General features: G+C 34.4%; 2 protein-coding genes across 8 annotated transcripts in view; both read right to left on the bottom strand.

The window, feature by feature from the left end:
- The window catches only part of LOC127735520 (protein mono-ADP-ribosyltransferase PARP14-like), a 46,468-nt gene extending 3,020 nt beyond the window's left edge, over nt 1-43,448 (bottom strand). Inside the window, exons 1-14 of one of the 2 annotated variants that reach the window (XM_052245703.1) lie at nt 42,363-43,448; nt 41,370-41,544; nt 40,055-40,154; nt 37,951-38,065; nt 29,560-30,153; nt 23,311-23,802; nt 18,408-18,572; nt 16,451-16,522; nt 15,519-15,695; nt 13,138-13,356; nt 11,798-11,991; nt 2,281-2,695; nt 1,078-1,229; nt 72-249 (exon numbers count right to left, since the gene is read on the bottom strand). In XM_052245703.1, the coding sequence (XP_052101663.1) occupies nt 72-249; nt 1,078-1,229; nt 2,281-2,695; nt 11,798-11,991; nt 13,138-13,356; nt 15,519-15,695; nt 16,451-16,522; nt 18,408-18,572; nt 23,311-23,802; nt 29,560-30,153; nt 37,951-38,065; nt 40,055-40,154; nt 41,370-41,544; nt 42,363-43,335 (4,021 nt within the window). In that variant the 5' untranslated portion in view covers nt 43,336-43,448. Of the gene's footprint in view, nt 1-71; nt 250-1,077; nt 1,230-2,280; nt 2,696-11,797; nt 11,992-13,137; nt 13,357-15,518; nt 15,696-16,450; nt 16,523-18,407; nt 18,573-23,310; nt 23,803-29,559; nt 30,157-37,950; nt 38,066-40,054; nt 40,155-41,369; nt 41,545-42,362 lie in introns of both variants that reach the window. The other variant, XM_052245702.1, reaches the window with a different exon arrangement.
- Nucleotides 43,449-77,108: 33,660 nt separating this feature from the next.
- On the bottom strand, nt 77,109-129,108 carry LOC127735527 (uncharacterized). 6 transcript variants are annotated; one of them, XM_052245717.1, is made up of 10 exons: nt 129,061-129,090; nt 121,976-122,046; nt 98,247-99,314; nt 96,743-96,834; nt 94,587-94,892; nt 93,021-93,282; nt 88,871-89,173; nt 80,810-81,061; nt 79,854-80,090; nt 77,109-79,290 (listed from the first exon to the last, which is right to left on the bottom strand). In XM_052245717.1, exons 3-10 carry the CDS (start codon nt 98,290-98,292, stop codon nt 79,187-79,189), a joined length of 1,602 nt encoding a protein of 533 aa, XP_052101677.1. In that variant the 5' UTR covers nt 98,293-99,314; nt 121,976-122,046; nt 129,061-129,090; the 3' UTR covers nt 77,109-79,186. The 6 variants fall into 6 exon arrangements, with proteins under 6 accessions (XP_052101677.1, XP_052101676.1, XP_052101675.1 ...); XM_052245713.1 differs by having other exon boundaries at nt 77,110-79,290; nt 92,814-93,282; nt 129,071-129,092; XM_052245712.1 differs by having other exon boundaries at nt 77,110-79,290; nt 92,814-93,282; nt 129,061-129,091.
- Nucleotides 129,109-144,179: the final 15,071 nt, after the last annotated feature.

Below are 144,179 nucleotides of genomic sequence, written 5' to 3'. Positions count from 1 at the left end.
GAGAGGAAATGTGATAAAAAAAAAGATGACAAAAATATAACCAGAAAATTGCTTTTGTTGATTTTAATTACCATTCTTTCCACAATAACTTCTATTGAATCCAAAAGTGTTAATACTATCCACTGCCTCCATGGTTGTACCATGCCAAAGTTTACGTTCATAATTAGTTCCTGTAGCATTTGTAGAATGCATTGATAATTTTTTAGCTTCATATTGTTGTTGTAAAGTTTTGTTCTGTATTTTCTCCATCTAAAAAGATAAATTGATATCTTAAACTTATCTCCACAAGGTAGAGACAAATGTTATATTTTGGAGGAAATTTATTAGAATAAAAAGAGAGGCGAAAGATACCAAAGGGACATACAAACTAATAATTTGAAAATAAACTGATAAACCATGGCTAAAAAAGAAAAAGGTCAACAGACAAACAATAGTAGACAACACACAACATAGAAAACTAGAGACTGAGCAACACGAACCCCACCAAAATCGGGGGGGGGGGATCTCAGGTGCTCTGGAAGGGTAAGCAGATCCTGCTCCACATGTGGCACCCGTCGAGTTGCTCATGTTAGTACAAACACGGTAATAAGTCTAATTCGGTAGGTCACATTCGGGGAAAAGGGGACGGGATTGTAGTTACGACATTTGGAACATATCCGCTATCATCTGTGAAACGGATATTCCCTAACGGTCAACAAACTCCTAATGGCGTCCGTAAAATGTTGACTTCAATATGCCTTTTTCTATTTTGTGTTGTCCCATTGATAAATACCTATATTTGCCTTTAGTCATATATATCAGAATGGAGAATGTTCATCTGTCTATAATTTTATATTAAGAAATGAACAAATCTATCACTTAACCTACCTTCATGTAAAATCAGATTGAAAAAAAAATGATTATTTATTATCTCCAAAGATAGAATGTTTCAAAATAGTTTACTTTTTTCTTTTATGATCATTTTGATATCATTGATATGCTTCATTTCTGGGGTAAACACAACACTTAAAATAATTTAATGATTCCGAAACATACATTTTAGCATTAATACAATTGGCTTTACTTCATTCATGATACCTTTATAATACTTTTATAGTTTCCTGCCATATTCATCTGAAAATCTTGTACAACATCTTGGTATTCTTTATCAGCAGGTTGTAATGTAACAATCTTTATATTCTCATTTTGATCCATGGATGCCCAGTTAGGTGGCATTTCAAAAGCATAATCTGCAATCATACATAAAACTTATTATACACAATACTTTTAATTATTTAATTTCTGCTTTTCCTCTCAATATTTATTTTTCTTTGAACAACATATATTATCTATAAAAAAATAAAAAGTAGATACTGCCAAACTATTTCATTTACCATTCGCATTGCAAGATGTTTAACCAGAGGTTACATGTGCTGTCATGCTAAGAATACCCCTACTCGTAATTAGAATTATCGGAAAACAGGACGTTCGGGACTTACAGATTTGAAAAGCCCTCCACATTATAAGTTATCATGTCAAGCTGCTGACCTAATATGAAAACATTCTTATTGTTACCTATTCTGACATCGGACTCGGATTTCTTTTTATATGAGTTTTATTGTGCGTATTGCTGTGTGTTTGCTTATTCTACATTGGATAGAGGTATAGGGAGGACATGTTTAACCCCGCCGCATTTTTGTGCCTGTCCGAAGTAAGGAACCTCTGGCCTTTGTTAGTCTTGTATTATTTTTTAATTTTGGTTCATTTATATATTTTGGAGTTCAGTGCGACGTCCATTTTTGCTGAACTAGTATACATTTTTTAAGGGGCCAGCTGAAGCCCGCCTCCGGGTGCGGGATTTTCTCGCTGTTTTGAAGACCCATTGGTGGCCTTCGGCTGTTTTCTGGTCTTTGGTCGGGTTGTTGTCTCTTTGACACATTCCCCGTTTCCATTCTCAATTTTATTACTATACGTTCCGGAGAAAAATGACTTTTAGTTTTTTATTATTGATAAAAAAATCAGCATACAGAAAGTAAGTATCTGACATATCTCAAAAGTCATCACATGTTACAAGTTGTCACTTTCAAACTACTGATAAAATATGAAGTCATTATCTTAGCTGTTCCTCATACCAGTGTGAATAAATCATGTATTGAACAATAGGAAAATGGGACGGACAAAGTAATTGCAATATGGTCCCCATTCCCCACTCTTGGAGTCGGGGTAAAATATTTGTTACCAGTGTAAAGAATATGAATCTATCCCATATATGCCCATGTTTATACTGATATCCAAATTTACCTGTCATTTTAGACTTTCTGAGAACAGCAACATAATCAAATGGATCATCCTCAGGAAATGCCTCATAATTATTAAAATCCACAATATACCTATTTCCACTTTTATCGAAGTAGATTGCCTGTGATTCATTGTTTTTTAAAGCTTGTTCTAAAATTAGATTAACTTCTGCTGGATACTCCTCCAACTTTTGTCCAGTATCTTCTACAGAAATAAAATACCACTGCACCATGTCTGCTACTAACTTAGCATGTTGTTGTTTCTGTCTTTGTCTTTCAACATCTCGCAAATTTTTGTGGACCTCATCCATAGCCTCGGACAGATTTTCTATCAAACCTCTGAATTTGATACGACCTATTCTTTTATTAAATTCTATCTCTACTTCACATGTTTCTTCTAACTTCAAGATTTTAGCTTCCTACATGAGAAAACATTAAATATTCAATTTCAATATTATACCATAGGGCTGTTCCAGAATTAAATATAAAAGGGGTTAGAGGGTCCTTTGTATCCTATCCCACCATGCATACATTCTTGTTTGATTATTTCTGAAAATTGTTCATGCTATCTATTCAGAATAGGCACCACCCATAGATTTTTAACAGTAGTGCTTTCTGACCCCCCAATACAATCAATTCTGGAACAACCCTAACAATGACTGGATGTTTTTTTATTTATATTTTTTCCTTTTATCTATTATTTTTTTTTATTCTTCAATAATATAAAGGTTCTATTACCAAAGAAATTTTCAGTAAAGTAAAACTTTTTTTTTTCCTTTTTCTCTTATGTACTGTAGTGTTGCTGTACATGATTTATTGACATTTACGTCCTCAAAGCTCCTGAATTTGTTAATTCCTGTGAATAAATATCAAAAAGAATTTTCTTCCCTGTGTGTAAGTCCTGAGAAGAATGTATTTAAATTCCATTTCTTTTTCTCAGTTCACATTTATCTCTATTGTTTAAGCTGATTTTTTATTAAGGGTTTTCTGATATTTTTATTTGACTTATTATAAAATATGCTCCGTTTTGAAGGCCTCACTGTGACTTTGAGATGAAGAACCTTTGTGTTTCTTGCTGTGCTTGTACTGATTTTGTGTCATTGATGGATACCCAATATCCTATCTTCTTTATTAGTTTATATGTTATTGCCAATACTTTATTTACACTAGTAATGATACAGATGTTGATGATCTTGTTACCTATGGTTATGAGAAACCTAAATGTATTTAAATATGTTTACATAGTTGAATTGATTACATTAAAAGTCTAATGAGATTTAATTCAATCACAGAACTACGGAAGCCGGTTAGTGTCAAGGTGCAATTTTTATTTTAAGTCGTTAAAACGACGTATTACGACTTAGTAACTCGTTAAAAGGATTTTCCTGCAGAGGTCGAACCCTGAACAGTTGAGCAAGTATGGACACTAAATTTAAGCTTTAAACAGCTCTGAATTTGGATTGTGATTGAATATTTGACACAGCATAGGTTTGTGACACAAAATGAATGTGGTCAAAGAATTGAAATATTTGAAATTGGACATTTACCTATTATGGTCCGATATCCAAAATCTAAGTACATATTAAAATCAGCATATCAAAGAACCCCAAGAATTAAATTTTTGATGAAATCAGACAAAAGTTTAATTTAGGACCCTTTGGACCTCAATGTGGACCAATTTGATACAGGAGCCCAGAATCCAAAATCTCTCAATACATGGTTAGATTCCGCATTTCAAAGAACCCAATAAATTCAATTTTTGTTGAATCAAACAAAGTTTAATTTTGGACCCTGATTTGGACCAACTTGAAAACTGGGCCCAAAAATCTAATATTTAAATACAGGTTTAGATTCAGCATTTGAAAGAACCCTATATATATTTAATTTATGTTGAAATGAAACACAGTTTAATTTTATCCATAATATTTTCTGTGCAAAGGGAAATAACTCAAACTGGATAAATAGTTCTCTAAAATAAGATATGATGCAATTTTTCATAAATATAATCAATAATATAATAACCACAACCTGTGATGACTAAGTTCTCTAAAACTAGATATGATTTAACACTCAAACATTGTTAGAATCAGCATATCAAAGAACCAAAGAATTCAATTTTTGATGAAATTAAACAAAAGTTTAATTATGGACCCTTTGGACCTCAATGTGGTATTATCTTATTAATAATGAAAAGAAATACAGGTTTAGATTAAGCATTTCAAAGAACCCTATATATATTCAATTTATGTTGGACCAACTTGAAAACTGGGCCCAAAATCAGAAATCTAAATATATGTTTATTATAAGACAATATAAGCTTAGTTTTTAAAGGAGTTAACTTCATCAAAAAAATATATAGCATTCAGAAAATTAGTTTTTACAGAATAACAAACAAACTTGCCACAAAATTCTTCAAACAATTTACCAAAGAAAAGAAGAAAAAAAATCTAAAATTTTATTTATCATTAATACAATGTCTTTTCAAAATCTATAAAACTTAATAGTAACAAGAAATAGTTGTAACAGGATGCTGTTACGAAGTTTCCCAAACAAAGCTCCCATAATTCGTCATTCCCATGGTCGCCTGACATTGGGCAAAGTCCAGTACAAATTGGTTTGTGATATGCATAAGTGACGCCTATGGATTGACCCTGTATGTCATTCAAATCTTCTTGAATTGACGAACAGAAATATATATGGTTTAGGGGTGGGAATCTTGACCGTTTACAAGTTTTCAAAAAGAAGGGGGAGGGGGTTACCCCAGGGGACTTCCCCTAAATTTCGTTTGATTTGTTTTATTGTCACATACAAAAATATATATGGTTTAGGGGTGGGGATCTCGACCGTTTACAAGTTTTCAAAAAGAAGGGGGGTGGGGGTTACCCCCGTGGACTTCCCTATATTTCATTTGATTTCTTTTATTGTCCCATACAAGAATATATACGGTTTCGGGGTGGGGATCTTGACTGTTTACAAGTTTTCAAAAAGAAGGGGGGTGAGGGTTACCTCCGTGGACTTCCCTATATTTCATTTGATTTCTTTTATTGTCCCATACAAGAATATATATGATTTCGGGGTGGGGATCTTGACCGTTTACAAGTTTTCAAAAAGAAGGGGGGTGGGGGGTTACCCCCGTGGACTTCCCCTATTTTTCATTTGATTTGTTTTATTGTCCCATATAAGAATATATATGGTTTAGGGGTGGGGATCTCGACCGTTTACAAGTTCTAAAACAGGAGGGGGTGGGGTGACCCCAGGGGACTCGCCTTTTATTTCATTTGATTTGTTTTATTGTTCCATACAAGAATATATATGTTTTCAGGGTGGGGATCTTGACCGTTTACAAGTTGCACCCGGGGACTCCCCCAATATTTCATTTCATTTGTTTTATTGTCCCATACAAGAATATATAGGGTTTAGGGGTGGGGATCTCGACCGTTTACAAGATAAAAGCACATTCTCAAATTGAAGGGGTGGGATTAAGAATATATATGGTTTAGGGAGACTTAATTATCTACAAAATGTCTAAATATGACCAATAAATTTCTTACTATATTTATACAGTCCTATATAGCTTATAATCATCAGCACTTAGGAAACAGAGAATTTTCAAATAAATCTGTCACTCCAATTATAATTGTGAGATAAGACATTTACCATATGCTTTGTCATAATCTGATAACAGGAGAAAATTATTTAAAAACACTTATTGTAATCAAACTATTTCTGTACAAAGAGAAATAACTCAATCACATTATAGATACCTCTTTTGGATATTAAAAAGGGCGATAACTCAACAAGGAGAAAAGCTAAAATCGTGAAAATTGAACTTGACCTTCATTTAGTCACAGGAAACAACATATCTAAATTTGAAAAAATTTCATTAAAATGTTTTCATGTTATTGAACGGACACTGTTTGGCAGCCGCCCGCCCGCCGTAAATCACCAAATCAATAACTGATATTTCCTTCGAAAATCCGGTTAAAAATATAATCCTAGACTGTATGCAAGTCAATTTATCAGTAAATATGGAAACAAGAAAAACATATTTTTTCTAAATTTTGATTCAAACACTATATCTTAAACATAAAAAAATGCTTTTGTCCAAATTTCATGAATTATATTAATGTTTGACAAAGTAATTGATGTTTAAAAAACTTTAACCACAAACTGTATCTGAATGTTAAATGCAAAATGCAAAAAAAAAATCTTCTTTCAGTAACAAGCGAAAAAATTAAAAAAGATTGTATAAATTTTGATGTGAGTACTGTATATTGATCATAAAAAGCATCTTTCCAAGTTTTGAAAAAATCCATTAAAGATTTTTTACAAAGTTATTGATATCTAAATAAACTGCTTCGCTGAGCGCAGCTGGATACGCCCTCAGAGGTCCAACCCTGAACAGTTGGGGCAAAAATGGACACAATATTCAAGCTTGATACAGGTCTGAATTTGGATTGTAATTAAATATTTGACATATTATAGGTTTCTGAATATATGTAGTCAAAGAACTTGAAATTGGTTATATGAATTGAATTTATATTCAATTAAAGATTTCTTGCTGTTGTGCAATACACTGTGCTGTTGTGCAATACTTAGTAAATCTGTTGTCAGACTATAAACAAATAAAGTTCAATTTCTTCTCAATGTCATATTTGAAATTTATGAAAATCAATAGGGAGATTACATTAATAGCTAAATAATTCCTCAAAGTTTCATATGAACTGCTGAAAGCATTTTTGAGTTATTGTCCAAAAACTGAAAAATCCCCCCTTTTTTAATGAATAAAACCCCATAACTCAGAAATGTAAAATCTAAAATTTATAAAATTCTAAAGGGAGCTTACATCAACAGATATAAACAATTCACCAAAGTTTCATGAGAACTGCTGAAAGCGTTTTTTAGTTATTGTCTGAAAACTGGAAAATCCCCCTTTTTTTATGAATAAAACCCTGTAACTCGGAAACGTTCACTCTAAAATTTATAAAAATCCCAAAGGGAGCTCATGTCAATAGATATAAACAATTCACCAAAATTTTTTGCAAGTTGGTGAAAGCATTCTTGAGTTATTGTCGGAAAACTGGAAAATCCCCCCTTTTTAATGAATAAAACCCCAAAACTCGGAAACGATAAATCTGAAATTTAAAAAAAAGAAAGGGAGCTCACGTCAATAGATATAAACAATTCACCAAAGTTTCATGCATATTGGTTAAAGCTTTTTTGAGTTAATGTCCGACATGTTGACGACGGACGAACGGACGGACAGACGGTCAATGGTATACCATAATATGTCCCGTAAACGGGCCTATACAAACTTTAACCTTAGACTGTGCCTTCAAGTTTACTGCGGACAAAAACTGTCCATTTATCAGTAATAATCAGACAAATCGTGAAGAGTTCCACAAAACCCTGTGTCTCGCCTGCGATTGCTGCTGTCTGTATAAAAGTGTAATTGACTGTAAAAAGTGAGTCCATTTATCAGTAAAATATAGAATTTAAAAAAGAATCAATCTTTTCTTTAGATACTATTTCTTGATCTTTAAGATTAGCTTTTGTCCAAGTTTATAATAATCCATGAAGGTTTACAAATCTATCATATCAAAATAATCCCAGACTGTCTGTAAATGTTAACTTCAAAAAAACTATCAAGAAAATACTGAATAAAGAGCTGCGCCATGAGCGCATGATACGCCCGTCGCTTTTTCAACGAATATAGTTCCATAACTCCTCAATGACATATCATAAATTTATTGAAAAAAAAAAACTAAAAGGAGTTTATTTTAATAGATATAAACCACTCACCAAAGTTTCATGATAACTGCTCAAAGCATTTTTGAGTTATTGCCCGAAAACTAGAAAATCCACCCTTTTTTATGAATAAAATACCATAACTCAGAAACGTAAAATCTAAAATTTATAAAAATCGAAAGGGAGCTTAGGTCAATAGATATACATAATTCTCCAAAGTTTCATAAAAATTGGTTAAAGCCTTTTTTGAGTTATTGTCCGACATGTTGACGATGAACGGGACGGACAGAAAGACGGAGGACAACGGTATACCATAATACGTCCCGTAAACGGAAGTATAAAAATAAAAAGAATTGAATCTTAAAAATTTAACTTCAGACAATATCTCTTAATCAACAAATCTTCTGCCAAAGTATCATAAAATTCTATGAAGTTTGGAAAAAGTAATTTAATTACATTTGTAGATGTGTAACATACTTTAACCCAAGTCTGTATCTACTTGTTACTTGCACATTCTAAGTTATTTTATCAGTAAAATACAAATATGAAAAAAATATTTTCATTGTTTTGCTCTGGTTACTGTTTTTTTTACCACAAAAAAGTCCAACTTATGAAAAAATACAAGAAGGTTTGTCAAAGTAATTGATGACTGAAAAACTTTAACCTTAGACTGTATCTGAATGCTAACAGTGAAAAAAAAATAGTCCCTTAATCAGTAAAATAAAGAAAATTATAAAATTACATGCAGCTTTAACATAGTAATAGATGACTGAAAAAACTTTAACCGTAGACCCTATCTAAATGTGTTGACGGTAAGAATAAAATTATTCCATTTCAGTACAATACGCAAAAATGAAAATAACCATTGTCAAAATTTTGCTCTGGATACTGTATTTTGGTCATAAAAAAAGATTTTGTCCAAATTTATTAAATTTATGTCTAAAAATACTTTAACGACAGACTGAACCTTAATGTTGCGAAGCCAATACCGCCACCAACGACGGAATCTACGATTGCTCTGTCTCGCTTTCGCGACATAAAAGTCGAGGTATCAACAAAAAAAATATTTTCAAAATTTTACTCTTGATTCAGTCTGTTGATTATAAAAAAAAAGCTTATGTCCAAGTTTCATGAATGTCCATGAAGTTTTAACAAAGTTATTGATGTCTGTAAAAACTTTAACCCCAGACACAACCTAAATATTGACAACGCCGACGATGGAATGCAGGATCAATATGTCTCGCTTCTACGACAAAATGTCGCAGACTCGACAATAAAATTGATGTGGAAGGTAACTAAAATCGATTGTTGATAATTATATAGTACACATAATATTCCAATCTGATGAAATTTGAACACTACCTAAAGATAACAGTGACTTGCTTTCACTGGGTGTATTTAATATGCCAATTTGTACACATTTTTCGGCATTTATTGCATTGCCAAAAAATAATCTAAATTTCCTATCAATTGAAGATTCTTGAAAAGGTTTCATAATAATATTAACAAAATGGCAGATAACACTCACGTTTATCGTACTCAGTGGAACAAAAGTTATAAGACGAGGCCGGGCATCAATGTTTACATCAACAACGTCGCTGAAAATTTTCTGAATTTTCTTATGATATCCAAACTTTTGCAGGATATAGCTTAAAACTAGAACGGATGCTTAGAAATTTCTCCGCACGTACAGATTCGTTTTTTTTATTTTCCCTATATATCTTATCAAGCAATTAATGTCACATGCTCGTATCTATTAAAAAAACTACGGTTACCTCCATTGTTTCTTTTTCTGGTGAAAATTTGCAAGCACTATTCATAGGTAAAATTTTTAAAAAAGCGGAGTAGTTAACTTCAGACACTTCGCCTTAACGCAAACTCAATTTGCTGATACGTATATTGAAACCATATAAATAAAAGAACAGAGTTACAATGTCCCCCGCGTTGCACATATTTGATCTTTCCAAGGTACAAGGGCAATAACTAAAAAAAGCACTTTTGTTTTGTTCTTTAAAACTTTTCATTAATATCTTACAGAAATGAAGGCTTCAGAGCAAATGCAATGTGATTTCCATTATAATTAATATTTCCAAGGGCATAACTCGTTAAAAATATTTGATCAGATCTTATTTTCGAAAGTGTCAAAGACATTGCTGATATAAGTTTCAAAAAATTCTGGAAAGAATTGAACATATGAGAGCGCTAACAATGCAATTTTCCATATAATCAATATTTCCAAGGGGCATAATTATTTTAAAAATAATTGATCAGCAAAAATTTTTGAACTAATCGAAGACATTGATGATATAAACCTATAATATAAATTTCATAAATATCTGGCATGAATTGTACGCATTAGAGCCCTCATAAATCAATCTTCCATATAACTGAAATTTCCAAGGGGCATAACTCTTTTAAAAAATTTTGATTTGCACTGATTTTCAAACTCGTCAAAGACATTGCTGATATAAACCTATAATATAAGTTCAATAAAAATCTGGCTAGAATTGAACACATGAGAGCGCTAACGATGCAGTTTTCCACATAATTAATGTTTCCAAGGGTCATAACTCTTTTAAAAATAATTGATCGGCACTGCTTTTCAAACTCGTCCAAGACATTGCTGATATAAACATATGATATAAGTTTTATTAAAATCTGGCAAGAATTGTACACGTGAGAGTGCTAACAAGACCGGACGGACTGACAGACGGACGACCGGTATTTCTATGTCCCCCACAACGCGTTGCACGGGAAACAAATATGGAGATGTGGTATGATTGCTAATGAGACAACTATCTAAGAAAGTTTAAAGGGGATTAGCTGTCAAATTTATGTTCACCGATTTGACTCAAATTCTCATACTTGATTTATAACATACTTAAAATATATCCACATTACAGTAAGTCTGATATAAAGAATTAACAATGCATGGACCCGACAATATATATCAGCATTTTGTGTGTATTTTAGTCTTGACGCCATCTAATTAATCATCGAGATGACCTCCGAAGACTGTCGACGGTCACATAACCCGATATAAAAATAAACATAAATATAAATAGATTGCGACCACGTGCAATTGGATTTTTCAAGATCTGTTTGATATCATGTTATATTTTAAAAAAATAAGTTAATCATCGTTTTTACCTGTAAAAGAATGATTTTTTTGTGGATCGAATCAGTCAACGAAATGGTTCACCTCTGTTTCACTTTCAATGTTGACATTCTTTTCCTTTTAATGGCTGTACACGCCTAATACATGCGTAACCAATCTCTAGCTAAGGGATTCAATTGAAGGTCACATGAATACGGATTCAATGAGGTCGAATTATTCACTTGCAAGTGAATAATTCATCAGCGATGTTTCTTAGCTTATTTTGACAAAATTTAACTAAACTGGCTGCTAAAAGCGAATTATTAATTCACTATTTCACTTTCATTTATTATTGAATTATTTTTATATCTCGTAGCTAATGCCCCTTTAAATGATGTGGATTCAAGCAACTATAGGACACATACAGCTTTCGACAATAAGCAAAACTAATATCATCAAATAATTATGATTTTTAACATCTATCATTCTTAAGTCGTATACATTTATGCACAAACGTTAATATACGTTAAACGTATTTTAAGATTTTTAAAGTGTTTCATTGAGTCCAGATAATTCTAAAACTAATTTGTTATAAGAAATTAGCTTTTTAACTAACTCGTTTCGCTTAGCTAAATCTTAAATAAACCTTTCACTAAGCTAAAGTAATAAACCTCACTTGTTCTTTAGTGAGCTCTTTAATTACAGTATCCTCAATAAGTTTTTCTTTATAATCATTGATCAAGCTCTCTTCTAAGGACCGTAGTGCTGAATCTGCATCAATCTGTTTCTTGGCATAAACAACAAGATTCAGAACAGAGCTTGGCATCTTACTGACTTTCCATTGCTTTGTAGATACTGATTTCTTTTCTCCTAGAACACAAATTTTAATATTTGTACTTGATTTAAATTAGATAGGGGTTATTCAAGGGGAAAATGTAAGGGGGTAGAAAACACCTTTTTATATATACCCCATCATTCATAATTATTAGTTTCATTTGTAATAAAATAGCATTTTCTTTAGAAGTTGTATTCTTCAGAGATAAAAATATCATCTGGTGTCCAACCCTCCCATACATTTTTCCCTGGAATAGCCCTAAAGTACTTTAAAATCAGCACCCTTGAAACCCACTTAAATAAGAGGATTACAGGACAGAGATGGTGGTTCTGAAATGAATCTTTGGTAAAACTCTATATTTAAAAAGAGCATTTTCACAAGACTTTCTGTGAAATTCTGAACGTGACTGCTACTTAACCCGTACAATTAGACGCATGAAATTATTTAACGTGTTGTTTTCATTTTATTTTAGCAGAAGACCTGTAAGACATAAATGAAATACAACTTTTTCTGTTTCATCTCATCATGACCTTTTCCATACTTATTTAAAAAAAAAGTTAATTATCTTAAATAACCAGATAATAGAGATCTGACATAACCATATCCAAACATTCCTTTAACTTTAAGCTAGATAATAAAGATCTAACATTACCATATCCAAACATTCTTTTTAACATTTAACCAGATAATAGATATCTAACATTACCATATCCAAACATACCTATAACTTTAAGCTAGTTAATAGAGATCTAACATCACCATATCTAAACATTCCTGTAACTTAAACCAGATAATAGAGATCTAACATTACCATATCCAAACATTCCTTTAACTTCAAGCTATATAATAGAGATCTAACTTTACCATACCCAAACATTCCTATAACTTTAAGCTAGTTAATAGAGATCTAACATTACCATATCCAAACATTCCTGGAACTTAAACCAGATAATAGATATCAAACATTACCATATCCAAACATTCCTTTAACTTTAAGCTAGATAATAGAGATCTGACATTACCATATCCAACCATTCCTTTAACTTTAAGCTAGATAATAGAGATCTGACATTACCATATCCAAACATTCCTTTAACTTTAAGCTAGATAATAGAGATCTGACATTACCATATCCAAACATTCCTTTAACTTTAAGCTAGATAATAGAGATCTGACATTACCATATCCAAAAATTCCTTTAACTTTACTGATCAGTCCTTGTGATTGGTAACTCTGTGACTGTAAGCAGTTCTGCATGGCTGCCAGGAATTGAGATAATTTGTCCTTCTCATAAATTACTACTTGAACTTCAGAGATATCTGTAGTCTTCCTATGAAAACTGACCAAAGCTTCAAATAGATTCTCTGCAACCTTGTCTATTGAAAAGCTTATTCCTGCTCCTGTAAATCATTAATAAAATTTAATTTAGAAAACACTGAAATCTAAGTCAATTTTAAAAAATCAAATATTTTAACTCACAAGCAACTCGAAGCTCTACAGACATTGTAATGCTCACTTGGGTCTATTTTTTTCTGTTTTTGTAGCAGATTTCGGCATGTTTGAAAGCATATGTAAGCTTCAATCATAATTATTAAACATGATTCTACATTCCTTTTTCAATATCGTGTTTCTTTTTCTTAGTTTGTTGGATAAGGCATATTAATGTATAATCTTTAAACGGGGCCATATGACATTATATAAAAATAAGGAAATGTGGTATGGTTGCCAATAAGACCATTAACCACCACAGTTCAAATGCAGTGGATGTAAGCAATTATAGGCAACCATACGGCCTTCAACAATGAGAAAAACCCGTACAGTATAGTCGGCTATAAAAGGCCTCGACATAAAAAATAAGAAACAATTCATTTTAGAAAACTAACGGCCTAATTTATAACAGAACAATTTACGAAAAACAAATATGACAAACATGAACCAACAACAACCACTGAACTACAGGCTCCTGGCTTAGGACAGGCACATATAGAATGTGGCTGGGTTAACATGTTTGAAGGCGCCAACCCTCCCATAACCTGGGACAGTGTTGTAACGGCACAACATAAGAACAAAGTACAAAACAATAAACGAAAAACAAATATGAGAAACACAAATAAACGACAACTACTCAAGTAGTCTCCTGACTTGGGACAGGCACATATAGAATTTGGCGGGGTTAAACATGTTTGAAGGCGCCAACCCTCCCCTAACTTGGGACAGAGGTGTAACAGTTCAACATAAGAACAAACTATAAAAATCAGTTGAAAAGGGCTTAACTCATCCGATCGATACAAAACAAACACATATATAACAAAAGCACAGACAGGACGTGGAAGGGTATTTATACACCCCTAAAACTATCAAGACAAAAAGTACAGATCTGAGAGTACATGTACTCGTAGTTGCTGACAGCTAGTTCAAAGGCAATAACAACTAATAAAACTAGATGTGACGGAACGACACGAATGGCCCCACTCGCAAAAATGCTTTAAGGAGAGGAAATTTTCAGAGTCCAAAGCCCGTAATTTCGGCAACAATCAGCGGAGCAAAACGAAACATAAAATCGATCTGTAACTCATCATAGTAGACTCATATAATAAAAATCAGCTCAATATGTGAAGGCATTTAAAAAAAATAGTCCGTTTAACTGTTATTTCACGAAATTTCAATGTTCAAAGCCCGTAATTTCGTCAAAAATCAGTGGAGCGGAACCAAACATAACCTTAATCTGTAACTCATCATGTTAGACTCACATACTAAAAAATCAGCTCAATATGTGAAGGCATTTAGAAAAAAAGTCCGAACAACTGTTATTTTCATGAAATTTTCAAAGTCCAAAGCCTGTAATTTCGGCAAAATCAGCGGAGCAGAACCAAACGTAAACTCGATCTGTAACTCATCATACTAGTCTCACAACTAAAAATCAGCTCAATATGTGAGGGCGTTTAGAAAAAAAGTCCGCCTAACTGTTCGTTGTGGAAAGCCGGAATGACGGAATAGCAGAATGGCGGAATGACGGAATGACGGATAAGGGTAACACTATATGGCCCCTATCTAAGTCGGCGGGGCCATTAAAAGAATATGTGACCACAAATTCATGGTAAACTACCTTAATATCTTAGGTAAAGCAAAACAATAAGTTTTTAACATGACATCATTATATTGCTTTGGAAACAAATACATTATCTAATTTCAAGAAGTTCTAAACTGCACAGAGTAAGTGAATGAATTAGACATTATTAAAGTTTACACATCTGTTATAGTATAGATTACAATTTAACAGTTTCCAATTGGGAACAATAACTTTTATGTTATATATGTACATATTATATTTGAGTTGTTTTTGTTTTTAATGTACCATGATACAAATGATGCTAAAGGAGGGATAACTCAAATGCCTTACTACTGGACTTAATGCTTGATGCAGTTCAGTCACTTCTCCAGAAGTCTCTATTGGTTATTTTTCTTTTGTTTGCGTTATCTAATGAAATTTCCCTTTTTAACAAATTTTAAATGAATATCAAGTTTCATGAAATCTACTATTAACTCCTGGTTGATACTGTACCTAAAGCTGGCAATGCTACTGATGTCTTGTTCAATTCATCAACTTTTTCCAAGACAGTTTCAAATTTAGCCTTTAAGTCCATATGACTGTCCTCCATATTGATATGTATAATAAAGTCACAACTGAAATTACTTCCTGCTGTTGTCGTGGCAACACCTTCCCTCTTCATTTCTTTCTCTATATAAAGGAATACAATGCTAAATTATTGAAAATATAGGTAATTACACCAGAAGTCCATTATTACAATTCCTAGTAATGGACTTCTGATTATAATGATTTTGCTTCTAAATCACCCGGATATTTCCTGTTCAATGTTTATTCCCTGGGCAACTGTTAAAAAATAATTAGCATATATGCTTAGGTGATTTGACAAAAGATGTTCAGAAAGTGAAAGCAGTAAGATTGGTCCAGACTCAGCCAAATAGACTTGATATGCAATCTTGAACCAGTCTGGACAAACAACGACTAGGATGTATAATTTTTCATTGCATTGGAATCGGCAGTAAATTCTGTAAGTGGCAACTGAAATTTAACGAGTGTTAAGTTCAGACCACACATAACCAAAGGGTCAGATATCAAAGATCAATAACTTACTAGCTGCTGGTACTGACAATAAACAAAGGGTCACATATCAAAGATCAATAACTTACTAGCTGCTGGTACTGACAATAAACAAAGGGTCACATATCAAAGATCAATAACTTACTAGCTGCTGGTACTGACAATAAACAAAGGGTCACATATCAAAGATCAATAACTTACTAGCTGCTGGTACTGACAATAAACAAAGGGTCACATATCAAAGATCAATAACTTACTAGCTGCTGGTACTGAAAAAATCAAGAAAGGATCAGATATCAAAGACCAATAACTTACGAGATGCTGGTACTGACAATCAACAAAGGGTCAGATATCAAAGACCAATAACTTACTAGCTGCTGGTACTGACAACAGCTGTGATAGTTCTCTTCCTCCTTTTTTGAGAATAGCTTGAGACACACCACCTGCAAGATATTAGAATAGCCTTTTAAGAAAGAAACATAAATATTATTTACTATTTTATGCGGGCACTAAAACTTAATCTTATTCTTAGTATTTTCCTGGTTTCTTTTGGTACATTAGTATATTTAGTCTCAAATTGCTTTGACGTCTGACAGGCTTTTTTAAAGATTTGCTTGGAAGGTTGTATTTTTTACCTTCTTGAAACATTATTTTTTACGATTTCGATTCTTGCAGACTCAACTCTGGGTCAGCAATTGTTTTCTCTAAGGACTGTTCTCTAATATTCCACGTCCCAGCAAGTCCAAACAAGAGGCTCTCAAGACCCTGAATCGCTCACCTGTTATTTTGTTTTGCTTAAATCTTTCATCAATGATTAATTTTGCTTTTTACCCATATGTTCCATTTTAGCCATAGTGTCTATGTTTCTTGACGTACAAGGAAATGAAATACAAAATTTATACTAGATTCATTTGAGAAGATTTTTAAAGTTAAAAAACATAAAACAACTTGTGTGAAATTTTCCTTAAAGGGCAATAACTCCTTAAGGGGTCAATTGACAATTTTGGTTATATAAACTTTTTTGTAGATCTTACTTTGCTGAACATTTTTGCTGTTTACAGTTTATCTTTATCTTCAATAATATTCAAGATAATAACCAAAATCTGCAAAATTTCCTTAAAACAATCAATTTAGTGGCAGCAACCCAACAATGGATTGTTTGGTGTGTCTGAAAATTTCAGGGCTGATAAATCTTGACCTTTTGAACATTTTTACCCCTGTCATATTTGCTCTAAATGCTTTAGTTTCTGAGATATAAGCCAAAAACTGCATTTCACCCCTATGTTCTATTTTTAGCCATGGTGGCCATGTTTGTTGATGGATCAAAATTTCGGATACAATTCATAAATTAGATTCCTAAAGGAACATTCATTCAAAGTTAAGAAGTATTAGGCACAATAGTTTCAGAAGAGAAGATTTTTAAATGTTAGCAAACTTGATGAACACATTGCGTAAAATTGTCTTTAAAGGGCAATAACTCCTTAAGGGGTCAATTGACAAATTTGGTCATTTAATTTTTCTGTAGATCTTACTTTGCTTAACATTATTGCTGTTTACAGTTTATATCTATCTATAATAATATTCAAGATAATAACAAAAAACTGCAAAATTTCCTCAAAACTACCAATTTAGTGGCAGCAACCCAGCAATGGGTTGTTCGATTTGCCTGAAAATTTCAGGGCTGATAGATCTTGACCAATAGAACAATTTTACCCCATGTCAGATTTGCTCTAAAAGCTTTAGTTTTGGAGATATAAGCAAAAAACTGCATTTGACCCCTATGTTCTATTTTTAGCCATGGCGGCCATGTTTGTCGATGGATCAAAACTTCGGATACAATTCATAAACTAGATACCCTAAGGAACATTTAGTTAAAGTTTGAAGGTATTTGGCCCAGTAGTTTCAGAGGAGAAGATTTTTGAAATAGTTTACGACGACAGACGACGACGACAGACGACGGACGACGACGGACGCCAAGTGATGGCATAAGCTCACATGGGGCCCTTCGGGCCCCGGTGAGCTAAAAAGGCTGTAAATCGTCAGTGCAATCTCTGACTAACGTATACACAGAAATAGATGTTCGTGTTATGATTAAATTATCTGTTTATTTGTAATATAGTTCAAAACTCAATCAATTCACAAATTTGGCAGTAAATAATATATAAGCCAATTAAGCATCACAAAAATCATAATTGTTAAATTGCAAGAATTTTGACTAATGAACAACAATAGGTACTTTTATCATCATCAACTTTTTTGAGAAGTAGAAAATATGAAAACAACAAAATTTGAGTTTATTCAAATACTTATTCAAGAATTAAGATTCACCTCTTGTCAAGTCTAGTTCTCTGTTAGTACCATTAACTATCACTTCAACACTAGCCTCAGTTAGGTCCCCTTGGTAAACTTTCAATGTCAAATTTCCAATGTCAACACTACCCTGTCTATTGTCCGCCAAAGCTCTCTGCTGCCATCCACCTGATACTCCTTGATCTATAGATAGATATAAATGAACTGTTAACAAACGTCTTATAACATATAGGATTCACAAATAAATAAATTGTGTTTTGCTCTTACTGAAGATTAATTGATCAGGATTTTAGGAATCTTATATCATTCGTTTGCTTCCGTTGTAATGATAATTCTTGTTAAAATCATAGACCAACTTATCACAAATCTTTTTCAAAGCCAACGTTCTTTTATTAAAAAAGTTATCTCTGGAAAATAAAATGTCTACACAAAGATAAATAATTAAAGAGCGTGATCGCTCTGAGGGATAATATCGCCATTTTTCCATTGATATTAATATTCTTTCTCAAAAATAATTCAACGGCACAAGTATTTAATGTCTGAGTTAATTCTCTATACAGTTTTTCAACTTTGAAAATTGTCAATCTCCTTGGTACAGTGTAAATTTATAAATGAAAAATATTATTATTGTGTTTAAGGTTTTGCTCTACATTTGCCTCATTCTTGGATATCCAAACACAATAATTTTAAAGATATTCCCTCTGATTATTTTTATCAATCCCACATACTCAGTGTCAAATAGGCTAAAACAACAGGCCAATCTGTTCTTTCGTTGGCTTTATGGGTTATTTGGCAAACATGGTACAAGCCAAAGAACTCTTCCATAAATGCAGAAATTTAAATGACAGTAGAGTATGTAGTCAAGAGAGTATGATGACTAATAAATTCTACTATGTCTGAAAGCTTTTGGGGAAACGGTCTCTTGAGTTACGATTATCAAATAGTTTGGTACGGACAGAAAAACTATGTTCATAAGATTTTTTTGACAAAGTTATATTGAAAAACTTTAATCTTAGACTGTATCTAAATGTGAACTGAAGAAGTTCCAATTATTAGTAAAATATTAGACAAAAAATGCATTTTTTTCCAAACTTTGCTCTTTGGGTTAGGGTAAGGAGTTAGGGTTAAGGTTAGGGTTAGGATTATGGATTGTGGGTTATGGGTTAGGGTTAGAGTTAGAGTTAGGGTTTTAGGGTTAGGGTTAGCGGTAAGGATTAGCGGTTAGGGTTAGTTTTAGGGGTTATGGTTGTCGTTTGATCATCACAAGGCTTATGACCATTTGTCCTAATATTCCATGAAGGTTTAACGAAGTTATTGATGTTGAAAAAGCTTCTGACTTAACCTTAAGGTTGACGGTGCCGATGTTTTTTCTATGTTTACATACTGCACAGAACTGAGTTTAAAGCATCCTTTTTTAGTGATTGAACATTCTATGCTGGGTCGTTCGCAATCATTTAAATATTCACAATTATCGAAAATGTTCGTTTTGTTACAAACTTTAAGAATTTCAAAATGAAACAGTCCGGCCATAGTTAATCTATTTTTTTAATCTCGAGTACATTGTCGATCTACTCAGATTTTTTTTCAAAACAGAAATAATTACAACTAAATACATCTGATGATTATGTATATATTCAAACATGTTAAACAGATCGGGTACACTACCCTCTATTGGTATGCATACTAATGTTCCCGCCAATTTAATTGTTTGTTTTCGTTCTTGCATTCAGATTTGTAAATGGGAGTATCCTGAACTTATCAGTGATTTCGTAAAATTTCCGTATCATACACTCACAAATCTATTCTTTTGGCACAGAATAGATTTTGTGGTATTTTACCTACTTCTGTCATTGCAATGGTAAAAAAACAATAAAGAATAATTGTCCAAAATACTTAAACCAAATGCTGCACGCCCCCAGAGATTATGGAAAAGCTATTGTCGATAGTGTTATCAGATGCACTGAAAATTGCACTAATATTGTTCTTTTGTAAAAACTAATTTTCTCTGTAATTGTGTAAACAAGTTTATGGGAATATAATTTCATTATTTGTTCTTTACTATTTTGATAAGACGAAAAAAATTCGAATGCTGAAGTCGGGAATATTATGTTTTTAAATCTGAGCATGCAAATTGGAAGACTTCATTTGGGCTGAGGGGTGTTAGCTACAATTTTCGTGTTAAATGTTTCACTCATGATTTAAAAGCTAGCAACAATAATGACCCTTTTAAGCGATTAAAAATATTAAAAAATAACTCTAGAACGGTTAAAGTGACGCCACCAAAATTCAAACTTGATCTGTGTTTTGTGGTAATAAGCATTGTGTATAAGTTTCATAACATTTGGTTGAGGCAAACTCAAGTTAGAGAACGGAAACTAAAAAATTTGTAATTTTTCCATTTATAAAGGGACATAACTCTAAAACGGTTAAAGTGACGCTACCAAAATTCAAACTTGATCTGTATTTTGTGATAATAAGCATTGTGTATAAGTTTCATAATATTTGGTTAAGGCAAACTTAAGTTAGAGAACGGAAACTAAACATTTTGCAATTTTTCCATTTATAAAGGAGCATAACTCTAGAACGGTTAAAGTGACGCCCCCAAAATTCAAACTTGATCTGTGTTTTGTAGTAATAAGCATTGTGTGAAAGTTTCATAACATTTGGTTGAGGCAAACTTAAGTTAGAGAACGGAAACTAAAAATTTTGCAATTTTTCCATTTATAAAGGGCATAACTCTAGAAGAGTTAAAGTGACGCCACCAAAATTCAAACTTGATCTGTGTTTTGTGGTAATAAGCATTGTGTATAAATTTCATAATATTTGGTTGAGGCAAACTCAAGTAGAGAACGGAAACCAATTTTGGGACGTACGTACGTACGTACGTACAGACGGACAAGGGTAAAACTTAATGCCCCCTCCGCTACGGCGGGGGCATAAAAATCGAATTATAGCATTGCCGACGAACATTTGACCGACTTGGCAATCGGACTAGGTATCGAAAAATATTATCTAGCAAACTGGAACTTTTCTGCTAACTACTAAACTTGCAAAAAAAAAACCTTGGCAGCAGAATCGTATTCATGAATTCATGATAATACACCGACTATTCCTCCTTTTCTGAGTGTGTGTCGAGTTTATTTCATTGGTTGAGGGCATTGTTTTTTTTTTCTCATGCACATACATGAACAATATATTTTAATCTCAGTGTCGCAACTTTAAATGTACATCAATTAGGATTTTTTCTTCTTTTTTCTGAAACAAAGTATTTTATTTTCCTTTCCAATTGTTTTTGGAATCAAAACAATTTATTCAAAACAAAAATCGACACACACACATTAATTGACGGCGGCTTATATATCAACTTCGTCCTTTTTAAGAGCGAAATGAAAATATGTACATATCTGTATAGGGATACACGTCATTGTAAGACAATCTAATAAGTCTGAGGATTATTTTCGATTTCTGCTACTATAATTATGATGATGCACTATCACCGGTAAACACTCACAAACGGATTGAAACAGGAGTAACGCGAACGGTGTCACAAGTAGAAAAGAAACTGCTTTCCTTCCGAAGCACAGGAGTTTATCCACGGTTTACGTACATGTAGGGTTCCATTTGCTCAACAATCAGTTTTTTGCGTACTGGATTGAGCACTGCAGTTCGTATATTATTTTTTTCTTTTGTATATGGAGTTGCCTGTCATTTTTGGAGTGATTGTTTTTTATTGACATCTTAAGATTACTCGCCAATAATTTAAAACCAAGACTTGCTTTACAAAAATGTCAGAAGAAACCTTGATTTTGTATTTTCAAACCTACATCTTAGACAAAGATAAGGACTTAAATTCACCAGGTCATTAATTTCAATATTTAAACAAGTGTTGACCAAAGCGATAGTTCGGATTATTTTCCCGTTTCCATGCGGGTTCCGTATTTTTTCTCTCGCTTTCTTCTTCATCCACTCAACTTTTAATCCCAAATGAACATTGCTGTATATCATATTTATTTATTTTGGGTTTATTGTTTTGTACAGAAATGAGGCCGTTATTTTTCCATTGTATATCATGTCGAGGCCTTTTGTAGCTTGCTATGCGGTGTTGGTTTTGCTTATTGTTGAAGGTCGAACCTAACGTTGACCTATAGTTACTAACTTTTACATCTGTTGGTCCCTGGTGGGGGTTGTCTGATTGACAATTTTTTGCATTGTCCGGAGCTCTTTTTACAAACAAATATTATAGTTTGAATAAATGGTAGATTACTCGTAAATGATCACAACGTGGGAGTATTTTTTTCTCGTAAGATATTTTGTAAAATAACCCCATCAACATTAAGTTTTTTACAATGAAAATCAAAATGTGTAAATGTATCTTTCGATTATTTAATAATATTAGCTATGAACATTTATTATTCTTTAAAATGAAACTGTTTGGTGTGCTGATATAAATAATATTAAAAACAAATTCCTTTAAAGTTTTGTGAAAAGAAAGAAAGTTTCATCTTATGTATCGAAATGTGGAACAAGTGATTATATAAATCCCCGCTGGAAGGCCTCTGACAGACTGTGTGAGCGTAAAATCATTGTTATCGATAGCCGATGACAAACAAGTTAAAGGTCCATGATTCAGTATTATTAACAAGATCCATATTGCGGTTGTCCACCGTGGGCACTGTTACGGGTTTACCTCTATTTGTAAATCTTTTATTGTTGATAATTTTAATATTTCACTCTAACTACATTTTGTTTTTAAGATGATAATATAGCCTTAAACGCAAACATAAAGTACAAAATCTCCATTTAAAAACAATAACTCCTATGAGGAGTCGGATGTCGGACGATGAACGCGAAGTAATAGCAATAGCTCACACTGGCCATTAGGACCAGGTGACTTCAAAGACATAACTTTTAAATAACTCACCAGGCAAAAATCTAAGTGGAGGTCTTCTAACAAAACCAGGATTACCTACTTGCTTTTTAATGTTAGCTTTATCAAAATATCTCTCAAGAGCAGATACAAAATGGTCAACAATATCTTCTTTGACATCACATAAGTAGATCTGGCGGACTGGTGATGTAGCTCCATTCTCTCTCAAGTAATCGCGGATAGCTTCTAGAATAACTTTGGTAGCTTTATTTGGTGGATAGCCAAACACACCAGTACATAAAGCTGGAATTGCTATACTTCTATATTTCTTATCTTCTGTTTTCTCTAAAGATGCCTGTATACATTCACTTAAATATTCATCTTCTGATTGGCGACCATTCTGCCAGACAGGTCCAACTGCATGTGCAATCATTTTACAGTTGAGGTTACCAGGAGAACTACAGAAAATTTCTCCTTCATACAATTTCCGTGCTCTGCTTTTTGAACGAACATAATCATCACATTCTTTCTGTATGCTTTTGCCACCTGAAAATATTATTGAATGAATTCACATTTTAGATATTCAAAATGTTTTTGTTCATATGTCAATTATAATTCCTAAACATATTTTTTTTTAATTTCTGTTTAACCTGCAGTTATTGTGTGAAACTTGCAGAAAGTGAAAAAAGATTTGTCAGTGAAATGAAACACTAAAGACTACAAGGATTCTCAAGTTCTCATCGGACAATCACTCTTAGCGTCTTTCACCATAAATGGATCGTTCAGGTCAAAGTTGTTTTGAAATGAACAGAGTTCAGATAAGTAACTCTTTCTAGTGGTTTCAATATATACTATCTGGTAACATTAAGCTCAGAAAAACGAAATAGCTTTGGAACCCCTTTCAAGGTATATCCAGAAAAGCGCTTCGGACGCATTAAATCTATAACTTGTTGTTTTCATTTTTTACAGCACTGGATCGATACCTCTGCTGGTAGACTATCAGTCCCCGAGTGTATCATCAGCTCAGTATTCAGTTCTTCGGTACTGATATGATTAATAACGAAACATTCTAAATTTGCCCTTTTATAAATTTTTAAATTATAAAGAAACTAAGGTTTCAACTTCCTCAGGCAAAGTTGTCCTTAAAAGTATTTCGCTATTATTTTAGATCATTTTTTATTCTACAGCTCTTAAACTGTTTCTGTTTAATACATCCTTGGCTTTCAAATATTCGGCTTTGAGCGTTCCTGGTAAATCCAGAAAAGCGCTTCGGACGCATTAAATTTAAAACTTGTTGTTTTCCTTTTTTCAGTAAATAACTTAGCCAATTCTAACCCAGCTGGTTTGAATGACATTCACCCTTTGATGTTACTGAATAAGACACAATAAGGATATATTGAGTTTAGTGTAAAAAACGGCGCCAAAACTAATCATCCGGAAAAAAAAAGTAAAAAAAAGCAGTAACTGTGCATCGAACACTTTTATGTGAAAATAAGAAGATGTCGTATAATACTGCATAGTAAGCTATAAAAGGCCCCGAAATGACAAATGTAAAACAATTCAAACGAGAAAATTAACGGCCTGATTTATGAATGAAAACCAAATATGTTATACAAAAAACGACAACCACTGAATAACAGGCTCCTGACTCGGGGACCGGCACATACATATCAATATACTTATTATGATCGCAATACTACTTATTAGGTGGTAACGAAAGAGTAATCATAAATTATTGAAAGGCCAATATATGTAATAAGGTAAAAAATATATTAAATTACATGTAAGCTCGGATGTCATCTGGAGGCAGTCAATGTTCAATTATATATAGAATATCAGTTAAATACTTACAAGGAATGCCAATATAAAGTGAGAAAAAAAAACAATTGTGAAAAAAGCCATTCAAGAATTTTTGAAAAGTCAATAATAAGTTCAAAAGCGTGAAAAAAGGTCAAAACTCATATGAAAGTTTCAACTGCTCCTAATATTTTTTCCAAATAAAGATAAATATCTGCAAGGTACAGGTTCAAAGTTAGTTAGACCGGAATGAAACACACATGTTATTTGTAGCTACTGAAGCAATGACGAAAACTATTCATTTTGTTTAATTAAATCTATTTCCATTTATAGCAATTAGCAGTTTCCATTTTGCATAGTTTTGTGGAGTAAAAAAACATTTAATTCAAATAAGAGTGCACAGAACAGGTGGTTTATTTTCCATTTTTCTTACGTCTTAAAAAAAAGATTAACGACCTAGGTCAGATGGCGAACAAAAGATGCGAATGGTTAGGGAAAAAAAATAACATGATTCTTTCCGTCAAAGCAGACACAATTTGTAAGGTGATTGCCTTCTTGATTTCAAATATCAATTCAGATATATTTAATGAAAATAACACTTTAAATTATCGTCCGACCGAATATTTTTTTGAATTTAACTTAACATTTTAAAGCCAGGGTGTATGAATAAGTAGTGTGTTGGCGTAATGTACAATATAAGAACACCGCACGAAATTCATCAATGCATGTACAATAGAGGCAAAACGCTGGTTTTCCGCCATTGCACACGTGTAGCTGTTAATTTTTCCCTTAACCTTTCCTCAAAATTTACAAGAAGTTGCACTCTTTGTCGTGCTAAGAAAATCCCAATTCGTATTGCAAAGTACTAATATCGAAAACGGAACAGTTGTGATTATAACAAGAGGCATTTAAGAGTCTGAACTGCTCACCTATCAAAAGTTGAAATGATTGGCAAACACTTAAAAGTTAGTAAAACTATTGTATTGGGTCAGCCAATTGTTTCTGTCATTATGACATTCTTATAGATCTTGTTTTAAGATAATTTGTGTTTCTGTTAACAGTTTCTTTTCATCTATTATTTTTTTGAAGATAAGAGGCAAGTACTCGAAAAGGATTAAGTTAAAAATCGTCATCAGAATGTAATAGAAATTAACGTAACAAAAGAACGGATTGAAGTGCTATAAATCGAAACTGCTTAATATATACAGGTAGCTCTTGTAAGAAAAAATATACAGATAGAATGAATACTTTATTCAAATGATTATATGTGGTGTATAAATATATAGATAGATGATAATTACATAGATAGATGATAATTATAAAGATGGATGTTAATTATTTATAATTGGAGTTTTTTTCCTCATTTGCATTTTCCCCGACAAATGAGACTGTAAAAATGCGGGGCTCCCTGAGTTGCTTTCCTGGGCAACTTAGAGTTGATGTTAAATGTGATAATCAATAAGATATGTTTAAAATTTAAAAAAAACAAAAAGAAAATCGTCTTTTAGGGCCAATAACATCTGTAAGGAATCATCTGATATTTTCAGTAATTTTGACATGTTTGTAAATCTTGTATATCTGATCATGTTTGCTGTTCACCTTTTCTACTTACATACTGAAGTTTTCGAGATAAAAGGCGAAATTTTGCTGATCATTATTGCCAAATCAATTTTACCTTTCTAATATATATTTTGGGTAAATATGCAAAAGCATAAAAATTAGCCAAAAATCGTCATTTAAGGATAAAAACTCCTGAAGGAATCATCTGATAATTTTGGTGTAAACTGAAATTAGGTAGACTAGTAATTGACATTCTGAGAATTTACGCCGCATTCAAATTGTCTCTATCTATCTATTATAGTTTTCAACATATAAGACAATTAATGGATTTTACCCTTATGTTCTTTATTTAGGCATAGCGGCCATATTTGTTGACTGACAAAGAAGACTTTATACTAGATACCACAAGGATCATTCATCTAAAGTTTGGCTGACATTGATTCAGTAGCTTTAGAGGAGACGATTTTGAAAAAGTTTACGACGACGACAAACGACAACGACGGACGCCAAATGATGGCAATAGCTCACACAACCCTTTGATGAGCTAAAAAGATATCAGACTGATAATACCAAGACGAGGTTTTTGTTTTCCTTATCAGTAGCGCTGGATAGTTGGAAGTCAACAGAAAATGCTAAAAAAAAAGGGAAGGCCTTTAGAAAATGATAAAAAGGCAAACTACAGTCCAAAGCACTACATAGAAAATAATAAATGTGACACAGATATAATCTTGTCTGCATATAAACTTTTAAATGTAAAATATGCAAAATATTCAAAGTGAATAAATCATGCCTGATAGTACAGAGAGGGCGGGGCCAAATAATCTCCATTTAAATAAGATGTGCTAATGCTTATACAACTGCATACTAAATATAATTGGTTCTCCTTAAACTGACTTGATAACAAACCTTTATTTATAAACTATGCAAAAGTTAATATACATGAATGAGGGGAAAGGGCTTAATTATCTTCATCGAAATGAGATGCGCCAATGCCTATAAAACTGCATACCAAATATAATTGATTAACCATAAGTGGTTCTCCTTAAACTGATCTAATCACAAACTTAAACAAATTGTTGACGCCGCCGATGGAAACATCATACATTAGTCACACTTTTTGAGTCCGTCAAGGCGAGAATAAAATCTGGCAACGCAAAGCTCAAGTGCCTCGAATGGATCAGCATATCCTGCTTCTCGAGTGACGACGCTGTGATACTAAATTTCAATTATGTTGATGATCAATCATACCAGTTGAATAATTATACAAAAGTGTTTGGCCAATATCACATTTCTAGTCCTGAAACATCATCATTGGTTTGTACACATTACCTTGCCGTAAAATTTAAGCTAAAGTGGATGTATGAAATACAAAAAGTTTTTAAGGATAAAAAATAGACATGGCAGTAACTATTTGAACAAGCACATATATTTAACAAAATATTAAAACCACGAAATACACTACTAAAAATGAAAGTCAAAGAAAGCAACATGAACCGCTTTTGAAACAAAACGATGGTGGTAAACAAAGGTGTTCGAGAAGAGAACGCAGTTCGTAATCTTACTGCGACCGTCTTGTTACTCTTAAAAACTCTATAATAAGTTTAATTCTGTGTTTCAAAATTAGTCAATTTTAAAATTATAATACAAGTAAACAGTAATTTTACACCATCGGTCAACAGGTTTTCTCTTGATATTACCAGAAAAAAAAGGCTTTCAGTAGTAAATACAATATCTTTATTTAAGCAATAATCACCTCGCTGGTTGTGTGGTAGCGTGCTAGTCTCCAGAACGTGAGGTCTTGAATTCGAACCTCTGCTTGGTTAAACCAAAGACTTCAAATTCTCCTCTGAACACGTGACTCAGCGTCTCGGGTCATGTACAAAGGGTTCATATTCAGATCACTTTTACATTTAAGCCTTGAAAATTAAGTCCAGAAAAAGCGCTACGGACGCATGAAATTAATTAAGTGTTGTTTTCAATATTTTCGCATCCTGAATATACATTTTACTTAGCGCTGAACGTTATTCAGCCATCCATTCATCATCATTATCATTCTATTGAAGGAGATAGTTGATAGTTTAATTAAAAATAACATTTTTACATATTTGTTTTATCTCTCATTTTTGGAATTTTGAAAGTTCATTTACAAAATGAACCTATGATAGACGAAAGGCTGAACAGCTAAATACATCCTAGCTCCAAATCGTCATTTAAAGAGGGTTTCAATATCGGATTTGTATATCTCATGCATTGCTTGTCAATTTCGCTCTATACATTATCCTTTTATTTGTTATGAATTCCTAGTTAAAGGGAAAAAAATCTAATTTTACAGTCAAATTAATTTTAAGGCATAAATCCTGTTAGGAATCGTTTGACAATTTTGGTACACATAGATAGAAAGATTCAGTACATGGGTTTTTAAGATATGAGACAAATAACTCCCTTTTACATTAATGCTCTGCTTCTTGTAATAAAGACCATATCTATTGATAAACAGGAATATACAAAACAAACATAAATCATACAAAGTTTTTATTCGAAGCGGTAAAGGGCCTGTAATTCAGTGGTTGTCGTTGGTCGCTGTGTATCATTATTTTTTTCGTGTTTATCATTTTATACATAAATCAGTCCATTGGTTTTCTCGTTTGAATTGTTATACATTCAGTCATTTAGAACATTTATAGCTGACTTTATGTTATTGGCTATGGCTTTTGCTCATTGTTAAAGTCTGTTCGGTGACATATAGTTATTAACATTTACGCCATTTGGTGGATAGTCGTCTTATGAGCATTCATATCACATCTTCTTATTTTTTTTAATAAACGACGGACGGTCTACGAATTCATAGTTTTGAACAAATAAGATAAACGGGAAGGTAAACTCAAAGAGTAATTGAAAGTTATATACTGTATTGCAGATCTCTGCTACGGTTTTTAAAAGTATTACCTTTGTCAACTATAACTTTAGCCAGTCCTCCCACATGTTGCAGTTCTTTATTGGCAGCATTAACAATAACATCAACATCAAGTTCTGTAATATCCCCCACAACAGTAATTATTGTTTGTCCTGAAGGTATGGTACACCTAGCTGTCTCTTTGTATGTTATTCTTGGTGAGATTGGCTGGGCTTGACCTGTATTCTCCTCATCATCACTATCCTCACCAGTCTGTAATTGTACAACAACTTTGTTCCTTTTCTCCACTTGACTGATTATGGTTTGTCCCTGGTTACTTGTCATATGTCGCACAATGCCAGCTTTTTTCAAGGTATATTTCTTTTTATAAATAGATCTGACTATACCATCAATCTTCTTCTTTGCATCTTTGACTCCATTTGAATTTCCCCGAATAAAAACAAGGATATTATCAATGTTAAGTGCCACATGATCTTTTGCACACTGTTGTTGAAGACTTCTAATTTCTGTTTGGTACTGTTCTTGTAAAAATCTCAACTCTGATCTTGTCAGCTGTATATTTTCTTCATATACTGCATGGCGATAAAAGATGTCACTGACGTTTTCTTTCACTTTTCCTTCGTCTTCTGCTGAAGTTTGATAAATGACAACAGTTTTTGAATCAGTTTTATAAATACAGTAATACAAAATTGGTCTATGACTTCTAATAATATGCAATTTTCCAAGTTAAAAAGACACATTACTCTAGAACAGTAAATGACTAACTGCTAAAATTCAAACTCTGTCTCTCCGTGTTGTGGGCTTTTAGCTTTGTGTATGAGTTTCTCAAAAATTAAGTTGATGCGAACTCAATAAGAGTGCGGAAATGAAAAATATTGTAATTTTCAAAAATATAAAGAGGCATAACTCTAGAACGGTGAGTGATTCGCTGACCAAATTCGAACTCTGTCTGCAAGTTTTGGTTCTTAACATTGTGTATTAGTTTAATAAAATTGGCATGAGGCAAAATTCAGTTAGAGTGCGGAAATACAGAATGAAAGACGGACGCAAATACGGACGGAAGGGTGGACGGAAGAACAGACGGACAGAAAGACGGATAGTCAAGGATAACACTTAACGCGCCCGTTGCTACGGCGGGGCAGAAAAATTTCGGAAAACTGACATTTTCGAGTAATGTTCTATCCTATGGTGACAACTTAGATTAGACGGATGCTAATACTGCTATGAGAACGGAGGGCAAAATTGTAGTCCTCGTATTGGTCTGATATAGAGCGAGTGTGACTACATTTTTACGTTCTACAAATAAAAACAGGATAATATAATTGAAACAGTGACAGTTGCAACTAATCTTTGAACAAACGATTAATTTTGCAAATCGCTTTACATCAAAAAGTTACTATTTTGATCATGAGTCCCTTTCAGTCCCTAACAAACCCTCGCCAAAGATATATCTCTATTTAAAAAAAATATCAGAAAAGACAAGGAGAACTTATATTCAAGTAAGTACTCTCAGCACCATATCTAACATTCTTTATATATAAACAACTGGCGAAAAAAATGTAATATCAAATTCAGCCTTGCTTCTGAAGCTTATCTAATCAATATATTTAACCACATTGAATCACTTACATCAAAGGGTTATTACTAAAAGTGTTTTGAAAAAACATTAGGCTTTTTAATTTACTAGAAGATGTCCGCGAAATCGCGATACAACATGGCAAGTGTTGAAACAAAGAGTGTGGAAACAGTAATAAGATGGACACAGTAAGGATTTGGACACGGTTAATGCATTTAATTCTATTTCTATAAAGAGATGAAAATAAGGAACATAATGCAAAAGACCCCATTCATCTAGGTTGAAAAATAAAAATATTAAATACCCTAAGAAAAGAGTGGCAAAGTGGTTTTTACCCTTTTAACTCAATAACCGTATGGGCTACGTAAAATCCGTTGACATTACCGAAAGGGATCAAAATGAGTAACACAATGAAAAAAATCGACTGAGCATGCGCGAAAGCGTATAAGACATGGGTCGATAACGGTCTCTGAATTTGGATATTGTCTCAAAAATTGGCGTTTTCTGTGGAAAAAAGATTGTTTCAAAGACATATTTAGGAAGTACAAAACACTACATTTATACGTAATATCACAAATTTTTCCGACTTTGAATGGTTTCAGAGGAGTTGCGGCTCAGTGAAATCGGTCTCTTCCTTTAGTAGTATAGATGTCATTGGAATCTCATCTGAATTCCCTCAAGGACGTTTTTTATAACCTAAGCTTTTCTTGTACTTTGTTCATCAGGATCCAATCCGAATGTAAACTCTTGCTTCACGCCAACGATAGCAACACATTGTGTTCACATAAAGACCACGATGTAATATCCCCAAAGCTAGGAAAAGAATTAGTGACTGGCTTGTTGACAATGAGATTTAATTAAATTTGTATAATGTGTGGTCGTAAAAGTTCATCAAAGATACAAGGCTTGTAATTTGGTACTTCAGACGCGCGTTTCGTCTACGTAATACCCCCGTCACACTAGGCCACGATCGCATTACGATCTCTGAAAAAAATGCAAATTTTGACGATCGTGAAGATCGCAGTAAGGTCGTGGTACGGTCGTGGTGAGGTCTTCATGATCGCGATGAGCGTGGACAAACTTTGAACATGTTCAAAACAATCGTGGTGCGGTCGTGGCGAAATCAGGTCGTAGCAGAAGCGTAGTGAGAGCGCAGTAAGGTCGTGGTAAGATCGCAAAGGTCGCTGTAGCATCGTACCGAGAGCGTAGCGAAAGCGCGATTCTAGAAGTTTATGAAGTTTAGAACCAGGCGATTCTAGAAGTCTAGATCTCACAGCGACGTTACTACGACCTCACTACGACCATCACGTTCTCACTGCGACCCAACCACGCTTCTACCACGTTCATACCACGTTGTTAAAGACCATAGTACAATTCTAGCACGCTCATGTCGTCCTCATCACGCTCTTCTTACGACCTGACTACGTTCATACTACGACCATTTCGAGTTCTAGTCATGCTCATTTTCATTGTCACATAAAATATATAAAAATTCTCCAGGTTTAGTTTGAAACATCAATTTCAATTGAACCATGGAAACACAAGACCATGTACATATAGTAATGCTTCTACAATTATTAACACAGATACAAAATCTTAACGACCAGGTCATGATATTGTTATTGAGAGAGCGAAGATGAAGAATAAGAAGAAATTTTAGACGGCGTAGGTCCTGTTGGGTTCGTCTTGGGTTATTAACCGAAAGGAGACTCCAGTTTGGTCATTATGATCAGTTGATGAACGAGTTATGAATCGAGGATGAACTTTCCTTCTTTATTTTTTTGAGAATGCCACCAGAGATGTTCGATGAACTTCTTAACAGAGTTGGTCCAAGAATCAAGAAGACAGATACTCTATTTAGAAGAGCCCTGTCGCCTGGTTCTAAACTTCCCATCACTTTAAGACATTTAGCTACTGGTGACAAGTATTCGACCTTGCAGTATGAATTTAGAGTTGCTCGGAAAACTATAAGCATATTTTTACCCGAGGTTTGCCTAGCAAAAGTTGAAGAATATAAAGATGAGGTGATTTCATGTCCAACTGATCCAAATGATTGGAGGGCTATTGCAGACGAATTTCAGAAGAGATTGAACGTTCCACATGCGTGTGGTGCATTAGATGGCAAATATTTTACTATTAGATGTCCACCTTAAACAGGATCCCGCGGTATGAACGTGGTATGATTGTAGTATGATCGTGGTAAGAGCGTGCTATAATCGCAGTAGAAGTGTGGTAAGATCGTGTTGTAATCGGATAAATCGTGGTATGGTCGTAGTGAGAGCGTGATGAGCGTAGTAAGATCGTGATAATCGTAGTGAGGTCGCAGAATAAGCGTGGTGAGAACGTGGTACAATCGTAGCGGAATCGTTGTAGAAGCGTAATGAGGACGTAGTAGCATCGTGAAAACAACGAAAATTTACATTTTCATGCCGCTCATACCGCGACCTCACCACGATCTGAATTTATTTTAGATCGTGGTGAGCGTGGTGCGATCGTGGTCTAGTGTGACGGGGGCTTAAGACTCACCAGGGGTAAATGATGTCTACACCGCCGCAACATAAACTTAAATGGTTGTGCCTAGAAACTCGCCGGAGTAGGTTCGATAACACCCTAAAACGGCCCCTATTTCTAGCTACAATTTCAAATTAGGATTTATTGACCAATATCACAATGAATCATAGCTATTACAATGACTAGATAGAAAATATGTCTTTTTGTTGGAAATTTACGTACTTGCGTTCTATTCATGATGTCACAAATAGCACTCATTTTGATTTTCAACGAAAATTCAATGAAAACGGGTAAATTTCCAATGATGTTTTGGACAGGAAACATAGAGCGCATGCGTCGACAAAAAAGCTTTTTTAACAAAATGTTTGTTATCACATTTTATATATCTGACTTGAATATTTAGTTTGTCGACGCCTGCGCTCTATGTTTCCTAGGCCTTAATTTGGTTGAAATCTGAACGATTTGGTCAAATTTCGAAAAAATCTCTATTTTTGACCTATTTGGGATGTAAAAAACAACGCTTTAAAACTAAAACTTTGACAAAAAAAGTTCTATTAAACTTTCTCACATGTCTTTTTGTCACTTTAAATATTTATCATCTTGAAACATTAAACTTAATAATCGGGGCCAAATATGACCCTTACCGAACTTACTCCTTTTATCAGCAAGAGTAAGGATCGTTAACTCCTTCAGTAAGAAAGTAAATTGTTCTCCTAAAATGTATGTACTGTATGGTATTGTCTGTGAAACAGAAATCTGAGTAAACGCTATCAATGGCTAAAATTAAATGTCACTCCACCTTGCTTCTCCTGGCATACCGGTATATATGTTGTGAACAAGTTATCATTTTGTACAAAATATAATTTGTACTTTGACTTTGTACCAATTTTAATTTGTACAAAATTCGATTTTAATTCACTTATAATTTGTACAATAATTTATAGTATGGATTTTGTTATAAAAACAAGCATTGATACACACTATAGAATGTTTTAATCAATGAACACATAATAAACCTTATTTACAAAATACACAAATACCCAGATGGAGACAGGAAATGTTATAAGTACAATAGAAATTGGCCCCAGTGGCAATTCTGATAGAATAATAAAAATTGGCCTCAGTAACAATTCTGATAGTATAATAGAACTTGGCCCCAGTGACAATTCTGATAGTATTACAGAAATTGGCCTCAGTGACAATTAGGATGACACTGACGTTGAAACACCAATCATACGTGTCAGGAACCGTGCGCTGTCTGGCCAACAGATCCAAGCCGAATATCTAACCATGAAAACGAAACAGAAATTTTCAAAACTTGCTGTGGAGGATAATGTCATTATACCAATTACTCAGTATGATAGTGCCCTAACTGATCCTCGAAATATCTGATGAGTAATTATAGAATCTGGAGAATTTGGGTACCGCATTGGAAAAACAGTATGAATTTTAACATGATATTTGTCGAGAAATCAGATTTGAGCTGTTAAAGACACATCTTTATTCGAAGCAAAGGTTTCTGAGCTTCAACTTTGGCTATGTGAAGCAGTTAGAAAGCTTTTAAAAACTGGTGGTCGGGGTTTTCTTTCATGTAAATGCAAAGGGGGAGCAGCATTTCTAAATTTAAATATAAAAAGCAAAAGATGTTGCGCAATTCCCTATGCCATTTTTCACTCACATGCTCAAACAAATGACACTGAACTGTTTCTTGTATTTTACAAAATGGTCATTGAATAAAAATATATAATGTGTATCAATACTTTTTTATAAAAAAATCCATACTATAAATTATTGTACAAGTTATAATTGAATTTTGGTCAAATTTTGTATAAATTGTAATTTGTACAAGCACTTTTGTACAAATTACAATTTGTACAAAGTCAAAAGTCAAAATACAAATTATAATATGTACAATTTTTTGTACACATTATAATTTGTACAAAATGATAACTTGTACACAACATATATACTTGTGTATCACAGAAGATAGAACAACAAACTCCTAACTGAGGTAAAACAAGATGTTTGTTCCGTTTAAAAAAATAGGGCTTAGATCAAGTGCTAATAAATAGAAAGAGAAATATCAAGTTTTGGTTATCTTAGCATTAAACCTGAGTTTAGCAATTGTGATTGAGACATGAACAAAAAATCTATAATAAGAAAAGTCGGGAATATTCAAAAAATAATCTTTAAAGTCAATTAAAGACTAGGGCGTTTAAAAAATTGAGTTAAAACCATATCTACATCATTGTATATATTCAAAGCCCTATGAACTAGATTTGAAGTGTGAATGTTAAACCGATTTTTAAATATCGAATAAGTTAAATTTGTGGCATTTTAGTTACTTTTCATTACCTAGCAATTGCCCTTCATTAACGAAATATTAAGGTAGATCATCGGTATATCATGATTTCCTCAGATAGAATTTTCTTATACTTTGCCAAAGTGAAGATTTTACTATGCTTTTTTCAGAAATATAGGTAAAAGTATGGGTCACCGTGCTGTTTTTCAAGCTAAAAGTCGTGCACAATTGCCAAAATTTGCATAGATTGTTCATGAAAAAAGCACATTTTTAAGCATAAAAAGAAATCTATGAGATAGAATTTTGAAATAAAATATGAGAATATAGGTTTTATAATATGCTTTAAGAAAATAAAAAGAAAAAAATGGTGTCACCGAACTTGTTTTCCTGCTACAAGTACAAAGAATTAAAATTTCCCTATCATTCCCGTATAAATTTTTACTAAAGGAGTTATCTCCCCTTAAATGGCTAAGTTGAAAAATTGATTCTAAAAAATACAAATACTTGGTATTTGTTTTAACATTTTGGATAATGCAATAAATCACTAACTTTCTGTATATAAATAAACAGTCTACCCAATAAATTGCAAATCTGTCTCCAAATTTGCAGATTTAAACAAAGAACTAGACTGATTGTGTACAGCGATTGTACAATCCAAGATGGCGGTATACCATGAATCTACCTTAAGAAAATTAGCAGAAACGCTTTCATAGGCAATCTTTTGCAATGATTGAGGATATACCTATTTATAAGTGCATTATATGAATTTTTATTCCGGGGCACCGGAGATCAATCCATATTTTTATTGTAATTCGTGTTGCTCAGCCTTTTGATTTTATGTATTGTTTTATGGACTTGTTTGTCTAATGTCTACCATAATTGGCCGGTTCGACCATGGGGTGATGTGAATATGAGTCGTTCTCTCTAGGATTAACTTTGGGAAACTTGAGCATCCATTGTCACCAATGGTGCAAAGATTTGTCAACTAGTTACGGCATTCTGCTATTAACCATGTCAGATCTCGTCATTTGATGTGAACGGTGACCGCTATTTCCCACATTACTTATTTGTTTGTTATGCTTTGCCTACAACATAATTCTTAAATCAAATCGTAGCAAACGTCAATCAGAGGTCAACTTAAAAGCCCTATGAACTAAGTTTATATATACCGTTTCTGCACATCGATAAAGTAAAAGACCGTACTAAACATTTTCTAAATTCTATATTTCTCAATACAGGTTTGATATGATAAACATTTCTTCGACCTCTAAATACTACCAGATTCATAATGTACATCACATTATATTGAATTACGGAAAATCTTGTGATTCGAATAATATAAAATTTCACGTGAAGTAAATTAACAGAATTAGAGAAAACCGATTATCATAACGATATCAGCACAGAAATTGTGACTACTGTTCTGGTGGTAAAAATAGAAATTTAAAGTAACTTTCAAAAATAAACAGTTTTTGTATAGCTTTGACCTTACGGTAGCTTTTTGTCCTCTTTTATAATAGCTTGACTTGGGTTTAAATTCTTGGTCAGTCAAGATACTTTTTACCATATATAATAATGAGTTTAACAAAACATTTTACAAATTTAAGCACTTAACCAGACGCCTGTGGTGTTTACATACTTAGAAACGCTATGAACTTTATGATCAAAAGAAACATAAAAAAGCATAGACAAATTCATATAAGGTCAATATTGCTTGAGGGAGTTGGAACCTTAGTTAAAAAATGACTTTCTATTTTATTTTATTTTTTGAATGAGGCAGATTGAAATCAACTAAATTTTTTCTCGACAGTTTTATCATACTACTTAAACAAAAACTATCACCGAAGAAGAAAATTATGTTAAAAAGATAGACACATGATGTGTAATTATGAATAAATGGTATAAATTCTTACAAAACATTGTAACTTATTGGATTGTAACAAATAACCTGGAATAATTTCTTATTGTTATTGGTGATGAGAATAAAGGTGAATCTACTTTGAACATGACCTTACATTTAACCTGTCATCTTACTTGGATTTAGAAAATCCGGCTGTTGACATCCTGATGGTTGTGTTGGGCGTTGTTGCAAAATTTGTCCTTGCATGGGCCTACTCTTTGTATCAGAAGAAGCCCTTGGATTTTTTTTCTGTAAAATAAAGAATTGATAATAAAAAATTTTTAAATCTTGAAAAATGTTGGTGCTACATATGAATCATTGTTAACGATACGAAATAAAATTTAGCAAGCTGCACCAGTAAAACAAACATTTATAAAATCTTATACAGAACATTTCCTTAAACTGAGTATTTTTTTCAGCTTTTGAGTTTCTCTATTTCTCCTCGACTTTTTCAGATCACCGTGTTATTACATACTATTGAGACTAGCATTGATACTTCATTCTAATGCAATTTTTTTGTAACAATCTTTTTTTATTGGCTAAAAGTTACAATCAAATCCACAGTTGACATGTCGTAACTAAGGAAGGACCCGTCATTATGAATTGCTTGGATCAACAAATGTTAGATTACTGCAATATTACCGAAAATAAAACAACACCTACCTCAAAATCGCCGTTTTGATGTGATTTTATCCAAATTTGAATCGTAGAAGTAACGTAATAGCCTTCAGCTTTTAAGTTTCATTTGTATGACGTCACGTTTAGCCATGACGTCCTTGCGCCAAAATCATTCATGAAGTTTCAAACTTATACATTTTTTAAGCCCTAACGTATTCTTTCTTTTTGTAATGCATTAGAATCGGAATAACAGTACTGTAGTTGAAGAGTTGCCACCGTCAATTTTTATTTGACTCGCAAATTTCCGTTTTACTGTCTCCGCTACGCGTCGCCAGTAAAAAATGCATTTGCAACTCTTCAACTACAGTTCTGTTATTCCTTAAATGTCATACTACTTTCTGATATTTATCAAATATAATGGTCCTGAGTTTTTAGCTAAAAGTATATTTGTCATGGATTTCTTCTGCTACATAATCTGACTTCGGACTCTGACTTCTTTTGATCTGTGTTTTACTATGTGTTTTGTTGGGGGTTTGTTCATTGTGCATTGGCTAGAGGTATAGTGGGAGATTAAAGATCTCACAAAATATGTTTAAACCCGCTTTGCGCCTCGCCGATTAAAAATAAGGACGTCCTACCCTTTGATAGTCTTATGTGTTGTTTTTAAATTTTCTTTCATTTTTATGTTTCGGAGTGTAGTGTGGCGTCCATTTCGATGAACTAGTAAACACGAAAGACAGGAGACCACCAAAGAAACTTCCGCTTGGGAACGTTTTATGTAAAGTTGTCACAAATTATATTTTCATTTTAATGCAGTTTAAGTACATTAATACAAAGTATATGCAACCCTCTATATATTGAGATAGATCAAAATGTCATCAATCTTTTCAACTGTTTGTGGTCCAGATAAAGTTTGTTTTACCATTTTCTATAATGAGTAATAAAATTCAATGGCATTATAGGTAGCAGTATAAATGTACACTTCGTCCGAGGATTTAATGATGATGGCCTTATCAATTTGTATTATATATAAAAAAAAACTTTGTAATTAAAAAGTGATATTATTTTTCAGGTTAAAATTTTAATTTGCAATTGCATGACATCTTTTTTTCAAGTTATTGGAACATTTTACACATATCTCGTGAAAAGATAATATTTCAAAATATTATTTCATGTTTAATATTCGTGGTAATACAACTGAGATATAATCTACGCTCCGCCCTGAATGGGGACTTTGTGATCTCCTTAACTTCTAAAGAAGAGCTTGCATTCTTCACCTACTATGGGACATTTGGTATATAATAATCAATTTTATTCCGACTTTTTATACAGTCTCTTCAAGAGTCAAAAAAGTATTTGGTCATTTTAAAGCCATGAAAAAACACCACGAAATTTTCCCATTTCACTGAGATTTTTTTGAACCAATGAAAAAAGTCGCAGTAAAGCAAAAGTCAATTTGCTTAATCAATGATTATAAGAATATAATTTGAAAACAAATAAAAATATGTTATAGGTCAACAAATATGACACAAGACTGATTTTTTTAGGTTTAGATAAATGAGCAAAATTGACATAATGAACTTTAAATAATTCTTCCTTGTTTGAAGAAATAATACGTACCCGTTTGTCATTCATTTTTTTTAATTCTTCCAATTGTGTAATAAAATTCGCCTCTTTATCTCTGCTTTCCCTCAGTAACAACTCTTTCTCAAGGGTAATTCTAAAATCAATTTATAGTATACAACTCAGTAATTATAAACCTCACGAAAACTAAATAATAATTCAAAATTTAGTTTCTGGAAGATAATGAAACTAGTTAAGGTTACAAGCCTAGTAAAAGAGAGACAAAATATACCCAAAAAAAACCAATCAATTAAAACTCATTAGTCGAAAATAGACCGACAAAACCACGGCAAACGACGAACCACATCTTTAATAAAGACAAACAAGTCCACAAAACACTACATAGAAAACCTGGACACTGTGATAAATAACCTTCTCGATCGTCAATAGAAGCGATTACTGACTTGCTTTATCAAGGATGTAACACAGGATTATGGAATGAATTCCTTTCAAGTAAATGGATAGTCATAAAGTCATGTTCTATATGTTTCTGACATTGCAGATGTCAATCTTAATTACAATGCTTGAGCAAACTTTAATACAAACAAAGCAAGCAAGCCAACCAAACCTTTAACTTGCTAGCATTAGGATAACAGATGTAAGTCTGCTCATATCTTACATCATAATTCTAGAAATTTACAATGTGGGTCGGTTGAGAACAAAATTTTACGACAAAAGAGATGATTTAAGCTTAGCTGTGAACTTTTTATTTCTATGCAGCTACATTCCAGCAGCGCTTGTATATGGAGTATATATCTCCCAGTTTATACGATATTCCAGATATTGCGTTTGGTTTTATGATTTTTTTTTTATAGACAGTTACTGCTCACAAGGAAGCTATTAAACCAAGAGTTCGAAATGGTGAAGCTGAAATCATCCTTTCGAATATTTTCCGGACGCCATCACGAGTTAATTGACCGTTACATAATATCTGTTCTAGTGATGACGACGGTATGTTTCAATCGTCGTTGCCACAATCCTGTCCTCTTTTTCTCCCGAATGTGACCTACCGAATTAGACGGATGTTACATGTAGAGGAGGATCTGCTTACCCTTCTGGAGTACCTGAGATCACACTCGGTTTTTGGTAGGGTTTGTGTTGCTGAGTCTTTCGTTTTTTTATGTTGTGTTTTTTTATACTGTAATTTGTCTTTTGGTCTTTATCTCGTGTTGCCATGGCGTTGTCAGTTTATTTTTTACTTATGAGTTTGAATGCCCCTTTGGTATCTTTTGTCTCTCATTTAGATGTCTTTATAAGATAAGTTTTTAGAATCGAATTCTTTCAAAGGAACATATGACTGATAATCACAAACCTTTTAAGCTTTTCTTCCCCTTCCTTGCATTTTCTTTCTAATAACTGATATTGATCGTTAGTATTCTTTCTCTTTTGAGTTTCGTCATTCAATTTCACCTCAAGTTCTCTCTTTTCACGATCAATTTTCATTTTCTCATCTTTAATGCTAGCTACCTCTAAGCTTAATGTGTCGACTAAGATTAAAGAAATATATATATATATAAATATATATCAGAAAGCTTATACAGACAGCCGATGTTACTTTCGGAATTTTGGGGCCTCAATCCTTTTTAACTTCGAACAGACAGAATCGTACTTTATTCGGCCTTTTCTAAATCTTTTTATTCAAGCGTCACTGATTTGTCTTTTGAAAACGGAAGGCGCGTCTAACGCTCAATCCTGGTATCTATGATGAGTTTATTTACTAATATGCAAAGGTATTGTTTGTCAAAATATTCATAGAATTGTTTTATAATAGTTTTATTTATATTTTTATTCAAAATGCAAAACAATTTGCAAATAAATGTGATTATATAAATTAAATGATTTCGGTCTAGTATAGAATATGATCAATCTTTATGTGGATTTATGGGTATTCAAATCGAACATTCATTTTAAATTCTTTATAAATATAAAGCAGACGACTAAATAGCACATCTTTGTTTGATAGACATTTATTTTAGAAGACACCAACAGACTTTCTATGCTTTGGAGTGTTAAATGTTTTTGATTTTTTTTTGCAATCTAATCCTTTCATGTTGTCACCCTCCCCCCCCCCCCCCCTCCCCCTATCACTGTCAAAACCGTGTCATTTATCATGTTTTTCAATTTTTTGAAGACGAATTCTATATCCCTGATAAGTTCTTCTCTCCATGTATTATCGTTGAACCAGAATTGGTGCATAGGTTTCATCGTAGTTCAATTTGCACAGTTCAAAACTTGAGACTTTTAGTCAATAAACGACAAAAATGTAAAAAATTTGGGAATTTATTTTCGTATAGAAAACACATACCCTGTATTTCTTTTGCGTTTCCAACATCGTTGTAGAATAACTTCTCTTGATGAAGAAGATTAAATATCAGGTTCTTTGTTCCAGCAATATTTACACCTGACTTGGTTGTCTCAAGAAAAAGCAACTTATTGTTTTGTTTATTTGTTATTTCAATAAAAGCGTAGCTATCGCAAAACTGCTTTCCATGATAGGGTGATTTGGAAAACCCTGCTGTCAAAAAGTTTTCATAGACAATTGCTTTTAATGTATCTGTGTCGATTTTTGTTTTGCTAAAGAAATAGAGATGGGTACTATCAACTGTCCAGACTACTGGAAGATGTTCCTTTTGAAGAATTTCATTGAAAAGTTCGGAAGTCTCTTTAGAGATCAACAGTTTCAGAGTCAGTGGATCAAAGAGTAATTTTTCGTTGAACAAATCTGATAACAACTTGTGTACTTCTTTTTCTGCTTTGTTTATCGTGACATCTCTCCCTTTTAAATACACACTGGAAGTTTCTTCTTGCAGACGAAAGACAACAGCAGAAAAAGTTTTACTGAGTGTTTCAGTAATTCCAAAACACTTGACAGCTTCAATTTTCCACTTATCTCCTAGTTTTACAACTTTGGTGGCAGTAACTCGATTGATTTCGTCAATTTGTTTAGTGATCAAAGACTTCATTTGCTCAAATCCTACTACGAATATATTGGTTTCGTCTCGCATAAGGTCAATGGTTTGTTCTTTTAATTCCTTTTTGAAAAGCTCCTCTACTAAGCTTGATGTAAACTCTAATCTTTGAATAGGTTTCATAACAATATCATCAGTTTCCCTAGCTAAAGCTCTCTCAATTTCAGTAAATATATCTTCACCTTTCAGTGACTTTACTTTTATTTCTAGAAGTTCTTCTGCCGAGTTTATGCTTTCAACTATTGAACTCTCCAAATTGCGAATTATTTTCTGTACTGTTGACACATGATGTGTAATTAAAAACTGCATTTTTGATGGAATAAGAAATCCAGAAGTGTTGTCCAAAACTTCGTTGCTGGAACATACTTTGATACGAAAGTTCTTCCATGGAGGTTTCCAAGTAAAATTATACTTATCATCTGTGGAATATAAAAAAATAAAGATTCTCGATAAAGTATTAAATGAAAGTCATGCAGGTTTTTTTTATAGAAGTCATTGTTGTAAGGAAGCTAGCTACCTTATAACTAAATTAGAACTTTCGTAAAGATATTTGACATTTCCTTTTTTTTGCTCTTATTTAATTATTTACTGTTCCTGGTTTTTTTTCAGAGGATATTTACAGTGTCTTTGTATATAATAAAACTAATAGTACCGAATCATTTACAATAACGATAAATGAAATAAACATTTTTTGGCGTGAACCCCCTTAGCTTATATATTGGTGAGTTTTGGAAGTGTCTATGGGCTGTTCGATATCCTCGGAATCAAGATTCTTGGAACGTGGCGAAAATGTTCAATCATTTATACAGGAAGTTATTTATGTCTTCGATACGGTCCCTCTATGGATAGGCTACCACGTGAATTGTATATTTCAACAATCGAAGTTCATTTGTAGATTGGAAAGTAAAACAATAAAGACTAGGTTGCAGTCAAAAAATCATTTATATGTTAGAACCTATTTGCCTTTTGACAAAACATATGTGATTTTAATAATGTGAATGTTTATCAAAATAATCAAATATCAAGTATAATGACAACACAATTATATAATTCATGCTTTGAGACGATCCCTGTACGCGGTGTGTGTGTAGTATTTGCATGATACTGCGTGCTGTTGTGAATTGAGACAATAAACCTGGGAATCGTTTATTGATATATAATGTCCCAGAATAAACTGATTATTTCTGAACGTTTATCATTTGATATTTTGTATTTCAATCATAGCATGGGAAAATGTCGGAAAGCATGAAGAAAATTAAGAAAACGATATTTCTGTTAAAAATAGGTCGGAAACACAGTGGTCGGCAATGGCGGATCCAAAAATTTTCATAAGGGGGGGGGGGGGCGCTCAAATCATGCTTCAGTGATTCCCTAAATAATCAAACAAATTTTTCACACAAAAATGAGGGCCCAATCCCCCTGGAAAACTCTCTAAATCCGCCTCAGGTCGGAAAGCAGAAAGATAATCAAACAAAAGTATTTTTCTGTCAAAAATATCTAATTTCATTAATTGATACTACCAGACTAAGAGAATATTCATTATAAAGTTTAAACAAGGACTGAATCTATTCTTAATAGAATATAATTAAAATTGTCATATAAACGTGCATTATGTCTCACAGGTTTGAACAGTCATTACATTTCTAAAAATCATATGCAACGTATGAGCACCAATGAGCAGGGATAATTACCCAAAGTTAGCTAAATATCTAAATTTTAAACGGTCGTGAAAGAAAAAATACTTGCATGGTTTCAATTCACAATGATTTTAAATTCTTGCATCTGACAAAAACGTAATTAATATTTTACAATGATCATAACAAAATTTAATTACTATCATAATGTTAATTATTTTCTACTGGATTTATACGTCTCTGCTTATATTTTAAACTTTGACATTTTCGAAATGCTAATGATTTTTACCAAAGGAAAAATACCACGTGCATGCATAAATATTAATTTCACTCGTAAATGCGAATTTCGCTTTTCTTATCTAAATTCAGGACACGGCAGTAAGAGCTTGACATGTGACTTTCAAGCACGGTCATCATTACTTACGGTATTATGACCACTAGCTGTTTCTATTTTGTTTTCTTTTTTGAGTCACTGTCCTATTATAAACTTTGACATTTTCAAAGGAATAGATTACTTAACTTAGTACTTTATTTGGCCTTTTTAACTTTTTTTATTCTTTGTAGACTTAACTCGCGTCTGGCGTACAACATTTTAATCCTGCATGGTATCTTTTTTATATCTACATGTCTTTATATATATACAAGACTAAATTGAAAACAACGTTCAAACCTATGATTGCGTTGGATAAAAACCGCAATTTTTATACTTGTGCATGCAAAACAAATTTCTTGGTAGAGGGGTCTAAATACAGCACAAACAACATTTTCCAAAAGACCAAAAACGTGAAAAAGAATATTTTAACAAAACGCATTTGACTAACAGGTCGAACAACGGATGTTCTTAAACCCTGCTGACTGCCATGGCGATTGCCAAATAAACGGATCACTAGATGTAACAAAATGAATCTTAATTTTTAATATCATACCAAACAGAAAACAATAAACTTACGGAAAAGATGGTATACCGCAAACAACAGGTGCACCATATCCGGATTTCGACAATTAATGTCTCTTCAGTGATGTTAGGAATCAAAACGGTATTTGGAAGGCCATATAATTTACCTCAATTTAGGATAGACTCTTGAATTTTGAAGAGTCGAAATAGGATGAACGGATCATATAAACCCGAAGGAAAATATAATACAAGCCATAACGAAAAAATATAAACAAGTCTAAATTGAAAACAACGTTCAAACCTATGATTGCGTTGGATAAAAACCGCAATTTTTATACGTGTGCATGCAAAACAAATTAAATTGGTTCTTTTGAGAGTATGTTCAGGTATTCATAAAACTTCTGAAATAAGATATTCTTCAAAACAAAGTTTTCCTGTAGAATATTTGGATTGATTTAAGTAAAATTAGGAAATCCTTTAAATTTGAGATGTTTTCTGAGATCAATATAAGTCTCTATATAAGAGGTTCCAATGAATGCTTGTGTATTACTCTCTAGAAAAATATACGAAACCTTCTTATAAGTTGCATGCCACAAGGTTTCACTTCATTTGGAAATTGGACTTTAAATTTATCTATACAACATCTACCATGAGTACAGACAGCTTCATTAATGAGTTGAGAATAATTGAAGGCATCCATGCACGATACAAAATTTGAAGATATTATAGATAAAATAAATGCATTCAGATTATAAAGCAAACAGAGTGCTTAAATTTATATTGGGATTCATTTGGTTTGTGCAATTTGCATTAAACATCCGGTTTATAGAAACTGGAATTTGCAAAAGGGTTATGAAAAAATGATGTACATTCCCAAGTTATAAATAAAATAGTCGAGCTTTAGAATGTATATTCAAATAGTAGCTGTATATTATACACTTTTCTATTCTCAACTATCCAACATTGCTTTCAACTGACTTGTGCAAGAATCTACACACAATTACATATTTTTTAATAAAGGGGTTTTAACATCAGCATTATCTTATTCTAATCGCAGTCAATTATTTCAATTTAAAGGGAAACAAACATTCAGCAACAATTTTCTTGTGACCAGTCAGCGGTCTTTGGTTCACGTGTTGCTTTTCTTTTTTCAAAGAAAGCAACTTGTTTTAAGTGTCGTACGTTCGATGCCTTTTCAGGATTACCTTTATCACAAACACCCAAGACCTAAACATTTGAAAGCCAGGGATTCGTAAATACGCTGCAACATTAGGAGCTTTATAACGATTATGTTTGATAATGCACATGTTATATGGTGTTAATATTTATATCAATATAGTTCTAAAAGAGCATATTTTTGCATTATTATACGGAATTTAGATCGGGTAAGCCACTTGTTTTTTGTTTATTAATTAAGGTGACCAAGTACTTTACGTGTTCATTTTAAATAGTCCACAAGAATTATTGAACTCATCGCAATATAGGCCTTTTGAGCTAAAGTGACGTTAAGCAAATATAAATCAATCAGTATCATTAGATTTGATTTTGATTTTTGGTGTTTTAACGCCACTTTTAAGCACCTCTTTTGGGCTATTTCGTGGCGGCCAGTTTTTATTGGTGGAGGAAGCCGGAGTGCCCGGAGAAAACCACCGACCTTCGATAGGAAAACTGACTATCCTAGTCAATTAAGATTGCAGTCGAGTGCACCCGCACGAGCGGGGTTCGAACTCACAACCTCAGTGTTGACTGGCTAGTGATTACAGTAGTAACTACTTAGACCACTCGGCCACCGAGGCCCCAGTATCATTAGAAGCTAACTCTATAAATTTTTCATTTTTGTCATATCTATTTTATACTAGTGTACCTAAACTAGGTCTGTTGTGCGATGCAGAAACATAGCAAACAACTAAATAATCGGAAAGTCGACTTAGCGGAGTTAAAGGACGTCATTTAAGACTAATTATGAACATCAGATGGTCATACCTAATTTTTAAGAACTATCGAAAAAAAAAACAGTTATGATCATCTTTGCGGAAAAGATGGTATACCGCAAACATGAGGTGCAAAAATTTGTACACCATATCCGGATTTCGACAATATATATATATGTGTGTCATTTATTAAGAATGGGTAACAACCGACATATGACAAAGTATTGACATGGACACAAAATAGGATATTGCAGCAAGGAAATCAAAAATGCACATTGAGAAAATACGCACATCTAAAGAGATAAAAAGACATGGTTACACCTTGAATCAGATGGAGAAAATGGCAAACTAAAGATCTGGTAGGATGCTCTTGTTGAAGCTTTATGTGTTTAAGAACACGAAAAGGGCTGGGAAAATAAGTAAATTTAAAGTTTGTTTTATAAGCTCCTCTTAACTAGAAAATGATTTATGCTATTAGATATTTACTCCCTTCATCAGATGGAACTCAAGTTATTGCCACTGTTTGGCCATAAAGAATTGAAATTCAAAATGTTTGTCAATCAATCAAATAACCCCATTCACGTATATGCCAAAATTGATCTTTCAGATATCAATCGAGTTTTAAGCCATCATTGCTTCCAATATATATGTTATATTTGGTCTAAACATATCTGCACATGTTTGTCCGCCAAAAGTTTTCAAACGATTGTATCTCAAAAACAAACACATAGGCCTATCTATATTTCAAAATAATTAGATCTAAAAATGTTTCAATAGAAATTTCAGATTTGATACTGAAAAAGACCATTTATAAACATGTTATTTTTAATGTTAGCAACATACATCCCTGAAACATATATATAATTTCTATAAATATAAATTAACTTTTGTCTTACCGATCTGAGGTATCCATTTTTCCCAATCTGTGCCACATGCATCATTGTCTGTGACAGATCCTGACATTATCTTTGTATGATTGTACTATGTTAAAAGGAGAATAAAGAATCAAACTATTCATTAACTGACACTAATTGTATTTATCAGCTAGTTGTATTTAAATTCTTACAATTAAGTGTGTGTATGCTGGAAATATATGATCGTCGTCAACCAATGCACGTTAATTTGTATAAAAAAAGTTTCAGATATAACCAATCCATAAAGAGAAAGGGCCAATTTTTCCAGTATTTATTTTATTCATACGATCAAAATCAGAAAGGTGGTAAAATCTTCTGTAATTCGAATGGTAAATAGTCTGTAAATGATACTTTATGTGCATTGTTGTCCCTATTTTTCAGCATATTTCCAAATATGTTTTAAAAGTTTAAAAATTAATCTTTTGAAACAAATATTTTTTGGAACAATGAAAGTTAAACGTGTGGTCTGTTGTATTATAAAACATTATAATAAAATCATTATTCAAAATTCAACATTCATTAATTACATCCCAGCTCCTTTGTTCCACCAGGGGTGATCCGGCTCCGGATCACCCCTACCAGATTACCCTAGCTTGAATTTCTTTGTTTTGCATGCTTTCCTTTGTTCTGTAATATTTTGGCGGGAATGTCAAATTTATACTAAAACTTAGAAATATTTATACGGAAAATACTAACTATGGTATACTATGGTTGAAAAATTCAGTGTCTATGCTGGGAATCGAACTCAAGACCTTTAGCATATAGACCCACGAGTCATACTCTTGCACCAGCACGACTGGATACAAATCAATGTTAATTTAACATATTTAAACATATTGTCCGGGGCTCATAAAGGGTATATACTATATAGTAATATATAAAGAATATAATAATGATTGTGTGGCGTTCTAAACTAGATTTTATGAAGCGTAAATGGTTTTTTATCTAATCTAGAACAGCTGGAATGTAAAATAGTTATCCCATTCGGACTTGGTGTGTCAGTGTTAGATCACCCTCTGGCCTCCGGTCATCGGGATGATCTTACACTGACACACCGCGTCCTCATGGGATAACTATTACTGAATCATTTCTTTGATAAATATTTATCTCTATTGAACACTTTTCAAGGGGACATGTTCTAGTTATACACATTTACAAAAAATACTCGTGCTATTACACTAGCAAAAATGAAAGTTTTCCAATATATTTATTAATAGTACAGGAAGCGCATATGTCTGTGTGGGTGTTGTTTGTGTCGTGCTGCTCAGCACATGGTTGTATAATTTGATTTTTTATTGTTTGTCGCAATGCAGGTATTCTACCCGTATACTGTGGGATTGTATCGTGACATGTGCATAGTCTTATTACAAACATTAACATTTTAATAACACGTCATTCGATGTTCTGCCTTACTGAGTAGCGTACGTTTCGTTTCGTTATATTTGTACCCCAGGTTTTATTTTTCATTGAAAAAATTCCGATACGGTCTGTGCATTGGTGAAATGTGTGTGATATACATCTTTTTTATAGAAGGACATTTAAAGGATAATTATCATATGATATATGATATGGTTTGATTTTTGAGTATATTGTTTGAATGAATAATGTATTAAAGTAGGCTACTCAATAGGAGAGCCCAAGTTACTCAATAAATATAAGAAGATGTGGTATGAGTGCCAAGAAGACAACTCTCCATCCAAGTCAAAATTTATAAAAGTAAACCAGTATAGGTCAAAGTAAGGTCTTCAACACAGAGCCTTGGCTCACACCGAACAGCAAGCTATAAAAGGCCCCAAAAATTACTAGACAGTGTAAAACCATTCAAACGGGAAAACCAACGGTCTAATCTATATAAAAAACGAGAAACGAGAAACACTTATGAACCACATCAACAAACGACAACTACTGAACATCAGATTCCTGACTTAGGACAGGTGCAAACAATTGCAGCGGGTTTAAACGTTTTAATGGTACCAAACCTTCACCCTTATCTGAAACAATAGTGTAACATCACCACATACAAAGACACACTATAAAATATCAATTGAAATGGCCTAACTCAATCAAAAGACATATTAACACCAGTGAACATACACTGAACAAATAAATTTGATCTATGATACAATGTAAATACAAAATAAATAAACTAAGGGAAGAATAATTAAAGTAACATGTTACTGTCAAGTATATATGTGTTGCGTTTTATTGACTAAAAACTGTTCGGTTTAAGTTTGCCGAATAAGAACATAATATTGTGAATTTTCAAACGAAATTGCAATATTCCCCAATGTGTACCCAAAAATATTTCAAATTCCCATAGATAAAATTGAGCCTAAAGAGTAGCAAGCAACCAGTTTCATCATCTTCATCTTGCAACTCATCACTTCCTCCAAATATCAATAAATATCAATTGTTTCACTGGGATGTCCATTGATTAATTATAAAATGAAGATTCAAAACACAACCAATAACTTTGTATGGTGATATACTAGTCCTATAATATATGCGTTCGCATTATATATTCAATATTTAACGTTTTCATGCTAATATTTTCTTCTTTTTATTTTAAGGTGACACATTGATAATAAAAAAAAAAGAAAAATAGCTAAATCAGTAAAAAGAAAACAGAAAAAGAAAATAAAGCCCCCGAGTTCATATATTATAGGACTAGGTGATATACCTAAAACGAAAGTACATTTTCTAAAACTATTATTCTCTCCGTTCTCAATAGTTACTGTGGTGAGTGTTCTTTTGATAGTTAAAACAATAAAAATATAAGGAAATAATAGAAAACCCGATAACTAAAACAATACTTTTAGAATTTAAAACTCAATAGTACTCACGTTTATTTACCTCATTAAAGGGAGATAATCAATATAGAGCTTTGCTTACAACCCAGTTTTATTATCTTATCAGTTTGAGATAGATTTTGTGTCATGGATTTCTTTTCTATTAAGTTCGAGTTTAAGTTCGACTTTAATTTAAACAAATTACTTTTTTATATCAACTTCTTTGCTTCCATTTTCAAGAGATTTTTTGTAGATGTAATCTTTATATTTGTCAGTCAATGACAACAACAATACATCTATACTACTAAAGGAAGAGACCGATGTCATTGAAAAAGTGGGACGAAAGATACCAGAGGGACAGTCAAACTCATAGATCGAAAATAAACTGACAACGCCATGGCTAAAAAATAAAAAGACAAGCTGTTACAGACAAGTAATAGTACACAAGACACAACATAGAAAACTGAAGACTAAGCAACACGAACCCCACCAAAACTGGGGGTGATCTCAGGTGCTCCGGAAGGGTAAGCAGATCCTGCTCCACATGTTGCACCCGTCGTGTTCCTCATGTTATTACAAATCCGGTAAATAGTCTAATTCGGTAGGTCATATTCGTGGTGAAAAAGGAATTGGATTGTAATAACGACATAAGGAACATATCCGATATCATCTGTGAAACGGTTATTCCATAACGGTCAACCAACTCGTGATGGCGTCCGTAAAATTTACAAAGGGATGATTTCATCTTCACCATTTGAAACTCTTGGTTTGATAGCTTCCTTGTGAGCAGCAACCCTCTATCAAGGAAATCATGATAGGAAATACAAGCCGTATATCGTATCAATTGGGATATATATACTCCGTATGCAGACGCTGCTGGAATGTTGCTACATAGAAATGGAAAGTTCACAATCGGGAAGCTGAAATCATCTCTTTTGTCGTAAAGTTTTGTTTTCAACCGACCCTCATTGTCAATTTCTAGATGTAAGTCAAGATATGAGGCAGACTTAACTGTATCTGTTGTATCCTTTATTTTTAGTTCGATGGGATAGATGCGTTCAACATAGTCACCAAATTTTGAATTATTTAGTGAGAGAACATCATCTATATAGCGAAAAGTTCTTCCTAAGAAGTTCCTGTATGAAGTCAGTCTCATAAAAAAAAAAGAAACAAGAAGAGGGGCACAATTGGTTCCCATTGGAATGCCGACAGTCTGTTGAAAAACACGTCCTCCAAACGTAACAAATATGTTGTCAATCAAGAAATCAAGCATCTTGATAATGTCAGTTTCAGAGAATTTTTTGTTTGAATCAGAGTGATTCTTTACAAAGTAGGATTTATCCCTCCCCAAGACAAGATACTTGTATCTACGTTCGCCATTGAGCCGCATCTCCTCTGAAACCATAGTAAGTCGGAAATATTTGTGATATGACGTATAAATGTAGTGTTTTGTACTTCCTAAATTTGTCTTTGAAACAATCTTGTTTCCACAGAAAACGCCATTTTTTTAGAAAATAACCCAATTCGGAGACCGTTATCGATCCGTGTTTTATACGCTTTCGCGCATGCTCAGTCGACGTACTGCCCGCGAAATTTAAACACTTTTTTGTTTCAATACTTGCCAAATTGTACCGCGATTTCGCGGGCATCTTCTAGTATACTGTTATTTTAAGGGGTATTACATACGATTCGAAAGCATGATATATGTTTTTAGAGCATATACAAGAACCGAAAATTTAATAATAAAAATTTCGTTATAAGCATTCAGTTTGGTACAGAATGGTCAAAATAGGCACCAAAACTTTACTCATGCAAGACAATAGTTCGACCTCATTTAGATTCCTATGAATGCGATCTTATGATTTACCTCGGTTGAAGATTATCTGTATGTTCAGGTAATGACAAGAAGGTCAGCTGCAAAAGTGAAACAAGGAATGTGAAAAGAAGACCGACTCTGCTGCGTCGACCCACAAAAAAAAAATATTCTTATACGGGCTCAGATGCATGAAATTTATAAAATTGTCATTCTTTAGCACAAGGTCGATATCACTGGTGGTGGACTGTTAGACACTGAGAGTATCATAAGCTGAGTAGTCAGTGTTCCGGTACTAACATGATTCATAACAATTTATTCCAAAGTAACATGTTGTTTATGTCCCTTTTTGGTCTTAGAGCTCCTTACGTTTCCATGTATTTATACACTTCTGGCTTTAAAATATTTATGTTGAGGTGTTCCTAAGGAAGGTACATAAAAAAAAACGGTTTGGTAGACCATTTTTTTTATTTGTATTTATCCATGGAGATTTCAAGAGATGTATTTTAAAAATCATATTAATACGGAAGCATTGACTAACAAACTGATGATATCCTCGGGATACCATCAGCAGCGGTATCGACCGAGTGATCAAAAAATTGAAATTACAATTTGTAAATGTGTGCGCTCTAAACTCTTCTCTGGATTTCATGCATGTAAAAAAACTTAAATACGTGAAGAGTCATATGAACAAAAGGTACTTGTACTGATTGATATGTAGTCTTAAATACATCATGTTAGTTGTTGTTTGCTTTGAACAAGCTTTCAGTAAATACGATAACTCTAAATTCTGTACAATGCCTTTTTTGCGTTTTTGTTAGTTGCTTTTGTGCTTTGTGTCGATCGTACGGGTTACGCCCCTTTCAAATGATTTTTATAGATTTTCTTATATTTTGGCGTAACACCATTGTCCCAGGTTAGAGGAGGGTTGACGCCAGCAAACATTTTTAACCCCTCCACATTCTGTCCAAGGTCAGGTCCCTGTAATTCAGTGGTTGTCGTCTGATGCTGTATATCATATTTGTATTCGTATATTGTTTCGTACAAAAATCAGACCTTCAGTTAACTCGTTTGAGTTGTTTTACATTTGTCATTGCCTTTTTATAGCTTGCTATGCTGTATGGGTTTTTCTAATTGTTGAAGGTGGTACGGTGACCATTAGTTACATATAATTACTTCTATGTCATTTGGTCTCTGGTGAAGAGTTGTCTCATTAGCAATCATACCACACCTTCTTATTTTATATACTGAAAGGAGTTTTTCACGTAAACGGAATATTTGTATAGCCGTCTAAGCGGCATGGGTTCTGCTCATTGTTGAAGGTCGTACGAGGATCCATAGTTGATTAAGTTTGCTATATTTGATTTTTGTTAAATGATTGTCTTATTAACAGTCATCTCATGCATCTCATTATTTTATATCCAAATTATGATTGACATGTTTTACCCATCCCCTTTAATTGATTGTGTAACTCTTTAATTATGTCGGTCTTTTTTTTTTTAAATATTTAAATTTGCCATTAGAGGATAAAAGCGAATATTTTACAATACAAAATGCGAATTATACATTTGACCAAAAGTTTAAATATTCTTTGGCACGGCATAACAGGGTAAAATAAATAAGTATAGTAAGCGAAATTCACAAATGTGAAAAAGTCCCCCTACCACCCAAACCCTCCCCCTTTATTATCCCATTTTCAAATGGTAGTTCCTCAATGACAATGGACGGATTTGGAAATTTTTAAAGGGATATTAGCTGTCAAATTTATGTTCACCGATTTGACTGAAATTCACATATTCGACTTATAGTAGTAATTATAGTCAACATACTAAAACGTCTATCCAAATTAAGAAAAGTCTAAAATAAACCATTTACGATGCATAAACTCGATAGTATGTATCCGTATCTTTTGTGTATTTCAGTCTAGACGCCATCTAATTAACCATTGGGACTGCCGACGGTCAAATAACCCGATATAAACATAAATATAGATACAAATACATAGCGAACTCGTTCAATTGTATTTTTCTAGGTCTGTTTGATTTCATACTTTAGGTTAAAACAATATGTTAATAATCGTTTATACCTTATAAGAACGAGTTTTAATAGATCGAATCAGTCAACCAAATGGTTAACTCTTGTTTCACTTCCAATGTTGACATTCTTTAATAGCTGAACACGCCTATTTCATGCGTAACCTATCTCTAGCTAAGGGGTTCAATTAAAGTTCAGATGAATACGGATTAAATGAGGTCGAATTATTAACTTGCAAGTGAATAATTCATTAGCGATGTTTCTATGCTTATTTTGACAAAACTGAACCAAACTGGCTGCTAAAAGTGAATTGTTATTTCACTATTTCATTTCCATTATTGATAAAATCATACCTTATTTTTTTTCTTTATCTCGTAGCTAATGCCCCTTTAAGAAGCAAAATCTAAACTTACAGCTACTGATTTCACGTAGATATAGTGTTGGATAAACAAGCGGAAAAAATTAATCGACATTTGAATACCAGTATTTTTTTAATCGTTTTCATTGAGCGACATATTAGTAACTGGATTGATGTTTTAAAACCAGCTTACAAGTAGAGATAATCAAATATTAGCAGCTTTAAAAGCTGGAATTATTTGGTGTCGATGTGAATTTGTCATTTCAACGTTTGCAATTTACAGTATCTTGGTGAAAAGTTCACTATTGACTTGCCAGGTTAAAGGTAGGGGTTTGCGCCAACAAACATGTTAAACCCGCAACATTCCACATGTGCCTGCCCCAAGTTAGGAGCCTGTAGTTCAGTGGTTGTCGTTTGTTATATATCTTTTTCGTTTATCATTTTGTAGAATAATCAGGACGTAGGTTTTCTCGTTTTAATTGTTTTACAATTGTCAGGTCGCTTACTTTGCCATTTAATGCTTACTGTGTGGAATGGGTTTTGCTCATTGTCGAAGGCCGGACGGTGACCCATAGTTGTTAACTTCTGTTTCATTTGGTCTCTTGTTGTCTCAATGGCAATCATACCACATGTTTGTATTTTTATATTTATTATATTCATTATATCTATTGTTACCATGCTTCATTTCGAATTGACTTATTGACTTCGTCTCGACATTAAGGTAGAACAATGTATATCTGTTGCCCTGTTAAACTATAGACATAGGAAAGATACTATCCCAAGACACAGATTGCCATATTTGTTCAAATTTTATTGAATTATGGTTTTCGGTGCTCAACTTTGTAATTGATCTACTTTCTGAACTGTATTGATTCACGCGCAACTGATGATTCTTATGGAAGACAATACGTGCGTCTGGTTTACGGATCATTAGCTTGATATCATTGAAGATTTTTTTACTACTAAGGTTTGGTGAAAGAAGCCGGAGAGCCAACACAAAATGGAAGTCCTTGTCAATTAAGATAGAAGTTGGACTCGCAACCTCGGTGTTTACAGGCTGTTTATTCAAAATTTGAACGACTTTTTTTTCTCTCTTTGACTACTTAGACCAACCGGCCATCGAGGTCCCTCGTACATGGAAGAAAGATAGATAGTTTCAAAAAAGGAAAAGAGAAATCTCTAGTAACAACTTATATGCACTAAAATTCATGGATATTCCATATATATAATCTATATTTGGAAAGAGTTAATACAGACTTGATCTTAGTGGGTCAAAACACAATAAATCAATATATCTAGGGCCAGTTCCTTTGTTATTCTAGTAAAACTCAAGTTTATAGACTTACTTTTTAACTTGTTTTCAAATGTTTGAAGAAATGGCGGAGATCATGAAAATGTCGCGATCAATCCTGATATATATTTGACATTCGGTTGTGCTGTTTTTGGTTGTTCTTTCGAAAGTGTTTTTAACCTAGAAATGCCACTCATTCATTGTATGTAATTGCAATTTATTCCATAAAGATAGGTAAAATTCAATAAAGGATTATTAAAAAAAAATGACGCTTTTGTAAAAGACTTCTAAATTCTAAGAATAAAAGTACTATTACGTGAGATGTAGACATACAGAAAGAAAATAATTTAAAAATAAAACATAATTTGACGTTACTATAATAGTTTTTACAACAACAACAAAAAAACAGCTAATTTGTCTTGGAATTCTTTCGAGGAAAAACATCAAGTTAGAGTATGCCCACAGGATGTGGGTATGGTAAATACGTCCGGTGTACTTGATTAAAATCTGTAAAAATACATTAACATGGGGACTCACTGTACACCACTTATTGCGGACCTGTTTCTGTATTGTTCTGAGTTACTATTTATGACTGAAATCAGCAAAGACCCATTGAAACAACATCTGATACAAAAATTTAATAACACTTTTAGATATCCTCCAACAAAATACCTGAAGTAGAGGGCGTCTTTAAAGGTGGAATGGGCTTGAGGATGATAGATTGGGCTTTTCCTGGGAAGAGTTCGTCCGTTGTTGTTATGCTTACAACAAACTCCTCGCTAACTGACAGCTTTCTGGCAACAACTGACAATAACACGGGTTTTAGTTCCCCTTCAATAGCAGTTAAAAAGGTATGGACCCCAGAGTACTTTGTATTTACTAGCGCTGTCATTCTCCTAATAAGCGAATCCAGCATTTTTGGTTCCTTTAGTACATTGTCTTTCAAGCATACTTTGTAAAATCTTATGGAAACACCCAGATCTAGTTTAAAAACAGCATTTGAATCTCCCAATCCAAGGGTCAGCTGCTGGAGCGCTAAACCTTCGTAAATGGTCGGTCTTGTTGGTGAGTATGACCTTGTTTGCTCCAGTTCTTCCACCTCTTCCTCTATAGCATTCTTAATTATTTCCTTGGAACATTTCCAGCCCTGAATCCATTCATCTTTATTTCTTATCGAATTCCCAACCCTTTGGATAAACTCCAACACCTCTATCCTTGCTTTCATGGCCACCTGAGAATTTTCATTTGAAGGGGCAACTACCTTAGCATAGGTCTCAAGGTAATTGGCCATCCAAAACCCATTATTTTCACTCAGGAAGCTGTATGACATTAGCTCTATTTTGCTCCGGTTGTTTGCCATGATGTGTTCTTTGAGATCTACCATTCTCCTATACGTCTTCTCCTCAGGACACCAAACACAAATGACCGAAAGTCGTTTGTGTGGGGCAGCTGCCAGATGGTTCTTGAGTTGTCTCCTGGTCCTAAATGTCATGGGACACAGCCAACACCTCACCTGTGATGATGGTCTCATTCTGAAATCAAATCAAATCTTTAAAATCCCTCCACCATTTATATAACATATTATAATACAATAAAAGATATGTATGTAATGTGCTGTTTTGTGACTATATGTGCTTGTAATATTGAAATCCTGCCCCATATATATACTGGTAGTAAATGGATCAGCCTACATTTCAATAAAAAAATATGATATCCACCCCCTTGGTCTCCCTATTCCAAAAATCTCAAGCCTCCTCAAGACAAAAGGTTGTCTTTAATTGCTTTCCGCCACGCGGCTTGCGCATACAAAAAACACGCTTGGCAGTACAGTTTAATCTGCCGTTCCCCTGGCAGGAAGGATCATCCTTCCCTTACAGCCAATAATATGTCCTGAGAAACAATGGCCATTTGTCTCCCTTACATATTCTTCCAGAGTGGATCCAACTCTAGGAATTCCAACTTGATTTCTCCAGTCTGAGATAAGTCATACAGTTACTCTTAAACGTAGAAACTCATCAAAACAATTAAAAACGTAACAACTTGTACAACTAATTTCGGCTATTCAAACAACAACGATGAAAGGCATATCAAGCCTTCCTACTGGAGAACCAAGTGGGCGGATTTCGTCCTCGATAGGGCAGTAGTCTATCGATGTGGTAGACCTTCCTTGGCTGTTTCTTTGACCTTTTCACAAGGTAAGTGATGTCATCAATTTTCCGTGTGACAACATATGGTCCTTTTCATTTTGATGTCAACTTATGACAAATCCCTCTTTTCTTTGATGCATCATAAAGCCATACAGCTTGACCTATTTGTAATTGGCGCTTTACTGCTTTCAAGTCATAGTGACGTTTTTGATACTCAGAATTCTGCTTAAGATGTTTCCTAGCCAGTACATGTGACTTTGACATAGCGTCCTGTAATTCATTTATATATTTATCTGTTTCAAGGGTAGTTGATTCATCTGGGTCATGTGGACGTGGGATAACAGCTTCCATAGGAAGAAATATGTTTGATCCAAACATCATCATGTTAGGGGTCTGTCCTGTGCTGGCGTGGACGGATGATCTGTATGCCATCATAACCTGTGGCAAAATCTCATCCCAGTTTCTCTGATTATTTTGACAATAACATGTTAGCATGCTTAGCAGTGTTTTATTAAATCTTTCTATGCTTCCATTAGATTGGGGGTGTTGACTTGTACTTCTAGTTTTGTCAATTTTCAAGAGATCACACAGATCTTGGAACAGCTTTGCTTCGAAAGACCTTCCTTGATTAGAGTGGAGCTGTAATGGTAAACGAAACCTACAAATAAATTCATTCACGATGGTACTGACAAAGGTCAGGGATTTCTGGTCTGGAATAGCATAGGCTTCAGTCCATTTAGTAAAGCAGTCACAAAGGACAAGAACATAACGGTTTTGACGTTTTGTTAACGGAAGTGGACCAAAAATATCAATCGCAACACGTTCCATAGGCTCGCCAACCAAGTATTGACCTAATAGAGCCTTGTTTCGTTTAAGTGATTTCCTAGCAGCACATTGGTCACATTCTTTGCAGTAACTTGTTATTGAGCTTCGCATAGCTGGCCAGTAAAAGAGCTGCTGGATCCTACTTAGCATTTTATCTGGTCCTAAATGACCTGCAGATGGAACGTCATGGAAATACTTAAAGACTGTCTTTTGGTGTGATTTTGGTACCAGGAGCTGTAATTTGAAGTTGTCTACATCATCTTTATCAGAACAATAAAATTTTCTAGAAAGCATGCCATTGTTTATTGTCAGCCTATCCCATTGTCGCCATATTGTTTTCTGGAATGATGTTCCTTTTGATACTTGGTCCCGGTCAGGTTTATTTTTCTTTTCCTGAAGATATGTCACAATGAGTGACATGTCTGGGTCTTCCAATTGGCATTGTCTAATACTGTCAGGGTCCCATCCTTCTATGCAATAGTCACTTGGTGTAGCACCAGACTGATTTTCTGTCTGACTTCTTGTACATACTCGTACTATATTTTTTTTTGGTTTTGCTCCTCATTTTCAGGTAACTCCTGGTTAACAAAATCAGTTCCTTCAAGTTGGATTTCGTCTATTTCATTGTCGCTTGTGTGGTTTCCAGATTCTTGCCTCTCGTATGATTTACAAGGTCTTCTTGACAGAGCATCGGCATTTGAGTGTTTCCTTCCAGCCCTGTGTGTAACTGTCAAATTGTACGTTCCCAGTTCTTCGAGCCATCTGGGTGTTTGACCAGTGGGTTTCTTTAGATTTTTCATCCATGATACAGCTGCGTTATCTGTGCGCAGCAAAACTTTCTGGCCATATAAATAATGATGAAATGTCTTTAGTGCTATAATTACAGCAAGTAGCTCTTTTCGAGTTACAAAGTATGCATGCTCATGTATGTTCATAGATTTGCTCATGTATGCTATAACTTGTTCAAGACTATCTTGAATTTGTGACAACACTGCCCCGACAGCCTTATCACTTGCATCTGTGTCAAGTATGAATGGCAAATTTGGAAGAGGGTAGGCAAGTACAGGTGTACTTGTTAAAGCATTTTTCAACTGTTCAAATGCCTTTTGACACTTGTCATTCCAAGCAAAACGGCTATTCTTTTCGCAAATTTTGTGCATTGGTCTTGCAATTGCTGCAAATCCCTTAACAAATCGGCTTCAGTAAGAACAAAGTCCTAAAAAGCTGCGCACCTGTTTTGCAGATTTGGGGATTGGCCAGTTATCTATAGCTTTTGTTTTCTCTAGATCAGTGGAAATTCCCTCCTCAGACACGAAATGTCCAAGGAACCTGACTTGTTTTTGAAAAAAATGCATTTGGCAGGTTTCAATTTTAGATTTGCATTTTGTAGGCGTATAAAGATTCTTTCTAACCTTCCAAGACCCTCTTCAAATGTTGAACTTACTGATATGATATCGTCAATATAGAGTAATAGTTCTTTCCACTGTAGCCCTCTGAGAACATTTTCCATAAGACGCTCAAAAGTAGATGGTGAATTTGCAAGTCCAAAGGGCATGACAGTGTATTGATATAACCCTAAATTTGTCAGAAATGCGGTCTTTTCCTTGTCGTCGGGAGCCATGCCAATTTTCCAAAATCCTGAATTTAGGTCTATTGACCCGAAGAATTTTCCACCAGCGAGCGAGTCTAGGCACTCGTCTACCCTCGAAATCGGGTAGGAATCCTTTTTAGTGATGTCATTCAAAATTCTGTAATCAACACAGCACCTAGGCCTGCCATTTTTCTTCATTACAAGGACAATATTCGATGTCCAAGGACTAGAAGATGGTTCAATGATTCCTTTGTCCAACATCCTGTTGACTTCTGATTTTTCCATCTCTTGCTTTCCAAGTGGCATACGTCTAGATCTTTGCCTAAAGGGTATTGCATTTCCTGTATTTATTCTATGTGTTACAAGGTCTGTCCTCCCTATGTCATCATCTGTCCGCGAGAAGACATTTTGGTACTGCGAATGGAGTCTGGAAAGCTGTTGTCTTTGGTCCTCATTTAAATAAGTTGAACTCCTTTTTCATAGGTCAATAATATGTTCTGGTATTTCTTCACTAGCTGTAAAGCAATCTTGTAGTGTTCTAATTTGCTCTGATTTCAAATCATGCTCAGTATATGATTCACATGTTCCTATTGTTTCCTTTTTATACAGTTTTACTTCGTTGTCACCATAGTTAACAACATTTACAAAGTGTGCTTGATCTGTATTTATAATCCCAGGTATTGTTAATGTAGACTTTGCTGTTCCTGTCGTGCCCTCTATTAATCCGTATTCTGTTAAATGATTGACTCCCGGTATTTCTACAGGCATCATAGTACTCGTCATTGGAAGAATGTTATTTTGTCTTTAATTTCTACTCTGTAAATCATATTTGCCTTCCCTCCAATCCAACATTGTATTTCCTGGTTGTGGATCGTGTGTAAGACCATTCGCTGCTAATTAACTTAACTTACTTCCTTAAGTAAGAAATCCTGTCCAAGTATTCCATCCTGATTAATATTACATATCATAAAATTTTTACTGAAAATTTCTAGACCAAGCTTTAGTTCTAATGTGATTGATCCAATGGCAAAACCTTTGTTGCCATTAACGTCAACTATTTCGGACTTGTTTGGTACTAAAGAACACCAAACATTTGAAGGCAATTTTTCGTAAACCTCAATAGATAATATTGACGCTGTTGAGCCACTGTCAATTAAAAAGTAGACAGGAAACCCATAGATTAACCCATTTGTATAAAACCCATTATCCAAATTATCATCTGTTTTCCCCTATATGTCCTGTCCGGACATGTTTTTCTCCCTTTATATCAGGCCTTTTATCTTCTGTCACTAACTCACGACTTATTGAGCCAGCGTTCTGTCGTTTCCCTGGCTGTTATTAAAAGAGGTATAGTGTCTTTGGTTGCCCTGGAAGTTCCTTCTTGTTCTTTAGTTGTTTTTGTGTGGACAGTTCCTCATAAAATGGTCTGGTGAGTTGCAACTGTAACATCTGCCAGTATTTGCCCTCTTTGTGTCCCGATTCCCGTGTCCTTGTTCTAGCTTTGCTATCCTATCTTGTAAAGCCTGCAAATTGCTCTGATAATCCTTTTCACTCATGTGTCCTTCGATGTCCTTCGACTCCACAGCTCTGATTGTTGATTTCTTTTTGTCTCCATCCCCGAGTATTGACTCATACCTTTCTATAACATCAACAGCGTTTGCTATTGTTTGACATTCCTTGTCAATACAGCGACATTTCATTTTCTACAGGTATTACCTTAAACAACTGGTTTAATGGTAGAGACTCCTGCGCTGCTAATTCGAGATCATAGTACGCCTTTTGCGCTAGTTGTCTTATGTCATCCCCCACTTCAGCTATGCTTTCCCCTGGCATGCGCCTGCGCATCTCTAATTTTGAGAGCCAACGATTTTTGTGTTTTGAACTCCCAAACCTTTGATCTAACTTTTGTGTTAGCATTTGGTATGTGCGCCTGTCGTCAGGAGACAAGCTCATGTAGTATGTCCTTGCTTGACCCCTAAAGCTAACTGCCAAAAACAACAGTTTTGTAGGATTCCCCCAAGTCAAAATGCGACAAGTATTCCTCCCAACAATCCTTACCAGAGAAGGGTTCAGGTTTAAGTGTTACCTTTGGTGGGCAAATTGGTTGCATGTTATGATTACCCCTATCATTCCTATCGTCAAAATCATGTCTCTGATGTTCATCCCGTCCTTTAGGTCTCTGAGCTACTTAATCACCATGACCTTGTAAAATAGATTCCCTATCAGAGTTGTCATTGTCATCAGTATGTATTTGATCCCCTTGTCCTAAGTCATCAAAATCCCTTTCCTACGGAAATTTATTTCAGGGTCTGGGGAGTTCCTACCAGCATCAACCATATTCTTAAATAAAGAGTTTTACTTTTATATGTTGTTTCATATTTTATAGTTATAATTCATTTTTGCACAGTAAATCCACCACGTCGGGCTTAAACCATATTGTTAAGTTGACAGGTTATTCCAATGTTCGTATCCAGGATGCTAATTAGAATTTTAGCATCCCACTTCTGACACCAAATTGTAAGCCACCCAAGGGTATCCTGTCCTATACTGGGCAGTTTATATACGAACACTCATAAAATGCAGTATCTGCTCCCCGGAGCACCTCAGTTTGTGTTTAAATATAGTTCCTCTGTTTGGTTAATGTATGTGTATTAAACGGCTATATGTGTTGCTAACGGCTTCCCATAGTTTTTAATTTCGGACGAGCGTCTTCCAGCTCAAGTTGTTTTACCAGTGTAAATGAATATTCCTTTTTATATGTATCCAAGATTGATAAAGAATATCATTTCAATGTCAACAGTTTTATTTGTGGAACTGTTGAAATATATTTGAATAAATAACGAATTATGACAATTCTAATACTTGCACACAGTACAATATATCATAGTGCATAGGAACTAAATTACGATCTAAATTCATATTTGTGGTGTCCGACGTGGTGGGAGATAGCTTACTGTACAAAAAGACGGCTACTAATATTCCATATTTATCCTTATGCTCACCTTAAGCTTATTTTACTGCTTTGTTTACAATTTTAATGATAGTGAACTTTTTGAACTTGCCGCCAGCAGAACTTTGGGCTATCTGCCATTACTGAGTGCTCGCGCGTTTATATACAAAAATCGTAAGTGTCACGTGACATACTAATCCAATAGTTACTTGACCTTTCCGGGAAGCCGGAACTATACAAGATTACGATATTGAAAAACATAGAATTGAAATCTTCTTGAGTTGTCCTATGATTGTCCTTTAAAATTAAACATTAAAACTAAACAATAGAGCTCATAATATCAATAAAATAACTTGAAATATGCAATTGGACACCACTGCGTCTGCATTAATTTAGCAGACGATATTCGCTAATACATAGAAGTAAATAACATAAAACATAGTGCATCACAACCATCTAAATATTTACAATATATTTGTGTCCGGCAGGGTATAACCATAAATAATTAAATGTGTGGTATTAAAAATGCAATTATTAGATCAATTGTCAAGGGGACGAATTGGTATTATGAGAGATGAAATCAACGTTTCATTCCCTACAAAATGGCAGACGGCAAAATCGCCGGTCAGTAAACAATTGCAGTTAAAGTATTTCCCTATGTCTACCAGGCATATCAGACGTTTAAATATGAATATTTGGTTACCAGAAATGATCCTTAATACGGGAGTTACATGATATATAGCATGAAGAAGGTAACCCATGAGTAATTACATACATTCCCTGCCGTAACACTTGTACACAAAAAAATGTAAACAATGATAAACTCATTTCAAATTCCAGAGCTTTTACATTAAATCAGTTGCTTTACTGGATATATATCACCCTAGTAAAAACATATGTACACACCTAACTTGTAAAACTATGTTTTGGCCAATGAAATACCTCCCCCTGTAATTTATTGACAGAAAGTTAAACTTTGGCCTGTGAAATCCATAAAAATAGTAAATGAATGCCATATCTTTGATTACAAATGTAAAATGTTTCACTTGCTCGCTGCGAGCCAAGTTACTATGCGTAAGAACACAACCGTTGTTAAGTTTAAAAGATAATATTTCTGTTTCTGAATTTATAATTTCATAAGAAGTATTTCCAATGCCTAACAATATGTTTTGGAGTTTAGTATGATGTCCATTTTCACGGAACTAGTACACAAGGTTTTGTTTAGAGGCCAGCTGAAATTCGGGATTATCTCGCTGTGTTGAAGACAAATTGGTGGCCTTCGCCTGTGATTTTTACTCTTTGGTCGGGTTGTTGTCTCTTTGACACATTCCCCATTTCCATTCTCTATTTTATTAAATTCAAGTCTTCCTTGTGCAATATGTAACATAAATATATGTTGCTTCTATAATCATTACACAAGTATTCCCCATTCTAATCTTAAGAATAATTACAACTTTACTTCTTAAAAAAATTGTATAGCTACATTCCATCAACCCCTGCAAAAAGAATATGTATTATATATGTCATCAGAGGACAATCGGGTCCAAACTCTATACCAGTATTGATATAATGCTGTGCATCTTGAAGAGAAAGGGAATGATGACTCGAACGAAAACGCTGTATGGAGTTTGGTTCGGGGCTTGAGATTCCTTGATTGTAACATCAACATATTCGAATTATCAGCGATATTTTACTGCCTTTAGGAGCATGACGTATATCACAAGTGGGTAAAAACTGTTTACCATTCCGGAGTACCTTAGTTTGTACTCTTTTATTTGTTGGGTTCGTGTTGCTCAATATTAAGATGTCCTTACACTGTTTGTGATTTGTCGTTGATCTTTTGGTCAAGAATTTGTTCTGTTTTTTTCCCAATTTATTTTATTGTCCCCTTGTTATCTTCTTTCCATTTTTAAATTTAAAAAGTACATTAAGAAAACTTTACACAATCTCTAGGTTTAAAATTATTACCAGTGTATTTCATAAGATATTTACACTTTGTTGAACTAAGTTCTTCCTGAAAACGAAAAGCTGACCCTTTCCACTGTAAAATACTAAAATAAAATTATGTTCAAAGCAATTCAAAACATGCACTCAAAGAAATGGCGTTCTAATAAATAGAACAAATGGGTAGAACACAAACATTAGTATTATTTGCAACTACATGCACTTTTCAGGACGTCATGTTATTGAAAGGCAAGGTTTGGCAGAAATGTTCCTAATACATGCATCATACCATTTGTAACTTACATCTGATGATCCTGTTTTGTATTTATTATTGCCACAGTCGAGCATAGATTAGGCAGATATATCAGAGGAAGATTCGTTTGCAGTTGAGGTCTGTGTCTTTGCGATGAATAAAACACTTTTACAAATTACTAACATGGTCTAACTTCTAGTATTCTGAAAACTAATTCATTATTCATGATTTCTTCAATTGGCGTGATGTCATTCATTCATCAACTAAAAGTACCTTCTAAAAATTTTTTAAAGCTTCGACATTTTATGCTTCATTATGTGAATTTGTTTTTAATCAAATAAATAGAATTTAATAGTTATAAGATTTTTCGTCTGAAAGTTAAAGTATGTTTATCACGAATGGACTAGGAGTATAAACGAAGAAATTAGAAAAGCCTTTCCGTCTATCTTTTTAAAGGACGATACCAAAGTACTGAACATTTCTTGACTCTAGCTGATTTCCTCAAAATCAATAAAGGATATCACACTTATCGTTCAACTATTGTTGTCAGTCAGTCACTCTTTTCACCTTAATTGGTCGATTGAAACCAATGCATATCACATTTCAGATTGGTACCTTTATGTTGTCTTTTCTGTTAAAGATTTTTTTTATAAAAACAATTAACAGTATAACATCTTTGTTCATTAATGACTGACATGTTTAGGAAAACTAAATGTAGGCTCCTTTTCTTGGTAATTAAATGATTAATTCTGTATTTTGTATTCAAAGTTTCCTGTAAAATAAATAAAAGTAGTAGAACTGAAATGCCGTTTTTGCCTTAAATAGAATTTCTTTAAATGTTTCAAATTTCTTAGTTGTTTATATTTATTTGTATTTTGAAATTGATGTAATGAATTTGTTTAATATAAAAGCTGAATACATCAACAAATCAAATACTATTTTTTCATATAAATCATGATCAGATTTGTGACATAATAAACAAATGAACAGATTTGTGATATAATAAACAAAAACAAAAACAAAAAACAAATAAAACCACAGGGATTATATTCCTAGTAAGTATGAAAGGCAAATGAAAAATTAATGTACTCATATATATATATAATGTAATATAAATGCTTTAAGGGTCATATGCCCTTAGTTGCAATGCTTGTTTAATAAAGGACCATAATCCTTTGACTACTTCAGAAGTAAAAGGACAGAAAAGATAGCTGTTGATCCTTTACATTAAATTGAATATCTTAGTCATTTATATGCTTTAATTAAATGAGCAACTAGACGGGTGCCACATGTGGAGCAGGCCCGGGGACCAGGATCTGCTGTAAGCTGGTCCTCGACTGACTACTACACTTTGTTCATAGACAGCCGGTCAGAGCCGTTCTATTGTAGAATCTGATTAGACAAGAGACTTGTTTTCAATCTCCTGTATTAGAGGTGAAGAATACATGCAGATACATATTCGTCCAATCAAATTACGCGTACTTAACATGGAGAAATACACAACTTTCACATTCGTGCATTTTCCCGAATGTTTTAAATGTCACAATGCTTATGTTATTACGTCACAATGAGAGACGAATGTTCAATGGCGTCATTTAAACCCATGCGTTGCCATGTAACAACGAAACGTCAAATCTCGTAAAATCCCGAGGGCAAAATTCTGCCCCCCCCCCCACATTGGGCTGTACTGGATGTCTATGAACAAAGTGTAGTAGTCAGTCGAAGACCAGCTTATATCTGCATACCCTTTCGGCACCTGAAATCACCCCCGGTTTTCGGTATGGTTCGTGTTGCTCAGTCTTTATTATTCTATGTTGTGTTTTGTGTACTGTTGTTTGTCTTTTGGTCTTTTTCTTTTTTTGCCATGGCGTTGTCAGTTTTTTTTTTCGACTTATGAGTTTGAATGTTCCTTTGGAATCTGTCGCCTTTCTTCTAAAGTTTCACTTTTATATGCTTATGATACATATTGTTCTTTTACTTTATTTATAGTCTCTTTAACAGCAATTGAATATTCAATATCACGTAGAAATGAATTGATTAATTTCCATAGTCCTTTTTCTAATAGAGATATACCGAAATTATCGGTACCGACTATTGACCCCGATTTTGATAGATAAAATGAAAGGGGTCGTCTCAAACGTGATTTTTATGGTACATTCATCAGGTATTTTTGTGCAAATAAAACCAGAGTCCCATGGACGAAGCATATCATCACTCCACCGACAATAAGCAGCAAAATTTGAGTCCAGATATTATCTCTTTTTGTGCTTCTTCGTTACATTTGTTTGTTTTTATAGTGATTAGGATGATTACACTATATTGACTGTTGTACCCCTATTTTTGACATTTTTACCTATTGTGTCTGTTTGTTTTGTTCACGCATCGTTGTCAATATAATGGAATTTGATGCGACTGTCATACAAGTGAGAGGTTTGGCTAGCTATAAAACCAGGTTCAATCCACCATTTTCTACATAAGAAAATGCCTGTACCAAGTCAGGAATATGACAGTTGTTATCCATTCGTTTGATGTGTTTGAGCTTTTGATTTTGCCATTTGATTAGGGACTTTCCTTTTAGAATTTTCCTCGGAGTTCAGTATTTTTGTGAATTTACTTTTCAGTAACTGAATGAAACACGAATGTTGGAGCATATAAGCGTATCAAAGTTATCCTTTTTCTTTTAATCTCCATATCGATTGCTATCCCATTCCCTTGGTCATCCTTTTTTATACTGTATGTATCTTGTAGTCGCTTTACCTCTTTGGTTTGTTGTAAAAGAAAGAAATACAATTTCCTCTCCATTGATTTTTTTTATTGATATTTCATCTTTTCCTGAAAAATGTGTATCTTGTAAACACTGAATGTGACAGTATTTTTATTTAAGTTAGTCGAAAAAATATCTCCTCTTCTCCTTTGAATTTATACCTTGACATCAGAAAATGCCTGTACCAAGTCAGGAACATGACAGTTGTTATCCATTCGTTTGATGTGTTTGAGCTTTTGATTTGGCAATTTGATTAGGGACTTTCCGTTCTGAATTTTCCTCGGAGTTCGGTATTTTAGTTATTTTACTTTTTTGCAGAAGTCAATTTGCATACCATTATTACTCATATTAAAAAGAACTTTACATTTAAAGCAGAACAATAATTTGAGATTTGGTAAACGTATTTTGACCTGATTATCCCATACCGCATGTATTAGATATAGTACTGCAACCAGAGTTCGTTTTTTTTAAACTTTAATATACCGGAAGAACACACACCTAAATTATATATCGATGGAAAGAGGAAAATGTGTACAATAAGAAAAGTTTTTTCGTAAAAACCCACAGTGGTTACATTTTTGTGAAATTAGGGTCAAACCTAAAAAATATCGTAAATTCAACCATGACGAAAAAAGAAGAAATTTTCTGATATATATATATTCATCAAAATGCTATAAAAACGATTTAATCACAAGCATATGCTGCAAAAGATGTCAAAACGACAAATTTGACTTTTTGTATAAAGAGCTGCCATTACAAAATGGCGTTAATCTTCTGATTTTTTTCCAATTATGACATAGCAAATGTAGATGAGGTCTTGACCTTTTCACATCCATTAACTTTCATATTGCTTATAATTTTTCACTACAGCATATAAGAATTGTTTTCTAAACTGTAAAATACCAGTTTATCAAATTATTTCAATAATTTTTCTTTCTTTAGAAAAAAAAACAAAATTCAAGCGCTGAAACAGTGCTTTTAATTTTACATCCAAAAGGATGTGTATTTTTGGAAAATTAGTAGGTGGTTATAGATAAATAAATATCGTGTATTTGCAAAGTCGGATAGATCAGTTATAACCCAAAAATTATCATAGTCAACCGACGCGAATACGAGGTTAAAAAATCATAGGTGTGACTTGCATTGATTTAGCGGTTGGTTTAGTGTAAAACAAAATCTGTTTAATGCATGGACATTCTCTAAGTGGGATTATCCTGGTAAACATGTGTAGACTCAACATTTTTTAAGGGAAGTGATTGATAATAATTTTAATTTGCTAATGTTGTAATTTAAAATCGGTCAAGACTATTATATAACTTGTCTTTGAAAAGCTACATACATTAGCCCTGGTCTTTATTAAATAGGAGTAAACTGTATAAAAAAATTCAAAAAGTTACAGTGGAAAAGTATTTACAAGAATCTTAGCTAGGAGTCAATCTCTTCGTCATCGATTGCGGAACTAGTACGCGTAATAGCATTACAGCACGCTTCACTTCCTTGACACGGAAAAAGTTCGGTTCAGGACAGATTTTGTTCAAAGCAAACACAGCTTTTTGAGCACAAAGATTTACCTTTGCAGGTACAAAGTAAATCTTGTAAGTAATCTGAGGACATTTGCCCCTTGAAAAAGGTGGGGGTTAATCTATTTTTTGTCTTCCCAGCCGAAGTCATACAGAGACTGTGGTGGCTGTGCAATATTTGAAGAAGTCCAAATACTGGTCTGAAAGTGAAGCTCTCAGGACATGTTGCAAGAAAATTGATTCGCATGGGGGTAGTTTGATTAACCTAGCATCTTTTTGTTTAGCTTTCCTTACCCGGAGTTTATTCAAATCACTGTGCTCAAATTTGGCTTTCCGTTTTTGGTCATAGAGCCTTGCAACACATGTCCGGATGACAGCAACAGATTTGTCAATGTCACCGCTTGAAAGATGGTCTAAATCAACGAAATCTCTAAGATTGTCCTTTAAAACTTTGTAAACAGTTTTCTTCTTCACTATTCCAAACATTGATGAAAAAGAGAGGCGAAAGATACCAAAGGCACATTGTCGAAAATAAACTGACAAAGCAATAGCTAAAAAAGAAAAAGACCAACAGACAAACAATAGTACACAAAACACAACATAGAAAAATAAAGACTGAAGTGGTGTCGCAACCTGTCAAAGCATGAACACCAGGTAAACCTTACACATGACAGGGCTTAACACACTGCATAATTCATGTATAGGGAGGAATCTACGACCATCTTTATTGCTGGTTATTGTCCCTGTTTGAAACCACAGTTCCTGGGTGTTTTTCATTGATGGGAAGAATGCACACAAAGAATTAGGACATCTGTATCTAGAGACTTCATAATTATTCGACCCTTCTTGTTTTGCCTCCCAAACTCTTCATCAGCAAACATGGCAAGCAGAATCATTCGCGTGTCTGCCTCTTCATATGTGCGGAATAAATCCTGACAGTCAGTTACCCCTGCGGAATATAACTTCTTCACGACAATTGCGTCAACAAAATACCCGCTAGATAAAGTTTATCCTCATGCGAAGTCAGCACAGGGTACTGAGCATGATGACGAAGGGTAAAATCACCAAGGAACTTAAGTAGAGCATGTTTTTTTGCTATGACGTTAAAGAATTTTTTCCAGTCTGGAATGGATCGACCATCTATTACCTGAAATATCTTTTGGCTAGACTTTACTTCAGTTCGTCGGTCTCTTTCGGCAGATTTTATAGAATGTTTGATGTCGTATCTATCAAAGACATCAACAACTGTAGCAATCATTGGTAAGTCATGATTTCTGATTTTGAATGAAATGTAGAGCCAAGTCACCGAAAGTGCTAAATGTCTGAACATTTAAAGACTGGACTAAGGCCATTCCGTCCTTGATAAGTCTGGTAGCGGATCGATCGTACGGTGCCAACTGATGCTGAGATGCAGCTTCTGCTTCTATTTGATGGCAAAGATCGGCCTTACATGTTTTTCGCATAGTGCTGTCCTCGTGGAAAAGAGAGGTAGGAACAGGTCCGATTAGGAGGGATAGAACCTTCTCTATTATAATGTCTTCATGACACCCTACAAGAACTAGGACACGACGGAATGCTAATTCTGGACTTATATGTACACTAAGAACCTCTCCTGACCTACACTTGATTTTAGACTTTTTCGTTAAGTCTTCGAAGGTTTTTATTTTTGATTTAGGTATTGGGCCATAGAAGTCACTGTTGTTACCTTCTGCCAACGCACCATTGACAAACGATTTGACCATTTTCATGCCATCATCAAATGCTTTTGTCAGTGATGATTCAATATCCTTAGGCATTCCAGTTGAGATGTTAATGACTGCTTTGGGATGAGATTTTACATCGAAAGGATTTGTCATTCGCTAGTGAATATGTTCTATAACAAGTTTGACATGCTCTTCGTCTCGTAAGGCAGTTGGTCGAGTTTCCTCATGAAGGGTGAGAGACCAGCGAATTATACCACCACGGCCTTTTGAATCTTTAATTACTGTCTTTTCTGTTTCCTTGTCGCTCAATACCCCATAAAATTCGCCTGGCTTCTAAAATATGTACAGATAACCAACTGGAATATTTAACTCTGTTTGCAATAAACATGTACGGTAACATTGAAGCAATCGAAGTCAAATGCATATCCCACGAACCCTCTCGTTCCGCCCTAACGTTCTGGATCATGATTTCTACAGCAGGTAAAACATATCCCAATACTTGAACGTCGGTGATGTTTGACTTCCCCACTGTATGAACTCTTCAAAACATGGCATCAGAATGGTTCGTTTATAGATTTATTATTGTCCTTGCCACTTTTGAAATTTGAGACCACCTCAGACAGTAATGTCCAGAATCAATCAGGAAACGAAGTCATCAAATCATTGTCTCTGCACCATTGAAAGAAAGCGGATAACGACAAAGCAACCAACGCCTCATACATAACAGTTAATGCTCTTACATCACGGTTGAACTGTTTCTCACACATCATCTGATCAACGGTCCATGCTGCATATACAGATGAGTCAATTAATAAATCGATCACCCTAAAGTTTCCCAACTGACGCAATGAATCATGAGAGATAAAATTGAGAATGGAAATGGGGAATGTGTCAAAGGGACAACAACCCGACCATAGAGCAGACAACAGCCGAAGGCCATTAATGGGTCTTCAATGCAGCGAGAAACTCCCGCACCCGAAGGCGTCCTTCAGCTGGCCCCCAAACAAATATGTATACTAGTTCAGTGATAATGGACGTCATACTAAACTCCAAATTATACACAGGAAACTAAAATTAAAAAATGAAACAAGACTAACAAAGGCCAGAGGCTCCTGACTTGGGACAGGCGCAAAAATGCGGCGGGGTTAAACATGTTTTTTGAGATCTAAACCCTCTCCCTATACCTCTAGCCAACGTAGAAAAAACAAACGCACAACAGTTCGTAAAGTAAAACTCAGTATAAAAGAAGTCCGAGTCCGATGTCAGAATAGGAAACAAAAGAAAATAAACAAAATGACAATAATACATAAAAAAAACAACAGACTACTAGCAGTTACTGATATGCCAGCTCCAGGCCTCAATTAAACTGATTAAAAGATTATGTCTTCATCATATGAATATCAGGCACAATCCCTCCTGTTAGGGGTTTAGTATTATACCGCCATAAAATATATAACCCGTAAGAACATAAAAGAGTATGAAAGCCACCTAAACGAAGAATGTGCGTTTTAAATGTTTCTGGCATTGCCCATTCCACCTGTTTCGTAATTGCATAGAGCTGCTGGTCGAATGTCTGAAACGAATACTTGTGGTCCTTAGACTTTGTCATATCTGAACATCGTTTCATAGTCGTGTAAACTGTTGACATATCACTTGGTTAAGGGTCTACAATTGGAGCGTACGACAACACAGAGAATTCAACCCTGAAGTCAGAAAGAGTACTGTTATATCCGGTCCAAAATGATGGTCAAACGTTTCTAACTGAACAGGAAAGTTTTCAATATCTCTTGACATGGAACGTAAAATTACCGAAAGAGTCTCCGATGTGTTTTCCATTTTTTCAGCTTGATATGAAATGTTTTTGAAACCATTCGGAACACGAATAGGAACAGCCGTCAACGACGATGCACTGTCAGTCAACTGAAACGTTCTATCTTGACCTCCCTTCACTTTCATCTGACGCAGATTCGAATCTACTGGAGACTGAAAAACAAGAAAACTGCTCGTGCCATGAAATGAAACGGGTCCTTATCTTCAATTGTCTCTGTGTTGAGGTCTATATTGACAGCACCTTCTTGTATCAAACACCCCCCTTGATGTTTTGAAACAATGCCGTCTGGAACGTAGATACCGTCTTGAATACGGTCAACCTCGTGCATGGCAATGCTTGTCAGGTATTGTCTTACCTCTGCATAGGAAGCACAAAAGCCATGTGAATGCAAAATTTCTATCAATGTTCGTGACCAGTATTCATGAAAACACTGCAAGGCCAGTCCCAAATGGAATGGAGTGAATGTTGATTTTGCTACAGAAACGATAGATTCTGTAATAGCCATACATTTACAAGTTTTATCTTTAGGTACAACATACGGTTCAGAAGCGCCTTTGTGTGATTTTTCATCAATCAACCAACAGATGAACTATAAAAGCGATGCGGGCATCTTTTCCATGGGAAAGCATCGGAGACATTCTTGGGGAAAGGTGATCGGTATATGTCGAGGATGTGCGACATAAGAAAGGCCTTTTTCTGGAAGAACAGATAATCATTAACAATCGTTAATAATGACTTAAAACCAATTTCATGCTCTGATTCTTCAGTTACTGTATTGCCTGATTGCACAGGTGCACAGTTAATGACTTCCATAATTACTTGGTAATGCATGCTGAATGGTATACTGCATTTGAAAAAAATCTGTACTCGCGATTACCTTTACCATGGATAAATCATTACTGACATTAGAACACCTCAAAAGACTGTCAACACGTTCACGCGACTCGATTTTGTGTAGTTTTCTGTCCTTTTTAATTTTGTTTTTACACAAAAAACATGTTATAAAATCCAAACTAACAGAAGAAAACTGAGCGCGAGTTTGTATGAAAGTATCAGGTTGTGAGGATACATGTGGATCAGATTGGTCACATATTTGGCTTTCTGCTTCTAATTTAAAGACGCTACAATTTCGCCTACTGATATATTTCTTGTAACATGACCAATGATACACAACTGTTACATCCAAGGAAAGCAGATTATCAAGAGAAGTTAGTTTTTCTATCACCTTGTCGCACACCAAATCTCTGCGAACATCCATAGCTGCAATAATACTTTTTTCCCGACCTCTCGCATGCATATTAATTGCTCTGGTGACGAACATTGACACACAATGCATTTTCCCAAACAATCTCATTAATTCTCCTTTTGGGACTAGCAGGAGTAAACTTTACAGGACTATCATAACTGGCCATTATCCGGAAAAAAATCTTAACTATTATAAGACGTCAAAATTTAATCAACAGCAATATTACTTATTTTAATACAGAAAATATACAAAAGAACAACACTATATGATCAAATCACACTTAAAAACCTTAAAAAATATCTAATTAATCAAAGAAAATGTACAACATCACATCGAAACTATCCAACTCATTGCAGAGCAAAACGACCTTATAGGTAGCACGGTAGTATTTGCATTCCAGAATTTCGGTTGCTCTTTTGTGTACCCTACTTAAGTCAATGTATCTGAACATTATGATTGGACAAAAAATACAGTATCAACTGAACATACTTTCCCAAACTGAGGGATGAATCAGGTGTAGAAAAATATGAAATAATTTTACATACAGATGAAAATGAATTTTTGAGAATTTTTTTAAATTTTGTATTCACTGCACGATAAAAGACCTAAAAGCACTAGTGGCCTTAGGTTCTTAAAGATAGCAAAAAAAGTAAACGGTCATGATACATATTCAAATTCATTTCTGAATAGTAAAATGAAAGTACTTCAGTTAACTGTGAATGTAGAATTTTTAGCAGTGTTAGAAAGTGGTGAAAATTCTAAAAAGGCTATCATTATCCCTTATGGGCCAGGAAATACTACCGTGCCACCTTAAGGGGATATACATGTTTACACTAAATCAATGAAGGATTTTTTTTTACCTATGCAATTTGTAAGTTTATCAATAAAAAGTTGATTAAGGGCAATTATGATAAAAACAGCCCTTAAATTCCACCCCTGGGAGTGAAAATTGCTGATTCAGCAAATTTTGCCTGATCTGTGGGTAATAAAGTAAAAATTTACCTAGAAAGTAGAACTTCATTATTTTTATGTAACTTGCAATACATTTTTAATTATAAATGCTCGCTTTAACTTTTCGCAGTGTCTGACACATGTGCAACCACTGGAATTTGAGACGCGACATATTTTATTTGTGTGTACATCCTATTATTTTCACCGAAATAAATAAATTGCATAATTTCTTATTTTTTACCACACAAGTACATCTTTACTAGTTTTCTTTAGGTTTAATTTGTAGTTCTGTGGTAACATGACACCAGTATGAGCTTTTTTGGAACCAGCAAGTGGTTAAGGGGTCCTTACTTATTCATTTAGCCCTCATATTTGACTGAAATAGAGATAGCAATAGGGGTTTCTTTACACTGACAAGACATTTTTTTTGACAAAGAATGTAATTATGACTGTTTATCAGCAAGATTAAATAGTTTATTCATTTTCCATGCAAATGTCATTAATTGTTTTGATTTTCTGACAATGAAAAGCACAATAAAGGTAAAATGATTATGTAAGGGGACATAATTTAACTTAATGCATACATGAGAAATAGACAAACAGTCAACTTAGAGATATATTCTAGTACATATATTGTCAAAAAGATTTTAGAATGATAGTTAAATGCCATCTAAAGAATCTTGTTGTGTTGCCTTCATAATCTGGAAATGCTTAAAGTAATGTAAGGCATGCTGTAAAATGTGGAATGGACTTTAATATAATTTTTCATGATTTGGTGCTTAAACTGTTTCTTTCAGTCAGATTAACTATAAATAGAGTTGGCAATCCAATAATTCCTCCTGAATCACCATGTTTGACTTCTGTGTTGATTTGAAACATCATATATTTTGATTTTGTTCACTCCTTAAGTAAAAATGGTAAGATGATAAAAAAATGAAAATCTGCCAGCTGGGGTAGGGGTGTAATCTTTCATTTTTTTTTTGGTAAGAAATAAGTGCAGACTAGTATTCTTTATTGTAATATGTTACATAGTAAGAAGGCTATGCATCATAGGTGTCATGACTGATTTCAAGTTTGAAATGTCTTGGTTAAGGTAGCACGGTAGTATTTGCATTCCAGAATTTCGGTTGCTCTTCTGTGTACCCTACTTAAGTCAATGTATCTGAACATTATGATTGGACAAAAAATACAGTATCAACTGAACATACTTTCCCAAACTGAGGGATGAATCAGGTGTAGAAAAATATGAAATAATTTTACATACAGATGAAAATGAATTTTTGAGAATTTTTTTAAATTTTGTATTCACTGCACGATAAAAGACCTAAAAGCACTAGTGGCCTTAGGTTCTTAAAGATAGCAAAAAAAGTAAACGGTCATGATACATATTCAAATTCATTTCTGAATAGTAAAATGAAAGTACTTCAGTTAACTGTGAATGTAGAATTTTTAGCAGTGTTAGAAAGTGGTGAAAATTCTAAAAAGGCTATCATTATCCCTTATGGGCCAGGAAATACTACCGTGCCACCTATAACTGAACTTGATAGATGGTAACTATAAATTATGGAGCTGATTGACGGATAGGAAATTTCCGTAATCAAAAATAGGTACAAGTGATGTTTTTATTTCTGAGTTTTTAACAAAACTATTTGGAATTTGCCCATCAAAATGTGCATACAGTATCACAATAATATATGTTTTCCTCTTAAATGTAAAATACTGTTTTTGAATTATATGTTTTCTCGTTTTCAAAGAAAAATGCAAAAAATTTCTTTCTAAAAAAACTGCTAAGTTTAAGTTTTAAAGAGTTATTCGGGGATGGTATTATATTTATGTCTTCATCATTCCGATGATCCTTGATCATATTTGCCTCGAAACTATGTACGAACAGAGCCTGAAATTGAACAAAACATTTTTTTTTTTTTATTTTAAGGTGACTACCCAAAACTATAAATTGAGGGGTACCCCATAAACGGGCTAAAATACAAAAATGTGACCAAAGAAACTTTTTACGACCAGACGAAAATTAGAATATAGATATTATTCTATCATTTAAAACAATTTCCAGCAGCGTGTTATTCCGTTACATCAAACTCGTTTATTAAGCGTCTTTTTCGAGGTCAGTTGCTGTACTAATAGTGTTAAATGTCAAATTAAACCTGAAATATCTGACTTCCTCTGCCTTGTCTGCATTAATCTTAAGCTGTAATCTAAATGCATCAAAATTGTTGAACAATAAGTAATACTGTGCCAACATGGTCAATTTGGAAAAGAAACATAAAATATAATAAGAGAAATGAAAGAAATTTGAGATCATAATGTAAACAAGGAAAATACCAGCAATAGATAAAAACAAAATTATTGTGATGAAGAGTAACCTACATATTCAATTATGTTCAAAATGTTAATACAGTGTACAATGGGATATTACTCTATTTAATTGAACCAAAAATGCAAATCGTCTCCCTTTTATAATGTCAAGCAAATACATGTAATTATTAATACCAGTAACTTTGATTTAATGTCAAGCTAATACATGTTATCATTAATAACAGTAACTCTGATTTGTATTAATTTAAATCAAATATCAACTGCATGCATGCTTCAGTTCATTAAAGTATATTTTTGTTTTACTTCAATTCAAATCGGTCAAACCAAAGCATAATGTACTGCTTGGTTTTGTAAAAATGAAAACTGTGTTGTGTAGATATATATTTTACTTTTACAGCCAGACGTATATGTTTTAGTAAAATACAGTGTTTCATTTTTGCTTATTTTAATTTTGGTCCATCTTCACTAGTCTTAGACATTCATAGTACACCTGTACTTTTAGAACTTGACCTTCAACTTTGTGTTCTCTGTTACATACCTGGAGTGCACCTAGAACAAAAACCAACAACAAGTCAATATGGCGGCTTACACCTTAGTAACGACAAGCTAGATTAGACGGTAAATATTAGTCAATAAATAAGTTATAAATTGAAAATATCATTGGTTAAGAATTATAAGGATTTCCTACATTTTACTACAGTTCATTAACAAAACCATTTAACCATTAAAGCAATAGGTTTGTTGGAAATTTGTAGCTTTATCTTTCAGGAGGGATAGAACACTCACGTAACACTCAACTTCCCTCCATTTTATTTTCATTACCCGTATTTGTCCTATTAAAATCGATATAATTCATGCAACATAGATTTGTTGTCATTATTTCATTGCCAAGGCTAACGTTTTGCAAAAAAATCGAATATAGCCGCCCAATGCAAATAATAAAACGTGCGTAAACATCATACCCAGGGAAATTTTTGACCAACACAAAGAACTGTATAATTAAGCTATGATGAATACCTACATTATTGAAGATATTTACATAAGTGGTCATTGTAATTCCAAATCTGATACTACCAAAAGGTATATTTATAGCTGTTTAACAACACACTTACTATCAGGATCAGTGAAGTACACCAGAAATTTCCCTTCATCCTGAACTAACTTCACTTCTCTTACACCTTCGACCCCTGATCGCCTTTTAGTGTTAAAGTAGTATTCCATTGTGTCTGACAATGTATTGTCTTTGTATCCAGTGACAACTATACAGTCTGTTATCGGAACAGGGTCTATGTTAAGATGACTGCCATCCAGTTGTCTCTTCATACATGCTGTCTGTAACTTCTCCATATCTATAATATAGTTTTAAAAGCAGGATAATTACCATATGTCTTTCATACGTGTTATCTGTTTTCAAAAGCAGTTTGAATACAAAAGATCGCTTCATAAATGCTGTCTGAAAAAAGATGCGTGAAAATTTCTGTTTCGATCGACTTAGAATAACTACCAATTATAAACTAAAATCTGTGTTAATTTTTTATGTTTAGTTTTTAAATGAGATTGCCTGGGTGGTGTTGACTGTGCTCGCCTGATATATGAAGGCTGTGGGTTAAATGCTTGGCTGTGTCCATGACATGGCTTTGAAATTGGTATTTGGGCTTTCTAAGTCAAGACCACTTAATATTTAGGTGTATAAGCAAAGGCTTATCAGCTCAATATTGTGCCTTGGGCTTATTATGGTTATAGGTCTTTCTGCTGAATTTTACCTTGTAAACTATCATCTAAAATCTGAACTTTTAATATTTATACTGCTGTAATTCCTAATCTGTTTCTTAAAATGCATTTTATCAAACCACTATTTGTTTTGCGGCTCTGTGTTTGCATATATAATTATCCTTTACCCAAATGAAATTTAAGCATCAAAAATCAAAGAAAGAATTGAATAGCATTGAATAACTTTTACAGTTAGTGTAAATTTTCACCATTATAAAGATTGCAATCCCATTTTGTGTTGTAAAATCAGACTCAAATTTTCATACTATGGAATAATATTGCTTTAATTCATTTGTACCTGGTGGTTGTTCAAATGTAACTAATGCTGTGCCTTCTGCCTCCCCAAATATAATCTCTTCTGGAATACATTTAGATTTGAATTCAAGAAAATTTTCAAGTCCTTCTTTAGTGGTTGTAAGACTGATATTTGTTATGAACACTTTATCTTCATACGTAGGAACATATTTTGCTGGAGATGGTTGGACATAACGTTCTACATTCAGTGTCTGTCCATCAACTCGATGGGTTTTACTCATTACTGCTTCAATGGCTAAAATGTACAATTGAAGATAGTTTGTATTTCATTATGACTTATTAGTCATACGGTTTGTTATATGAAAAGGTGCAAAGTTGACATAGGTAAAAAGAATGAGCAGCATCAATTACAAAACATTTAAATGAAAATTAAACAGTCGGAAAGCTGACCCCGTTTTGACCCCATTTATTAAAGCAACAATGGAAGTCATGTGACTACCATATTTGGGCATTTTTGGGGCATTTTTTCTTCAACTGAAACGACTCTGTTCCCTCCAAAAAGTCATATCAAATGAAACCAAAGCATTCTGTTCGTTACAAATGCCAGTTGTGTATACTTTTTAGAAGTTCTCACATAAAAATTGTTTTGATTAAGCGTACTGAATTAGAATATGAAGCCTTCATACCAAAGGTCGTCACTCGTCGCGTTAAGTTTTTTCAACACATCAGTTGAAATTTCTTTCTTAACTTCTGGGGAACCTATGCTGAATTTGAAATATGTGATTAGGCTTTTTATAAACTGGCCCGTGTCAAATTTGTGCCACTTAATACGCTGTAATACGCAAATGTGCCACTTCGATGTGTCGATATTTCTGACGAAGCGGTGCCGATAGTAATTTACGAGTTACGTCCCTTTGTTGACATTTTTCATGATTAAACTTATAGGTACTATCAAGCACCATATGCTGTTATTTTTAAGTGGATGCTATTAAAATAATTTATTATCTTTTTACTAAATATATTTTGATTTTAGAGACATATGTAAAACAATTAGGTAAACACATTTTATCATTTTTACAACAATTTCAGAACTGAAATAGGGCTTTAATATTACAGTACAGTAAATGTTACTCTGTGCCATAATATATTATTCCAAGCGTAACTTTAATATTTATATTTTGGTAAATAGTTTTACTGCTTTAACCAAATTATATAAACACAGAAATAAATTTCTACTACATAAAGACAAGGGGTAGCCAAAATATGCTTGAATACTTGACATAGACAGGGTTAAAATTATCACAAACAGGAATTCCTTTTCAAAACTGATACCTGATCCTACCTTTTTCCTATAGGATATACATTTAAAAGAGATAATAATCAAAGTATTCTCAATGTAAATTCTTCATAATTTGAAATAAAAGGAAATTGGTTTGCAATCCTTGTATGATTAAACTAAATATAACAATAAATTTTGTCTCATTGATTTCATGCAAGTTCTACTGAATGGACTCAAATTATAAAAAAGCATAAACCAATGGATTTAAATGGTTTATAATCATGAACTTGCGAATAAATAAGAACGAGAAAGATTCGATTTCATATTTTCCTTCTTCTATTTAATCAAAATAAATAACTATGCATATTAAAAGTACTTCATAGCAGTTTCTGAGTGCTAAGTCAACAATTATGTTTTAGATCACAAGTCATGATAGTCCAAATAATTATGACATCTTGAAAGGCTATTATATTTTTTTCTTTGACGCCTTACATCGACGTCATAACGCCGAACTCATATTTTCAGTTGGACTTTGGGAGGGAATTTACTGCTTATAAAAACGTTTAGCTGATTTATCCCCAAGATGCTTCATTTTTCATTTCTATCACCCTCTCAGCTATGTGATATTTATATAATGTTCCCCTGTCCCAATATTTTGTCATTGAGACCGAGAGGATAAGCTGTTTGAAGTATTTTTATCCAAAATAGTCCGCGAACTTCGCAGGATTTTTCAAATTGCTTGTGTGATTGTCCTGGGTTTTCTAAACGGTTTCAAGTGGTAGGAATTTTATAAATTTTAGATTGTGATTAAGCTTATCTAAATGTTGGTATATCAAACTTTTGAATTTTTTAGGTCTTCGAAAGCGGTAAAGGTGCTCTTGATTTCTTCTGTAATATTCTCGTCCCGTCTGTCCCACATATTGAATACCACACATAGGCTGGGTTCAAGTTACTACATGAATAAGGTTTTGGGGTTTTCAGGTAATTAATGTTACAGGAAAAGGAGAGCGAAAAAGCTCTCCCGCTCACTGTTGACCTAACTGTATTGTGTGAAGTTAATCTGAAACAGGTAAGTCATTTTCTGGCATTGAACTGGAAAATTTGTGGATATCCACGTCGTATTTGTTTAACAATCTGGCTGCAGAGGCATTGCCTACTTTGACACAACTGTACACAGTGCTAAATGTAGTAGGATAATATCTCGTCATACTTTGAACGAAAAAATTATTTTATATCTACCTGTGTGACGTCAAACGCGCGATTCTACGCCAGTACTTTAAACCTTCCTTCCTTTATGGGTGGATTTTACAAAGATAAATAAAATCGTATAATAAAAAAGCAAAATGAGGATGTTAAATTTGATGTATGCCTTTTTGTGCTTCTTTGTTACATTTGTTTGTTTTATAGTGATTAAGATGATAACACAATGTTGACTGCTGTTCCCCTATTTTTGACCTTTTTACCTATTGTGTCTGTTTGTTTTGTTCACGCATCGTTGTCAATATAATGGAATTTGATGCGACTGTCATACAAGTGAGAGGTTTAGCTAGCTATAAAACTAGGTTCAATCCACCATTTTCTACATAAGAAAATGCCTGTACCAAGTCAGGAATATGACAGTTGTTATCCATTCGTTTAATGTGTTTGAGCTTTTGATTTTGCCATTTGATTAGGAACTTTCCTTTTTGAATTTTCCTCGGAGTTCAGTTTTTTGGTGATTTTACTTTTTGATAGGCTGCTGTAGAATTTATATAAAAAATACGATTTTTGAAGCACGTGGATATCCTAGAAGTAGGGTTGTTTTTTTTTAATTTCTTTCCATTGCATAATATCATGATTATATAAATAGGGGTATAGGGAAAATAAAAAAGACCGGAGGTTGTAACATTGAATAAGGATCACCATTAGTAAATATTATCCATTTTTGCCACTCGAACAAAAAATGAAACTGTGATTTTCCGTAGGGTTTCAATGGGAAGTATATGTCATCAATGGCGCCAAATCAACATTAAATGACGACTGTTGAAGGTTAGTCTCAAAATCATCAATCCCTTTAAGTTTTAAAATCATCAATCTCATTAAATTTCAAAACAATTCATATAGTTGTTTAAGTAGAAAAGATTTTTCAAAATTAGCCAATCAGAATCAAAGGTTTGCATCGGCATTTTTTTATTATTTTTTTGGTTGAGTCGGATGCGACTTTTCATACATAATTCATACCATTTTTTTTTTTAACTTGTAGAGAGGTTTTTGACAGATATCTAAACATGTGAGACGTTTTCGTGCCACGTCGACGCCAGTGGACGCCAAGTAATGGAAATAGCTCACATGTCTTAATGAATGCCTCACCCCCTTAAGATGCTTAATCTGCCACTCCATGCTTCACAATATATTTCGATGATAAACTATCATTAAACCCAAGACATTCTGACTGGGATGCTGGTATTTGGTATAATCATATGACATGAATTCATTTCTATATAAAATCTTTCCACATAGGTCTCAGAAAAGTAGTTTTTGTCGTGAAACTCGCATTTGAAGTCTCAAAATCTGTAACATAGAAAACATAGCACTGTTGATGTCTGCTTCTTTTTGTTGGAAATAGAATATGGGTCGTTACTTTTCGTGAAATACATTGTTTGGTGCTAACAATTCTCCAAAATGAAAAATTCATACGTTTACTTACTTCGATTACTACGAAGCCGCCAACCCGCATGTAGCGTTCTACACGGTGAATTAGTAGTGCTTAATCGATGAACGAGATTTGAATATCGGTAAACTATTGTGGCCGTAATTATATTTAATCAAGTTCTTACTTTTATTAGGTTATAGCGACAGAAGAATATAAACGATAAGAGAGTTTCCATGTTGGTACATCAAAGACAGATAAACGGTAAGTAGTAAGAAAAAGAATTTAGAATGAAAAAGCAACAAAGTGGTTCGAATGATATAGGAAATAGTGGTGCATATCACTAGTTTTTATAATATTTGAAGTATCAAATATTTTCATTATGTAAATTCTTTCTTGATACATTTTTGTTCAATTTCGTATATTTTCCGCAAGTTTGGGTCTTATAAATTTAAAATGCAATAAAGTACAGACATACAACCAAACAAAATTGAAATGTTGGACTATGAAAATATTCTTTTTCTAAATTAATCTTTCCGAGATTCTAGTATGTGCTAAATCAGCCATACCCATCTCAATATTGTATTCAATATTAATAGATTGTTCATCAAAAAGTAATAACTTCAAATCGATATTAACTTTGAAAGCAGGCAAAGTTTCAAGGAGTATGATCCTGTTTAAAGTGTATAACGGACAACAAAAAAGACAAGTTGATTAAATTCACATTAATATAAACATTAAGGACTGCAAGGTTCTGCTATAAAAAAAGAATCATGAAACAAGCTAAGTGAGAATTTAAATTACTTGCTTTATATCGACAATATTGTTTAATTGACAATAAATATTATTAAGCTTTCTTATATCAGAACAAAAATCGTTAGAGGTTTTCGGGTTTATACAAATTATCAAGTATGGGGGTTCTTTCTGTGAGGTCTGAGTTCTAATGGTTAGCTTTGAAACGAATAGGTTCCAATTCCAGTTGAGGCTGCTGTTGCTGCTTTGTTAAACCTCTACATTTTTGTGTATGGTTTCACATTTTCGTCCCGGTGAATTTAGAAAATGTGCAAGTTATTGTGCAATAAAAATCCTTTTAAAATAGCTAAAGAATAATTTAGCCTTCAAAAAGGGCTAAAATGAACATCATGATTGTTTAGCATATGTTGTGTGAACTGTTTTCTGTTTGACAGACCGTTTTTGCATATACAAACAACCAAAGGTCCACAATTATGAAATGTAAGTCCATTTTTGTTATCGCACTAACTTTGAGATGAAATGGGTCATTAAATTTTTATTTGGTCGTTTGATCGATAAATCTCAATGGTTTCAGAAAAACTATAATTCAAATAAATTCTACTTTGAACCAATTTGGTTTAATTCTATGGGGGTGGGGGTGAACATGTGACATTTTTGTGCATTTTTTTAATATTTTATGGCAAATAAATGCAGAATATTGCCATTGGTACACACAATAAAAATGATATTGATGTGGACACTTTATTGTAAAAAGGCCTCTAATGATGTCATAATGATGGCATAAACATGTCGAAATTGACGTATTCGACCAAAAAAGACAATTCTATACATATTTATTGGACAAAATAGATATGAGCAAAGGTTTTACCAAAAAATGGTATTTTAAACACATAGACATGTGCAAAATATTTTTTTGGGTAAAGCATCACATTTAAATAGAAATGACAAGATCTGAAAATGAGGCAAATTCGACCTTTTATAGATTGTGGATAGTCGTCTGATTTGTAATTTTACCTTATGTCTCATATTCCCTAATGTGACATTTTGACTGAGTGTGGAATCGTATGTCGGGGCATGTATGCATATGCCTCATTGTGACTTTGAGATAAAAAACAGCAAAAAAAAATTGCTGTTCCTTTGCTTTTTGCGTGTACTGATTTTGTGGATACCCCATATTCTTTGTTTTTCTATTATAGCACGAGATGCTTACCCTGGTGACGCAACCGATCTCGCTCCTTATAAAGTTCAGTTTTTATTTGTTACTATGATTTGTCTCTTCTTATTCAATTTACGAGATTTGAACATAAATAAACTACCGTTGCATTAATTTTGCAGCGTTGCACTTAATTCAAGCATTTTGAAGCCCTAATGCGAATATGTGAGTCAAAATTCAAAATATATGATTACTAATATGTTTCAAACTAATATTTTATCATCACCCGAAGGATGTTATTTAGTATTTATGCTACTTTTTGATTTTGGATTCAAGGGGCCGAAATAGAGGCCTTATCATACATTATCTTTAAAGCTCATAGAAAATACTCTGATCCGCAATTGGAACCTTTCCGTTCCATTACAAATCACTATAACGCTAACCTCACGGCAAACACCCCCCAACACATGTGAAAATGTTTCCGATAAGCTGAAAATTTAGTAAAATGCATTCTAAATTCTGGACTGACCTATGGTTGATTGTACAAAATTTTGTACAGCTTCAATCCACTTTTTATCCATTTGGCTGCATGAAATTGTACTTTTAAAGTCTATGTAAAACACGAAAAACATAAACATTACCTAAACAACCGAGGATTTTCGAAAGAATTTTCTATATTACAATCCATGATAGCGGCCTACGTAGATATTTTCCGGTAACGCGAATATTGAACATTGATGTTGATATCCAATTAACTCTTATAAGAAGTTGGCGAGTGTCGATTTCGGCCATGTTGCCATATTTTTAGATATTTTTATGGCTTTTATCATATAGTGAGATCTTATATATTTTAAAAGATATCTTATAAACTTTATAATATATCTTATAAACTTAATAAGATATTTTCTAAAGTATATAAGATATCGTTCAAAGTATATAAGATATCGTATATGTATATAAGATATCTTTTGAACTTAATAAGATATTTGATATAGTCTATAAGATACCTTATATAGTTTATAAGATATCTTATGTAGTTTATAAGATATCTCATACAATTTATAAGATATTTCATAAAAAGTATTTAAGATATCTTATAAATATCTTTTATATAAGATATCTTATATACTTTATAAGATATTTCATATATTTTATATGATATCTTATTTAGTTATAAGATACTCATATAGTATAAAGTTTATAAGATATCTCATATAATTTATAAGATATCTTTTAAAGAAAATTATATAATATATCTTAAAGATTATATGAAATATCTTATAAACTATATAAGATATCTTATAAACTATATCAGATATCTTATAAATATATGAGATATCATTTTTCTTGTTTTACAGATTCTTTGCTTTTTTATGATAGTTTTTACCGAAAGCGCAAAAAAACGTCTAAGAGTCGTCATTATAGGACACGGAAGCATATAAGTCGTCGACTAAAGATGTCGGCAACACGTTGTTTAAAATAAGTAAAATGCAAATAATAGACGATATAGTCAGTACAGAAAAAATAGATCCAATAAACATTTAACAGACAGTTTTGGTCAAATGAATTATCCATATTTAGCTGGTAGATGACCAAAATGTTTACTCGTGATCTCTTCAAATTTATAGACAAAACTTTAAATTTATCTTTTATTGGTGATCATTATTGCTGTTTACTGACGAATAATGAGAGTTTAGAAGACAATAGGGAGAAACGCTCAAATAATTCAAAGATTTTCTTTGAAAGGCTTAAACTCCTTTAGCAGGTAAATGACGATGTGAAATGTTAGCCAGTTGTGTATATATGGTATTGCTAATCACGTTTACTGATTCTAACACGTATAGTTATAAACGACAAATTAGGAATTGAGGGCGCATATTCCAAAGGTGTCAGTCATCTGATTAGCTAGAAAAACTGTGAATAGTTAAAATCTCTGGACCATTTCTGTTCCGGTTCCGTCAGATGTTCTCTGTCTATCATTATTTTTTAAGACATTTGACAATTACTAGCATCTTACCATTATGCTCAAGCTACTGCCATGGTGACAATTTTGATAAGTAAGGGAAATAAAAACATAAAAACGCAAACTTTATACTACATACTACTCAGGTTCATTCGGGCCAAGCATAGATTTAATTCGATCAGTTATTCAGAAAAGTATTATTTTCGTCAAAGCGAGCTTTCGATATTATTGATGTCTTAATTCACATTATTGAAGCATGTACGGTTCAAATTATTTGCTGTTCAGAGAATTTTTTTTTTTATATCATAACATCAATAAATTACATACCACTTTCCTCCTCAAACCAGATCAGGTACATTTCTTTCTCTTCGATGAATTCCATCTTTACAACGTCAGCATTTGCAACTTTGCGGCTTTCAAAATAAAATCTTATGGTATCTCCAGATGTGGTTGGCTTCATTCCCGTTACTTCTATAACAAACTCAGTAGGCATGTCTCCTGTGTCTTCGTTCCCTGAGGCTTGTCTATCTCCCTCTACGTCTGGTGTGGGCGAACGTGGTATAAATATTTCAACATCAATCCTTTTCTTCTCAAACAGCAATGGCATTCGACTTAAAACACGTTCAGCAACTATAAATCATAAATATTTCATAACAGTCAATTAGTATACAAGGAAATATTTTTTCAATTGTTGGTCTTTGTGTAAAGTGTTGTCGATATCTAACAAATATTTATTGATTGTTGCTTGCTTTACGTTCAGTATAAATTATTTCAAGCATATATGGAGGACGAGAAAATATTATCAATTAATGCAATGCAAAGTGTGACGGCAGGAAATCATAATTGTGTAAAGGGGGCATTAGCAAGATATAAATAAGTTAAAATATGATTTTTTTTTTCAATAATTAATGAAAGTGAAATAGCGAAATAATAATTCGCTTTTTACAGCCAGTTTAGTTCAATTTTGTCAAAATAAGCTACGAAACATTGCTGGTGAATTATTCACTTGCAAGTGAATAATTCGACCTCATTGAATCCGTATTCATGTGACCTTCAATTTAACCCATTAGCTTGATTATGCATGTATTAGTCGTGTTCAGCCATTAAAAGGAACAGAATGTCAACATTGAAAGTGAAACAAAGATGAAGCATTTCGTTGACTGATTCGATCCACAAAAAATCATTCTTATACAGGTAAATACGATTATTAATTTATTTTTTGAATCTATAACATAAAATCAGACAGACCTAGAAAAGTCCAATTGCACGAGGTCGCTATCTATTTATATTTATGTTTATGTTTATATTGGGTTATGTGACCGTCTGCAGTCTTCGGAGGTCATCTCGATTGTAAATTGGATGGCGTCTAGGCTACCATACACATGAAATGCTGATATATATTATCTAGTCTATGCATTGTTAATTGCTTATTTCAGACATATTGTAATTTGGATATACGTTTTAGTATGCTATAAATCAAATATGGAAATTTGATTCAAATCAGTGAACATGAATTTTAAGAGATGTAATTGAAAATATTGAATTGACAACTTAGCTGGTTGTTGACTGTAACTCGAAGATTTGACAGGATGTAGGACCGTAAGTGTCAATTACAGTAAGACTGAAACATGTTTATTTGTGTATTAAACTAGTTTACTATACTTTCACCAGAGCCTTATATTCATAAATATTTTCTTCGGAAAAAATCATGTGCCATGTCAGGAATATAACAGTTGTTTTCCATTTGTTCCTTCAGTTGATATAATCGAGCGTTTGATTTTGTCAGGTTTTATGGACTTTTTTTTAATTTGCCTCGGAGTTCGGTTTTTTTGTTAATACTTTTTTTCATGTAGACACACCAAGATCAGTTCAGTGAAATTTTAATCTATTTGTAGCTGCCCTGTATAAAACGTGCTTGCTTAAGGGCCGTGTTATACAGAAATACTTTAGGAACATCCTCGAAAAAAACCGAGAGGGGTTCCCCTGGCCCTTGTGCACCCGCCAGATTTGAACGGCTCTGTCAATAGCTCTGAAAAGCACTGGGCTAATATAAGTCTATTTTAGCAGCATTAACCGTGACCTTTGACCTTGAAATCGATTCGTTCTTCTCTTGGACAAATCTTCAATTATTATGAGTTTCAGATTAAACCATGACATAAAAGTCAAGTATTAAATCTTCAGGAAACAATTATTAATGGATCATAGAAACAAATGACTGGGTTGCAACGAATATTTTCTAGAGCAATGGAGAATGGTCTATAATAAACATTTAAATATGTTGAAATCAATATTGTTAAAAAAGGAGGGAGAAATAAAAAAATATAAAAAAAAATAGGAGGGGGTCTTTAGACAAATCCATAATGGTAGTTGCATAACTTTAATAGCTATGCAAACATCCCCTGCGATATCAAGGATCTGTGTTCAAAACTACAGAAAGAGTTGATCGATCCTACAACATTGTTTTCTTCTTTTGTACATTTTGCCAAAAAAATTACTAAGTTCCCAATTCTGAAAAAAAAACCAATCAACAATTCCAAAATAGCAGGTTTACAACTTCAAAATATTTGTAATCTTTCCGTGAAGTTTCAGGGATCTGTTTTAAAATTTGTAGGAGTTGATTACACAAAATTGGTGCAGTCTTTTGTAAATTTTACTGCATAATGACTAGGTTCCCAAATTTGGAAAAATAGCAAACATTCTTCAAACATTTGTTAAATGACATGTGCACAACATCAACATATTTTACATCTGTCTGTGATATTTCAAGTTTCAAGTATGTTGGTTGAAAACTATAGTAGTTGATTACACAGAAGGTACCTGTTTTACGAGTCAACCCGACATCGCTGTACAAAAAGCCGGTTTTGTAGTTCGTGTAACCAAAAAAAAATATTTTCAATATCAGAGACCTTGAACTTGACTTAGAAACTTTAAAATACATAAGCTTCCTCTCCTTCACTAGATCTTCTATTATTTTCGTTTAAAATAAGCATCGAAAACTTGAGATTTCATCCGGAAAACATTTTATTTAATCATATTTCTATATTCAATAACATCGACCTTGAACTTTGACCTATTGACTCCAAATTAAATAGGCTTCATTACTTTCCTTTTTATCCTCCATTGGTTTGAGTCGTTTCGATTGAGCAATGTAAACATTTCATTAGAAAAGTATTAGTGTTGGATAAACAGACAGAGCGAGGACACAATATGCTGCCGAAATTTTTGAGGAACTTTAAACAAACACATATTAGTACTAATGAAAATATACTCAAGGATCGAACTACAATTTTAAATTGTGTTAAGTTTGTGTGGCAAACATTTTTGAGTACTACGTTATTATTCAAATCCTTGGACATATGGAATGAATAAGTAAAGATACATCCCAGAACTGGACACGCAATCAATAAATGTCATTCAAATGTATCTTTATCTATTGTACCAAGAAGTATTTTAAGTAAAACTATTTTTTTTATGTTTTAAAAATGTTCTATCCCTCCTCTTATTTAAACGTAATAATGACTGTCAAGGTCACCACTATTTACCTTACTTTGGCATTGCATAATAACATGTTTTTCTCAGACTGTTTATGATTTCTTACACTAAATCCGTTGGATGTGCACTGATGGATACTTAAGTCAGGGAGAACATGATTTAATGATTAATTTATATTGAGTCATTAACTGCGAGTACTCTGAGATCGAGACTTTGTGACTTTTGTCTTAAGGTTTGTTGTTTTTGTGCTGTGTGCCAGTTTAATGTGTCAAGCCATTTCTTACCGATTTAACAGTTGTTCGTATGTTGTGCTGTAACATCTCTGTCTCGGATAAGTGTGAGGTTGGGCATTCATAAATATGTTTAGCCCCGCTGCATTTTGTTTTGCGACTGCCCCTAATCCGGATCCTGCAATTTAGTGATTTTTGGTGGTTTCTGCGTGTCATATTTTTTTTTCGTTTATTCTTTTGTCATCAAGCGTTTTTTTCGTTAAATTTGTTTATATTTTGTCATGCCGGGGCCTTTTTATTGCTTACTTAATAATAATTGGTTGGGTTTTCATATTGATGACAGCCCTATGGTGACCTATAGTTACTCACATCCACGTCATATGGACTCATTGGCAATCAAACCATTTCTTCTTATTCGTATGTCCATTCAATGAAATAGTATTTTGATTTTTCCAGTGAACATCCTAAATGACATGACCTAACATATAATTCTTTTTTAAACATGTAAGTTGTCCTTTTTTATAATGTTTAAACACGGAGTTACTAACCGTCCTCCTCCTCGTATGTAATGATAGCAGAATGACTGTCTATATCATAATCCAGATCCTCAATGTCACCACCTCCAGACTTTCCCTTGTTTTCAAAGAAAAATCTGATGGAATCTTCTGAGGATCCAGCAGGTATGTTAGAAACTTTTATCATCTTGATGCTCTGTTGACTCGCTTCTATAAGGGTGAAATTCATCTCATGTTTACCTGGTAGTCTTTCCATGTCTGGATTAGACAGTGGTCTCTGTAAATATGGAATAGAAGTTGATTCCTGTAAATCAAGTTGTGATTGGTGTCCTACATATTGTGGTGGCTGATGTGGATTATTATAAGGGTATCCTGATCCTAGTCCAGGGGCTAGATATGGTCGATATGGCGGACCCTGGTGACCTTCAGGATGAAAACTTGGTCCTGGCATGGGCATAGTTTCACTTGGATATATCATGTTATACTGTGGTTGGCTTTCCCTCTGTAAAATACAGTTCTGTTGATATAATTACACTGATTATAAAGATTGTGTTGTTTCTTTATAATATTACTTATATTCTCAACTAATTCAAATTTGCAATATTATTTGAATGTATTTTAAAAAAACAAATTCATCAATAAGAACTTGCTGGCTATAGGGAAATCTGAAACAGTGAAAAAAAATGTTGTTATAGAATAGAATAATTATCCCCTTAAAAATTGTAATGAAACTGCTTAATAATATAATGGAATATTAATATGTAAAGAACGCTGATCAACCTTTATTATAATGCAACATTCTTTGCTTCGTTCATTTAGATTGGATAACGCTACAAATTTCAGAACATCAATTCTACGATTGATGGTCTTAATTTGTGCACACAAGCGTAAACTTCATGTGTTTGATTTGATTATATGTTAAAGTGATGCTTTCTTGCAGTTGGGTTAGAAAAGAGATTTGTGGACATCAATTTTTTGATTTGCTAGTCGCAAATATCTGTTTACCGGCTTCATAATATAAAATATTGTTATCTCCTATACTTGTATACTAATCTCCTTGAAGGATATGTTTTGTTCCATCTTTTGATCACTTTATCAATCGCTTTTATCATATGAATATGAGATATAATATCAGGATAAACTAGTTAGGAAACTTTCATATTAAAAATCATTATACGATATGATACTTCAGACTGCATTTATTTATTTCATGATAAATATTCAACATTATTTTTTCAAATACGTCATGAATGAAAAGAGCTGTTGATTTTTCATCAATGAGACAGCAACCCAATAACACAGAAAAACAAAAAGCATGTAGTCAAGTATCAATTCATTAATCCACCGCTATTTATAGATAATATAAACAAATGGTAATAAGGGGTGTACCTTGAAACAGCAGCCTAATAAGACAAAAAAATAGTTAATTTATAATTATGACCGTATCAATGATAATTCATGTCAACACTGTAGTACTGACTATCAGACAAATATTTACTGTATCATTACTTGGTAAAGCAATCCTGAAATATATATGCAGTTGAGCATCCCAACATTTTGAGAAATGGATAGGTATAACTGAAAAGTTAAGTGTGAATTTTTTGTTGATTATCAAAACGTAGTCCTCGATATGAGCAACATGACGACTGTTATTAGTAAAGCAGAAACTGCTTATCCTTTGTTATCATCCGAGTAACCCCCCCCCCTTTAAGTTAAGGTGTCATTTTTTCAAACTTATGATTTCTGTTTTGTAGACAGAAGATATGTTAGAACATTTTATGATATTGATGCTATGTTGACTCGCACCTCATATTTATATGGTAGTCTTTCCATATCTATATGAGACAGTGGTCTCTGTAAATCTGGATGATACAGTGGCTTCTGCAAGTCTGGACGAGAAGTTGGTTCCTTTAAATCAAGTTGTGATTGGTGTCCTACGTATCGTGGTGGCTGATGTGGATTATGATAAGGATATCCTGATCCTAGTCCAGGGGCTAAACATGGTTCATATGGCTGACTCTGGTGACCTCCAAGGTGATGTTGAAAACTTGGTCCTGGCATAGGCATAGTTTCACATGGATATATCACATTATATTTTGGTTGGCTTTCACTCTGTAAAATACAGTTCTGTTGATATATATATTACACTGATTTTAAAGATTGTGTTGTTTCTTCGTGATTTTACTTATAATCTCAAACAATAAAAATTTACAAAATTATATACATACATTTTAGAAACAAATTCATCAATAGGAACTTGCTGGATATAGGGAAAGCTGAAACAGTGAAAAAATTGTTGTTTGAGAATACAATGATTGTCCCTTAAAAATTGCAATAAAACTGCTTAGTAATATAATGGCATATTTATATGTAAGGAGCGCTGACCAACCTTAATTTCAATGCAGCATTATTTGGAACGTTCATTTTGATTGTAAAATGCTGCTAATTTAAGTACACCAATTTTATGATTGATGGTCTAAAACTGGACACACAAGCGAAGACTTTGTGTGTCTGATTTATATATATGATAAAATGATGTCTTCTTGCATGCGCAGTTGCATTAGAACGGAGATACCAGTATTGTATTTGAAGATTTGTGAGTATCAGTTTTTTATTTTCTGGTCGTAATTATCTGTCAACCGGCTCCGTGATATACAATATTGGTATCTCCAAACTAGCATAGCATATCCACATAGAATAAATTCTGTTCGATCTTTTGATCACTTTATCAATCACGTTCATCATATGATTATACAATATCATATTAGGATAAACTGATTATGGAACTTTCAAAATAAACATCATTATACGAACTGATACTTGAAACTGTATATATTTATTCAAAGATAATTATTTAACATTGTTCTTTCAAATTCTTCATGAATCAAAGAATGTGTAGATTTAACAATGAGACAGCAACACAATAACACAGAAAAAAAACAAACATATGTAGCGGGCAGCAAAATGCAGGTTGTTGTTTCATGTCCACGACCATTTATGGATGATATAGATATGAGGTAATTAGGATTTTACCTTGCGATAGAATCCTGATAACTAATTAATGACACGAACTAATCATTTACGATCATGCACAATTGAAAAAATCAATAAAAGTCTGACAAATAAACACTTTAACCTTAATACTCTCTCATATGTGTTATAACTTAAGACATTTCATTATATCATTTTTTTTTATCATGTACTTGATTTAAAAAGGATGAGTTGTAAATGTGTGGATACATTTATTGACTATATTCTGGTTTTAAAAAAGGCAACACATACCAAAGGGATATTCAAACTCATATGTCGAAAACAAACTGACTATGCTATGGCAAAAAAAAAACGAAAAACGACGAAAAGACAAACAGTACACTTAACACAACGATGAAAACTAAGGACTGAGCAACACAAACCAATCAAAACCCGGGGGTGATCTCAGGTGCTCCGGAAGGGTAAGCAGTTCCTGTTCTACATGTGGTAAGTGTGGCTGTTTAAGACAGTTTTTTACTGTCTCAATACTTGGCAATGCCATGACTGAAATATAGATGTAGTTGCACATCCCACAAATTCCCGCATGTGTAGATATAACTGTAGTTAATGGTGACTTTTTTTGTTGATTATCATAAAATAGTCCTTGATATGAGAAACATGACGAGTGTTACTAATAGAGCAGGAACTGCTCATCATTCGAAATCCCCTGAGTAGAACATGAGGTTCATGTTGCTCAAACTTATGATTTCTGTTTAATTTAACAGACTGTAGTATGTCTTTTCTTCATTTTTCCTTTGGTCGTGATGTTGTTTGTTTTGGTTAAATGCCACTTTGGAATCTCCTCCCCTTTTTGAATAATGAAAAAAAAAATTCAAATTAGACTAACATGACTTTTCCCTCTTTGTCCACAATGCCTAATTTTGTATTTTTTTGGATCAACTACAGTTTAAATAGCTACTTAGAAGTACAACCTGCATCAAGTCATGTGGATTATCATATGGTCTCATAAGACAGTTGTCATTTGCTACCGACATTATCTTCTGCTCATCACATTTTGCAGCCTCTGTAAAGAAAGAAAAATGAGGATCATAACTACTGATGAATCTAGACGATAAAAATAGAAATCTAAATGTTATATTGAAAATCACTTTACACATACTCCAAGTAATTCAAATTGTTTCAGTTTAGTAAAACATTTTGTATAGTTTGTCACCTTTATTACATTAAATGCATAAAGCAATATCAATGATATTTTGTCAACACGAGTAACTGATTCATAGTCTTCAATGCAGCATTTCAAAAAATATGGGGCCAAGGAAATTATTATTTACATTAATCAGGGATATCAGTTAACTGATTTATTACATTAGGTTTTTTACATGTGCAACTTAAAGCTTAATAGGATCCAGTGGATAAATTATACCATTATCTAAAAAATGAATGAAGAAAGGTGTTCATGTTGAATTGAAATCTTACTTAATTATTTTTTTTATAAATACTGTACTAAGATTGGTATCATTTGCGTTGATGTTTTGACCATATATGTTTGAATCATTTCTTTAATGCCCATACTAATTATGCAAAAAGTCAATAATTATATGAATCAAATATGTTTCAATTGTTTGCCAATGTGCAAATAAAGGAATGCACATATCTTTTATATACTTTTTTATGCTAGTGATGAAATTAGGAACTGATTAATACACATAAAGAAATACTGCAATTTTCTATGATTTATCACCACTTGAACACAATTGTGTAATAAGTTTTCATTTACAGTCAGGCCTGAGGGATAGCAATTACTTGAGGGTAACAAAATATGCCATCAGCATATATATATTCATTCATAACCTTAGGATATTAGATTAAAAAGAATTATGACACGTATTAAAGATGGCAGCAGTCCTTTTGCACGAATTGCTATGGCATGATATACAAACAATAAAACTGACAATTGTATAATTATACGGGAGTGACACTGGTTTTCATATAAAAGAGAAAAACTACAAATATTTGTGGATTTTTGAATAAACATATTAATTTTCATGTGAACATACTAAAAAATTGTTTCTGTACATAATATATGAATGTGTCCCTATAACTTTCAATATTCATGAAAAGAAGGAGTAGTTGGATATATGTCAAAAGCACCCAATAACAAATCAGATTACATCATCTAAAGGTTTGTCGTTGTCATTTATGTCAAAAATAAGATGTAGTTGAATATATGTCAAAAACACCCAATAACAAATCAGATTACATCATCTAAAGGTTTGTCGGTGTCATTTATGATTAATTTTGAATTTTTGAATAGGCCGTCTTTATTCCTGTTAATTTCTACTATTACAGTTTGTGAACCCTAATTGTTGTCAGTTAATCTTGTAGAGTACATGTCTTACATTTTATTTTTTTTAAACTGTTTAATCTACTGAAAAGGTAACAACTTGATTTCAGTACGGATAGAAGTAAACATACCTATATCATTGTAGAATAACTTCTCCTGCTGATAAAGATGCAACATAAGACTCTTAGTTCCAGCAATGTTTACACTTGCTTCGGTTGTATCAAGAAAAATTAACTAATTGTTATGATTCTTTGTCATTTCAGAAAAGGTATCGCTTTTGCAAAACTGGTTTCCAGGTGGAGTTGATTTGGAAAACCCTGCTGTCAAAAAGTTTCCGTAGACAATTGCCTTTACGGCATCTGTGTTGATTTTTGTTTTGCTAAAAAGGTAGAGATGAGTACTGTCTACTGTCCAAACGACTTGAAGATGTTCCTTTTGAAGAATTTCTTTGAAAAGTTTGGAAGCTTCTTGACATTTCAAAAGTTTCAGGGTCAGTGGGTCAAAGTGTAACGTCTCGCTAAACAAATCTGACAACAATTTGTGTACTTCTTTTTCTGCTTTGTTAATCGTGATATCTCTCCCTTTTAAATAAACACTCGAATTGTCTTCCTGTAGTCGAACGACTACATCAGTAAATGTTTTACTGATTGTTTCAGCAATCCCAAAACACTTTACAGCTTCAGTTTTCCACTTATCTTCCAGTTTTACTACTTTTTTGGCAGTAACTCGATGGATCTCGTCAATAATTTTAGATATGAAAGACTTCATCTTTTCAAATCCTACAATGAATATATTGGTTTCGTCTCGCATAAGTGTGATGCTTTTCTCCTTTAATTTCTGTTCAAATAGCTCCTCAACTAAGCTTGATGTAAACTTGAGTCTTTGAATAGGTTTCATAACAATTTCATCAGTTACTCTAGCTAAAGCTCTCTCAATTTCAGTTAAGATATCTTCATCTTCTACTGACTTTAACTTTATTTCCAAAAGTTCTTCTGTCGAGTTAATGCTTTCAATTGTTGAAATATCCAAATTGCGAATAATTTTCTGTACTGTTGAGAAATGATGTGTCATTAAAAACTGCATTTTTATTGGAACAAGGTACCCGGAAGGGTTCTCCAAAACTTTGTCTTGGGAGCATATTTTGATACGAAAGTTTTTCCATTGAGGTTTCCAAGTAAAATCATTCTTATTCGTTGAATCTATAAAATTAAATAATCTTGATAACGTGTTAAATCTAGGTCATGGAAGAATTGCTTTTATAGAATAAATGATTCTGTGAACACATGCTATCTGATAAAAAAAATTAATTTTCGCAATGAATTTTGACATTTTAATATTTTGCTTTGATTAAATCATTTGATGCTTCTGTTTTTTGTTTTTTTTACAATGCATAGAAATATCATTAAAAGGTCAAATGTATAGTACTAAATCGTTTACCATATAACATATGAACAAAAAAGTCATAGATCAGCATTTGTAGGTCAACTAATGTATAAATTTTGTTTCAGGTTTGTATTTGGAAATGCGGGGATTTTTCTATTACAAATATTTTGTGCAACTCCCTCAGGGAAAGTTGACCTTAAAGGCATTGGCTATTATCTTTATATCCCTTATGGTCATATAGCTCTCAACGTGTGTGGGAAGTTAAAGATGTAATTTCTTTCAAATAATTTGCTTTGAGTTTCCTGGGTAAATCCAAAAAAGCACTTTTGACGGATATGATTTATAACGTCTTATTTTATTTTTTTTTTTTTTTTTTTTAAAAGGCAGATGTAATAGGTTGTCTACTACCAATATCCGTATAATTTTAAGACTCATGTTTTTGAACTGTTGAACGTTATGTTTTAATCTGTTAAGTCACTTGGTTATTTTTTCTATGCAGAAACTTCAACAATTATCTCCTTAAATGATTTAAATTCACATGTTCATTTAAAATTATCCATAAGCATTATTGCACCTGTCGCAAATCAGTATTTTTCGCCGACAAATTAAGCAATCGTGAATCAATCGATATCATTATCAGCTATAAAATCGTTCACGTACGTACCGAAATATGTTTTTCAGATAACAGTTTGTAATTTTTCATTGAGTCTCATATAAGGATACAACTTTCTGGAATTTAATACAAAACTCTTAAACGAAAATAACATTTTATGAATTTCGTGAGTCGTGAGTCCGGAGCGCTTTTCTGCATTTACTTTCATCAGAAAACCTCAAGCCATACACATTTCTTGTATTAATACATAAAAACGCGAGAAGCTACACGACCGAAAGGGACCTAAAAAGTGTTTCCAAAATTCGTCTAAGGTCAACTTTTCCTGAGCGATTTGTGGAAACTGCCAAAATAGCGTCAGTTTTATTTCCCATGTCATAACAACGCATAGGAAATAAACGAAAATTTGTCTATATACTCGTCATTTCATGATTGTAGCATTAAAATATAATTCTAAAGATTGAATGTTTCATTTTTGTAATTTTATGGGGTTGTAAAAGAGTTGATCGTGCGCACATTTTTAGTATGAAGCATTTCCGCGACGCACACAACATGTGCTTTGGTCAACGCTTTATTTACACCCCAATAAAATACAAGAGGCTCTCAAGAGGCTGAATTGCTCACTTGGTTAAATATATGCCATTTTTATATTTAATTTTCCCCTTTTGTATGCAATCAGTTATATTTGCTTCTTTGTAGATCTTAATTAGTGATTGAAGGTCTTGTACTGATGATCATTTTTATTGTTTTAGTTTATACCTATCAATTAAAGTTTTTTGAGATATGAAAAATCATTACATGGCAATAAATTCTATATTTAGTGTGACAATTTGGCCATGTTGACCGACTTGTATATATTATCCTTCTGATCTGTTTTTGCTCTTTGAAATTTCTCTTTAACTCCTATAGTTTTTGACAAAACTATGAATAAAATGGATAAAAATCATCATTTAGGGGAAATAACTTCTATAAAGAGTCCGTTGACAATTTCAGCCATGATCATTGATTTGTAGATGTTAGTGTGCTGAACGTTTTGGCTTTTTTACTCTATTTATCATAGTTTGTGCACAGAAAAATATCTTTCAAGGACAGGAATCAATGACGATTTCAACCATGTTGACTTATTTGTAGATCTTATTTTTGCTGAATATTGTTGCTGTCTATCTTTTTTTCTGCCAAAAAATTATAAATGGGTAAAAATTGTCATTCAGGGGCAATCACTCCTAAGTTAGTTAAAAATTTCGACCATGGTGTTTTGATTGTAGATCTTATTTTGCTAAAAACATCTATGCTATTTACAATTCCTCTTCTATTGATAATGGTTTCTGCATAAATTATAAATTAATACAACCATTTAAAAGGGCAATAACTCCTATAACCGGCCATCTGATAATTCTGGCCAAGTTGACTTATTTTTAGATCTCATTTATCTGAACACTTTTGCTTTTTAAAACTTATATTATTAGAGTATATTATAGTCTTCAAGTTCCCCAACAAAATTCAAAAAGGATAAAAACAATTCACCAGTTAAAAGCAATAACTCTCATTTGACGATTTCTGTAAAGTTGACTAATTTGTAGATCTCTTTGTTCCGGTCATTTTTAGTTTTCTTTATCAGTCGAAAAGCTGACCCCTGTTTGACCCCATTTCTAAAGACAACAATGGAAGTCATGTGACTACCATATTTGGGCATACTTTTAGTAATTTTTTGTTCAACTGAAACAAGTCGGTTTCCTTCAAAAATTTCTGTGAAAAGAAATCAAAGTATGTCGTATGTTCTAAATGACAAGTGTGGATTAGAATACGAATCCTTCAATCCCCAGGTTGTCACCCGTCGAGTCAATGTTTTTTAACAAAGAAGTTTAAATTTCTTTCTCAACTTCCTCTGAATCAATGCTGAATTCAAAATATGTGATGAGGTTCTTTATCAACTGCCTTGAGTCAAATTTGTGCCACTTATATGCTGTAATACGCAAATGTGCCACTTCGATCTGTCAAAATTTCTGACGAAGAGATTCCGTTATTAACTTTAGAGTTACGTCCCTTTATTGATACTTTTCAAGAACAAACTTATTTGTACTAGTATATATATATTTATCACCATATGCTGTTAGGGAGCTACCATTTGATTGTATGAAAATTGGATGAAATTTGAAAATTTGAAAAAAAGGCAGGATGAGCAACTTTGCCAAAAAAAAAGGCAGGATGACAATTTATGTAAAATAGTCAGGATAAACTGATAAAAATAGGCAGGACCAAATAGAAAGAAAAATAAAAAGGCAGGACAGAGATTACAACTTAAAAAAATTGCAGGACAAAATTTTTCATCCTAGCCCAAAATGCGTTTTGCTTAAATATACTTTTCACTTTTTTTTGGTCTTTTGGAAAATGTTGTTTGTGCTGTATTTAGACCCCTCTACCAAGAAATTTGTTTTGCATGCACACGTATAAAAATTGCGGTCTTTATCCAACGCAATCATAGGTTTGAACGTTGTTTTCAATTTAGACTTGTTTATATTTTTTCGTTTGGGCTTGTAGTAGTGTAAAAAGGCCGATTCTGCGGCACTTGCCATTTTAAGCACAAATTCAGCATAGGAACCCCAACCCCAAACATAAAATGCAAACGCAATACGTTTCAATTAGCCTAAGGGTAAAAACAAGAATGTCTTTCAGTTTAGCACAAAACCCAAACACCTTAGAAGGATGTAATCCTAGGGTAAATACAAATATGTCTTTTACACAAAACGTCAGAGATACCCCAGCCCCAAATACCTTAGAAGGAAGCATTCCCCAAATTGATATACATGAAGGGATGGCATCCAATAGTGTTGATATGAATATGGATCAGTTCAAAGAGAATGAAGAACTCAAAACTTGTGGTGCTCCACTAAAAAGAAAGAAGGGGCAGTTTTGTAAGAGTAAACCAGGGAAAGATGGGCTTTGCTGGAGACACAGTAAAGAACCACACCAGCAGGAGGATACCCCAGTTTTAGGGAATATTGTGGTGAAAACCACCATGAAAGAACTTCGAAAAATCGCAAAGAAGGAGGGTCTTAAGGGATATAGTAGGAAACCCAAGGGGGAATTGGTTAAGTTAATTGAGACCAATACTGCCCACAAATTTACTCGCGAAGAGGTTTTTACCAAAAAGGAACTGAAGACCATTGCCAAAAGACGGGGAATTACCAACTATTCCCGACTAGGGAGAGCTGACCTGACCGAACTGGTGAAAAAGAACATTGAAAATGCCCCCGTTGAAGAGGAAATCAAAATTATTAACCGACGCGATGCATTGAAAGGTGTATTTGGCACAATCACCATTGAACCCTTGAAACAGCATGATATGCTAAAGTTTTTTAATGTAAGTCAAAGCACTATCGCCAGCACAATTTCAGATGCACTCACCAAAAAGAAGGCCCTAAAAGTGCAATTAGTACTACAGGTGGAGATGGTAAAAACAAACCCAGCGACCGGAGAAAATATCTACGTCATTCCCCACTTTAGATCAACCCTTACCACCATCACCGAATCCACAGGCCTTGAGTTGGAAATAGCATTTATGGTCGAGAAGGTCAAAGAAAATATGGCTAAATACATGCGTGAAGGTAGTGGGTGGACATTTGGTCATATTGAAAAGCTAGAAATCCACTTAAACAAGTTTAAACCTCTCAAGGGCAGTTCCTACATAGCATTGCCAAAACCGCTCGCTCAAAAGAAAGTTATCATCAATGTGCAGAATACTGATCAGGAATGCTTACGCTGGGCCATTCTTTCAGCCCTACATCATGAGGAAGTTGACAAAAACTGTACCAAACGGGTGGGTCAGTACAAAAAGTGGGCTGATGAGTTCAATTTTGATGGCATTGAGTTTCCAGTCTCGCTAAAGGCCATTGACAAATTCGAGAGGCAGAACACCGACCTAAACATTAACGTCTTTGGCTTTGACGGTGTAAAGAAGGGTGAAGATGAAGAAGAGGACCTCCAAATATATCCCCTCAGAATATCTAAGAATACAGGTTCGAGACATGTAGATCTTCTGTTCCTGACCAATAAGAGCAAGCAGCACTATTGCTGGATTAAGAGCCTATCTCGACTTTTGAGCTGTCAAATCTCAGAGCATGGTCATGAACTGTTCTTTTGCCGCAGGTGTTTGTCTCACTTCTCAAGACAGGATATCCTGGATGAGCATATGGAGTATTGCAGTCAGAAGGATGCAGTAAGGATCGAGATGCCAGAGGAAGGAACCCACATAGCCTTCCATAACCACAAAAAGTTGATGAGGGTTCCATTCGTCATTTATGCGGATTTCGAGTGTTTTACGGAGAAGGTCGACACTTGCCAGCCAGATCCATCACAGGCCTACACAAAGGCATATCAACAACATCAACCATCAGGTTTTTGCTATAGGGTGAAATATGCTCACGGTGATTACAAAGACTCAGTCATCTACTGTGGAGAGGATGCAGCTAAAAAGTTTGTACAGTGCATGGAGCAGGAAGTTAGGGAGATTGCTAAGCTTTACAAGGAAAACAAACCTATAGAGATGACCGACGCTGATAAGGAGATTTTTGAAGCAACCACAAACTGTCACATTTGCGGTGGTGAATTAGCTGGTGACAAGGTTCGCGACTACGATCACCTCACAGGTAAGTATCGCGGCGCAGCACACAACCAGTGCAACTTGGACTTCCAACTTCCAAGACATGTACCCATTGTTTTCCACAACTTGAGTGGATACGACGCCCATCTTTTTGTGAGCGAATTAGGAGTTGGAGAAGGTAAGATAAACTGCATCCCTAACACCGATGAGAAATACATCAGCTTCTCGAAAGAAGTAGATGGAGCATTGGAGATGAGATTCATAGATTCATACAGGTTTCTACCGAACTCCCTGGAAACCTTGGCAGGGAATCTTACAAAGGAACAATTCGGGGCAATAAAGAAGTGCTTTGGCGATCGATATGAACTGATGATCAGGAAGGGAGTATATCCCTATGATTACATGGATGGACCTGCCAAGCTAGAGGAAACACAACTACCACCCAAGGAGGAATTCTTCAGCAAACTCTATGGCACACACATCAGCGACGAGGACTATGCACATGGTCAGCAGGTGTTTAAGGAATTTAGGTGTAAGACTTTGCGGGACTACCACAATCTATACCTGGAAAGTGATGTAGCCATATTGGAGGATATTTTTGAGGACTTCAGGAATATATGTATGGCTAACTATAAACTCGACCCTGCACACTATTTCACATCTCCAGGACTATCCTACGATGCAATGCTAAAATGTACAGGAGTGAGACTAGAACTCCTCTCGGACCCTGATATGCTGATGATGTTTGAGAATGCAACCAGAGGAGGTGTCGCCATGATCTCTCATCGACATGGCAAGGCTAACAATCCCTACATGAAGAATTTTGATAGCTCCCAGCCAACTAAGTATTTGACCTATCTTGACGCCAACAACCTCTACGGATGGGCGATGGTACAATCTCTGCCCACGGGAGACTTTGAGTGGGTAGAGCCAGAGGAGATTGAGGAGATCCTAGAGTACCCCGATGACCATGAATATGGTGCCATGGTAGAGTGTGATTTGGAGTACCTCGAAAAGCTTCATGATGCTCACAATGACTATCCACTAGCTCCAGAGAATGTGGAGATAAATAAGGTGCGAAAGCTAGTGCCTCACCTAGGTAAGCGCGAAAAGTATACTCTCCACTACGGAAATCTCAAAATGTACCTGACGATGGGCATGAAACTCACCAAAACACGTCGGATTATCAGGTTTAGACAATCCCCATGGCTCAAACACTACATCGATCTTAACACCGCTCTCCGCACCAAAGCTAAGAGCGATTCTGAGAAAGACTTTTTCAAACTTATGAATGTCTCAGTTTTCGGAAAGACCATGGAGAACATCCGCAAGAGGGTGGACGTCAAACTGGTCAATAGTGAAAAGCAGGCACTTAAGCTTGTGGCCAAACCCAACTTCGATCGTCGGGTCGTCTTTACCAACAACTTAGCAGCCGTCCACATGAAAAAGACCAAGCTTAAGTTTGATAAGCCTGTGTATTTTGGAGCCTGCATTCTGGACATCTCAAAGACCCTGATGTATGACTTTCACTACGGTTTCATCAGGAAGATGTACGGTGACAACGCCCAGCTGCTCTTTACCGACACTGACAGCTTGGCCTATGAGATTAAGACCGAGGACTTTTACAAGGACATTACACCACACGTCCAAGAAAAATTCGATACCTCCAGCTACCCTACCGAACATCCTTCAGGCATTCCCACCGGTGTAAACAAAAAGGTGGTTGGAATGTTTAAGGACGAGTGTGGTGGTAAAGTGATGACAGAGTTTGTAGGTCTCCGGGCAAAGTTATACTCCTACAAGATGAACGACCACACTACCACCAAGAGAGCAAAAGGAGTAACAAAGTCTGTCATCAAACAAAACATCACCTTTGCTGAGTACAAACAATGCCTAGACACTCAGCTGGAAATATGTAAGCCGATGAACATCATCCGCAGCCGCCTTCACCAGATCTACACCGAGGAAATCAACAAAATAGCACTCTCGGCCAAGGATGACAAGCGACATATTCTGGAGGATGGGATCAGTACTCTTGCCCATGGACATTACAAAATCGAAAAGGATATCTAAAGGTCACTTTTGATTCATATAAATAAAGTAATGGGTAAAAGTAAACGCAACAATTATACAAAATTCACCAGGTATGCTGGTTCGGGTCAAGAATGTATTAATGAATATCGCCAGAAGATGGAACTCTATGAAAAACAAGATAAACTCAGAGACCGTTTGGAGAAGAGAAAGGCTGAAGAGATTAAAGAACAAGAAGCTGAAAAGATCTTAGCGATGATGGAATTTACCAAAAATTATTACAGGATTTTACAACACCTCAGCAAGCTAGGATTAAATAAATGAGCAGCATACGTGTGCACAACATAACCCTTCCCAATAAACCTCTTTCGAATGTAGACCTTGTGAAAGCCACCAAGGACCTAGGAATCCCATGCTTCAGAGGGGTGTTCATGCGAGATACCCTACCACCCAGCCCGCGCCGCATCGAATGTGGACTCTTGAATCACGATAGCTGGGAAGGTCCTGGAACGCATTGGACCTGCTGGTATAAACGTGGGCCGGTAAAGTATTACTTTGACTCCTATGGATTGCCACCACCTGACGAGATGGTGAACCAATTACAGCCTGAAATTCGATATAGCACCGATGAATTACAGCAGCGAGGCTCGGTGGTGTGTGGCCACTTTTGTTTGTACGTGTTGAATATGCTGTCGGCGGGGAAGTCGCTTGAGGACGCGGTCTTCTCACTCTATAAATAAATGGATAAGTTTGGATCTCATGCAAGAAAGCGCGCATCCCTTTGGCGAATGCTGCAGGATTTGGATATGAACGACAATCGCATTACTAGCCTAGGACATCCTAAGGACAGCTCGGATGCTGTGACAAAACGGTGGGTAACCCAAGAGTTGAAAGATGGTATGAAAGATATTGATAAATTAGATTCTGAGTGTAAACAGATGCAGAGGACCATCAAGCGAATGCAAAAGGAGTATGACTCATCAATCGGAGAACTCACAAAAAAGGTGATGACTCTAAAAGATAGTAAAGTCGATAAGTCAGAATGCGTCTCAACCAACGGTGGTAAGATGAAAATAGACTTGGACATGCGAAAGTTTCACGTGCTGAATCTCCCACTCCCACGAACTGACAACGAACCCATCACCAAAGCCCTTTACGATCGTCTACAGTCGGATTTGGATGCATTGAGGGTTTTTGTCGAATTGAAGCATGCTTAGTTTTCCAAATCTTTCCAGTCTCAAGGTTGAGACCGGAAAGGTTGTTGAGGATTATTGTAGATCTGATTGCGGGACCCACGAGTTAAAATTCTTAGGATAACCCTTCCACTTCACAAACACCTCATTAATTCCGTTCTTGGTTCGCCTGCGGAGGATCTTCTCTATGCGGTAGACGTCCTGATCAGTCTTTTGAAGTTCGGGCTCATAGAAGGATCCCTGAATTTCCTCGCCACTAAAATTCTTGAGGCGATAGGTGGGCGGCTGAGTGTTCAACACTAGGGAAATGGTAAATACTTCCTCGGTCCATCGGGGTGTGTATCCCTTCTCGAATGTACCTTTCTTCTTGGTGATTCGGACTTTGTCGCCAGCATGAAATCGCGGTTGTTTTATGGGAGGTATGCTGCCGTAAAGGTTCCAATACACCTTGTTTTCATGCTCCTTATGACTTGCGGCGACAGGGGTCATTTTGATGGATCGGTGCTTGGTGGTATTGTACTGGCGAACAAGATTATCCAAAACATTGATGTAGGTGATGTAGAGTTGGCCGAGAAATATTTGAACATTTTCTCTTTCATGGTGCGATTCCAGCGCTCAACCACACTCGACTTCTCCTCATTTTCGGTGGAGTAGAGCTCAATATCATGCTTTTGAAGCAGCTGATTTACATCCTTGTTGTAAAACTCAGTGCCTTTGTCTGTCCAAAGCTTCTTGGGCATACGCTCCTTGAACACCGCTTGAAAGGCATCCCGCACCGTCACCCCCTTCTTGTTTTTGAGTGGTATCAACCAGCCATATTTGGAGAAGACATCGATGATGCTCAGGATGAACTTATTTCCCTTGTTGTCCCTAGAAAAGGCACTCATATCAACAAGGTCGGCCGCCCAGGTCTCATCCACACCACCCACTACCACACGGCGTTTTTGAAACTTACGTCGAACTGGTTTGTGCAACTCCTCAGCTAAATCATCGGTCCAGCGAACTTTTTTTTTTTTAACACCCAGACCGAATCGAGCTTTGGTACCTATGATGGGTCCGACGATGCTGCGGTCCATGCGTTCGCGTGTGGTAGGGTTGGGAATGGTGTTAAGCGAGGCTAGCATAGCTTTGTCACAGATGGAGTTGCGTGAAGCGGTATCCTTATGCTGGGCATAACAAAGATCGTGGTGATATGCAGCCTGGTCCACTCGATTAATGGGTTTGGACCAAGCCTTTGGGGTGCCATCGGGGAGTAGTCGCTTGCTAAGTTTAGTCCCTGGCCCGGTGAAGTTGTGTCCGGGGAGATGCATATCCATGGGTAATCGGTTGATTAGTTTGTTCATGAACCCTGCACCGGTTGTAGCAACAAACTGAGACTTCTTGGCACCGCACACCTTGCAGTTGCCAAACTTCCTCCGTCGCCCGTTGATGGTATTTGTTTCACCAGGGTTAACTGTGTCCGTCTTCCTACGACATTTCACGCAGAAGATCATCGTTATTTTATTTAAATAAATGAACGTCGAAGACATTTCCTACAGTGCCAACGCTCCCAAGAGGAGCAATCACTACCTCCTACCGCAGCGGTCGATCAGAGGGTTGATCATTGGGAAGTCGAACTGTGGTAAGACAACGCTGTTGAACAACCTACTCCTGCGCGATGGATGGCTCGACTACGATCGATTGTACGTCTTCGGAAAATCGCTTCACCAGCCCATCTACCAGCTGTTGCAGCAAGCGCTGGGAAAAGGCTTCCCTAAGGAAGATATTCGAGACCTCTTACAGTGTAGGGGTAAGTCACCCTACTCGTTGATCGATGTGGTCGACGCCTTACCACCACCACGACACCCGAGTGGTATCGACACTTTTTTCTTCGAGCAAGGGAGCGATGTACCAGACCCCCGAGAACTCGACCCCAGTCGCAAGAACCTCATGGTGTTCGACGATTTGATGCTGAGCAAACAGAACACGTGTGAAGACTACTACGTGCGCGGTCGTCACAACAACATCGATTGTTTCTACCTGTGTCAGAACTACTTCAAACTACCCCGACAATCGATCCGAGAAAATGCAAACTTCCTCTGCCTCTTCCAGCAGGACGCAAAGAATCTCAACCATATTCGGCGCGATCACTGCAACGATCTCACCAAGGAACAGTTCGACGCTCTGTGTAAGCATTGCTGGTCCCAACCCTATGGATTTGTAACCATCGATCTCACAAGCCCCAAGTCAGCAGGGAAATACCGATGCAAATTAGAAGAGTTCTATGAGGTATAAAATAAAAAAAAAATGGATCACTTGCAGGAATTTTTCCTGGAGAATCAACGGGACTTGGATCGGGAGTTTGAGAATGCTCCCAAGCCCTCACGACCACCTCCTGAATGCAAGCACGAGTGGGACTCAGCCGATATGACAAGTATGTGTTGGAAATGCGGTCGCACGATCATCCGCCCGATCGATAGCAGTAGAGGTGATTTCGACGCGTGGAACTCTGGCCGTCTGTATGGTAAGGTGCAGCGTCCCCCACAACCCCAATGCCCTGCCAAGACGATTCGAGGCCACCAGTGCACATACCCATGCCGCCCTGGTAAAGACCTATGCGGCAGACACTTGAATCTTGCAAAGAAAAAGGGGCTCATAGAGAATACAGAGGAGGATTCTAGCGATTGGCTTCTAAACCTTCCCCCGGACGCTTGGGAAAGGCGTCTGAACCTTCCCCCAGGCGCTTGGGAGCGTTTCACTTAACGCTATAGGGCGTTCAAACCAACGCTATAGGGCGTTCAAACCATCGCTATAGGGTGTTCGAACCAACGCTATAGGGCGTTCAAACCATCGCTTAGGGGCGTTCAACCCATCGCTAAGGGGCGTTCAACCCATCGCTATAGGGCGTTCAACCCATCGCTTAGGGACGTTCAACCCATCGCTATAGGGCGTTCGAACCAACGCTATAGGGCGTTCAAACCATCGCTTAGGGGCGTTCAACCCATCGCTTAGGGGCGTTCAACCCATCGCTATAGGGCGTTCAACCCATCGCTTAGGGACGTTCAACCCATCGCTATAGGGCGTTCGAACCAACGCTATAGGGCGTTCAACCCATCGCTATAGGGCGTTCAAACCAACGCTTAGGGGCGTTCAACCCATCGCTATAGGGCGTTAGAACCAACGCTTAGGGACGTTCGAACCAACGCTTAGGGGCGTTCGATCCTATAAATAAATGACGTTTATCAAGATTACCGACCCTAAGCAGCGTGAGGCACTTGCAAAGGAGTTGCATGAAACTAAGCGGAGCATTCAAGCCAGCAACATGCAGCACCGCCTTGACAATATTGGACTCAGCCGAAACCTTTCCAAGGTGTTCAAGCCTGTGGTTGAGGCTCAGCGGGAAGCAGCTTCAAAAATCACCAAAACAATCGAAGATTTACCTCCAGCAGTGCCAGCCCTCCATCCTCCACCGCCCGAGTTTGCCGACCCACTACCCATCGCACCACCTACAGACACCGTCCTCGGACCTCGAGCACAGCAGTATTTGCAGCTCAGTATGACTCCTTCCGCCGACCACACCTTTGGATTGCGATCTGAAAACGATGGTATCTTCATCGGAAACTCACCAGTTACTTTTGACGATGATGATATTTTCGTGGATGGTGTGAGGTACAAAGGAACCCTTGGCCTCTGGGAACTCATGGTGAATAAGAAACCAGAATCGTTTGAGCCCGACGACCTTCACGACTATGCAGAGATCCTGAAAAGTTCCGGTGCCATGTATCAAGGCAATTCCACCCTCTCGAGAACCCCGAAGGCGAATAAGAGTTACAAGTGGAAGGAAATCGTATCCCACATCTACAAGAAGGATAAGTTTGGCAGTGGGCTGCAAACCGTGTTTCTTCCTTCCAACTTCAAGCAGCTTCTCGATCGCTTGGAACTGTGTGCTGCAGCATACCGAGCAGGAAACAATGGTGTGCGCAACGAAATTGTGTCGATTATCGATGCTATGAAAAGGGGTAGACATATCAGCATCGAGGAATATAAGGCACTGCATCGTAGCATCCTATAAATAAATGTTGCAAATCAAGAAAGGTTACGCTCGAAAGTACGCCTACGGTGGTAAAGGACTGTTTGACACAATTGCCAGTTTGGCTGGACGCATGTTTACTTCCTCTGCCGCCCAAACCCTAGGAAGTAAGGCCGTGAGTGCTGCCACCAATGCGGTATGAAAGGTGTTGAAAAAGGGGCTTCCAAAGCCGTCGACCATGTGGTTGATAAAGTGACCCGCCCCAGGAAACGTATTAAAACCCCTCAACAGCCTAGTGTTCAACGCAAGAAGCCAGAGCAAGTTCGGTTAAACAATCTAATCTCCGGCTCTGGTATCAAAACCATCCACGACTTCGTCCAACGCTATAAATAAATACATTATGTCTAACATTCTTACAATCACCAAAGGGTTGACCTTCGACGAAAGTCTCCAGGAATATCAGGTTCGAGAATACGAACCACAAGCCGGTGCCCAGCTGAACAATCCCGGTGCTGAAATCCGAATCAACATCGAAACCCAGGATTTGTTCCTACACCCCGCCGAAAGTTATCTCGTGGTAGAAGGTCGACTTCTCAAGAATGATGACACAACATATGCCGATGGCGATCTTGTGTCGCTCACCCATAATGGTATCATGTATCTCTTCAAGAGCATCAGTTACAGGCTTTCCGGTCAGCAGATCGAACATATTAACGACCCTGGCATTGCCACCACTATGCTGGGAATGTTAACCTACCCCGACGACTTCTCCAAATCGCAGGGTCTCAACCAACTGTGGTATAAGGATTCTTCCATCGATGCTGAGGCTGAGAACACTGGATTTGCAGCCCGCCATGGATACATTATCACCAAGCCCACCAACAAAGGATCGTTTTCGTTTGCCATCCCCCTAAAACATATTTTTGGATTCGCAGATGATTACAACAAAATAGTGTACGGGTTCAGACACGAACTCTCACTCGTTCGCGATTCAAATGCTAATGCCATTTTGAGAGCAGCTGCCGTCAACGATCCGGCAAAGATCGTCCTGAGTAAACTATCGTGGTTCGTCCCTCACATCACCCCCTCAGACGAAAATAAGATGCAACTGTACAAAACCATCCAAAGTAAATCCAAGATCCACTGTGGATTTCGCATGAGACAGTGTGATTCCATAGCCGTTCCCCAAGCCTCACAGTTTAACTGGCGCCTAGCTGCCAAGAGTGGTCGCGAAAAGCCTAGATATATCATTGTTGCCTTCCAAACCAACAAAAGTGGTGACCAAATCCATAATGCTGCCGTGTTCGATCACTGTCGATTGCGAAATATCCATGTCACCCTCAACGCTGAACGTTATCCAGCAGTCGACTATAATGCAGCTTTCAACGAAAATAGGATCGCCAGAGTGTTCAAAGAGGCCTCCGACTTCAGAAAGAAATTCCATAACATGGACAGTCTCCTCAGTAATGGTGGGATTAATCCCTCCGATTTCATCGACTTGTACCCCTTGTTTGTGATTGATGTGAGTCATCAGTCTGAGCGTCTCAAAGAATCTACGGTGGATATTCAGATCCGAGCAGAATTCGCCCTCAATGTTCCAGCCAACACCGAGGCGTTTGCACTTGTCATTTCCGACAGAATCCTACAGTTTGAATCCGATGGTCAAAAGATGAACGTTGTGTACTAAAAGTAAATGGATAAAATTCACCTACAACTCCTCTTTGCCAGTCACCCCGCCGAAGTCTACGCAATCGTGGTGAAAGCTGGAAAACAGCTCAAGGAGCAGTATGACGGTATCGAAGAGTGGAAGCAAAAATATGTGACAATGGTCTACCATAAATAAATGGATAACACATTGTTGCAGCAAATTGCTAATAACACCGACCCAAAGCATGGGTTTTCCTTCATCGTCTCTGGAAACGATAGCCAAATCCTTACCCGATTCAACCCCCCACTACAACTCAAGGAATCCAAGGCCTACGAGATGGCATTGGTAAACCTGGAAACCTATAACTCCATCCCCAACATTCATACAGGTAACAATTCCTTCCGCTACTCCCCCGACGATGGTGCCAACTGGTTTCCCATCGCACTAAGCACAGGTTCCTATGACATCGAAGACATCAACAATGAGATCCAGCGGCGGCTACGGCTCAACAAACACAAAACGAAGATCATCATCGATGCCAACCGGGCGACCCTAAGAGCAACGCTGACCCTCGCCAGACACTATCAAGTAGACTTCAACGTTGTCAATAGCATCAACGCCGTCTTGGGATTCGAGCGGCAGATTTACACATTCGATATGATCACAAACGGCTATACGGAAGGGGAACATATTGTAAATATCATCAGCATCAACAGCATTCTGGTGAATAGTGATATCATCCATGGAAGTTATGTAAATGGTACACAGCAGTCTACCATCTACAGCTTTTTTCCCGAAGACGGTCCTGGTATGAAGATCATTCAAACCCCAAAGAATCTAGTATACTTGCCGGTGACCTTGCGAACCATCAATCGCATGCAAACGTATCTCACCGATCAAGATGGTAGGCCCATCGATTTCAGGGGTGAACATCTCACCATCCGCTTTCATCTTCGTGAGGTATAAATAAATGACTTATCACGAACAAGGTTTGAACTTGACAAAAGGTCAAGCTGATAAACAACAACGGGCGGCTAAGAAAGGTTGTCCGGTCTCCATTCGTTTGTCCCACGCAAACCTGCAAGGCGAACACAAGATGTGGCTCACCACCCGCCAGGTTCAAAAGATCGCCAAGCTCCTACAAAAGGGTACTGGTGGTATGGTCCTAGAGTTGAGTGCGACCCAATTGAAGGAAAACATGCAGAAGGTGGGTGGCTTCCTACCCATGTTGGCAGGGCTGGCAATGAGGGCACTCCCCATGTTAGCAAAAACCATTCTACCCGCCTTGGGTGTTGGAGCCTTGAGTGGTCTTGGTGGTGTAGCCGTCAACAAGGCCTTAGGGTCTGGATTGTACCTGAAACGTGGTGGATGCGTTTGCACCGTGAAACCTAGTGGCAACGGTCTCTACCTCAAACCTTCAAACGCCCGGATCACCTATGGTGATGGACTCTACTTGAAGCGTGGTCAGCAATTCCACGACGGAGCTGGTCTGATCTTAGGTGCTAACAGCCCCTTCAAAAATATTCCCCTCCTCGGTATGCTCCTATAAATAAATGGATGATTTAGATTCTGGATACCGACAGACCAGAGTCGAATGTATGGAAGATCAACTCAACGCGGATATACATAAGTATCAACATACCTTGAAGATCTACAAACGTCTGGACAAAGTTGTATCTGTAGCACTGGGTGTTTGTTCTGTGGGCAGTTTGGTGTTAACCAGCTGTACCATGGGTTCAGCTTTGACCGGTATAGGTATTATAGCCTCCCTTCCCCTAGGATCCCTTGCGTGCTTGAGTGCCACTGGCGTGATGGTACTCACACTAATCTCAAGGCGTATCATGAAAAAGAAGAAAAAACACCGCGACACCTTGCAATTGGCACAGTCCACAAAATTTTTGGTTGAACAATGTATTAGTACTGCTTTGGCTGATGATGAACAAATTGATGATGCTGAGTTTGGGAAAATCACCACCTGCCTCAAAAACTACTACGATGAAAAAGATAAGCTCCGACAACCTTCCACCACTTTTAGTGAGGACCTTAATGCGCATGCGCCGTAAAAAACGTCACACATCATTCCGTTACACTTCACTCCACACATCGTTTCACGATGTGCTCCATTCCGCTTCACTTCATGATGTGCTCCGTTTCAAGCATAAAAAAAAAACTTTTCCAATCCGGCAGAAATGTCGGATCGGAAAAATTTTTTGTACCCCACCCGGCCCATTATTTTTTTTTTTTTGACTTAATTTCTCACAAGGTCGTAAGAGAAGTACTCCTGCTTGGTCTTTTTGCTGACTTTAAAGCCTGTACTTCTCACGAAGGCTCCTACCATGGGTCCTGTCTCTCTGTTCAGTCCACTGCAGGCCCACACCCTATTCGTTTCTCCTTCTCTGTTTTTCAAGGTGAGGATCTTACTCTTTCCAAACTTACCATCTACTTCCACCACTTCCAGGATTTTATAGATCACACCGGTTGAGAGTTCCTTCCATTTCAGGGTTTCCAGGCTCTGATCCTTTGCCTTTTCCTCGAAAACATTATCGTTCATAAAATCGTTGTCTACGATTTGTGGACTTCTGAGTTCCTCCATCTTTTGTACGAAAGCCATATTTTGTTTCTACCCTAGGATTACATCCTTCTAAGGTGTTTGGGTTTTGTGCTAAACTGAAAGACATTCTTGTTTTTACCCTTAGACTAATTGAAACGTATTGCGTTTGCATTTTATGTTTGGGGTTGGGGTTCCTATGCTGAATCTGTGCTTAAAATGGCAAGTGCCGCAGAATCGGCCTATTGACACTACTGCTTGTATTATATTTGCCTTCGGGTTTATATGATCCGTTCATCTATTTCGACTCTTCCAAATTCAAGAGCCTATCCTAAATTGAGGTAAATTATATGGCCTTCCAAATACCGTTTCGATTCCAAACATCATTGAAGGGACATTAATTTTCGAAATCCGGAAATGGTGTACTAATTTTGCACCTTTTGTTTGCGGTATACCATCTTTTCCGCAAGTTTATTGTTTTCTGTTTGGTATTAAATTAATAATTCAGATCCTTTATGTTACATCTTGTGATCCGTTTATTTGGCAATCGCCAATGGCAGTCAGCAGGGTTTAAGAACATCCGTTGTTCGAACTGCTAGTCAAATGCGTTTTGCTTGAATATACTTTTTCACTATGTTTTTATGTGTTTTCACTAAGGGAAGTAAGAAATAATATAAATATCTCCCTAATCTTTCAAATGGTCCATTATACTGTGATATTATTGGTCTACCAGGGACATTTATAGTTGTTATTTGATTGTTCTCGTTTTATGTTCTTATGAGGACACTTTCTTACTATGAAATGCGTAATTAATTCAACATTGGTTGAAAAAGTTAGAAAAACAAAAAACAAACTAAAAAGTATAATTATTAACAACACAATTTAAAAACTATTAAAAAAATTAAAATTAAAAATTAAAACTGTAATAAATTAAAGTAAAACAGTAATAAAAAAAAAATTAATGAAAAAAACAAAAGGGGTGGTCTCTGATAAAGGTTTCCCTGGAATAAAAACATTTCCGAAATAACCCGAAACATTGCGTACATAGCACAGTATCAATTTAAGGCCAGAGATATGATTTGCACCTAAATGGGTGGATATTGGATCAATTTCTATGAAATCGTTGTCATTGAATTAAAAGATTTTAACTTAAACTTTTAGCACTAACAAAATTTTATTTTAACAAATATGGCTAATTATGTTGATGTAGTATTTCTCACCCCAGAATCAACTTGTGTATTTTTTATTTGTTTTTTTGTAATGAATTAAGTTTGACCCTAAGATATGTTTGAAATCTATTCAGATAAATCTTTTTTTAAGACAATATCCAAAGGACACACGTTTGCTCCCTATGAACAAACGAACTTGTTTTAGCATACATATTTTATTTTGTAAATAAATGTTTAAGAACGTAAAGTTATTGCCACTCTATACTCCTTAATTACTGTTCAAATGAGTAATTAAGTTGCATATAATAATTTATTTATTTTGCAGATAGAACATCTTAAAAGGATAGGGCAGCGATTATAAAGACAATGTACAAAAGATTTTGGGAAGGTAACTAACTATTTTTGAAAAATGTTCTTTATAAATATTTAAACAAGATAGTAAGTGGCATAATTCGCTCTTTTGACTCTTTTTATTGAAAAGTTGCATACTTTTTATATTGACCAAAACCAGATAATTCTGAATTTGCAACTAAATGATGAGAGGTTTTACTAATTGAAGTTGTATAAATCCTGAAACCATTATAGTAAAATAAATCAAAAATTTATGAATTAACAGATCCATTTCATAAATTTGAACCCACGGCCAAGTATAATATAGAGGGGAACCATGGAAAATTGAAATTTGAAACAACAGAAATGTGCAAAGTTATTGTGGGTAGGTAATTTGTTTACTGTTGAATATTTTTTAAGTGGTGTCAATATAGTTTTGAATTGTATTGCCGTCTTAGTAATTTTGAGTAATTTTTGGAAACCATTGTTACAAAAGATCCTGGTACTCGAGATTGGAAGCATTGTTACAATATATCCTGGTGCTCAATATAGGTGGCATTTGTACAATAGATCCTTTTGCTCGAATAAGGTGGCATTTTAACAATAGATCCTGGTGCTCGAGATGGGTGGCATTGTTACAAAAGATCCTGGTGCTCGAGATGGGTGGCATTGTTACAATAGATCCTGGTGCTCGAGATGGGTGGCATTGTTACAATAGATCCTGGTGCTTGAGATAGGTGGCATTGCTGCATGTACAGGTGCGTTAAATGTTTAAAAGCGGAGCTGCCTTTATGTAAACCAGTGAATTAATAAAAGAAATGGCCTTGTATAACATTTTATTCCCTGCCTTTGACGTTCTACGTAATTGTTAACTTAAGTTTACAAAATATTATTTGTGGTTGTTTTTTTTAGGAAGAGTAAATTTTGGAAGCCTACTCAAAAATAAAAGAAGCTTAATTAAAGATTACGAAAAACACAGATCCACTTCATAAATTTTGTCTGTACATCCTTTTTTTCAATTTTTCAATTTGTTACCATTTCGAAAAAAATTAGTTTTCTTTCTTTTCTGATATTCTTTTATCATTAAAGAGTTATGTCCAACGAACTCATGGCCAAATATAACATGAAGGGGAACCGTGGAAAATTGAAATTTGAAGCAACAGCAATGTGCAAAGTTATTGTGGGTAGGTAATTTGTTTACTGTTAAATATTATTTTAAGTGGTGTCAGTATTGTTCTGATTTTTTTGTGATTTTGAGAAATTTTTGGAAACCATAGAATTAAAAAAAAGTAAGTAAGAAAATAACTTGTCTCATTGGTGTTGAGGTTCACATTTTGAGTTTATTATTCCATTTATGAGATTTAAATATCAAATTATTTCTCTCAAAATAATGTTGCTTTCATAAAGGAATTATTTCAAGATGATTTGAAAAAAATAACCTATATTTTCCATCATTGATCTGTGCTTGCAAAGTGTAATCCCTACTTTATAACAAATATTTATAAAGAATATTTTTATGATACCTAGAAAAAAATTATAATTGAAGTCCGGGGATTTAACTCTGATTTTAAATTTGCTTTAAACATCAACAGCACTAAATACATGTTTGTTAACACTAAACTGTTTGGTTTCACATAAATTATATATTTTTTTAATTTTAGAAAGTGGTAAAAAGATGTTCCCTGTCACAGAACATGACAAACTTCAGGTAACAGCAGCTAACCTGAAATACGCACCTGACAGAATAGGAGGAGGTGGTCGAAAGAAGAAATCTCGGGCAGCAAATGATGGGGCAGAAGACACCAATGAAGACACCAATGGAGCAGAAAATTGACATATATATATTTTAAAATACCACATTAAATATGTAGAATTACTAAGATTGATTCATTATTTGTTTTGTTTCAACACATAATTTAAGTGTAAAAGCTCATAGTTCTGCATTTAATTTACCTTATAAACTTGGATGATTTATATTTTTTGGTTTCTCCTACATTGACTTTTTACATTGACTTTTCCTCTCTGTTATCCTGGGCTGTTTTAGATGAGCGATTATTATTGCTTATACGTCAGAGCTGTCCTTACTTTGAATGGTCTAATCGAGTTGGTCCTTAATTGTTTATATTTATATAAATCAGGGTTTAAGAACATCCGTTGTTGAAATATACTTTATCACTTTTTGGTCTTGTTTGTCCTATATTTTGACTCCTCTGCCAAGAAATTGCGGTTTTTATCCAACGCAATCATAGGTTGGAATGTTGTTATCAATTTAGACTTGTTTATATATGTCTAACTGTAGAAATTAAGCAGCTCTTTCACCATAGCCTTTTAACCCCTGGTCAACAGCAAAGTAGTTGCGGAGACTTGTCCTCAAGCACTGAATTATAAGGTTACCAACATTTGGTGGAAGGAATGATTTTCTGAGGTTTTAAAGATTTTAAATAGATATAGGAAGATGTGGTATGAGTGCTAATGAGACAACTCTCCATCCAAATAACAATTTATAAAAGTAAACCATTATAGGTCAAGGTACGGCCTTTAAGCACTAATTAAGGACGTTAATTTAATTGTATGAATTATTGTTTTTTTACCTTACTTTGCTTTTTAATTAGTTAAGATTTCTGGGGATATTTGTTGTCAGTTTGTTTTCGATCTATGAGTTTGACTGTCCCTCTGGTATCTTTCGTCCCTCTTTTAAAGAGGGTTCTGGTTGTTATGACTTTGTAAAGACTTCTGTTGATATTTAGAGGATAAATACTGGCTGTTATGACGTTGACTAGACGTCATACAGAGGTCTGAGGATATTTAAAGATGGTTAATATCGGTTGTTATGACGTTGACTAGACGTCATATAGACGTCTGAGGATATTAAAAGAGGGTTAATAGTGGTTGTTATGACGTTGATAAGACGTTGTACAGATGTGGAACATCCGTATTCAGGTTCATCCTGCTGTTTGATCTGATGTTGTACCAACGTCGTACTGATGTTGTAACTACGTTAAACAGACGTTGAACGGACGTATGTCAAGACGTTGGGTGGACATCAGTTTTTGACGTCTAAAAAATTTCATATGGAACCAAAAATCTAACGTAGGTACAACGTTAGGGTCTGACGTCAGATTGATGTTTATACAACGTCAAATGTCTGCTGGGAAGGAGCAATAATTGAAAAATCGGTTGACCGATTTTTAAAGAAAATTTCTAAGGAGATAAACCTTGACCTGATGATCATTTTAACCCATGTTAAATTTGCGTTAATTGCTTTAATTTTTGAGATATAAACGAAAAGCTGCATTTCACCCCTATGTTTTATTTTTAACAACAGCGGCCATGTTTGTTAGTTTGTTCAAGTCCTTGGATACAATTTTCAAACTAAATACACAAAGGATCATTCAGGTAAAGTTTAGTAACATTTGGAGAAGAATATTTCTTAAAGTTTATGACGACGGACAGACGTACAGACGCCAAGTGATGGCAAAATCTCATATATCCATATGTTTAGATATTCAAGCTTCTTATCATAAAATAAAATACCAAAAATTAAACCGTGTAATATTTTTCTTAAATGGGTCCCAAATTTAACGTCATTAGGGCGTGACGTCTAATTTCGAATGACGTCATTGTTGAGCATGTTTCGTTACAAATGTCTATCTATCGTTATCGTGTTTGCTGGCACATGAAGTGCATCCATATAAAATTAGTGGCAACAAAGGGTTAAAAGGAGCATTCAATTCTTGCATTTTTTTCAATTTTTTATTCATAAGATCGTCATGAATATGACTGAAATATTTACAACTGTGACAATCATTCGGATATTCGCTGTATCAACACGTCATGTCTGGATTCCTAATTAATATTTATTTTTTTTTATGATTTGTTTTTTATCCATATGACCATCTCTGCAATTTTACATGGTTCCCATTTTGGATTTTCTTATTCTAATTTTGTAATTTTTTTTTATTTCAGAGAATTTTGCCCAAAATACTTTTGCATTAATGTTGATAGATAGAGGTTTACATATTTTATCTTTGGACCCCAGCAGAAGAACGATATCTTCAATCAATTGTGTACTCATGATGGAATTTACCGTAGACTTTTAGACGTCACAAAGGACATGATAGCGCTAAAAGTTTTTGGAACGTTCTGGAGTTTTAAAGTGAATACTTTTAAGCGATTAAAAATTGTCGGATACGTTAGGGCGAGGTAAAATCTGACACCTTCATCTGGGACTTCTTTTAAATAAACACCTAAGATTATGAACATGTCATTTTGAGTGTCAGGAACGCCCGTCTATAAGGCATATGCAAATCCAATGAATATGAATTAACTTTTGTCTTACCGATCTGAGGGATCCATTTTTCACAATCCGTGCCACATGCATCACTGTCGGTGACAGATCCTGACATTATCCTTTTATTGAAAAAAAAAATAAGTAAATGATTTAATTTTGTTGTATGATAAATGCAGCAGAAGAATTGATAATTGAACAATTCATAAACGGACACGATACATTTTGTAAATCGAATATCTCATCCAGTTGGTTTTCCATACTATTAAATGAGAACACCACATTTTGTGTGTCGCTTCTCTTTCTTCCACAATAAATTAATCATCATGCTCTATCTCCAATAGGTACCATGCATAGTCCTATTTGTCATCCTCACTTATGATTATTCCGTTTGGGTTATTCTGGGAGGAAAACAAAAATAAAGGTGTCCGGATATTGTTTCCGTCATCGGAGGACTTTTAAGTTATAGGGTAGCAATACACAGTTAGGAGTGTGATTTCGCATTTTGGCCCCTGTGGATTTTTTAAATATGAAGATTATTGTGCAATAAAATTCATTTTTAGACAGCTGAGTACTAATTTAGCCTTTAAAGGTGGTTTATAAGAACATCAAGAGTATTTTTTACATGTTTTATGGGCTATTTTCTGTTTGACTGTCCGTATTTTCATAGCTAGACCAGCCGTAGGTCCAGAAATAAATGTAATGTTTACAAACATTTTTTTTCTGCACGAAGTTTTTGACGCAATTTTACAAACAAAATGAGACGAAAGACATATGATTTTTATTTGATTTCCTGATAGATATATGTAAACAGTTTCAGATAAGGTATCACTCCAAGGGATTGAAATTCTACTTCTGGTAAAATTTTTGGGAAATATGTGACATCTTTACCCCCCTTTTTGCAATATTTTATAGAAAATAAATGCAGATTATTGCCATGGATACATCAAAAAGAAATTATATTTTACCATTTTAACTACTGGATATCAAATCTATGGAAGATACTGATTAATTTATAAACATATGCACATGTATGACACAAACAGTAAGCTTAATTTGTAAGAAAGCAAGGAAAAGGGGATGGTAAAATTTATAAGAGTAGATTTTAAAATTTTTTCCTAACTGTGTGTTGCTACCTAGACAAGACTTCCGTTTAGGACTGTTTAAAATTACACAGAATTTTAGTAAATTTCCAAACACAAAATAATTCATGCATTCCATGTTTTCATTTTCACATGCCTGGTTCGTTTATTCGTTAATTTATTCCTTGCTTACGCTTGGGATAAAATTCCACTATAAAGACCCAGGCCATGTGACAATTTTCAACAAATCTATGGCTTGCGTGAATTATTTCTTAAATAAAACTTGAATATATACCTGTTCCAGGGGTCCCAAGAATTTTTATCGCTTCCGGGGACCGAAGGAATATTTGATACCGGTTCCTGTATCTCAGGTACCCAAAACATTGTATGTAATCAAGTTAGGGACTAAGGGGTGTTTGTAAATTTACCAAAATTCTGTGTAATTTGAAACAATCCTAAAACTTTTGAATTCATGTTAATACAAATAGTTGACTTTTGCGTTGACATTCCTTAGATTTACAACCAATATTTTGAACTGGTGAAAAAATATAAAATGTTATATTGACATCAGTTCATGTTTAAGATACTTTGATACCTTTTCTGAAATTCTCCAATCATAAAATCTTTCACAAAAATTCATCCTACAACAGTTTACATACTTTCAACCACGCTCTAAATGCCCGCGATTTCGCGGGTGTGTTCTAGTACCTTTTTATACTAGTCTTTACATTTGGAATGTGTTACGTGTGAAAAGATAAATATAGGAATACAGTGCACGTTGAATCGCCGGGAAAAAGGATTTATTATTGACTTAAAATTATCATTCCTCAATAACCAATCCATAAAGAGGTAATGCCAATTTCTCCCGTATTTGTTTTAACTCAAATGGTCGGATTCAGAAAGGCGGGAAAACGTACTACAACTCGATTAATAAAGCGCCTATACAATATGCTTTGAAAAAATATCATGAATTCATAACAATTTCCTTAGAATCAAAATAGCTGCAATGTACTTTTACGTTTTGTATACGTGTCTTCCTTAACTATTGGTTACAATTCCAGAACAGGTGTTGTGTGTACTATAATCAGGATCTTACGATTGTTTACCAGGCAAAATAATTATCTATAATGGATTGATTTATTCATTTGTTCGTATGCTGATGTTTAACTACACTTTTAAAAACCTTGGTTTAATGTTACTAGCCGCGGGATTTTTTGGGTTATGAGATACCTAGTCTAAAATGGCCTTCTTGTATCTATATCAAGTATAATATACTGAAAGAAACCTACAGACGTGTTTATATAACAATAGTGTTATGTTTGTTTTTGGTATTTTTTGCATAGAAGTATTCGATGGCGACGTTTTGATTTACAAACGTATTGATTATAAAGTAAATCTTAATTTATTTTTCTAATTTTGGCTTATACCTTTTTTTCTGTAGATACATATCAGTTCATGCGGTACAAATAATTTCTAATTTAAACGTTAAACTTTTTAAGCAAAAAATGGAGGCAAAGTTAATGGATATACCTTCTTCGCAAATACTTCGAAAGAAACACTTAAACGTCAACTTAATCTAGAGGAAATTACTATGAATGAAAACAACACCTTAAAAGTTTCGTGCGTCCGCATCGATTTTCTGGATTTACCTTCATCATGAACGCTCAAACATAAACATTTTTAAACTATCTAAAACAGTTATAAATTAGTGTTGGATTTTATTTTCAATATATATCTATTTTATCTCGACCGCCATCAATCAATGAGGTGAGGTATTTTAAATCTAACATGCTAAAATGACCGTCGACCTATTTGAACCTAACTCTCATAAAAAAAGAATGGCCAACGCAGATACAAAGTATCGTGTTTTAGGGAAGCATAAATCGTACTTTGTAAAAGAAATCACTCTGATTCAAACTAAAAATTTTCGCTGAAACTGACATTATCTAAATGCTTGAATTCTTGATTGACAACATTTTTGTTACGTTCTGAGGACTTGTTTTTCAACAAACAATCGGCATTCCCATGGGAACCAACTGTGCTCCTCTGCTTGTCGACTTGTTCCCTTATTCATATGAGACTGACTTCATACAAAAGCTTCTTAGGAAAAAGGAAAAGAAGCTAGCATTATCCTTAAAGTTCACTTTCCGCTACATATATGATGTCCTCTCACTAAATAACTCAAAGTTGGTGACTATGTTGAACGCATCTATCCCATCGAACTTTAAATAAAGGATACAAAAGATACAGTTAAGTCAGACTCGTATCTTGACTTACATCTAGAAATTAACAATGAGGGTCGGTTGAGAACAAAACTTTAAGACAAGAGAGATGATTTCAGCTTCCCAAATGTGAACTTTCCATTTCTATGTAGCAACATTCCAACACCGCCTATATACGGAGAATACATGTATATCTCACAGTTGATACGAGATTAGAGGACTTGCCTATCATGATTATAGATAGAGGGTAGTTGCTCACAAGGAAACTATTAAACCAAGAGTTCCATGTGGTGAATTGTAAATCATCCCTTCGAAAAATATTACGAATGTCATCACAAGTTTGTTGACCGTTATGGAATATCTGTTTCACAGATGACGACGGATATGTCCCAATTGTCGTTACCCAAGTCCCGTCTTCTTTTTCCCCGAATGTGACCTACCGAATAAGACTTATTATAGGATTTGTTCTTAAATTAGCAAACACGACGGGTGGCCACATTACCCTTCCAGAGTGCCTGAGATCACCCCCGGTTTTTGGTGGTATTCGTGTTGCTCAGTCTTTCTATTTTGTGTTTTGTATACTGTTGTTTTTCCTATTCTTTTTTGCCATGGCATTGTCAGTTTATTTTCGACTTATGAGTTGAAATGTCCCTTTGGTATCTTTCGCCTCTCCCTAAACAATTATTTATCCAGTTTGCCATTATAATTAAAGTAACAAGTGATCTTACTTCCTAGTCAATTCCACAAACTGATGAAGACAAGTTTGACCTTCACTTTCAACTATGTCAATGTCATATACAGAATTTTGCTAATAACCAAAATAAAAGAGATAAATGCATGATTTTTTCGATATTTAATTCTAGACTAGTTCAACATACCAACGTTGTATACAAATTATTATAAAAAAAACTGTGACGTTACTCATTTACTCTAACTTGACCATAAAGTATTTTCTAATGGCCCAATTTGTAAGCATAATTTACCAAAATCTGTGATCGAGCTTTTATTTAACTTCGATTATGTAATGGAGTTTTTACCATTCGTGAATGTCGAAATGTCAAAATGAAAGAAAAAAAACCTCTTTGTTAAAAATTCAACTACTTTAGTAATCAATTGAACATCGTTTACATGTTTTGTTTCAAAACATAAACTTGTATGGGTATTTCCAAACAGTATTTTATAGACCCATCAACAACGGAAAAAAATAGATGATAAATAAATAAACTAGCATTTCACATATTTCAAATTTTTAAAGCAATAATTTTGCAAATTCAACGTGTTTTGTTGCTTAATGTAATCCTAATAATTAAGGGTTTTAATAACTTATTAACTAAACCTTATCCTAGTGAATTTCTTTTTTCTCACTAAACTTTTAGGAACATAATATTTTGTTTTTCTTGAAAGCCGGGAACAAGAAACTTAAGTTTAATGACCGAGTCAGCTAATTTAAAACAGTTTAAATTTTAATATTTGATAGAATATCATTTTATGAAAAGGAAGCATATTGAATTGTAGTCTTTAAATTTGTGCTACCAATAAGGAGGGAGGGAAACCAAACGTGTTGTCATTAGTAGGCAAACATCCTGTGATAAGTTTGGTGATGTCATAAACGAGAAAAAGAGGACGAGAGTGTAGCTACCATAAGTGTACCACATTATTGGTCATATTTCAGACAAACAGTTGGTAACGATATAATGATCTTTAATGAAAAAGAGACTGAAGATATCAAAGGGACAATAAAAACATAAAGAGAGAACGACAAACACATAGAAAAAAAAGAAAAACAACGGAAGGACAAACAACAGTCTACTTAACACTATATCGAAAACTAAAGACGGATCAACACGAACCTCATAGGAAAACTGACTGGATCGTATGTGCTCCAGAATAGTAGGACGATCTTGTTCAACATGTGGAACTCGTCGTGTTGTTAATACAAATTTGGTGGTAAGTCTCATTCGGTGATGTGATCACGACAATTGGAATATTTCCGGTGTAATGCATCTGTAAAACATATATTTCATTACGGTCAACCAACTCCTAATGGTTCCATAACACTTTCTAAGGGGTGACTTCAACTTTATCACTAGGAACCCCTTAACCAATCATCATTCTTGTATCAAGGAAATAATGATAGGAAGCACAGGCTCTGGAATATCGTTTAAACTGGAAGACAAACGCTCCTCATGCTGGTTGAATGTTTCCGCATAGAAAACAAAACAAAATTTCACAGTTCATCTCTTTTAGCCAAGTTTTAGATTCAACTTGACCCTCATTGTTAATTTCTAGATGTCAGTCAAGATATGAGGAAGAATTAACTGTATATGGTATTCTTGACCTAAATTTTGACTTGATAGATGCGTTCAACATAGTTAAGGTATGTTTCATCTAAGTAATATTAAACAATTTTGGGGAAATTGATTGCCATTACATAAAACAAACAAAAATTATTCTCTCTAAGAGGAGTAAGAGTTTGAAATCGAATCATGTATCGAGTTTAAGTTAGAAATATAGATTTAGTGTATATTCAAGTATCCCATGCCGGACTTTCTTTCTAGTAAGTAACTGTTATGTGGTACAATAACAAAGTTGTCCTCCTCAGAAAAGGGCTTTAAAGATCCAAAATTGATTTGTTCTCAATCCCTTTCAAGAAGTTAATGACAAAATTAAGACGGGTCGATATTATTGATTAATTTAAGCAATATAATCTGAAATTGGACAGATGTTCGTGATGTGTTTTCTGTCGAGTTGCCTTCATCTTACTCATTCAAAGTGAACAAACATTAAGATGGGTACATTTTCCATTATCTGAAATCATGATGTATTCAAGACTTGTTCCAATGCGAGGTAAGTTTCAAGTTATCATCTGAAAATCCTCATTGCACATGGGATAGAAATAATTTTTGTATGCAGCTACACATTAATTTAAAAGTTTTGACTTCACAGTTAAAAGAAACCCTTTCTCTTAATACATATGTAAACATATGCATCCTAATACAGGTTGAATTTTTCTTGTCTTATGTCTTGTGGAATATCGATTTCATATATGATCAGGATGATCCGTTAATTGAAAGTTCTTAAAACCATCATTTTATGAATAAGGATGATGTATGATATAAGGATTAACCTCCCAAACGATAATTTTTTTTTTAGAAAGACTTCTAGAGGCATACTACAGTCTTCAACAATATACAGGTGTTTAAATCCCAAACTGTCAAAATTTCATTATCGATCAGTTACCAAAAATACTCGAGTCGTAATTTTATATCAAAATGGCCTTATTTCAGGATACTTTTTCATTGTCTTTAGACACATTGATTATTATTTTTTCGGGTTTTTTTTCTCTATTGAACACTCTTTCAGGGAACATGTTTTAGTTATGCATACCTACAAAAAGTATTTTGACTATTATAAAAGTCAGATTTTAAAGTTGTTTTAAATGTTAACGAATTAACAAAATACTCCCATTTTTACCTACAACTGTTCCCAATTCCTTTATTTGATAAAGCCTCAAGTGTAGTAAGCAACCTGCTTTATCATTTTGGGACTAATTTCAGCCTGCAACATATATTATTTAATTGTAAATGTTTTCCTGTGAAACTGTTCCGAAGTCCCTTTATAAATTATATCAAAATGAAGCTCTAAAAAGAAATTTCGATAACTTCGTATTGTTGGTATATATCTAAATCGAAAGTACATTTTCTAAAATTACTGTTCTATCTGCTCTCATTAGTAATCTTTTGAAAGTAAAAAATATATAAATAAGAGGATATAATCAAATGACCAATAACTTAAAACAATGTTTCTCACATTTAGATTTCATATCACTTACGTTAATTTACCTGTATTTATGTTATATCGTTAACGCCAGGAAAGGGAAGTAATCAATAGAGAGTTAGTTAACAATCCAATTTAAGTTAAAGTTTTAGTTAAATTAAATTGAAACAAAATATTTTTTTCTAACTTCTTTGCTCTAATTTTCATATTTGCCCTTTTTTTTTACTTTTTTAGCGTCACTGATGAGTCTTTTGTAGACGAAACGCGCGTCTGGTATCTATGATGAGTCTATTTCTCAAAGACATTTTTGTCAGAAGTGATCTTATATGTCAGTCACTCTGATTAAAAAAAAATATGCATATGTTATTATTGTTTCAAGCTAGACGTCACAGCTATAAGTCTTAATGTTAAGGGCATAAGATACTATTCGACAGCATGATTTATACAGGAACCGAACATTGAATAATAGAAAATTCGTTATAAGCATTCAGTTTGGTACAATTTGGTCAAAATATGCACCAAAACTTCACTCATGCAAGACAATACTTATACCTCATTTAGATTCATATGCATGTGTTCGTATAATTTATCTCAGTTGAAGATGATAATCAAAATAATGACAGCTGGAAAAGTTAAACTAGGAATTCCATAGGAAGACCGATTACGCTGACTGAGTCGACCCACAAAAAAAATATTCTTTTACAGGCTCAGACGCACGAAATTTATTAAATATTCTTTATATACACTGCCACTGGGTCGATAGCACTGCTTGTGGACTGTTAGGTGCCAAGCGTATCATAAGCTTAGAAGTCAGTGCTTCGGCGCCGACATGATTTAAAACAAATATTTTAAAATTCCCCGTTGATAAACTTAACTACGATTTTTTTAAAGAAACTATGGTTACATCTCTAAGACAAAGTTGACTTTCGATAAAATGGTTGTTCTTTTAAAATCTCCTTTGTTCTTGAAACTCCTAACGTTTCTACGTATTTATGCATTCCTGACTTTAATGAAAAAAGCAACTAATTCATAGCCCAATTACTTTCTATTTTAAATTCTACAATTTCAAGCATTCTTTAATTAAAATCCAACTAAATGTTATTGTAATACCCATATGTATATTCACGGTCCTATAATCTGTCGATACCTTTATTGTGGCATTGAGCACAAGGTCATGTTTTTCTCTGACTGTTGATGACGTCTTTACACTAAATCCATCGGATGTTGGGTGTGTTCTTTTTTTTGGGGGGATAATTTATTCTTAGGAACATGATTCTTTTATTAGTTTGTATTGGCTTTGAACTTTCTTTCAGTAACTCTGAGTATTCTCAGATCTGTACTTTGTGTCTTTTATGTTTTTGTTAGTTGTTTTATTTGCTTTGTATTGATCTGATGAATTAAGGCCCTTTTCAGCGGACTTTTATAGTTTGTTCTTCTTTTGTGCTGATACACCATTTTTAATCATACCACATCTTCTTATTTCTATATAGCTATTTTGTCTTAAGTTCAAAAATATACCTTATCCTGACGTCTGCTGAAAATTCAAAATACCTGTAATTGCATAAAAAAGTGCACTAGTTCCCAGAAGTTCGGTAGTACAAAAGCATGTAATTTTGATCTGAGCAACAGGGCACATATGCCCTCCTATATACTAAGTAATTAGAGTTTTTTTCATTCAAAAGAAACTTTCAATAAAAGTTCTACAATGATTCAAAGTCCTTAAGCACTCATTTGATATCAAAATTACCCAAATGTTTTACTTATTGACAAAGTTAAAGCTATTCGAAGGAACCATTTTGTTTAAAATATGCACTACTATGTACTTTTTTACCGTGCCAAATTAGTGGTTCTATACTTTTTAAACTTTAGGTTTAGGCGTTCCTTAAGAAGGTAAATCCAGAAAAACGCTTTGGTCTCACGATTGAATGTTTTATTTGTATTTATCTACGGAGAATTTAAGAAATGTATGTTATAAATCATGTCGAAACTGTAGTACTGACTACTGAGCTGATGATACCCTCGGGGACTATCATGCCATCAGCAGCAGTATCGACCCAGTGGTCAAAAATTATATATTTAGTGCGCTTTAAAGGTTTTCTGGGTTTAATGTATGAATCATCACTTAAATACACAAGGAGTCATATTACCAAAAGGGATCTGAAAGACTATTTCATGTAAAAGGAATGTTTATAGATGACTATACGGTATTGGTCTTTTTTGTATGTTAATAACATTTTATAATATAATCTTTAGTTGTAGATTACACTATTATAAAGAATCACTTTTGAATGGTTAAACTAAATGTAAAGAAACGCGTCCAATAAAATGCTTCGAAGTGCATACTGACTAATAACAACAAGTTATTGCTCCCGGTCTAAATCTTATACGGAGACGAATATTTGATATTCTTGAATGGGAAGAGATTGTGTTAAAGAAATATTCTAGCCAATGAATATTTAGCCGAACAAATGCAAATAAAAAAAATGTGTACAAAAATTAAAAATTTAATTTTCGCGCGGCATAACAGGGCAAAGAAAATAATAAAAGCGAGGCTCGCAAAAGTGAAAATTAATATTCCGTCAGAAAAAAAATCCATCTATCCTTCCCCTTTCACATCCCAATATCAAATTGTAGTTAATTAACGACATGGATGGATTTGAGAACCTTAAATCTCACACTTGATTTCCTGTAACTATATGCTCCTGACTTGGGACAGGCACCTAAAGAATGTGGCGTGGTTAAACATGTTTGTGAGCGCTCAACCCTCCCCTAACCTGGGACAGTGGTGTAACAGCACAACATAAGAACAAACTATAAAAATCAGTTGAAACAGGCTTAACTCATCAGATCGATACAAAGAAAAACATCAAACAAAAACACAGACAGGACGTGGCAGGTTATATCCCTCACCCCGAATAACAAAAAAGATACTAAGTACAGATGTGAGAGTACGTAGTTACTGACAACAAGTTCAAAGCCAATAACAATTAATAAAAAATGTATTCTTTATCTGACGGACATGCAGTGGCAGCCGTAGAAGTATCCGTCAAGGAAATATCCATAACTATAAATTGAAAAGAATATAATTTTGTTAATACGCAGGTTTGGGATGGAGAGGTAAAGGCAATTAAGTCGAAAAACCAGGATTCAGACAGCCAACAGTGTGACTTCCGTTTATTTCATTTCAGAAATGGAAAATAAGCCTTCAAATTGAAATTCGATGTATTTTCCAGAATCATATATCAAAGCTTTATACAAATATCGTGTAAAAAATTGACCACAGTCGTTGGAGATTTTACTGAGATAGATAATGTGTGATTGATGCTAAAAAAGGATCTTTGTAGGGACACAGGGCTAGGCTTGTTGTCAAAAGCATAAAACATTGTTTTCCATTTCCCAATTGTAACGCCTACTATTATACAGAAGTAAATAGACATCGTATTAGGGGTTTCTCGACATGCCATTCAACTTAATAATCAGAATTATATTACAATATCCGTAATACTACGATTTTCTTTCCCTGTCATTACATCCTAGCTCTTTTGTTCTACCAGGGGTGATCTGAGCCGGATCACCCCTGACAAATCACCCTAGCTTGAGTTTCTTTGTTCTGCATGCTTTCATTTGTTCTGTAACATTTTGGCGGGAATGTCAAATCCACAATAAAACTTAGAAATATTTATACGGAAAAGACTTACTATCAAAATGTGTGTAGAAACCATCTAGTATCTATGCTGGGAATCGAACTCAAGACCTTCAGCATATAGACCTACGAGTCATACCCCTACACCAGGACGACTAGATACAAACTCTCTGTTAATTTAACATATTTAAACATTGTGTTCGGGGCTCATAAAGGGTATATACTATATAGTAATATATGAAGTATATTATAATGATTGTGTGGCGTTCTAAACTAGATTTTATGAAGCGTAAATGGGTTTTTATCTAATCTAGAACAGCTGGGATGTAAAATAGTTATCCCATTCGGACTTGGTGTGTCAGTGTAAGATCACCCTCTGGCCTCCGGCCATCGGGGTGATCTTACACTGACATACCGCGTCCTCATGGGATAAATATTACAAGATGGCCAGATTTGTTAGAATTTTTGGTTTTCAGTGTTCAAATTTGTAATGGATTTTCCTTCCCTAATTATTCTTATGGAGACAATAGATGTTTCTTGTATACTTAATTAGAAGCCTGATATCTTTGATGACTTTTCCTCACTACTGGATAAAAAGCACTGATGGTTGACGTTCCATCCTCGAGGGTATCACAAGACCGGTGACCAATACTCCTGTCCTTGCATGAAATATTATTGAAACATCAGTGATTTTCTGTTAACGTCGATAATTGATTATCGTTTAGGAATCCACTACTTCTTATAAATTCTCTAATATGTAAATGTACTGTTCGTCAAATGTTAAACCATTCGAAACACTAAGGTTAGTTTGCCCCTAGGCATACTTAGCCAGATTTTGTACAACTCTTTTACATGTTTGGTTATTAAATCCCTTGAACTTCGAAATAGATTAGACTTTCCAACTGTATTGATTCGAGCACCACTGAATGGACTTTTGTAAACAATACACGAGTCTGGCATACTAAGTTTTAAGCCTGGTATATATTATGTGCGTTATTGCATGACAAACGTCTATTTCATTTGAAGTTGCTTCTCTTTTACCAGGAATAAAGGTGAATTACTACACTATGTAAACGGTGTCCTCTATGAAACTCAGTGTACTGTGACTTCCATTTTGCAACACTAAATGACAACAGGACATTCAGTTCGGTATGTTAATTTGTTTTTTTATAATAATTTTTCACTTTTTAATAATATGAAATATTACAGAATGAATTTTGCAAACATTAATTGCATATTAACATATGAATAATAATACAATTTAAAAGTATGTGTGTGTATAGTTTCAACGTTCGATGGAATTCCAAAATTGTTGATAATTTAGATAGAAAATATTGTTACAAATGCCAAAACATGAATTAAACCATTCTTCAAAATCATTTATCTTTGATTACAAACAAGCATGGTCCCTCATATTGCTTTATTCTTGTACATATAATGAATATACATAATCGGTTAAATCTGCAAGTGTGCTGTGACTTCGCGTTCATTTCAGTCCAGTGTACTGTGCAAAGCGATTGTGAATATACTGTGACGTCATGTTCAACAACTGCAATGTAATTTTAAACCCTTAAAATCGTTTCATATATGGCAGCTCTAGGCCTTTGAGAAATTATATGGGGTTTCTCTCATTTGATCTTTCTAAGTTTTACGAAGAATCTGTATTTTGTGACTTGTAGCATTCATTGTCAATGAATGCTACAAGTCACAAAAATTTGTACCCTTTGAGTTTATATTTTTTTCAAATATATGCGTTGTCGAGTCCGCTGTTCGAAGGACCCATTCAGTTGTTATTACTGCGATGAGAGGTCATTGGCACAGAAAGACATACTGAATCATACCATAGCCCATCATGGAAATAAAGATTTGAAATGCAATAAATAAAATGAATTATCGCCAACAACTGGTCAGTATGGTAATCAAACTTTAAGTTATGTGAAAATGAAACATATTGGAAACAGATATTCATAGATATCAACAGAAAAGTATTTACAAGTGCAGCAGTTTTGAAATCGCCGTCAACAGATAATGACAGACTGAAACTTTATATGATTTGTGTATACGGCAAAAAACTAAACATGTCCTCTAGATCAATGTGCAACGGTGTAGATCTCTTTGGGTTTGAAGATAAGCCAACAGCAAATTAAAGGACAGATATATTCAGCAAATAAGAATCCGTGGTGTGTCGAATATATACATTTTTTTATGAAATTCTATTAATTGGATATTGTTGACTTATATGTACATGTATGTCTATCAAAGTGCCCTAAAGTTAACAATCAACTTCTTCATTTCATCAAAGAAGTGATGGTACTGATAAGCTTACGAATTTGTAATTTACGACAAATAAAAGTAAACAAGTCCTTAGTCCTATGGGAGCTTAAAGAGATTAGGAGATGATAGCAATACATGTCTTTGCGATAAGTGTTGTCCATACCAGTTTGTATCAAATGGATGAGACTTTGGATGACAGTCTGAAAGCTTGTGATTGGATAAGCCTGCAGCCTGGTACAAAAGTCCGATAAGTTGTTTGCAAGGAGATACTTTACACATGCAAACCCAATACAGCAATGTGTGTTTATCTGGAGTTGAGGATATTTTGTTAGAGAATGACAACGTATATATCGACTAATAGTTCCGTACAAAGTTTACAGGGGTAGGATATGGTTCAGCAAAAATTACAATATAAAAATAAGGAGATGTGGTATGATTGCCAATGAGACAACTATCCACCAAAGTTCAAATGAAGTGGATGTAAGTAATTATAGGCAACCGTACGGCCTTCTACAATTAGAAAAACCCATACCGTATAGTTGGCTATAAAAGGCCCCGACATGAAAAATATGAAACAATTCAATTAAGAAAACTAACGGCCTAATTTATAACAAACCAATTTACGAAAAACAAATATGACAGACATGAACCAACGACAATCCCTGATCTACATGCCCATATGATCACCCTAGGCCCTAGGATGTAAAAAATAATAGGTTGCAATATGTTACTACAGCACGAAGTCACTGTACACAAAAACGTGAAGACACAGTACCTTCTTAAAGATTATGAACGAGAAGTCACAGTACACTTGCAAACTAAACCGACTATGTTTATTCATCCCATGTAAAAGATTACAGCAAAAGTAAGGATCATGCTTCTTTTATATTAAAGATAAATGACTTTGAAGAAAGGTTTAATTCATGATTTGGAATTTGTAATAATATTTCTAACTAAATCATCAAAGAGGGACGAAAGATACCAGAGGGACAGTCAAACGCATAGATCCAAAACAAACTGACAACGCCATGGCCAAAAATAAAAAGACAAACAGACAAATAATAGTACAGATGACACAACATAGAAAACTAAAGACTAAGCAACACGAACCCCACCAAAAACTGGGGGTGATCTCAGGTGCTCCGGAAGGGTAAGCAGATCCTGCTCCACCCGTCGTGTTGCTTATGTTATTCACATTCGTGAAAAGGGAAGGGTATTGTAGTTACGACATAAGGAACATATCCGATATCATCTGTGAAACGGTTATTCCATAACGGTCAACCAACTCGTGATGGCGTCCGTAAAATTTACGAAGGGATGATTTCAACTTCACCATTTGGAACTCTTGGCTTAATAGCTTCCTTGTGAGCAGCAATCCTCTATCAAGGAAATCATGATAGGAAACACAAGCCCGGGAATATTGTATCAATTGGGAGATATATACTCCGTATGCAGGCGCTGCTGGAATGTTTCTACATAGAAATGGAAAGTTCACAATTGGGAAGCTGAAATCATCCCTTTTGTCGTAAAGTTTTGTTTTCAACCGACCCTCATTGTCAATTTCTAGATGTAAGTCAAGATATGAGGCAGACTTAACTGTATCTGTAGTATCCTTTATCTCTAGTTCGATGGGTGAATTCGTTCAACATAGTCACCAAATTTTGTATTATTTAGTGAGAGAACATCATCTATATAGTAGGACGTAGAGTTAAAGGATATTGCTAATTCTTATCTTTCTTCCTAAGAAGTTCCTGTATGAAGTCAGCCTCATAATAATAAAGAAACAAGTCGGCAAGAAGAGGGGCACAATTGGTTCCCATTGGAGTTCCGACAGTCTGTTGAAAAACACGTCCTCCAAACGTAACAAATATGTTGTCAATCAAGAAATCAAGCATGTTGATAATGTCAGTTTCAGAGTGATTCTTTACAAAGTAGGATTTATCCCTCCCCAAGACAAGATACTTGTATCTACGTTCGCCATTCTGTTTAATGAAACAAAGTAATACCAACTCTTTCAATTTGTCTTTTAGTTTGGAATGGGGAATACTTGTGTAAAGTGTAGAAAAGTCAAATGTTTTAATACTATTGCAAGATGAGAGAGTCTTAGATTGTATGTACTCTAAAAGATCTTTGGAATTTTTACTATCCACATCTGATTCACGCCACCTCTAGAATAGGCAGTTTCACAATAACTTTGGAGCCCGGCTTTGATTGCTGATAAAATAGATGTTAATAATTTAGAAAGAGGTTTCGTGGAGCACTTGGAAGACCCAGCAATATACCGTTGTTTGTAAAGACACTTATGTAGTTTAGGTATCCAATACAGTGATGGAAGATCCAGTTCTTCATCTTTGGTTGAAATTCCAAAGGAACATAGAACAGACCTATGATTATCCAGGATTTTCTCTTTGGTAGGTGTCGTGAGGGTATATGTTGAGTTTCCAAGTGAATTGTCAATACCTAATTCATTTATCAAGCAGTTTATGTAATGATATTTACACACAAAAACGATGTTGTTTGGGGCTTTATCTGCGGGGACAACAACATATTTGTCATGGAGGTAGGACAAGTGTTTTGCAACATTTGGGTCTTTAAAAATTGATGTAGCGAGGGTATTGATATGCCCATTTAGTTTCTTAATTCGGATTTGTATCAACGACCTCACAGCCTTAATCCATTCGGAATGAGTATGTACGTCTTCTTTCTCGCGTTTAGCCCATTGCCTGGCATAATCCTCGACTGAATCCATCAGTATTCAGATGATCAAATATCTTGGAACGCAATCGGACGTTTAGACAATACATCAAAATACTTTTGAATTGTATTATTATTTTTATGCAAATATGCAATTAATGTTTGCAAAATTCTTTTTGTAATATATCTTGTTATTAAAAAGTAAAAAATAATATAGAAAACAAAATAAACATACCAAACTAAATGTCTTGTTGTCATTTGGTGTTGCAAATTGGAAGTCACAGTACACCGAGAACGTGAAGGTACTTTTCATAAAGGACACTGTTTACATAGTGTGATTACCAGGGGAAAACTAATACATTTTGCTTAAAGTTTTGACAAAATTGGCTTTTCTTACCCCCCACGAAATTTACTCTGAATACAGACAATGCGCAACTGAAAAAGTTTTTTAGCCGCTCAGGACCAAGATAGTTAAAAGTTTAATGCATTTTGTGTTTCCAAAAATTAAACACTTTCCTGGATTTTGATGGGTATTTTTTCGTTGATACAGATGAAGTAATAATAAACTAAAATGCCTGAAGTCGTTGAGATGTTTAGCTGTTGTGACAACTTTATTAGACACAGGATCTATATTTCAGTCAGATTGTTGAATTGATTGATATGGACATCAAATATCATGCAGATTCGAGTTCATATTCCAAAAAAATGAAACTATATAATCATCTTATGAAATTACTTTGTAATAGAAATGTGCCAATAGATTATGTTATATCGTTTTTGTTTTGTTGTTCTATTCTTTTGCGTGTACTTCTCGAAGCGTTATTGTTCTACTACTATATTCTTGAGAATAGAGAATTATTTTAATTATCTAAATCGTCGCTTTAATCATTGTACTTGGAAAGTATTGAAATAAGTTAATATTATGTTCAATGTACTTAGTTGTCTTTTTAATTTCATTTTTATGTTTATCGCTGGTACACATATACAGCAAAATATTATGATAAATTTAGTTAAGAAAATGTATAATGGAGAAGTAATTATTCACCTCTGTGGTCAATATTCAATTAAAAAAAAAAATGTCTATGAAGTTTGTCCTGTCTGATACAATGATCGTCACAAATGGGACGAATATCTCAATAAATGTGTGTACGCATTATTGGAAAGAACAGATCACCAAAATTTAAAAGTTATTGCTTTTCCGGTCCAGTCAAAATAGCTGCATAAGTAATTGAAGAAGCTGTTTGTGAATATTTAATAAAGAATGGAATTTGTTCAACTATTACCAATGTATATCTGTGTGATACAAAAGCTGACAGTGATCGTTACTTTGTGGCATCAATATAAAAAAAAATCGGTAAAGGAAATCTAAACCAATCACAGCCTGTGATAGATTCAGTTATTTTTATATTGAAATAGAGGATAAAAATAACTCTCAAAGCTCTTGTATAGAAGCATTATGGACAGTAGTGCTTGATGCATTTATTGTGACATATCATCTAGACAAACTGCGTTGAATGTGAAAAACTCACCAAACGTATCAGGCTTATAATTTGGCACGCCAGATGCGTGTTTCTTCTACAAAAGACTCATTCGATCGCAAGTGACGATCAAAGCAAACATTGAAGAGTTGAAGAGCATTAAGGAGCAAAAATCCCGAAAGGTTTAGCAAAATACAGTTAATGTAATCTATTCCTTGGGGTTGAACATCATTAGTAATTCGAACCATTCAAAGTTATGTAAATATTACAATACCAGGGATAATTACATCAATGATAATGATATTATAATAAAAGTAAAGATAAAATAAAAGCTGCTAAATTCTAAAACGTTTGGTCAAATCCGACATTCATAGTGATGAAATTGCTATTTACTTTCGAAGCATCAAGTAAAGGGACAATTAATACCAATTTTTTGGAAGTGATACAATTTTGATTCTCAGTAGGAATTATTATGAACTTAACATGACATATAAGGTTCCCAGCAGTCAGCAGCGACTTCAAGTTAAGAATATGGACAAGAAAAGCAATAAAAATAGATGTATGTACATAGGAATCGTCAAGAAGAACTATTAAATATTCGAGCGTCACTGATGAATCTTTTGTTGACGAAACGTGCGTCTGGAGTACAAAATTTTAACCATGGCATCTATGACGAGTTTATCTACTATAATTTATGAATATTTCAAATCTATAATCTGTATTTGGAAAAAGGGTATACATATCAAATATAAGTGGGTTAAAAAGCAATAAAGCAATACATTTATATGCTTTGAAATTTTGGTAAAATTCAGATATATTGACTTCTGCTTTTGTACTTTAAAAAAATTTCAAACTCGTGAGTTCATGAAGATGACGCGATCAATCCTGATATAAATTCGACATTAGGATGCCACCAAATTTTTACATTCACAAATTGTGTATGTTTACAATTTTTTCTGATAAAGATGAATAAAAAGCAAGGCCCGTTTTCCCCTAAAAATATGACGTTTTTGTAAGATAAAACTTCAAAAATTCGAAGAATAAAGAGTAGTATCACAAGAGAAATATACATAGCAAAAGAAATAATTATATAAAACATAATTTGAAACGTTTCGATGTCGTAATACACTATGGTTTTGACCAAAAACAGATTATTTTTTCAATTCTTGGGGCATTTGCTTTGAGGAAAAACATACTCGACTGGATACAGATATGGTAAATGCGTCCAGAGTACTTTGTTCAGATCTATAAAAGTACTACAAACTAAGTCTCCTTGTGTGTATTATAAGAATATTTGACTTTTGTATCCTTTAAACAAGTATATCTCATTGTAAACTTCAAAGACGTATTGGAAGAATGAATAAAACTTTATTTCATTAAAAAAATAGTGTGAAGCAACATTCCATCAACCCATGCAAACAGAGTATATATTATCACGGGTAGTAACGTCGTCATATCAATGAGCGTTTAGTACAGTGATTTTTTCATAGTTCGGTTAAGAGGTCCGGGTACAGTTTAAAATCGTCCTTTGATTTTTAAATAGAGTCCTTAGTGTGGACAGTGTATAACTTGGAAATTTTTTTCATACACCTTCCAAATTCATTTCTTTATATTTTATGCATAAGTAGGAGGTTGAAATTACATGTTTACAAAATTTGGGGCATGAATTTTTAGGTAAAATAGTTATTTGATCCCGTTTGAAAAGGTCAAAAATTAGTATGCCTGAAGCTGTCAAACTGAATTACAGACCCCCTTAACATATAATTATCCATATTTTGAGTTAGAGCCGATAGATTTTTCTATAATTTTGAGATAAATTGTCCCAAAAGTAGTACACTACACTGTATAAATCTTTTTTGGACAAACCAGGTGCGATATTTTTATTTTTGCGTTTTTTTGTCTAAAAGAAATGCACTACGAAATAACTGTTTTCTCGGGCCAAGTTTGACATTAAGTGTTTTTAATGACAAACAATGACAAAATATAAACATTCGGATTTTTTGCTTAATGAACTTCTGCACATAAATTCAAGCTGGTAAGTATCTTTGTCTATAGCTAATATGTTAGTACAGTAAAATTTGTATCATATAGTTAATATTTTGACACAGAATAATGCTTGCGTATGTCAAAATTTAAAAGTTGTTTATTCGTTTCTCATGCATACAAAAGTGATTTGTTTACCGTCTGTTACATCACATATTTCGTTATGATATAAAACTGCCGTCAAGTATTCCGAAAAATAGTTACATTTGCACACAAATTAAGATTACTGTAGTATCATGGTTTAGTTCATGTTCGACATGGTTGTTATGGGATTCTTGTCGTGTATGATGGAAGAGTAACGATCAAAATAAACAGACATTATACAACTATTGAAATACCGTTAAAAAATATTTTCGCCGATACCTTCTTTCTCGTATTTAACCCATTCTATAGGCAATATTTTGTCGCCATTTTCTAATGTTGTTGTTTTGTTTCCGTACGAGTAGATCTAAGCTTCACATATTTACGTTGATCTCTACTCGCGAAAATTAGATCAGATAATTGTTATATAATGATGCATGATTTTACCTCATTGTTTTTAATTTAAGATGTAGAAAAACTGACATGGATTCTTAATGAAACTGATGTTCAATGTCTTGTTCAAAAAATCATTCACCTCTCTCCCATCCCTCTCTATTCCGATAGATAACATTACGGAAACACTGTATGTTTCCATTCTGAGGTGCTGTTTTGGAAGTTAGAGGCAGATTCCTGGCTAAATTCGACATGTAAATGTGAAAACAGTCTTTTTTGCAGAAGTTGAATGAAATGAATCATGATTATTTGTTTTGTAGTCAGTTTGAAAATATTCAAAACCCTAAGCTATATTATTATTTATTAATCCAGAACTAAGACCGTTTCGAAAACCAATTACACTAGTTTATATGGTTTGGTCATTGGCTATTATATTCAAGATATGCTTGATTTCAATTTACTTATACCAAAGGCAACTAACTGATTGAGTGGCAGACAGAGGGAAGCAGGAATAACAGTGCCAATTCAGTATAGCTCATGTCCAGTTCGCAATTTAAAAATCCTGTTTTTGCAATAGCATGTCCTTAATCTGGGCAGTGGTGTAACAGCACTTCTTTTGTGTAAATTGTATCTATAAAGATTATATTCCGTAATGGCGGGAATTTTTATTCGAAGTTTGTAAAAATACAAGGCACTATTTTTTGTTAATATTTCGTTAGTTCGCAAGTAAAAAAACATCGAAATTTATAACAGTTAAAGAATATTGTTCAGACAGCCTAAAATATTAAAGGTCTCCTTAAGTCTCCATCCGTTGCTGCATAGTTAGACGATAAAAAAACGAGGATTTTCGAATAAAATGTCCAAATATAGTTGTCAAATCCGTGAATTAATACATAAATATATGAAAATTCACAATTTCGAATTAGAATTAGAATTAGGTCGATATAATGTCAATTTTTATCCATTATTATCACGAACGAATAAAAATGATTATGTTTTTGTCATATTGTATAAATGCATTGTGTAGTATCACTTGATCCGTTTAAGCTTTCTTCTTCTATGCAACTAGTAAAGTTTCGATAGTATCAGTCTAAGCTCTATCGATCCAGTATTTAATATTAAAAATTGTACATATTGTTCTATGTTAACATTTTGTCCCATGGAGGGTTAAAGACTGTATGGTTTCCTCTCGTTTGGTTAGTTTTGTAGTTGGGTTACTGTATCATAGGCATGCAACCCCCACATCTCCTTTTATTCACCATAGACATAGTCTGGTTCAAAATAAAAACAGCAGATGTAAAGTCTGCTATAAAAAAAAATGTAAAACAAAAATTATTTTTTGACTAGTTGCTACGTTTTGCAGTTTTAGGCAGACGTCTTTAACCATTTGACTAATGACGCCGCTCACGATATCCACGGCAGAGCCCATCATGGACATACGGATAAAAGATTCTAGGTGAAACAGAAGCAACGCTTTCTGTTTTTGTAATTTATTTCATCGAATGCCAGTTAAAAAGAGCAGTGGTTATATTAATTCTATCTTAGAAAACACACAAAATGTAAAATTGTATAACGTACGCTTTGTCGATTATGCCCACCAAATATGGTTAAAAAGGCTTTTTTTCTTCTTAGTCAGTTGGTAAATTGTGTAACTTCGTTTTTTCACAAGCGCCTTCAAACAAACTATCAATATCAAGGTGAAACAAATTTGTATTAATTTGGATCTAAACCATGACAAATTTGATCAAACCATGACGAATTTCTAGACACTTAACGGAACCATGTCAATCGCTTAACCAAACCATATCAATATCGATATATTGGTTATCCTGCGTTAATTTCTTAGAAACAAAAATTTGAATGTAGATCGTTTGACTTACAATATAGATTCAAACAACTTATTTGCTATTTATTTGCTCATTTGAAAAGATCTGAGGCGATCTTTCTGGGAAGTTACCTAACTAAACCATGACCAACTTAACCAAACTATGACAAAATCACTGTACTAAACGCTCTTCGATATGACGACGTTACTGCTCGTGATTATATATATATTGCATTCGATAGGAGATATAATGCTGCTCATCCTGAAGAGAAAGGGAAGTATGACCAAAATGAAAACGCTGTATGTAGTTTGAATTGGGACTTTCCTTTCCTATCCTGATTACTTATTATTTTATTGACCGATATGAATGTCTGTATTCTACTTGTTGAACCAAAATCCGGTCTTTTATCTCGATTGTGACATCACCGAAAGCGAATTATCAGCGATATTTTAGTTGCCTTTAGCAACATAATGTATACCTATAGTGAGTAAAAACTATTCAACCTTCCAGAGCACATTGGTTCATCCTCTTTTATTGGTTGGGTTCGCGTTGTTCAGTATTAAGATGTCTTTGCACTGTTTGTGGATTGCCGTTGATCTTTTGGTCAAGATTTTGTATGTTTTTTGTATCGTCCCCTTGGTATCTTCTTTCCCTTTTTAAATTAAAAAAGTACATTATTAAAACTTGCACTTACAATTTAATGTCATGGAGAATTAAACTTTCAAAGTAGACAATCCTTCGT

The sequence above is a fragment of the Mytilus californianus genome, unplaced genomic scaffold, assembly GCF_021869535.1.
Source record: "Mytilus californianus isolate M0D057914Y unplaced genomic scaffold, xbMytCali1.0.p SCAF_3, whole genome shotgun sequence".
NCBI lineage: Eukaryota > Metazoa > Mollusca > Bivalvia > Mytilida > Mytilidae > Mytilus > Mytilus californianus.
This window is presented reverse-complemented; position numbering and strand designations above follow the sequence as displayed.

Excerpts from the sequence above, each read along its gene's own strand:
- LOC127735527 (XM_052245714.1), bottom strand. The coding sequence starts at position 98,292 with ATGTTGCATCTTTATCAGCAGGAGAAGTTATTCTACAATGATATAG. Across the intron at positions 96,835-98,246 it reads GTTATTCTACAATGATATAG|AGGCTGCAAAATGTGATGAG; the intron begins GTATGTTTACTT and ends CTTTCTTTACAG. Across the intron at positions 94,893-96,742 it reads ATCCACATGACTTGATGCAG|AGTGAAAGCCAACCAAAATA; the intron begins GTTGTACTTCTA and ends TGTATTTTACAG.